This window comes from Oncorhynchus nerka, linkage group LG28 (assembly GCF_034236695.1).
Source record: "Oncorhynchus nerka isolate Pitt River linkage group LG28, Oner_Uvic_2.0, whole genome shotgun sequence".
NCBI classification, from domain to species: domain Eukaryota; kingdom Metazoa; phylum Chordata; class Actinopteri; order Salmoniformes; family Salmonidae; genus Oncorhynchus; species Oncorhynchus nerka.
Window position 1 is genome coordinate 15,533,350 of NC_088423.1, and position 130,039 is coordinate 15,663,388.

Consider the following 130,039-nt stretch of genomic DNA (forward strand, 5'->3'; position numbering starts at 1 on the left):
TTTATCTTGCTCCTTTGCACCCCAGTATCTCAATTTGCACATTCATCATCTGCACATCCTACCATTCCAGTGTTTAATTGCTATATTGTATTACTTTGCCACCATGGCCTATTTATTGCCTTACCTCTCTTATCCTACCTCATTTGCACATGCTGTATATAGATTTTCCTACTGTATTATGATTGTATGTTTGTTTATTCCATGTGTAACTCTGTGTTGTTGTATGTGTCGAACCGCTTTGCTTTATCTTGGCCAGGTCGCAGTTGCAAATGAGAACTTGTTCTCAACTAGCCTACCTGGTTAAATAAAGGTGAAATAAATTAAAATGTGAAAAAAAAAATAGGATTAAATGCCTTGCTCAAGGGCACAGACAAATGTATTCTAACCGGCGCCCTTTCAGTTACTGGCCCCCTTTCAGTTACTGGCCCAACACTCTAACCACTAGGTTACCTGCCGCCCTCATCCTGTTTCATACACACGTGAAGCGTCCTGGCAACCTGCCCTATCTCGGGCACATGCAAAACACTGATCACTTCAGTCAACCTCAGCCAGGTTATAGTAGTACTGTCCTATAACGATGGAAGACCTTGCAAGTTCATTCTTCTAGGCTGGGATCTGAGTCTGGATCAGAATCCTAGGATCATTGTGGATTCAGTAGATCAGGGTTTTTTTTGGTTTCAGCATGGAGACATTGCTCACCAGTAACTAGAATCTCAGAACTACTGGCAGCCTATTGAGTCCAATAAATGTCTCCGGTCCCTCTCAAACTTTGCGAGTATAGAAACAAATACAACAGATGACAGATTTCAGATAAACATTTATCAATAATCCATTCATACTTTCACTAAACTGAACATTTGGGGAGAATAATAAAAACAAAGTCACACCATCTCTCTAAAACACTCTGTTTATTGTTAAACACCTTCAAGAGATTTGGTCCATTTATCATCGTAATTTACTTCCAACCAGGGGAGAAAAAAAAAGAGAAAATAAAGACAAAACAGAGTTAACACAAATAGAGGCCTTGTTTTTCACTTAAAACTCTGGTTCCTATTCCAAATAGTTGAAAATAATCCAATAAATGCTCATGTAAATTAATATCAGCTCATTGTGGCTATGGGTGGGTGTGGCTGGGTGAGTATGGCTATGGGTGGGTGTGGCTGGGTGAGTGTCAATTCACATAAGTGTATCTCTTTTTTTAATACAGGGAATGCCTGTGTGGCGCAATAATGAACATGGAGTGAACCAAGGATTACAAGAGTGTCTTCAGCCTTCTACTTGGAAAGACAACAGGAGAAATTAACATCTGACTGTAAGCTTTTTGGGGTCAAAGCCTCTTCTTAAACCAAGACGAATCAGTCAGTCTCATGATCGAATGCAGTTCTCTCTGGTGGGTTTGGATATAGTCTGGTCTGACCACTTTTCGGTTCCTCCAGTCCCCTCTAAGCACAAGGCCTGAGATTATTATTGACCCTTCTGATATAACTGTTTGTTTACAACCATGAGTCTGTTAAAACAACAAAGGCTGTTGATTGAACACTTTTAAAATGCCATCCTGTCTCTGACCCCTTTGTTTGGTAACAGCACACTGTGGTGATGACAAAGGAGGCCCCTAAAACCTAGTAACAGAGCAGATACAATGACTTATGTAGTACGGTGTGCACATAACCAATGAAATCAGACTATGACCTTTTCAAACAACCAGAGAAAACCAGAACCGCTTATCTAAATTAATTATACAGGTGTCTAAGTATAATTATAGTTATATGTATCATAGAAAGTAGGATTATATGATAGGGGTATGTATACTTTTATATAGGTATATATTGAATAAGGTGCTATACTGATGTATACAGACGTCAATATATGCTTGGAGTTGTTCCAGCAGGGTTAATGACTAAATAAATGATACTAGAGTATTATTGATTATATAATCTCACTCGGTAGCAGTCAGGAAAACAATCATTAGCGATTTACATGGCTTTTGGAAATTCAAAGTGTCACTAGCACATTTCATTGGACTGACCAACCTTATCTTCCATACAATCTCAACTCCCCTATAATCCACTAACCTCAAGCAACCAAGACTATATCAAATCAGATCTTCAGCAACAACCTGGTCCAGTAACCTGTCTGCTGTTATCTAGGGTGCACTGTGAACACTGATGCTATGTTAGCTTGTGTTCCTGTTACGTAACCAATTTACGGGGAGTGAGGTCACAGTCAGCAAGTATGTTAAAACTGAACAGAGTTGTTCTTCGTACCAGTTTGAGCAAGGTAAACTATGAACTCTTCCCTGTCTGGCCTGCCTGCTGGACAGTCCTGTTTAACATACACATACGTCTGTTTACAGTAAAGTATTATATTCATACATGGATACATTTATAAAGAGAGTTATACATAGCAATTAACATATATACGTATATCAATAGCATATAGGAGAATAGAAATAGTCATAATGGCAATCATTATCGTCATCATAATTCATCATCATCATAATAGTAGTAGTAGTAATACGTTCCCTCAGTTAAGCAAATACCTGGGTCATTCCAGAAGAAGCCTCTCCCACCTCTTGTTACTCCTCTAAAACTGATTGGACAGTTTATTGACCTACTCTACTATCTAGGTGAATCTGTTAAATCACTGATGTTTATAGAAGGGAGTACCTTGGCATTCTATTGTTTATTGATCAACGGGAAAAACTGATTAGATCGAAAACTTTCCAATTGAGTAACACTTTACCTACCAGACCCATTACTTCCACATTGATCAAATCTCTCATCAGATGGCAAGTACACACCATACGTTGTCTGGGTTCTGAGATGATCATGTCCCTCATGTTGACATTTAACCCAACCAATCCCCTTTCTTTTGGCTTTGCTAAAAACCATTCAATTCATATCCTGTTATGAGAATCAGTCAACCTTGCTCCTACAGACATCTCTGGAATGACCCTCACAGAAGCAATAAAATCACTAGTCATCTAGTTCAGCGATACATGTCATATAGCATAGCTCAATAACAAGAGGTTCTATGTAATCAATACAAGTTTTAGGTTATATTTAATTAAGCTTAACTGCTAAGTTATCAATTATCTTTAGTAGTATACCAATATCTGTAAATATGTATATATAATGTATATGAATAGAGACATACCTCCATTACATAATGTCTGGTGCGGGTATAAGGGAACGAGATGCTGGCCATATGGGAAAAACCTGTCCTGCCTAGATATATTTTGTGAATTAATGTTAGTGTGTGTGCATATATATATATACATACACACACACACACACACACACACACAAAATCAGTCTCACTAGCCAACATTATGGGTAGTCAGCCTACATTATAGATAGTCAGTCTTCTTTAGCCTACATTATGGGTAGTCATTTTACTTTTAATTTACTTTTTATGTATTCATCATTGCTTCCATAATGCCCTCCCTCTCTCACAATACCCGAGCCTGTCAGCCACCAACCCACCCCAGGATCCAGATACCTGTCCAGTGCCCACCCACCCCAGAATCCAGCTACCTGTCCAGTGCCCATCCCCTAACCTGACCACCCATGTGACCAAGCCACCATACTCCAGGATCCATTCAAGATCCATCCTGCTGTACTACCCTACAATCCCCCCCTTTTCTTGTGGAATCCCTTATTGGAATCCCTAATGTTCTGTCATATGCATCTTAACCCCATGTATTGTCCCTGTACTCAGTCTTTGTGATTTGGAGCTTATCTTTTCTCCCTGGCTAAATCAGCATAGGTTTACATTGGAGGGCTAACAGGGCAAAGGTAACCTCACTTGATCCTAGTTAAACTGGTGGTAGACATGCCAGATGAAGTCACGTCACCTGACCCGGATAACATCTGGAGCCTTGTTATAGAGTGGCTATAACTAGGAGGACGCAGACTTGTTCATGTAGTCCGTGAAAACTCCAGGTTTTAAGCATACGGTACAGTATGTTGTTTGATTGGGTCTGAGTGAAGAGTCTGCAGTTACTCCCTATAGCCCTCCAATGCAATATTATGAAACTGCTCCATTCTGAACCTACTCAGTGTGTGTGTGAATGTGTATACGTGTCGTTGCTGGCCACAGGTAGGGCTGCCTAGCTTGCTTACAGTATTTAACCAAGACTACTGTGCCATTTCTATTAATAAAAGGGGGGATAGGGGGTCATTTTAAATGTTATATAAGATTTGTCTTGGGTATTCCGAATACATTCCACAACCATAATTATTATTATTTTTATGACTTCCTCATAACGACTGGCTTTACATTCATACTCTACCAATATGGCAGACGAATAGAGTGAAGCACCAACTCTCATGGACAAACAAAATGGCGTACAAACCATTTCTGTCCGATTTCTCTCTCCCTCTTTCTACATTCCCACAAGGGAAGGAGGGTAGGATTTGGTTGTAGACATTTGCCCCTAGCTACATAGATAAGGGGCTTATTTTTAAGGTTGATGCTGCACGACCGAATCCAACCACCCCATTCTGCCCATGTACTGCCCCCCTGGGCGCCTCATTCCCAGAGCTAAACAACCGAATCACATTCTGCGCACTTGCCTCATATTTCTGAACAGCTGAAATTTTTAAAAACTAGGGCGATTTGAACGAACTTCAAAAAACGTTTTTTTAAATATATTATGCAGGCTAATTTGTTCGGTTGTTTAGTCACCAGGAAGAAGTATCGGCCACACAGCCACTCCGTATTCGTTAGAAGGGGCGACTTTGGGGCCTTTTCTTTTTGCTGACAATTCGATATTTGCCTTCAATGGTAATATAATGGACACATATAAAGTACATTGACATCTGCAGTGTTAGAGATACACTGAGGTTCAGATTGAAGTTAACTGCCAAACCCTTCAGATTATGGGCGTGAATGTTCTTATACACAACTTTGTGTGTGTGTGTGTCACACGAGTTGGTGCCTGTTGCAACAGCAATTTGTTGTACTGTAAGGTGTGTATGTGTGTTTGCATTCAGACTGATGTCACAGGCGGTAGGTACTGTAGCTGGTCTCTGGTGTAGTGGGAGCGGGGTCTCCTATCCACGTCTCCAGGGCCAGCTCCTCCTCAGCACGACAACACTCACATATCTCCTCCTTCCGACAACCGCTGCCCAGACTGACACAGAGACAAATCAAATGGTCTTTCCATATCAAACACAAAAAGCCACTCGTCTTTAATGAAACTCATGACTTGAAAGCCCCTCACCAATGACTCGGTGTAGTCGGTTGTCATCGAAACCTGTTTCTCCTCCGGAGGCGGGGTCATGAGGCTTCTGTCAGTGCGTCTGTTCTGATTGGTCATCGTGAGCCACATGTCATACATCTGCTGCATGTCCCTCACTGTGGACAGGACGGGGGTTAGCATTTCCAACAGATACACTGTAAATACATTATTTGTTTGGCACACAAAAAGAGAGGAACATAATGAGAGGAAAAGCAACAGAAAATCTTACAGCTGTTGTCCTTCATGTACGTCCAGACGTCCCTCTCCTCCAGACTGTGGGCGAAGGAACAATTTCCGATGTAGTGGCACTTCTTCTGCTTCATGACATGGACACACATCTAGGGAGACACTGCTTTATTACTACCATACTACTGCCGCCGCACTACCGCTGCACTACCGCTGTTGCACTACCGCCGCACTACTGCCGCGTGAAATCAACAGTTTTTACATTTAGCTCATTAATTTACTCCACCAATTATCAAGCTGTTCTACCTGCGCTGTTTGATTGGTCAGATAAGTGCAGGCGCAAGATGCAACAAATTTCAGAGGCCGGGAAAGAACAAGAGGGCACTGAATATCCTGACGTGGATTTGAATGTGTTTAGGCTATTACTAGCATCATAACTAAATTACAGAATTACAGTGCATTCGGAAAGTATTCAGACCTAGACTTTTCCACATTTTATTTGAACCTATACACAATGCTTTACTACTACTGCAAATGTATTAAAAATAAAAAAACAGAAATAGCTTATTTACATAAGTATTCAGAAATTGAGTTCTGCTTCCATTGATCATCCTTGGAGATGTTTCTACAACTTGATTGGAGTCCACTGGTGGTAAATTCGATTGATTGGACGTGATTTGGAAAGGCGCACACCTGTCTATAGAAGGTCCCACAGTTGACAGTGCATGTCAAAGCAAAATCCAAGTCATGAGGTCGAACTAATTGTCCGTATAGCTCCGAGACAGGATTGTGTCGAGTCACAGATCTGGGGAAGGGTACCAAAACATTTCTGCAGCACTGAAGGTCCCCAAGAACACAGTGGCCTCCATCATTCTTAAATGGAAGAGGTTTGGAACCACCAAGACTCTTCCTAGAGCTGGCTGCCCGGCCAAACTGAGCAATCGGGGGAGATGGGCCTTGGTCAGGTAGAGTGCCCAGACGGAAGCCACTCCTCAGTAAAAGGCACATGAAAGCCCGCTTGGAATTTGCCAAAAGGCACCTAAAGACCATTAGATACATTATTGTCTAGTCTGATGAAACCAAGATTGAACTCTTTGGCCTGAATGCCAAGCGTCATGTCTAGAGGAAACCTGGCACCATCCCTACGGTGAAGCATGGTGGTGGCAGCATCATGCTGTGGGGATGTTTTACAGCAGCAGGGACTGGGAGACTAGTCAGGATCGAGTGAAAGATGAACAAAGCAAAGTACAGAGAGATCCTTGATGAAGTCCCGAGCGCTCTGGAGCAGGTTCCCAGACTGAGGTGAATGTTCACCTTCCAACAAGAGAACAACCTTAAGCACACAGACAAAACAACACAAGAGATACTTCGGGACAAGTCTCTCTCAATGTCCTTGAGTGTCCCAGCCAGAGCACGGACTTGAACCCGATTGAACATCTCGAGAGACCTGAAAAAAGCTGTGCAGTGACGCTCCCGATCCAACCTGACAGATCTTGAGCAGATCTGCAGAGAAGAATGGGAGAAACTCCCAAAATACAGGTGTGCCAAGCTTGTGGAGTCATACCCAAGAAGATTCAAGGCTGTAATCGCTGCCAAAGGTGCTTCAACAAAGTACTGAGTAAATGTGACTTTTTTTTTATACTAATAGATTTGAACAAATTTTGAAAAAACTGTTTTTGTTTTGTCATAGTGGGGTATTTTAGAATAAGGCTGTAACATAAAATGAGGAAAAGGGGTCTGAATACTTCCCGAATGCACTGTATATAGTAGAAATTTTTAGAACAAACAAAAAATAACATAAGTGGTATTCAAGATTAGAAAAATAACAGTTCTGTTCTGGAACACTACAAATCACTTTCATTCCCGGATCTGATTCTGTTCCTCAAAAAAAAAAAATGGTTTTCAGTTCTGTTCCCTGAACCAGTTCCAACCCCTGCTTTCCTGTGATTTTATTGTGTTTTTATTTGAAACCGAAACCCTTTTCCTTCACAAGTATTAGCAAGAAATAGCTAACCTATTGTGGAAAAAAGGTAAAAATGCTTATTAGGTAAACACTATATGCAGGCAATGTTATAGGGGATGAGAGGGTTGCTGAAACACTAGAGGTAAATGGGAGATTGGATAAGGTGGGCTGTAGACAGTCAGCTGTACTCAGCATGTGAGAGGTCTCCTGGATCTGACTGACTGGAGAGATTAAAAACAGACCCAGAGAGAAGGGTGGGATGGAGAAAAGGAGGGGTGACTCAGGTCATACTTATGTGGCTGTGTATGAGAGAGGGGGGAGAAAAGAGTGAAGGAGGGGGAGACACTTACGTCGTACTGCTGTGGGTATGTACGGGAGAAGGGAAGCGGCCGCACAACAACCCACTTCTTCTTCTCAAAGGATTTCACAAGCAATACCCGACGCTCCTTAGTCCAGCTGGAGAGAGGGGGAAAGAGGAAGAGAGGGAGGAGATATGGGCAAAAGAAAATTAGAGTTATTTTCCCCCCTATCAAATTAGTGAAATTGACCATTCAGAGAGAGGTATTTTGTATTTCTATAGAGTTAATCCTTTAATGGGCCTATTTCATTAACATTCCTTTGATCCAATAAATATCAGTTCAGGCCTGGTCATAAATCAGATGGTAGCCCCTGCAGCCTTATATTGACAAGAGAAGTGCAGATGTCAGTTTGATATGGCCCCAGGCCGCCCTAGTCTCTCACCTGTGCCTTGCTTTAGCAGTGCAGTACTTGAGGGCCTTGTCTGGTTCATTGACCTGTCCGTCCCTCCAACACTGGCCACAGACAAACTTCATCTTCAGGTTCAGCCCTCTGCCTCTCCCTCCTCCTCCACCTCCGGAGCCAACCCCTCCACCCCCGAGATTGTCTCCCCCTCCTATTCCCCCCACCCCACCACAGCTCTGGTGTGGGACATGCATAGGCTGAAAGAGAGAGGGACATTTTGTAAATCAGGCCCTTAAAATAACTAAAATTATGTATTGTATTAGGGCATGGTGCCCATCTCACGCTCACCTTCTGTCTCTGAGCATTTTGCTCTAGCCTGTACCAGTGCCTCTTGGACTCCTGTACCATCTCCTCGTGGGTGATACCTGAGAGACAAAGTAACAGATGATAGAATGAACTTTGGTTATTTTGCAGCAATCCTTTGTAGTGTGTGTGTATATATAAACATGTGTACTTCGTGTACCTGTGTCCTGCTGCAGTACCCAGCACTTGAGTTCTATGACGGAGTGGGCGAAGGAGCAGCTGTCCTCGCGCTGGCAGCCGTAACGCACCTCGTGGCGACACACGTCAAACTGGCAGAGGGGGTGCAGCGGGCGCACCTTACTGTAGCGCACGTTGGCCGAACGCACCACATGCACTAGGCACCTGAGGAGACGTGGAAGAGAGAAATGAGATGGAGAAAGAGAGGGCGAGAAGAACATAGAAGGGGCCAGGGTGGAAGTAGCTGACTAATATTGTCTGAGGGAAATTGGATTATGCTAAGGCAAACTGCTTGTCTGGATCTGATACACTCAAGGACAGAAAGTTCTAGAAGACACACTTGTTATCATCGAAGGGATGTCGGGCGGTGAGGTTTGAGCAGACAGCCAAGTTCTCCTTGCTGCGTTTGCTGATAATGCGAGGCTTACTGTCAAAACATTCCTGCAGAGGAGGAAAGAGTGTGTGAATGTTCTGTACATACTGAATTCTTCAAAGTTCTCCATGTGGAGGTCTGTGTGTATCACACCCTACCTCACAGAGGAACATGAACATGCCCATGTGTAGCTGCAGCAGGCGTGTGACGCTGAGTGCCCGTCTCTCGGTGCTTCCCAGTGGGTCAAACAGCAGCTCCCTGCTCAGAGCCCCCTTCCTCTCCTGGGTCCACACGTCTATTTCCTCCTGGCAGTATGCAAACGTGCAGTTCTCCCCATACTGGCACTCCTGACGCTCCTGGACCTCTTCAGGGAGACGGAGGAGGAAGGTAGAGAGTAGATGATCTTTACTATCACTGATGGGCAGCAGGCATTAAAAAAACTACTGCCAGAATTCTGCAGTGAGAGATGACGTTCAACCATCAGTGCTTATTTGAGTGAGTGAACACACGTACGTACACACACACACACACACGTACCTTTGCAGAGCACAAAGGCCCCGAGGAAGTTGTTTCTAGCGGGGCGAGGCCTGACTCTCTTCCATGTGGGGTCGTCTGTGTTTTTAAAGCGACACAGCAGCACGTCCCTCTTACAGCGGTGAGCCGCCTCTGGCTGGTACTGGTAGTCAATCACCCGTGGACCTGCAGAGAGAAGATTAGGGGGACATTCAACTGCAGCACTCAATTCAATATACTTGATTTATCCCACAGGGGTCAATTATGTAAGCATTGATGTAACAGACAATATTGACTTAATACTGCTCAGTATAAAAGAAATAAATTATTAACGTAACATATTCTGGAGTGGGAACAGAAAGGTGAAGGTATCAGTGTGTACCTATGCGGCTGTAACAGGCATGGCAGGCCTGTCTGAACTCGTGGGTGGCAGCCAGTGGGTTCCGGGAGAGCAGGGAGAGGTTAGTACCTGCTGGGACATTCTGAGGGGGGAAAACACGCCAATCCATCAACAGATTTAAGTGTCTTATCAAAAAACACAACTTACTCCTAGTTCCGATAACTTGCATGTATCTCAACATCGAGAAATAACGGAATAAATGTAATCTGGGGCCTGCAGAACACAAGCAGAGTAAGAAGAGAGAGACATCCATGTCATGATAAAAAAGGAGAAAGAAGTTGAGTATCCATCGTGGTGTTCAGGCATTGTGCTGCTGTCTTACCGTGTGAGTGGAGCTGTGGTTGCAGATCCCAGGGATGAAGCTGTGAGAGATTCTTCCCCCTGGAGAACAGCAACACAAGGACACAGATATCAGACACCATATGGCCTTACAGCAGTGCTGCTGACACGGACTAGCTTCAACAACAACTAACGCCCCGAGGACTGTTCGGGGTCGCTGGGCAGTCCCAGTGAAGGTTTAAGAAACAGCCAACGCACATTTAAACTGTATGGTTGTAAAAGACTGGATAATGGCCAAAAAGCCTGCTACAATGGCTTTACTGTTTTGATGGAATTGACATCCCCAAACACACACACACACACACACACACCCTGACCCATACACCTTGTTCATATGTCTCATCCACTCACCAGGCAAAGTGTACTCAGAGAGTGAGTCCAGGCCTCCAATTCCAACCCCTCCTTTACCCTCCATGTCCCCTGTCCCCGGGGAGAAGGCCCCCAGGGCGTCCAGCGCCTGTGTGGAGGTCTGGTCCCTCTGGCCCAGTGAGGGGTAAGGCTCCAAGGAGGGCATCTGGCTGACCGAGGAGCTGAAGAAGGCAGGGGGGAGCTGGGGCGAAGGGGCGGGGAGGCTGGAGGAGTATGGAGGGTGCAGACCCACAGCTGTGTTGGGGAGGTTGGTGGGGATAGCACCCTGGACTGGGCTTTGTGACTGAGGGAGAGAGACAGACACATGACATTATCCATCTTATTCTAAATCTCCTTCTAGACCAGAAATACATACAGTGGGGCAAAAAAGTATTTAGTCAGCCACCAATTGTGCAAGTTCTCCCACTTAAAAAGTTGAGAGAGGCCTATAATTTTCATCATAGGTACACTTCAACTATGACAGACAAAATGAGGAAAAAAAATCCAGAAAATCACATTGTAGGATTTTTTAATGAATTTATTTGCAAATTATGGTGGAAAATAAGTATTTGGTCACCTACAAACAAGCAAGATTTCTGGCTCTCACAGACCTGTAACTTCTTTAAGAGGCTCCTCTGTCCTCCACTCGTTACCTGTATTAATGGCACCTTTTTGAACTTGTTATCAGTATAAAAGACACCTGTCCACAACCTCAAACAGTCACACTCCAAACTCCACTATAGCCAAGACCAAAGAGCTGTCAAAAGGACACCAGAAACAAAATTGTAGACCTGCACCAGGCTGGGAAGACTGAATCTGCAATAGGTAAGCAGCTTGGTTTGAAGAAATCAACTGTGGGAGCAATTATTAGGAAATGGAAGACATACAAGACCACTGATAATCTCCCTCGATCTGGGGCTCCACGGAAGATCTCACCCCGTGGGGTCAAAATTATCACAAGAACGGTGAGCAAAAATCCCAGAACCACACGGGGGGACCTAGTGAATGACCTGCAGAGAGCTGGGACCAAAGTAACAAAGCCTACCATCAGTAACACACTACGCCGCCAGGGACTCAAATCCTGCAGTGCCAGACGTGTCCCCCTGCTTAAGCCAGTACACGTCCAGGCCCGTCTGAAGTTTGCTAGAGAGTATTTGGATGATCCAGAAGAAGATTGGGAGAATGTCATATGGTCAGATCAAACCAAAAGAGAACTTTATGGTAAAAACTCAACTCGTCTTGTTTGGAGGACAAAGAATGCTGAGTTGCATCCAAAGAACACCATACCTACTGTGAAGCATGGGGGTGGAAACATCATGCTTTGGGGCTGTTTTTCTGCAAAGGGACCAGGACGACTGATCCGTGTAAAGGAAAGAATGAATGGGGCCATGTATCATGAGATTTTGAGTGAAAACCTCCTTCCATCAGCAAGGGCATTGAAGATGAAACGTGGCTGGGTCTTTCAGCATGACAATGATCCCAAACACACCGCCCGGGCAACGAAGGAGTGGCTTCGTAAGAAGCATTTCGAGGTCCTGGAGTGGCCTAGCCAGTCTCCAGATCTCAACCCCATAGAAAATCTTTGGAGGGAGTTGAAAGTCCGTGTTGCCCAGCAACAGCCCCAAAACATCACTGCTCTAGAGGAGATCTGCATGGAGGAATGGGCCAAAATACCAACAACAGTGTGTGAAAACCTTGTGAAGACTTACAGAAAACGTTTGACCTCTGTCATTGCCAACAAAGGGTATATATCAAAGTATTGAGAAACTTTTGTTATTGACCAAATACTTATTTTCCACCATAATTTGCAAATAAATTCATTAAAAAAAAAAAAAAATCTAATTTTGTCTGTCATAGTTGAAGTGTACCTATGATGAAAATTACAGGCCTCTCATCTTTTTAAGTGGGAGAACTTGCACAAATGGTGGCTGACTAAATACTTTTTTGACACACTGTAACTCTGTGCTCCGTGTAATGTACTTGTGTACAGTGGTGGAAGTTAACGAAGAAGACTGCTTTTTTACAACCAAATCTATTTTGGTTGTAAATGGGATGTTATAGAATAGTGAAGACACTTTTTTTGCGATTTCACTTGTTTTTGAAAAACTTACCCCAAACCAGCGATTGACTTCCTCGTTCTCGGGGTGCAGTATGGGGGATCTGAAAAAACATGAACAAAAGCTCAAAAAACACCCAAATATGTTGTTTTAGAAACAGGAAAGCTCTCAGTATAGTGATGCAGGTCTTTAGATGTCGTACACATGAAATTGTATCATTCCGAACATTATATTACATTTTGTAGCAACTCCTCTCCAGCCACTCTAGCAGCAAGCTACACAGAGAATGGAACAGCTACATAGGAGAAACAGTTTGAGTCGCACAAAATTGAATATAACGTTGCGGATAACGTACAGAATGGCACAATTTCATGTGTACAACATCTAAAGACCTGCATCACTGTATGGAGAGCTTTCCTGTTTTACAAACCACATATTTGGGTGTTTTTAGAGCTTTTGTTCATGTTTTTTCAGAGCCCACATACTGCACAACGAGGAAGTGAATCTCTGGTTTGGGGTAAGTTTCTCAAAAAGTGAAAAACATTTTTTTTTAAAGATCTGGACCCTTCTATAACATGCCATTTACATCAAAACTAGAGATTAGGTTATAAAAAAGCAGACTTCTCCTTTAAACCACTAAAATGTGCACCCTTGGTCAGCCAAGTCACAGAGATACTTTCTTAAATATTCATATAGTGTTGTCTGTACATCCTCTCCCGTCAACAGAGGGAGGGCACAACCAGCATCCTGCCTTGGAGTGATCCTAGTAGCAACCCTCTCACCTCGCTGACTTTCTTGGAGATGCAGTCCCCCAGCAGGCTGTCCAGATCGTCAGCGATCACGCTGCACTCCTCCATGTGCTCCGACACGGGAACGGAGTAGGGCATGGGCGGTAGGACCGTACTGGGGCTCTCTGATAGGTCAGCACAGGGCATGGCCACTGGGCTCGAGGGCTCGTCGCTGACAGGGATGGGCGTGGCCAGAGGGGCAGGGATACACTGGGCACTGGACAGATCAGCTGGAACGGAGGAGGGACGAAGAAAAACTAGAAATTAAGAAATAGTACCATAGAGAAGGACATTTTAGAGAAGAACGATATTGACAATGACAAATAAATAATTCAAGTTAAACGTGATGTTACGTTTTCATGTTTAACTGCCATACCTGATGCAATGTCAGTCAAAGATTCTAGCCCGTTGGCGGACGTCTAAATAAAAAGAGACAAGACTTGGTAAACATTTTTTTACCTTTATTTAACTAGGCAAGTCAGTTAAGAACAAATTCTTATTTACAATGACGGCCTACCCCGGCCAAACCCTAATGACCCTGGGACAATTAAAACAACCATTCATCCCCCCCAAAAAATCCAAGACAACCAGACACTCACCTCTCCTGTGGGTGAAGAATTCTCTCTATTGCTCTCCCTCCCTGACGTTGAGGACTCCACCTGTGAAGACAACAGTAACATTTATATTGACCGTGGCAGATATCGTTTTGATCTTTGAGAGGCGCATTCCTACTATTGATAGTGTCACATGTGTCTGAACTCACCTGAGAGCTGATGTAGGCCTTACGAACCTTCAGGCCCAGTTTATTAGCCAGGTCCTGGGCCAGTTCACCCACCTGCCTGTCCTGTATGACACAGAAAGTACATTCCATAAACAATAAGACTAACTGACATGACACATTAAAGAAATGTGAGTAACTAAAATGATGTAGTGAAATAAATTGGTGATCCCATATGAATCCTACAAGGATTCATCATTTTAATTTAACTACAGTTCAAGTGCCCTTGGGTGCCATGTGGCCTTGACTTACATGTGGGGCAGTGAGCAGGCACCCGGTGCCACACTCATAGGCCTCCCTGAGTCGGCCCAGCTCTCTCAGACATAGAGCTTTCCTGTAGAGAGCCCTGCGACTGCCCTCACACACGCACAGCGCGCTATCACAGTCCTGTACGCCCCGCTCAAACTCCCCCTGGGGGAGAGAGACAGACAAAGAGAGACAAACAGAAAGAGGGGAGGTGGAAAGGGAGAGCGAAGATGGGGACTGGGTGTAAGAACTGACTTAAATGTGGGATCCATTATGTATAGACAAAGTGCTTGACCTGATATAATTAAGCAATAAGGCCAATATACCACGGCTAAGGGCTGTTCCTATCCGCGACGCAACGAGGGGGGCCTGGACACAGCCCTTAGTCGTGGTATATTGGCCATATACCACAACCCCCTGAGGTGCCTTATTGCTATTATAAACTGGCTACCAATGTAATTAGATAAGTAAAAATAAATGTTCTGTCATCAGCCAATCAGCATTCAGGGCTTGAACCACCCAGTTTATAATTACTGCTTTAACAACTTTTGAGAATATGTTAATCATTTCAATATTGTTAAGTGTGTGTATGTCTTACAAACTGAGAGTGTGCCGCTGCCCTGTTGACATAGAGGCTCTCCAGAAGCTCAGGAGGAATGACCAGTGCCTCTGCCTGAGCATAGCGGGCCACGTTGACTCCCTCACTGTAATGCTGCGCTGCCTGCCTCCATTCCCCATCCCGAAACACTGTGTTTCCCTCATCCAGCAAGTTACACACCAACTGGGTCAAAAAAGCCTGAAGAATAGGAGGCGGCAGGGGGTAGAGATCATGAGGATGATAAAAGATCATTCAGAACTGAGATAAAGAGCAGATTTGTGGAAGGATACAATTGATGACAGGCAGGTGGCTTGACCAATTTGGGTCAGGCAAGAGAATAAACATTGTAAGCAACACATAGGTACCGCATAATTCTCAGGCTCTGGGAAAGGCAAGGAGGACCTGTAGAGAAAATGTGAGATACATTAATCAGTACCACCTCACGTACGTTCTTCGTGTTTATGTGTACCGACTATATAGAAAAAGAAAAATATTAAGATGTCTTACTGAATAAAGCCCATAGCTTTCTGGATTTCCTCCCTTCGTTTCTGTCGTTCCATATCCATGGCTAAAGAATAGATCAAGTTTATTGTTATATTATTTTTGAATGAAATTACAATATGTTCATGATTGACAAAGTACGCTGTTGTCAGATCTAAAAAGCCACAGACAACAAGTACAGAGTACATCAGACATGACAAACCGCAACACTTTCTTCCATTTTGAGGCCTTCTAATAATAACCTGCATGTCTATCCTCGCGCTTGCCTAAAAATAACTCGGATGAGAGTAACGCGTTAGCTGAAAATACAGCAGAATAAACACGGTGCACCGAACCAAAATAACTAGTTAGCTAGCTGATGAACTACGTATAATGCATGTTTAGGAAATGCTCAATTGCAAGTCTTGGATAGCAAAAAACAATACAAACGATTTTTGGATGAAAGTTTCAGGATAACTTCAAGTGGCTAGCTATCGACTTAGGTTAGTTAACTAACTTTAGCTTGTAGCTAGCTAATCCACTGTCAACTCTTTGGTTCGTCTCAGGCTCCGACTTCAACCGGCAGTGACACTACATCAATATACCCATTAACTAACCAGTGAATATAGAACATGCATAACAGTAGCTAGCTATATCAGCTGGCAAATCAACTTATTACAGAACGTATTTTTTCTATTTATTATGGAGAGCAAACTTGCTGGTGGCAGGGACAGCATCTGAACACCAGGGCTAACTAGCCAGTTAGCTAGCTAGGTCAATTCAACATAAGTAGCAAATGACTGACATAGATATATATATATACACAGCTTCGTATTTTGTAAATTCGTCTTGTGGTAGTTGACAGTGTAATAGCATACTAGCAAACGTTAGCTACTCACCGAAAACAACACCTTGTTCTTCTCCAAAGACTGCTTTACCAGAATAAATAGGACTAAATTGTGAATATCTACTTATATAAGGACCTTCAAAATATTAATCATCCAGACACATATTTATTTGTTCACTTTCCCGGTAACGGGTTGCAGTATCTGGACAGAACATGTGAGAGTTTTCACCTAAAATTCTGCACAGTCAAAGCTAGCTAGCTACAGTACTTCTCCAAATTGCGCTCAAGATTATGAGACGCTTGGTCCTAAAGAGCTGTGGGTTGGTTGAGTGTGGTTATCTTCAATGTGACCGCTAGGAGGGGGCATTGACGAGTTGCATTGACGAGCACGCAGTCAGAGTTGACAGAGATTGAAAAGAAATGTTTATAATTTTCATAAAATCCATTTTGATCATTGAACAGATTTTGAAGTGATCTGTCAAAAAGTGTTGATATTGCTCAACACGTGGCAGACTATTGACCTGGTGATGCAGGCAGCACAGTAGCTACATCATTTTGGTACAGATAACCCCTTTGAATAGATTATAAAATATTATGTTTACATTTGAGTCATTTAGCAGACACTCTTACATCCAGAGCAATGTATTGTTTTTACCCCTTTTTCGTGGTATCCAATTGGTACAGACTCAGGAGAGGCGGTCGAGAGCCATGCGTCCTCCGAAACACAACCCAACCAAGCCACGGTTAACCCAGAAGCCAGCCACACCAATGTGTCGGAGGAAACACCGTACACCTGGCGACCATGTCAGCATACATGTGCCTGGCCCGCCACAGGAGTTGCTAGAGCGTGATGGGACAAGGACATCTCTGCCAGCCAAACCCTCCCCGAACCCAGACGATTGTGTGCTGCCCCGTGGTTCTCCCGGTCAGGGCCAGCTGCAATAGAGACTGGACTCAAATCAAATATATTTATATAGCCCTTCTTACATCAGCTGACATCTCAAAGTGCTGTACAGAAACCCAGACTAAAACTCCAAACAGCAAGCAATGCAGGTGTAGAAGCACGGTGGCTAGGAAAAACTCCCTAGAAAGGCAAAAACCTAGGAAGAAACCTAGAGAGGAACCAGGCTATGTGGGGTGGCCAGTCCTCTTCTGGCTGTGCCGGATGGAGATTATAACAGAACATGGCCAAGATGTTCAAATGTTCATAAATGACCAGCATGGTCAAATAATAATAATCACAGTAGTTGTCGAGGGTGCAGCAAGTCAGCACCTCAGGAGTAAATGTCAGTTGGCTTTTCATAGCCGATCATTGAGAGTATCTCTACCGCTTCTGCTGTCTCTAGAGAGTTGAAAACAGCAGGTCTGGGACAGTTAGCACGTCCATTGAACAGGTCAGTGTTCCATAGCCGCAGGCAGAACAGTTGAAACTGGAGCAGCAGCACAGCCAGGTGGACTGGGGACAGCAAGGAGTCATCATGCCGGGTAGTCCTGAGACATGGTCCTAGGGCTCAGGTCCTCCGAGAGAGAGAAAGAAAGAAAGAAAGAAAGAAAGAAAGAAAGAGAGAGAGAAAGAGAGAAAGAGAGAATTAGAGAGAGCATACTTAAATTCACACAGGACACCGGATAAGACAGGAGAAGTACTCCAGATATAACAGACTGACCTTAGCCCCCCAAGACATAAACTGCTGCAGCATAAATACTGGAGGCTGAGACAGGAGGAGTCAGGAGACACTGTGGCCCCATCCGATGATACCCCCGGACAGGGCCAAACAGGCAGGATATAACCCCACCCACTTTGCCAAAGCACAACCCTGTTAGGAAATTATGATTAATATGACTGAACAAATCATTTTAAATGGAACTGTAAGTAAACTTATACTCTGTTATATTATATCTGATTAACAATATGAGTTCATAAGAAGAAATTGTGTGACAGGACAAGGAGGAATAAAATGTTAATGAACACCATTTCTACTGGGCAGGAACAAATGGGTTGTGGACTGTGTAAACACATAAGGTCGTTAGCCTATGGTTGACCCAACTGAAACTTAGCTCTGGGGTTTTTAGATAAGGCAGTGAGTGCATTCCTAGGGTTTCTGTTAATTAAAACTGTCAGTTCAGTGGTGATCAAAAGTTATCTGGGAGTGTGTTAGTAAGTTAGAATGAATTTTTCACCTTACTTTGTTCCGGTCGAGAGGAGGGGGTTCGGTTATTATTATTATTAAAAAGACTGGTCTGCGTCTATTTTATGCAAACAAGAAATCTTACAAATTCTCATAAAATAGATGAAGGGCTTTCAATTGATGAAAGCACATCGGCATAATTAAATTATACTAACAAACCCCCACATCACTAGAGGGATATCTCCAACCACCAACCTACCACCCTGAGACAAGGCTGAGTATAGCCCACAAAGATCTCCGCCACGGCACAACCCAAGAGGGAGTGCCAACCCAGACAGGAAGATCACTTCAGTGACTCAACCCACTCAAGTGACGCACCCCTCCTAGGGACAGCATGGAAGAGCACCAGTAAGCCAGTGACTCAGCACCTGTAATAGGGTTAGAGGCAGAGAATCCCAGTGGAGAGAGGTGAACCGGCCAGGTAGAGACAGCAAGGGCGGTCCGTTGCTCCAGAGCCTTTCCGTTCACCTTCACACTCCTGGGCCCGACTACACTCAATCATATGACCTACTGAAGAGATGAGTCTTCAGTAAAGACTTAAAGGTTGAGACCGAGTCTGCGTCTCTCACATGGGTAGGCAGACCATTCCATAAAAATTTAGCTCTTTAAGAGAAAGCCCTGCCTCCAGCTGTTTGCTTAGAAATTCTAGGGACAATTAGGAGGCCTGCGTCTTGTGACCGGAGCGTACGTGTAGGTATGTACGGCAGGACCAAATCAGAGAGATAGGTAGGAGCAAGCCCATGTAATGCTTTGTAGGTTAGCAGTAAAACCTTGAAATCAGCCCTTGCCTTAACAGGAAGCCAGTGTAGGGAGGCTAGCACTGGAGTAATATGATCACATTTTTGGGTTCTAGTCAGGATTCTAGCAGCCGTATTTAGCACTAACTGAAGTTTATTTAGTGCTTTATCCAGGTAGCCAGAACGTAGAGCATTGCAGTAGTCTAACCTAGAAGTAACAAAAGCATGGATTCATTTTTCTGCATAATTTTTGGACAGAAAGTTTCTGATTTTTGCAATGTTACGTGGATGGAAAAAAGTTGTCCTTGAAACAGTCTTGATATGTTCGTCAAAAGAGAGATCAGGGTCCAGAGTAATGCCAAGGTTCTTCACAGTTATATTTGAGACGACTGTACAACCATCAAGATTAATTGTCAGATTCAACAGAAGATCTCTTTTTTTCTTGGGACCTAGAACAAGCATCTCTGTTTTGTCCGAGTTTAAAAGTAGAAAGTTTGCAGCCATCCACTTCCTTACGTCTGAAACACAGGCTACTAGCGAGGGCAATTTTGGGGCTTTACCATGTTTCATTGAAATGTACAGCTGTGTGTCATCCGCATAGCAGTGAAAGTTAACATTATGTTTTCGAATGACATCCCCAAGAGGTAAAATATATAGTGAAAACAATAATGGTCCTAAAACGGAACCTTGAGGAACACCGACATTTACAGTTGATTTGTCAGAGGACAGACCATTCACAGAGACGAACTGTTATCTTTCTGACAGATAAGATCTAAACCAAGCCAGAACTTGTCTGTGTAGACCAATTTGAGTTTCCAATCTCTCCAAAAGAATATGGTGGTCGATGGTATCAAAAGCAGCACTAAGGTCTAGGAGCACGAGGACAGGTGCAGAGCCTCGGTCTGATGCCATGAAAAGGTCATTTACCACCTTCACAAGTGCAGTCTCAGTGCTATGATGGGGTCTAAAACCAGACTGAAGCATTTCGTATACATTGTTTGTCTTCAGGAAGGCAGTGAGTTGCTGCGCAACAGCTTTTTCTAACATTTTTGAGAGGAATGGAAGATTCGATATAGGTCGATAGTTTTTTTATATTTTCTGGGTCAAGGTTTGGCTTTTTCAAGAGGGCTCTTCGATACTGCACGGTACTGTCTTTCCAAGCTAGTCGGAAGACTTCCAGTTTGGTGTGGCGCCATTTCAGTTCCAATTTTCTGGAAGAATTGCTTCAGAGCTCGGGTATTTTCTGTATACCAGGGAGCTAGTTTCTTATGACAAATGTTTTTAGTTTTTAGAGGTGCAACTACATCTAGAGTATTGCGCAAGGTTAAATTTAGTTTCTCAGTTAGGTGGTTAACTGATTTTTGTCCTCAGACGTCCTTGGGTAGGCAGAGGGAGTCTGAAAGGGCATCAAGGAATCTTTGGGTTGTCTGAGAATTTAATAGCACGACTTTTGATGGTTGGGGTCTGAGCAGATTATTTGTTGCGATTGCAAACGTAATAAAATGGTGGTCCAATAGTCCAGGATTATGAGGAAAAACATTAAGATCCACAACATTTATTCCATGGGACAAAACTAGGTCCAGAGTATGACTGCGACAGTGAGTAGGTCCAGAGACAAACCAGAATCTCTAGTGGCACAGCTGGCAACTGCGATGCAGTGCCTTAGACCACTGCGCCACTCGGGAGACCTTCCAGAGCAACTTACAGTTAGTGCGTTCATCTTAAGATACAGTACCAGTCAAACGTTTAAACACACCTACTCTTTCATTTACTCTTAGTAAATTTAGGTCTTAACTCTTATTTTTCTTAAAACTACATTGTTGGTTAAGGGCTTGTAACAGTAAGGTTTGCACCTGTTGTATTCGGCACATGTGACAAATAAAATGTGTTTTGATTTGATTTCAACCAATGTACAATAACATTAATTCATATTTCACTCACATTTCATCTTATTTGTTCTGGATCAAAACATAGAAGGCCAACAGTAGCCTCACCTCGCTCATCAACTCATCCCTGACCGCTGGCTACGTCCCTTCCGTCTTCAAGAGAGCGAGAGTTGCACCCCTTCTGAAAAAACCTACACTCGATCCCTCCGATGTCAACAACTACAGACCAGTATCCCTTCTTTCTTTTCTCTCCAAAACTCTTGAACGTGCCGTCCTTGGCCAGCTCTCCCGCTATCTCTCTCAGAATGACCTTCTTGATCCAAATCAGTCAGGTTTCAAGACTAGTCATTCAACTGAGACTGCTCTTCTCTGTATCACGGAGGCGCTCCGCACTGCTAAAGCTAACTCTCTCTCCTCTGCTCTCATCCTTCTAGACCTATCGGCTGCCTTCGATACTGTGAACCATCAGATCCTCCTCTCCACCCTCTCCGAGTTGGGCATCTCCGGCGCGGCCCACGCTTGGATTGCGTCCTACCTGACAGGTCGCTCCTACCAGGTGGCGTGGCGAGAATCCGTCTCCACACCACGTGCTCTCACCACTGGTGTCCCCCAGGGCTCTGTTCTAGGCCCTCTCCTATTCTCGCTATACACCAAGTCACTTGGCTCTGTCATAACCTCACATGGTCTCTCCTATCATTGCTATGCAGACGACACACAATTAATCTTCTCCTTTCCCCCTTCTGATGACCAGGTGGCGAATCGCATCTCTGCATGTCTGGCAGACATATCCGTGTGGATGACGGATCACCACCTCAAGCTGAACCTCGGCAAGACGGAGCTGCTCTTCCTCCCGGGGAAGGACTGCCCGTTCCATGATCTCGCCATCACGGTTGACAACTCCATTGTGTCCTCCTCCCAGAGCGCTAAGAACCTTGGCGTGATCCTGGACAACACCCTGTCGTTCTCAACTAACATCAAGGCGGTGGCCCGTTCCTGTAGGTTCATGCTCTACAACATCCGCAGAGTACGACCCTGCCTCACACAGGAAGCGGCGCAGGTCCTAATCCAGGCACTTGTCATCTCCCGTCTGGATTACTGCAACTCGCTGTTGGCTGGGCTCCCTGCCTGTGCCATTAAACCCCTACAACTCATCCAGAACGCCGCAGCCCGTCTGGTGTTCAACCTTCCCAAGTTCTCTCACGTCACCCCGCTCCTCCGCTCCCTCCACTGGCTTCCAGTTGAAGCTCGCATCCGCTACAAGACCATGGTGCTTGCCTACGGAGCTGTGAGGGGAACGGCACCTCAGTACCTCCAGGCTCTGATCAGGCCCTACACCCAAACAAGGGCACTGCGTTCATCCACCTCTGGCCTGCTCGCCTCCCTACCACTGAGGAAGTACAGTTCCCGCTCAGCCCAGTCAAAACTGTTCGCTGCTCTGGCCCCCCAATGGTGGAACAAACTCCCTCACGACGCCAGGACAGCGGAGTCAATCACCACCTTCCGGAGACACCTGAAACCCCACCTCTTTAAGGAATACCTAGGATAGGATAAAGTAATCCCTCTCACCCCCCCTCCCCCTGAAAAGATTTAGATGCACTACTGTTCCACTGGAGGTCATAAGGTGAATGCACCAATTTGTAAGTCGCTCTGGATAAGAGCGTCTGCTAAATGACTTAAATGTAAATGTAAAGTAGCCTTCATTCACTTGATCCACCACTAAACTGTGCAGCAATTGCTAATGTAAATACTATGGTCATAGGTACTGTACCAGTCAAAAGTTTGGACAGCTACTCATTCAAGGGTTTTTCTTGATTTTGACTATTTTCTACATTGTAGAATAATAGTGAAGACATCAAAACTATGAAATAACACATATGGAATCATGTAGTGACCAAAACAGTGTTAAACAAATCAAAATATATTTGAGATTTGAGATTCTTCAAAGTAGCCATCCTTTTCCTTGATGACAGCTTTGCACATTATTGACATTCTCTCAACCAGCTTCACCTGGAATTCTTTTCTAACAGTCTTGGAGTTCCCGCATATGCTGAGCACTTGTTGGCTGCTTTTCCTTCACTCTGCGGTCCAACTCATCTCAAATCATCTCAATTGGGTTGAGGTCAGGTGATTGGAGGCCAGGTCATCTAATGCAGCACTCCATCACTCTCCTTGGTCAAATAGCCCTTACACAGCCTGGAGGTGTGTTGGGTCATTGTCCTGTTGAAAAACAAATGACAGTCCCACGAAGCGCAAACCAGATGGGATGGCGTATTGCTGCAGAATGCTGTAGTAGGCATGCTGGTTAAGTATCCCTTGAATTCTAAATAAATCACAGACAGTGCCACCAGCAAAGCACCCCACACATTACACCTCCTCTTCCATGCTTCACGGTGGGAACCACACATGCAGAGATCTTCCGTTCACCTACTCTGTGTCTCACAAAGACACATCGGTTGGAACCAAAAATCTCAAATTTGGACTCACCAGACCAAAGGACAGATTTCCAATGGTCTTATGTCCATTGCTTGTGTTTCTTGGCCCAAGCAAAATGAATTACTTAAAAATCATACAATGTGATTTTCTGGATTTTTCACAGTTGAAGTGTACCTATGATAAAAATTACAGACCTCTACATGCTTTGTAAGTAGGAAAACCTGCAAAATCGGCAGTGTATCAAATACTTGTTCTCCCCACTGTAGGTAAATGCCCAAATAAAGGAAACACCAACATTGAGTCTTAAAAGGGTGTTTGGGCACCACGAGCTGCCAGAACAGCTTCAATGTGTCTTGGAAGGAAAATGCACCCCACAACACAACATATCATTTGTATCTCTCATTTACTCATGTCTTTCCTTTATTTTGTAAGTTAGCGGTTGCCTACAGTCGGGAAGGCCTGTGATTTCTTAATCTGGCCCTGGACATTTCCTGTTTTCATCAGGCTGGTCATGACTTTTTTCATGTGTCAGGTAATTCATCCCTTGAAATGGTTGGATGGAAACGTGGTTAGCAAGCCCCTGGCTGTCCGCAAATAAATAAATAAAAACTAGACAATGTGGCCATCTGCTTTGCTTAATATAAGGAATTTGAAATTATTTATACTTGTACTTATACTTTTAATACATAAGTAAATGTAATTCATAAAAAAGTTATTTCGATACTTAAGTATGTTTTAAACTAAATACTTTTAGACTTACTCAAGTAGTATTTTACTAGGTGACTTTCACTTTTACTTGAGTAATTTTCTTTTGATGTATCTTTACTTTTACTCAATTATGACAATTTTCAACTTTTTTCCACCACTGCTGATTTGTACCGTGAGTATACTTGATCCTCCACCTGGCCATGCTGCTGCTCCAGTTTCAACTTCCACCTGACTGTGCTGCTGCTCCAGTTTTAACTGTTCTGCCTTATTATTATTCGACCATGCTGGTCATTTATGAACATTTGAACATCTTGGCTATGTTCTGTTATAATCTCCACCCGGCACAGCCAGAAGAGGACTGGCCACCCCACATAGCCTGGTTCCTCTCTAGGTTTCTTCCTAGGTTTTGGCCTTTCTAGGGAGTTTTTCCTAGCCACCGTGCTTCTACACCTGCATTGCTTGCTGTTTGGGGTTTTAGGCTGGGTTTCTGTACAGCACTTTGAGATATCAGCTGATGTACGAAGGGCTATATAAATAAATTTGATTTGATTTGATTTGATTCTTCTTCTCGAAAGGTTGTTTTCAGGCGCTCTTTTGCCCTCCAATCTTGTATTGCAAACAGGTTGCAACTCCACTCCACAAAGTGGCGGAAAAGAGCAATCTAGTTAGTGGGCCTGTGTACAAAAAACTGAAAGAAGAAAAAACATTGACGTTGTAATCATTGGAGCAACAAGCGCGCTGTTGGAGGCAACGCGACGATCATAATATATCATCCGTTACGGTACTGTAACATGTTTGTCAACAATTAAATATGTTGTGTTTGTGTATATTTGCTGTCGTAAGAGCTGAAAAACTGAACCTTATTTTGGCTAACTCGTCTAAAGGAACGAGTACTTATATTTTGGATAACGACGGTGTGCTAGCAGCCGGCTAGCTTACTATAGTTTAACGTTAGTAGCTTGTCACACTAACAAACAGAATGCTACGTTACTGCGTTCTCTTTTCCCGTCATGTTTGTTATCTAGCTAAGCAACTCAAACCTCATGTTACCTGGCTGAGTAGTTGATTCATATGAGCACAATAATAATAGTCATTGGTAATGCCTGGTACTCATTGTCAGTAAATTGTTAATCATCAGTACTTTGCGAGCCAATTCATCTCACTGTTCTTGCTTTCATACAACACGACAGACCACCATGGCTTCCGATGACATTGCCCTGCTGGCCGAGGCGCTGTCCAAGACTCATGTAGGATATGGAGAGTTGAGCTACAAGGGCCAGGGACTGAAGCTGGACAACACAGAGTCTGGTGAGTGCACTGATTGCAAACTGGTCAACAACAGGAGACTTAAATATGGCATTGTTCTCTAACAATGCCAACACGGTTAACAGCTTTGATAATAGTCTTCTGTCATCTGTTGGTGAATCTGGTTGTCTCTGCAGCGAAGGAGTTGGTGCGGGAAATAGAGGAGTACCAGGGACTCCGGGCCCTGCGGTTGGAGGGAAACACCGTGGGAGTGGAGGCAGCGCAGGCTATAGCCAAAGCCTTGGAGTGCAAAGACCAACTTCAGGTACTGGGTGGAGAGAGGCTTGAGATCAATTGTCTGTCTCCCAGGATGAGCAAAGTAAACTGACTTGGGCCTACTGCTGAAAATAGTGAAGTCACCCATTCACCCCATGATCCTTAGGAGGGTGTCAGCATTTTACGGTTGAGTGTATTTCTTTACATCCTGCTTTAACTGTTTATTTTTTTAGAGTTGCCACTGGAGTGATATGTTCACGGGTCGCTTGCGCTCAGAAATCCCAACTGCCCTGGTGAGTCAACACTAACAACCTTCCCCTTGTGCTTCATCTAATTTTATACATATACTGATATACAGTGACAAGAAAAAGTATGTGAACCCTTTGGAATTATCTGGACTTTGCATAAATTGGTCATAAATTTGATCTGATCTTCATCTAAGTCAGAACAATAAACAAACAGTCTGCTTAAACTAAAACACAAACAATTTTACGTTTTCATGTCTTTATTGAACACAGTGTAAACATTCACAGTGCAATGTCTTACCGTGGACTAATGAACATCAAGGCTTTAAGAGATAATTTTGTGACCCTTTCCAGCTTTATGCAAGTTAACAATTATTAATCTTGGGTTTTCTGAGATCTCTTTTGTTCGAGGCATGGTTCACAGCAGGCAAGGCTTCTTGTGAATAACAAACTCAAATTTTATGACATTTATGCAGAAATCCAGATCATTCCAAAGGCTTCACATACTTTTTCTTGCCACTGTATGTTCCACAAGTCTGTAGCTCTTCATGTCTCTCTTCATCCTCAGAAGTCCCTGGGCAGTGCGTTGATGACAGCAGGGGCCAGACTTCGAGAGCTTGACCTGAGTGATAACGCCTTTGGGCCAGATGGGGTAAAGGGCATTGAGACTCTACTGAAGAGCTCTGCGTGTCACTCTCTACAGGAGCTGAGACTCAACAACTGTGGCATGGGCATCGGAGGGGGCAAGGTGAGAGTTTGGAAACACCAATTGTGTGACTGCTAGTACTTACTGACTTAGGAGCATAGGCCATCAATTACTTTTCTCCATCATTCATTTTTCTGGTCTACTGTTAGGATGTGCCACAAAGTAACCAGTGTTTTGTCTGTTAGATCCTGGCGGCAGCGTTGACTGAGTGTCATGAACAGTCCAGTGCTCTCGGTGCCCCACTGAAACTGAAAGTGTTCCAAGCAGGCAGAAACCGCTTGGAGAACGAAGGAGCCACAGCCCTTGCCCTGGCATTTCAGGTACAGACAAACGGACACAAACTGCAACTTTATGATGAGGATCTATCCCCATATCATTATTCTCTGTAATAAAGACATGTCATGTTCACACACTGAGCTTGTTAGATGCAGCTTGGCCTAATATCTTGCTTTTTTTTCTCCCCTGTCTTTTGTGCACTCTCCCTCCCCCTAATTTCTCTCGCACTCCGATTCTCCATCTCCCTCCTCCTCTCTCTTATCAGCTGATGGGAAGCCTAGAGGAGGTGCACATGCCTCAGAATGGGATCAACCATGCTGGGGTGACTGCTCTGGCCACCGCCATGCAGCACAACCCCCACCTGCGCATCCTCAACCTCAACGACAACACCTTCACCAAGAGAGGGGCGCTGGCTATGGCTCAGGTATTACTGCCAAATTGTCTGCCTAGTGCTCTGCTGTAGTCAAACATCTTGGTGCTGGACAAAATTGTTATTTAGCTGATTGGGGCCATCATATACATTTTAGTGTATTAACAAGGTTTTATTTTACGAGTTCTCTTCATTTATAATGATCTTTTCCCCTCTCTGTCCCCAGGCTCTGAGGCACCTGAGGACTGTGCAGGTGATCAACTTTGGGGACTGCCTGGTGCGTTCTGAAGGGGCCATTGCTCTCTCTGCTGTCCTGAGAGAGGGACTGCCCACTCTTAAGGTCAGTAGAGGTGTGTGTGTGTGTGGGTGGATTACCCATTCTTGTCTGATTGTTCATTCCTGTGTTCAGGAGCTAAATCTGTCCTTTGGGGAGATCACGGAAGCTGCAGCACTGGTGTTGGCTCAGGCCGTACAAGACAAACCCCATATGGAAAAACTGGATCTCAATGGTATTATTCACCACGCACTACTTTAATCAGTCTGAATGGCCATGAAATATAGATCCAAGTGTTAATGACAAATCCATTTTGTGTTTTTTGTTTATAATATATGATCTGTTTTTGTCCAGGTAACTGTTTGGGGGAGGAGGGGTGTGAGGCTCTGAAGGAGACCATGGACAACATGGACAGGGCTGACATACTGGCATCTCTCAGGTAGGTGTGTGTGGATGTCATCACAGGTGTAATTATACAACATTTAGCTATCGTCCTAGATGCTGTATTGGCCTTGTTCTACGCTCTATAGTGATGATGAGGGAGAGCCTGATGAAGATGAGGAGGAGGAGGTTGAAGATGAGGAGAATGGCAAAGAGATGAAGGAGAATGGAGTGAAGGATGAAAGAGAGAGCCCAGTGAAGCTTGAGCCAAATTGTCATCCAGAGATCCTCTCTTTCCTCAGCTCCCCCACCGCTGAGACACTGCTCAAACTGGGGGACAACAGGACTGGACTCCTCCAGCAACACGTAAATTATTACTGTGGTCATGGGCCATTCACACTTTAACTGTTGAAGTGTATCTGAAGAGGGCCTTGTTGTGTAAGGTTAGAAGGCAATAACAGTTGTCATTGGGTTTTAACATCTATTGTGGAAACTTCTCTGGTCAGGTGGATGTCTCTGACCCTGATAAGGTTGCCGATGCCTTCCTGAGAATCTCCTCTCTGTACAGTGATGACCATGAGGTCAAGAAGGCTGTCCTGGAGACTATTGGTGAGCCTAAACAGTCAAACACCCTCTTCTCTAAGTCCTGTCTGGCATCCTGCCTTGTCTCTGTGTTGGAGTGGGACTCTTAATGTGACTAAGTTGCGCTGCTTGTCCTACAGACATCCTGTTGAAGAAGGCATTCTCTGGTTCCTCCCTGCAGACCTACAGCTTCCTGTCCACTCTACTGGTGATGCTGGGGCTCCTCAAGGTAGCAACACTATGTACAACATGCTTATACCGTTCACTGAGTCTCAGCCATGTCAGTTACCATGTTGGGGTCAATCCATTCAAATCCATTACTTGCAGGAAATTAACAAAAAATGTCCTGTTTTCAATGAGATTTATTTAACTTGACAGGCTACAAAAATGTAGCCCAACTCTGATTAGCAGTAATGCCAGCCCTAATGTATATGGCTCCCATGTTAATCTGTGCTGTCCAGGGTGAGGGCAAGGTGAAGAAGGTGCAGGTGTTACCTGGTCACTTGTTGGTTTTGGAGCACGCTGTCCAACAGGACTACTTCCCCCAGGACCACGCCACCCTGCTGGACACATTTGTCGCCAGGTAAGGCTGTGTGTGTGTGTACCCGTTAGTCTGTCTGGGTAGGTTGTGGACATTGAATAGTAGGCAGCTCCATGATCCTTGGGGTCTCAAGGGTGTCCCTCCATGAAGAAAAATAACAAATCTAATCTTCTAATACATCACAATGGAATAAATTACATTTCAATACTGTCACTATAACATCAGAATGGCGTCTAGACGCACAGAATTTGAATTGTATTTATATGGTGGTGGAACTGGAGAATTATGACATCACAATGGCTTCTAGACACAGAATTAGAATTCATATTTCTATGATGGAGGAACACGGTATAATTCTAGTTCGATCCGTCTAGACGGCATTTTAAGAAAAACACGTCTAAATATAACTTTTCAACATTGCCTGCTCCAGAGTGTTTTCACTACTTATAAAAACGGAATATTGTAGGGCTTCCCTCATGCCCCTTCCCATCACTGTGCTAGCAGCCATGTGAGTGCAAGCTAGCTACCAACCAGAACATTAAGCTAGCCAAGACTAGCTACACAAACAGACTATAAAGCTACAAGTAGTGAGTGGAGTTACAAATGGACTGTACTAAAGAAGTTAAATGTCTTACCTGTAATGAAATGTTTTACACACACATAGCTTACTTGAACACCAGGTCCCCACATTTCCCACTCGCCCACACTGACTAGTCTGAAGCCACAGGGCTCTTCTCGCAGGCTCTATTCCCCTACATGGGAGCATTGCGATCCATAGGTCGGGATTTTTGACCTGGTTACATGTACATTGAACAACAGCAGCTTTTCGGCATGTTTTGTTATTTCTCTATAACAAAAAATCTACGACGAAGTTGTCTCTTTTACGTTGGAGGTCAATAGGAAGGAATTGAGGTTTTCTTCAATTTGTGTGTGGTCAAGGGGAATTCCTTATTACATAAATATAGACTGGGACTATTGGAAAGTCATTTATTGCACTGTGATGTAATTAGACCTGGGTTCAAATACAGTACATTTGTATTTTAAATACTTTTTCTGTGTATTTGGCTTAATCAACTACTTCTATATGAAAATAATTTCCTATAAATACTATTTGAAACTATTTTCAAATACATTTATTTTCTTGTTTTAATTTTATCTTGTGATGAGCTTAGATTTTCCCACTGTCGTGGAGGTAAAAGTTCTTATGCGTCTGTGTATGCAACCTACAGGCACGGTAAAGCCCTGAAGTCCTGCAGCCATGCCCGAGATAGTCTCAAGTCCACACTGGAGAGAAGGCTCTCCCCGGAATGCTGAGCCCTCCTGCAGCCCAAATGAACCAGTCAAAGCCACACAACCTACGCACACACTCCCACTCAGGACACACACTGCACTGATAAAGGGACATTCCTTGCATGAGGACCTCACATAGATACTTTACACTGGACAGAAGAATGGGATGTAAACCAATCTACCTACACTCAATACATACCTGTGCGTTTTAGATTCATGAAGCTCCTCCAATGAAGACGTATTGAAGACTAGTTATTCAGACAGGGTTTCCTCAATTTTATTTTTCTATTTGATCTTGTTACTATTTTTTTTACAAAAAAGGGACATTTTCGCTAAGCCTTTAAACTAAAGACATCGTGGGGTGAAAGTGATTTGAAAAACCGAATAAATATTGAAGTTGATGGGCACACAAACAAGAATGGTGGTCAGATTCAGTAAGAGCATGGTATTACGTTCTAGATGAACCTAGCTGGCCACGTCTGTACTGCTCAGCCTTATTATCCCACCATATTATTCCCGAGTTCAACCAGGTCAGATTCATTACTGTGCATCAGACGGTGAGGAGTGAACTACAGTATGCCTGTGCATCGCACCGTATGGACAGGAATAGACATCTATGTATGTATTGCTCTTGTACTGTATGCTGTTATAACAATGTGGAGCTCAGGAGACTAACTTGTTGAAAGGGAACTTATGGGGGAAATAGAATTTACCTTTGATTCTCATGTGTCTTACAACTTTAATGTAATGAACATTGATCTGTATAACATTGGAATAGATGTACAGTATCATCAGGACTATATTGATGTTTTTCATGTTAATCTGATTGTATTGAGGTGATGTGATAAAATATTACTTTTCCAAAAGTCCTCAGTGTGTTTATTCATTTTAATCAAACTTAAACGGTAATCCTCAAACCAGAGGCAATTCCTCTTGTTTATTTTCACTGCCAGGGATTTACCTCAACATCTATGTTAAACACATGTATGCCTACATTAGACCCATTAAGAGGTGTAAATATTTGATATGAACACCAGTCACTGACATTTAGTTGTTGGAGAGGCTGGTTAGTTGGCCTCAAGCCTCCCTATAGAAGCCGTACAGTAGCTAGGCGAAATGCATACTGTTTAAACATCCCCTGAGGCGCAGCTCTACTGCGCACTTTGAAACCCACGAGAAATGAATCGAAAGACGGGGTCAGAGTGAATGGAGGGATAATGAAGTTTATTTTGGATGGGGTACAGCCAGGGGAAGAGCATGGGAGAGAGACCAGGGACCGTGAGAGAATAAACGGCAGTACAAAGAACGGGAGCTGAATAACGGACACGAATACGGAGCGAGAGTGAGTGAGTAAACGGTAAATGGTGGAGAGATGCTGCCTAGGTTGCGTTAGAATGAAGAGTCGACTTTGTGTTGAGACCTTCAGATATTGATAATATATTAATAATGGGGAAAAACTGCCGGACTTTAATAACTTCTAGAGATTGGACAGAATGGGTCAAATACACTGTCATGATTTTCTGTCAGCCTACACCTTATTTAAAAAAGACAGAGACGTGGGAAAGTTGTCGTGGAATAGCCAGGTAACGGTAGAAAACCAATAGAGGGAAATGTATTCCCCCATTCCCCTTGGTTTATTTACAGGAGACACTCCGCAGCGGTGAGTCCTGTGCCTAGCCGTGAATACACTGCGCGTCTTTGTGCGCAGCCGGCGTGCCAGCTCAACTGCGGTCTAAACTGCTTATCCCCGGGGGGACACTGACACACAGGCTTTGCCCTAGGAAATTCCACCGTCTCTTATTTCTCCCCCTCTCTCACAACTCTCTCTTTCACTCAAAATTCACAACGGTCTGTGATCATTGTAGGTGGAGACATCTTTGAAAAATGTGTTAAAACAGTTTTTCAATTGCTAAGTAGTAACAAGTAGGCTAGTGGTCAACAAGGATTACATCGTTTTAGTTGGATTTATCTGGAAACTTTCCTCGTTTCAGGTAGGGACAATCTCCCAAATCCATATTTCCATACTTAGTGAATTGTTTTGGTTCAGGTAGACTGCGACATCAGACTACAAGGTGATAACGGGTTCATTGTGATGAAATAGCTAAAACGTGTGTATGTAGGCTATCATTGAAATACTGTCTTTAGATGTGGAAAAACACTTTAAATTAGTGAATTTCCATTATGAAACTAGGAGAAACATTGGGATTCATGCCATTCTTGCTATTATTGGCTATTAGGCCTACCCTCTAAATTGGAAAGGGCAGGTTTGACAACACGACAAGAGACACCACAACACTACATAAAGAGACACAACATCACGACAAGAGACACCACAACACGGCAAGAGACACCACAACACGGCAAGAGACACCACAACACGACAAGAGACACCACAACACTACATAAAGAGACACCACAACATGACATAAAGAGACACCACAACACGACAAGAGACACCACAACACGACAAGAGACACCACAACACTACATAAAGAGACACCACAACACTACATACAGAGACACCACAACACTACATAAAGAGACACCACAACACTACATAAAGAGACACAACATCACGACAAGAGACAACACAACACTACATAAAGAGACACAACATCACGACAAGAGACACCACAACACGGCAAGAGACACCACAACACGGCAAGAGACACCACAACACGACAAGAGACACCACAACACGACAAGAGACACCACAACACGACAAGAGACACCACAACACTACATAAAGAGACACCACAACATGACATAAAGAGACACCACAACACGACAAGAGACACCACAACACTACATAAAGAGACACCACAATACTACATAAAGAGACACCACAACACTACATAAAGAGACACCACAACACTACATAAAGAGACACCACAACACTACATAAAGAGACACCACAACAACACTACATACAGAGACACCACAACTCGACAAGAGGCACCACAACACTACATAAAGAGACACCACAACACTACATAAAGAGACACCACAACACGACAAGTGACACCACAACACTACATAAAGAGACAACATCACGACAAGAGACACCACAACACGACAAGAGACACCACAACACTACATAAAGAGACACCACAACACTACATAAAGAGACAACATGACATAAAGAGACACCACAACACGACAAGACACCACAACAACACTACATACAGACACCACAACTCGACAAGAGACACCACAACACTACATAAAGAGACACCACAACACTACATAAAGAGACACCACAACACTACATAAAGAGACACCACAACAACACTACATACAGAGACACCACAACTCGACAAGAGGCACCACAACACTACATAAAGAGACACCACAACACTACATAAAGAGACACCACAACACGACAAGTGACACCACAACACTACATAAAGAGACAACATCACGACAAGAGACACCACAACACGACAAGAGACACCACAACACTACATAAAGAGACAACATGACATAAAGAGACACCACAACACGACAAGACACCACAACAACACTACATACAGAGACACCACAACTCGACAAGAGACACCACAACAACACTACATACAGAGACACCACAACTCGACAAGAGGCACCACAACACTACATAAAGAGACACCACAACACTACATAAAGAGACACCACAACACGACAAGTGACACCACAACACTACATAAAGAGACAACATCACGACAAGAGACACCACAACACGACAAGAGACACCACAACACTACATAAAGAGACACCACAACACTACATAAAGAGACAACATGACATAAAGAGACACCACAACACGACAAGACACCACAACAACACTACATACAGACACCACAACTCGACAAGAGACACCACAACACTACATAAAGAGACACCACAACACTACATAAAGAGACACCACAACACTACATAAAGAGACACCACAACAACACTACATACAGAGACACCACAACTCGACAAGAGGCACCACAACACTACATAAAGAGACACCACAACACTACATAAAGAGACACCACAACACGACAAGTGACACCACAACACTACATAAAGAGACAACATCACGACAAGAGACACCACAACACGACAAGAGACACCACAACACTACATAAAGAGACAACATGACATAAAGAGACACCACAACACGACAAGACACCACAACAACACTACATACAGAGACACCACAACTCGACAAGAGACACCACAACAACACTACATACAGAGACACCACAACTCGACAAGAGGCACCACAACACTACATAAAGAGACACCACAACACTACATAAAGAGACACCACAACACGACAAGTGACACCACAACACTACATAAAGAGACAACATCACGACAAGAGACACCACAACACGACAAGAGACACCACAACACTACATAAAGAGACACCACAACACTACATAAAGAGACAACATGACATAAAGAGACACCACAACACGACAAGACACCACAACAACACTACATACAGAGACACCACAACTCGACAAGAGACACCACAACACTACATAAAGAGACACCACAACACTACATAAAGAGACACCACAACACGACAAGAGACACCACAACACTACATAAAGAGACACAACATCACGACAAGAGACAACACAACACTACATAAAGAGACACAACATCACGACAAGAGACACCACAACACGGCAAGCGACACCACAACACGGCAAGAGACACCACAACACGACAAGAGACACCACAACACGACAAGAGACACCACAACACTACATAAAGAGACACAACATCACGGCAAGAGACACCACAACACGACAAGAGACACCACAACACGACAAGAGACACCACAACACTACATAAAGAAACACAACATCACGACAAGAGACACCACAACACGGCAAGAGACACCACAACACGACAAGAGACACCACAACACGACAAGAGACACCACAACACGACAAGAGACACCACATCACGACAAGAGACACCACAACACGGCAAGAGACACCACAACACGACAAGAGACACAACATCACGACAAGAGACACCACAACACTACATAAAGAGACACCACAACACTACATAAAGAGACACCACAACACTACATACAGAGACACCACAACACGACAAGAGACACCACATCACGACAAGAGACACCACAACACGACAAGAGACACCACAACACTACATAAAGAGAGACCTAAAGCAACAGAACATGGCAGCAGCACAAAACACGGTACAAACCTTATTGGGCACAGACAACAGCACAAAGGGCAAGAAGGCAGAGGCAGCAATAAATCACACGAAGCAGTCACAACTGTCAGTAAGAGTGTCTGTGATTGAGACTTTGAATGAAGAGATGACGATAAAACGGTCCAGTTGTAAGACAATGACCAAAGCTGCATGGTCTCGTGGAGTTTTAGCCTACAATCAGTTAGGGAACTTTAGCATAAAGATACATTATAACTATTATCTTATGTAGGATATTGAATAAATACGGATTTATATCGTTTTACGAATGGATTAACCGTATGCGTAATTGGAGTTGTTGGGACCACATTTAAATACATGGATATAGATAGTTTTAACGCGGCGAGGTGTGAAACGGCTTTTCAAGTCGAGATGCGTCTCACTGAGTTGATAATTAAGCCGTGGAATGTAGACCGGCGGAAACCGACGCATACTTGCAAAGACTTGAGAAAGCAAATAGCCCAAATTACTCTAATCCGAAAAATAGACGGGTGATAAAGGGATACGACTGAGACTCTCTAAAACATATAGGTCTACATGGGATATGGAATGGCTGTCAACTTTGTTTATCTTGTAGTAGAATAATATTTGCGCAGCCAGTTGAATCTCCTTTGATTTTCCAGATGTATTCGATGGACTGCCCCGTAGCCTTGAGGTCTCTGCTGGTACTGTTCTTGGCCATCCCGGGGCGCACCTTGGCAAGTGCCCAAAGGAGTGCATATGTGACCAAATCTCACTCACTGTTACCTGTGTCAACAAAAACCTGACAGAGGTGCCTTCCACAATCGACGAGGTAAGCCTAAACCCCATGTGACTGACTCGTTGAAATTTTGGATTTTATGAAGTAAGCCTAATGATTACAATTCAAGGGGTAACCTGTTTGAATACAGCAGGGTTTCCCAGACCATGTCCCGGGGCCCCCTGGGTGGACGTTTTGGTTTTTGCCCTAGCACTACACAGTTCATTCAAATAATGCTTGGTGATGGGTTGATTATTTTAATCAGCTGTGTAGTGCTAGGGCAAACACCAAAACGTGCAGCCGGGGACACTACAGGTTGAATAACAAAATCATATTAAACAAATCTCAATCATTATCAATCCCTTCCCCCCATCAGATCACAGTGAAACTGGATCTGAGAAGCAACTACATCCAGGAGCTGCCATCAGGTGCGTTCAAACACACGCCGTACCTGACACACCTGTCCATGCAGCGCTGCAATCTCCGCACCGTGAAGGAGGGGGCGTTCCGTGCTCTGGGCCGTCTCGTCTTCCTCAACCTGGCCAACAACAACATGGAGATCCTCTATCAGGTGAGAGAGATTTGCACAGTGTTATATGTGACTGTTTCTGTGGTTTGACTATGTTTCTGGGGGAACTTGGTATTGAAAAAGAAAAGCTCCACACTCTCTTTCTTCATCTCATTTCCCTTTATATCTCTCTGTCTCTCTCTCTCTCTCTGTCTTACCGCCACTCTCTCCCCTCCCTCTCATTCCCCCTTCCTCCCACTCTCCCCTCCCTCTCATTCCCCCATCTCCAGGAGTCATTTGACGGTCTCTCCTCACTGAAGCAGCTGCTGATTGACCGTAACCGAGTGGAGGAGATCCAGCCAGGGGCCTTCTCTCAGCTGGGGTTCCTCAACCTGCTCTCCCTCACCCACAACCAGCTCACCTATATCCCCAACATGGCTTTCCAGGGCCTGCAGAACATAAAGTGGTTGCGCCTTAGCCACAACTCTGTTAACTACATGGCCACTGAGGCCTTCGCAGGCCTGTTCACCCTCACGCGCCTCAGCCTCGACCACAACGAGCTGCAGTTCTTTCCTACTGAGACCATGACCAGGTATGATGGTTGTGTTATCTCTTCCCTCACATACACCACAACACCCTTTTTCCAGGCACTATAAAGGCCTATTCTACCAACCATCCATTCCTCATTCCCCTCTCTCTCTCTCTCTCTCTCAATTTTTAAAATTCAATTCAATTCGCTTTATTGGCATGACGCAACAATGTACATATTGCCAAAGCTTATTTTGGATATTTACAATATAAAAATAAATAAAAATGAGAATCAAAATTGTCAACGGGACAACAGTACTAACAATAATCAAGGGTCAAAATAACCATACATTGAACAGTAACAATAAGCATACAGTAGAGTACATGTGCAGGTTGATTGGTCTGTCAGAGACTGTCCCTCAACTCATGGCAGGCAGAAATGTAGTGTGCTGCCAACCCACAGCTCTATGCGTCCTCCCCCAACAGGACGGGTAGCCTATCCTCATCAGAGAGGTCTTTGAAACCTTGAATAAGGGTTTCAAATTTGGGAAAATGACACTCTCTAATTGTTTTACATTTTTTACATTTTGTCAGGAAATGCAGCTCCATCTCAGGTTCTCTCTCTCTCTCTCTCTTTCTCTCTCTCTCATTCCCTCTATCTGTTCCCTCTCTCCAGACTCCCAGAGGTGACCCGTCTGGACCTCAGCTTCAACCCCATGACGTTCCTGGGTGAGGAGACTGTCTCCATGAACAAACTCACCCACCTCTTCATGGACCACATGTCCCTGCAGGACCTGTCCCACACGGCCGTGTCCCTGTCCCCCTCTCTCACCCACCTGGACCTCAGCCACAACCAGCTCCGTGTCCTCCAGCCCTTCGCTCCAGCCTCCCCCAAGCTGGCCCGCCTTAACCTGGCTGGAAACCCCATCTACTGCAACTGCTACCTGCTGCCGCTGAGGGAGTGGGGCATCCGGAAGAAGGTGAAGCTGATGGGGGCTTGCGGGGGACCGGCTCACTTCTCTGGGGAGAACCTGGAGGCCATCCACCCCCGGGACCTGCGCTGCCAGAGCCAGGAGGCCATGCTGAAGGCTGAGTTTGAGGAGCAGACTAGGGTGATGTCGCCCCCCACCCCCGAGCCCATCAACAAGGTCAAGTGTCCTGCCAACTGTGCCTGTGAGGTGAGAGAGGGGGATGCTGAGATTTTGATATGGGTTATGATCTTGCCATCCTAAAATGTATTTACCTCACCAAACCTTCTCTCTCCTATCTTATTCCTCTTGTCTTCCCTTATCCATCCCTCCTGTCCTCCCTTATCCATCCCGCCTGTCCTCCCTTATCCATCCCGCCTGTACTCCCTTATCCACCCCTCCTGTCATCCCTTATCCATCCCGCCTGTCCTCCCTTATCCATCCCTCCTGTCCTCCCTTATCCATCCCGCCTGTCCTCCCTTATCCATCCCACCTTTCCTCCCTTATCCATCCCGCCTGTCCTCCCTTATCCATCCCACCTTTCCTCCCTTATCCACCCCTCCTGTCCTCCCTTATCCACCCCTCCCGTCCTCCCTTATCCATCCCTCCATTGTTCCCCTCAGGGTGAGACACACCACTCCTCCTGTGAGAACCGCGGCCACAACAAAGTCCCCCTCGGCTTCTCCCCCGACACGCGCCTCCTCGACCTGCGGGGCAACCACTTCCACTACATCCCTGCCAACAGTTTTCCTGGCGTTGCCAAGGTAGTTTCCCTCCATCTACAGCGCTGTAAGATTGTGGAGGTGGAGCCTGGTGCGTTCCATGGCTTGAAAGGGCTGGTCTACCTTTACCTCTCAGAGAATGAGCTTGACTCCCTCAGCCCCGACGCCTTCAAGGGCATGCCTCAGCTCACCTACCTCCACTTGGAGAAGAACAAATTCACAGTCTTCCCCAAGGGGGCCTTCAAGCTGCTGCCTGGTCTGCTGGCCCTTCACATGGAGAACAACTCCATCGCCAAGCTGGAGCCAGGGATCCTGAATGGGGCTGAGAAGCTGAGGGGGCTCTATCTGACCTCCAACTTCATCAATGGTGTGGCCCCCAGGGCACTTGACCCATCCCCCGACCTCGACACTCTTCACTTGGGAGGGAACAAGCTCAAGGAGGTTCCCAGTGATGCGCTAGCGAAGACAGGCAACCTGGGAGAGTTACGGTTGTCTGGGAATCCCATTCGCTGGATTGGGCCGCATGCTTTTCAGCCATTAGCTAGGGCACTGAAGGATCTGTATCTGGACGGCATGGGTTTGGAGAAGGTGAGGCGATATATTTACATGCCAGTACATCTGTGGTTTTCCTGTCACTCCTCTACTTTCTCCTTGTTTTCGTATATCTCCCTTCATTCCCTTGCAATCTCGTATGCTCCAGTTTCCTCTTCTCTCCTATTCCCTCCCCATGACACGCCTGTGTTTTGTGGTTCTCCTGCAGATGTCTAAGGACTCTCTGGCAGGGCTGGGTGCTGGTCTGAGGAGTCTATACCTAGAGGGGAACCAGCTAGAGGAGGTGCCTGACTTCAACCCTCTGACCGGCCTGGAGGTTATCAACCTGGCAGAGAACCCTCTGCTATGTGACTGCCCCCTGCTGCCACTACGCATGTACCACATCCGCACATTACGCTCTCTCTATCACATACACACACTGATACATGCTTGCAAACTCCCCCTCTTTCTTCCTCGCTCATGTACACACGTGCTGTAACCCACTCATGTTCACCCTCTCATACAATCTGTAAACACACAATCATGTCTTAATGGCCACTCAGAAATATGCTGTACTCAACATACATGACAATGCCTTTGTTAAAGCCTGACTCGCTTTCCCTCAGGTGGATTGAGAAGGTGAACCTGAAGGTCCGGGCCACCTGTGTCCACCCACCTGAGCTGCGAGGCCGGAGGGTCAAGGACGTCCACGTCTTCAAGGCCTGCCCTGGAGGGGAAGGCCTGCCCTCTGCCCCCCTCCCGAAGGTTTCCAAACCCCCCAAGTCCACCAAACCCAAACCTGCCCACCTCAATGCCCCCAGACAGGTCAAGGTGGTCAAAACCAAAGCTCGCAAGATTCAGACCCGAAAGCCCACCATCTCCAAGAAAACCACCAAGAGAAGCATGGTGGTTTGATTGCACATAGCTGTCACTATTACACGTAACTACAGGTGAGGAGATGTAACTGTCGGAGCTATAATGATGTGCCTCACTTGTCTCCCTCAAGGCTTTGACCTCTGTAGATATGCACAACTCAACACAGAACAGACCAACACATACTAAGACAGACACAGTGGTCTTCATAGACAGATGCTATTCTGAAGAGGGTAGAAAAAGATGTAGAATTTCAATAATGTTGAAACTATTCTTTAACACCAGGATTATACTGTATGTTATTTCTATAATCGAGTGGCTTCCTGTTGAAAATGTTCTGAATTCATACTAACATTTTCAAATGTTACATTATGAAGTTTAGTCCGCTATGCTGACGCTTACTAGTGAAAACCAAACTGTAGGGAGCTCCAACATTTACTTCCCAATCTCCACATTCCACTGTACTAACACTCACTCTAATGGCCATTAGAGGGCAGTTTGACATACAGTACGTTGTAATTGCACTTTCTGTTTCCCACTTTGAAAACATTTTTGAATGTTACAGAGATCGAAATAAAGAATGAACAATTCTGTCAAGTGAGATGCTTGTTCAGTGTGGAAAAAGTTTGGCATTATAAAGAGCTCAAAGCTAGGTTCCTACCAGTACATAGCACTACCCTACTGTCTCGGTGTGTAGTAATGCATGTGTTTCATAGCAGATCCTAGTTTAGTCAGTAAAATGTCAAACGTGAAGGAAGATCATAAATCCCACAGACACTCAGAGCAACCAGTTCACTGAAGTACTTTAATCCAGGATTGTATATACAACAACGAAAAGGAATCTGGATATAAAACAAATAAACATTATACAACAACATCGACTGGGTGTTTGTTATTCAATGTATGAAAGAATGTCCTTAACGGGTGTCACAGTATTGGCCTTTCTGTTCAACTGGAACAGTTTTATTCAGCTCCAGAGCTGAGAATGTTCAGAAGTGGGGCTCAACAGACTCATCTGATCTTCAGGTGATCCAAGGCTGTGATGGTGTAGAATGAAGTTAACCACAGACATTCATCTACGGTCAGTTTGGATAATTGTATTCAGGGTATATCAATTTCAGTGAGTCTCAACGTTCCACCTCTGTCTGTTGCTTTCTGCTGGTCCTCTCCCTGTGGCTCCTGCTTGACCACCCCCAGGGAGGGTGGAGGGACCTGGGCCTCTGGCAGGGTCGGTGCGATGGGGGTCTCCACCTCCTCCACCTTCACTGCTATGACTAGAGAGAGAGAGAGAGAGGAAAAGAGGACAAACACAATGAGCAATTAAGAAAAGTGAAAGGCATTCAATAATCATCTGCATGTTCTCTTTCTTCCAAGTTATCAACTACTAGTATGGCTGGACTGGAAGTCATTACAGGATGCGTTTCTACTCACTCTCCTGTTCCTTAGTTTCAGCCTTAATCTGCTGTGTGAGGGATGTGTGTCTACTCACTCTCCTGCACCTCAGGTTCAGTCAATCTGCTGTGTGACGGATGTGTGTCTACTCACTCTCCTGCACCTCAGGTTCAGTCTTAATCTGCTGTGTGACGGATGTGTGTCTACTCACTCTCCTGCTCCTCAGGTTCAGTCTTAATCTGCTGTGTGAGGGATGTGTGTCTACTCACTCTCCTGCACCTCAGGTTCAGCCTTAATCTGCTGTGTGAGGGATGTGTCTACTCACTCTCCTGCACCTCAGGTTCAGCCTTAATCTGCTGTGTGAGGGATGTGTGTCTACTCACTCTCCTGCTCCTCAGGTTCAGCCTTAATCTGCTGTGTGAGGGATGTGTGTCTACTCACTCTCCTGCTCCTCAGGTTCAGCCTTAATCTGCTGTGTGAGGGATGTGTGTCTACTCACTCTCCTGCTCCTTAGTTTCAGCCTTAATCTGCTGTGTGAGGGATGTGTGTCTACTCACTCTCCTGCTCCTCAGGTTCAGTCTTAATCTGCTGTGTGAGGGATGTGTGTCTACTCACTCTCCTGCACCTCAGGTTCAGCCTTAATCTGCTGTGTGAGGGATGTGTGTCTACTCACTCTCCTGCACCTCAGGTTCAGCCTTAATCTGCTGTGTGAGGGATGTGTGTCTACTCACTCTCCTGCTCCTCAGGTTCAGCCTTAATCTGCTGTGTGAGGGATGTGTGTCTACTCACTCTCCTGCTCCTCAGGTTCAGTCTTAATCTGCTGTGTGACGGATGTGTGGTCTGACTGTTCTGGGGTTCCGGCCTCAGGTTCAGACTGTTGGCTCGGACGTCTTGGGGGGCGGTTCTTGGAGATGAGGTTCGCCAGTTTCTTCTTCACCATTCTTTTCTCTGGAACGTGCAAAGAGAGAGGGTTACAACAGAGGAAAACATTGAGTTGCATGGTTGAATCTACAAGTAGGCTATCTGGTTTAGTTAGTATCTGTGGTGTGGGATGGTTTTGGGAGGACGTACTCTTTTTCCCCATAGGCTTGTGTTTCTTGCGACTTGCAACAGGATCTACGAAAAGGAGAGAACACAAACATTCCAAACAAACGGCACTCAAAGCATCAACACCAAACAGTGGGGTATGTGTGTTAGTGCAGTCCATCCCTCGGTCCAACCTGGACCCAGGAGTAGACATAAAAAGTGAAGTAGTTGCAACGTTGCTAAAGTTGTCCGTGAAGTGATTTGAACAGGCAACCTTTGGATTGCTATACGTTTGCCTTATATGCCCACCCATCCACCCTGACCAAACACATTTCGATTTGCCTTCAGTAACCTGTCTTATGGACCATACCAAACGTAACATATCATACTCATTTGAGCGTCTTAGATTTTAATTTACTATGTTACGTCTAGTCTATGAGACCAGGCTGCTGAGTCCTCAGTTCTTACCTGGTCCAATGGGTGGCTGGAGCTGGTATCCTGTGACTTCGCACCAGCCCACTGGGTAGATGTCTGGTGACTGAACGTCCACCCACTGGTCAAAGTCCGGCTCCCAGCCATCAAAGTGCAGCAGTAGCAGCCGGCCCACACAGCGCCTCACGGTGGCGACGCACACCAGCCACGGCTCCATCAGGTCCACAGCTTCCAACTTCATTTTCTGAGTGAAGCCGTGACCTGAGCCGTCCTGTAGGACACACACGCAGTCACGCCCGCCCACACGCCATAGAACCAGAAACAGAACAGTGTTTCTAAACCTCTCTCAGTACCAATAGCTTCTCACAAGTCCATATACTGGAGACTGGGTATGACACTGGGTATATAAACAGCTTTGAGTTACCGTGTTGAAGAGCTGTGCTGGCGCTGTTCTGGCTCCCTTCTCCTCAAGGTATTTTGCCCAGGAGAAGGTTTTCCAGTCATAGCCTGGTAGAGAAGATGAATATGCCACCGGTATAAGGGATATGACATTGCATGTGGAACCACTCACTTAATTCTTATTATAGATTCACCATGCAGGTGGTGTTTGCCCAAAACATTAAACCAGAGCAACAAGAAAAAGGAAAAGAAAGAGAGCAGGGGAGAGAGTAGAAGAGAGAGTAAAAAATATATTAGAGGAGAGAAGGTAGTGGAGAGAGTATGGGAGAAAGTAGGAGAGTAGGGGGAGAGAGAGCAGTGGAGAGAGAGAGAGAGTGTAGGGGGGAGAGAGAGAGACACTTTCTCCTTTACTGTGATAAATATTCCTCACAAAGAGATTCATTATTCACAGAAATGACTACATATATTCCAAATTTTTACAAATTGAACCCAGAGGAAAAACTAAGAATACTCATGGGCGAAGGAGCAATGGCCCCTCTTGCAGCCAAATATGTATTTTCCTGCCATAGCCTGAGGGACACTGAATAATAACATCTGCATAGTAAACAGTAACTTACTTATTATTACTATTATTGTTATTACTATAATTATTAATGTTTATCATTCCAAATATGGGTGGTAATGGTAGTGATAACAGTTTAGTGATGGTAGTAGTAGTCATGATGATTGTAGTTGTAGTACTGATAAAGAAGATGACCGTTATTTAGTTATAAGTTAGTTATAGTTTCATTTTCCATAATTTGATTTTAAATTTATTACATAAATTCTACATACATTCTACTATTGACTGTTACCATTTTATTGTTATTATTTTTGTATTTAATTTTGTATTATTATTTACTACCATTTAATATTATTATTTGCTATCACTTATATTTTTGTTACAATGTATATTGTATACATTGTTGCTTTGGCAATATTGACACGATGTTTTTCATGCCAATAAAGCAGCTTGAATTTGAATATTTGAGAGAGAGAAGGGGAGAGAGAGAGAGTAGGGGGAGAGAGAGAGAGAGTAGGAGGGAGAGAGAGAGAGAGAGAGTAGGGGGAGAGAGAGAGAGAGAGTAGGGGGAGAGAGAGAGAGAGAGTAGGGAGAGAGAGAGAGAGAGAGGGAGAGAGAGAGAGAGAGAGAGAGTAGGGGGGAGAGAGAGAGAGAGAGAGTAGGGGGAGAGAGAGAGAGAGAGTAGGGGGAGAGAGAGAGAGAGAGAGTAGGGGGAGAGAGAGAGAGAGAGTAGGGGGAGAGAGAGAGAGAGTAGGGGAGAGAGAGAGAGAGTAGGGGGAGAGAGAGTGAGAGAGGGGGAGAGAGAGAGAGAGAGAGAGAGAAGGGGGAGAGAGAGAGAGAGAGAGAGAAGGGGGAGAGAGAGAGAGAGAGAAGGGGGAGAGAGAGAGAGAGAGAGAAGGGGGAGAGAGAGAGAGAGAGAAGGGGGAGAGAGAAGGGGAGAGAGAGAGAGAAGGGGGTAGAGAGAGAGAGAGAAGGGGGTAGAGAGAGAGAGAGAGAGAGAGAGAGAAGGGGGTAGAGAGAGAGAGAGAGAGAAGGGGGGAGAGAGAGAGAGAGAGAAGGGGGAGAGAGAGAGAAGGGGGGAGAGAGAGAGAAGGGGGAGAGAGAGAGAGAGAGAGAGGGGGGAGAGAGAGAGAGAGAGAAGGGGGAGAGAGAGAGAGAGAGAAGGGGGAGAGAGAGAGAGAAGGGGGTAGAGAGAGAGAGAGAGAGAGAGAGAGAAGGGGGTAGAGAGAGAGAGAGAGGAAGGGGGAGAGAGAGAGAGAGAGAAGGGGGAGAGAGAGAGAGAAGGGGGGAGAGAGAGAGAGAAGGGGGAGAGAGAGAGAGAGAGAAGGGGGAGAGAGAGAGAGAGAGGGGGGGAGAGAGAGAGAGAGAAGGGGGAGAGAGAGAGAGAGAGAGAAGGGGGAGAGAGAGTAGGGGAGAGAGAGAGAGAGAAGGGGGAGAGAGAGTAGGGGAGAGAGAGAGAGAGAGAGAGGGGAGAGAGAGAGGGAGAGAGAGAGAGAGAGAGTTGGGAGAGAGAGAGAGAGAGTAGGGAGAGAGAGAGAGAGAGGGGAGAGAGAGAGAGAGAGAGAGAGAGAGAGAGAGAGAGAGAGAGAGAGAGAGAGAGAGAGAGTAGGAGAGAGAGAGAGAGTAGGGAGAGAGAGAGAGAGAGAGTAGGGGGAGAGAGAGAGAGAGAGTAGGGGGGAGAGAGAGAGAGAGAGAGGGGGGAGAGAGAGAGAGAGAGAGAGAGAGAGTGAGAGAGTAGGGGGGGAGAGAGAGAGAGAGAGTGAGAGAGTAGGGGGGAGAGACATTTCATTACATTTCATTATACATTATACATTTCATTATAGTACAACGGTTTGATTTGTCTAATCTTAGCAATTTCTTCTTAGCTAGCTACATAGCCGTCTTTCTATCATAGATAATTGCGTAATTATCGTATTTCGTCGTCCTAACGCAGTCTACACTGCCCTGCAGCTAGCCAGCTAGCTAACGTCCACCGTTAGCTAGTCCACCGTCTACCGATTAGCAGCACAACTATTACACTCAACTGAACGACTTGATTAGTGTAGTGTTAGCTAGCTACATAGTTGTCTTTGCTGTCTTCGTATCCAAGATAATTGTGTAGTTAGAGTGTGTAGTTTTAGAGTGATTATCTTAATTTACCGAGGTTAGCTAGCCAGCTATTTGTCGTCCTTAACGTAGGAGACACTCCTAGCTAGCCAACAGCTAGCCAACGTCTACCGAACAGAACTTCCGCACTCAACAATCCGGTCGCATTTCGCTTCGCTCCACAGGTAGTATCACATTTTTCATTTCATTTCATTACAGTACAACGGCTTGATTTGTTTGATCGTAGCTAGCTACATAGCCGTCTGTGTATCAAAGATAATTGTGTAGTCTTGAGCGATTTCCTAGGTTAGCTAGCCAGCTATTGTCGTTCTTTTAACGCAACGTAACGTAATCAACACTGCTAGCTAGCCAGCTAGCCCCGAATAGCAGCACAGTAGCACAGTAGGAACTATTACACTCAACGGAACGACTTGATTAGTGTAGTGTCAACAACGCAGACACTGCCAGCTAGCCTACATAGTCAACAACGCAGCCTCTGCCAGCTAGCCTACTTCAGCAGTACTGTATCATTTTAATCATTTTAGTCAATAAGATTCTTGCTACGTAAGCTTAACTTTCTGAACACTCGAGACGTGTAGTCCACTTGTCATTCCAATCCCCTTTGCATTAGCGTAGCCTCTTGTGTAGCCTGTCAACTATGTGTCTGTCTATCCCTGTTCTCTCCTCTCTGCACAGACCATACAAACGCTCCCACACCGCGTGGCCGCGGCCACCCTAATCTGGTGGTCCCAGCGCACGACCCACGTGGAGTTCCAGGTCTCCGGTAGCCTCTGGAACTGCCGATCTGCGGCCAACAAGGCAGAGTTCATCTCAGCCTATGCCTCCCTCCAGTCCCTCGACTTCTTGGCACTGACGGAAACATGGATCACCACAGACAACACTGCTACTCCTACTGCTCTCTCTTCGTCTGCCCACGTGTTCTCGCACACCCCGAGAGCTTCTGGTCAGCGGGGTGGTGGCACCGGGATCCTCATCTCTCCCAAGTGGTCATTCTCTCTTTCTCCCCTTACCCATCTGTCTATCGCATCCTTTGAATTCCATGCTGTCACAGTTACCAGCCCTTTCAAGCTTAACATCCTTATCATTTATCGCCCTCCAGGTTCCCTCGGAGAGTTCATCAATGAGCTTGATAAGCTCCTTTCCTGAGGACGGCTCATCTCTCACAGTTCTGGGCGACTTTAACCTCCCCACGTCTACCTTTGACTCATTCCTCTCTGCCTCCTTCTTTCCACTCCTCTCCTCTTTTGACCTCACCCTCTCACCTTCCCCCCCTACTCACAAGGCAGGAAATACGCTCAACCTCATCTTTACTAGATGCTGTTCTTCCACTAACCTCATTGCAACTCCCCTCCAAGTCTCCGACCGCTACCTTGTATCCTTTTCCCTCTCGCTCTCATCCAACACCTCCCACACTGCCCCTACTCGGATGGTATCGCGCCGTCCCAACCTTCGCTCTCTCTCCCCCGCTACTCTCTCCTCTTCCATCCTATCATCTCTTCCCTCTGCTCAAACCTTCTCCAACCTATCTCCTGATTCTGCCTCCTCAACCCTCCTCTCCTCCCTTTCTGCATCCTTTGACTCTCTATGTCCCCTATCCTCCAGGCCGGCTCGGTCCTCCCCTCCCGCTCCGTGGCTCGACGACTCATTGCGAGCTCACAGAACAGGGCTCCGGGCAGCCGAGCGGAAATGGAGGAAAACTCCGCCTCCCTGCGGACCTGACATCCTTTCACTCCCTCCTCTCTACATTTTCCTCTTCTCTCTCTGCTGCTAAAGCCACTTTCTACCACTCTAAATTCCAAGCATCTGCCTCTAACCCTAGGAAGCTCTTTGCAACCTTCTCCTCCCTCCTGAATCCTCCCCCCTCCTCCCTCTCTGCAGATGACTTCGTCAACCATTTTGAAAAGAAGGTCGACGACATCTGATCCTCGTTTGCTAAGTCAAACGACACCGCTGGTTCTGCTCACACTGCCCTACCCTGTGCTCTGACCTCTTTCTCCCCTCTCTCTCCAGATGACATCTCGCGTCTTGTGACGGCCGGCCGCCCAACAACCTGCCCGCTTGACCCTATCCCCTCCTCTCTTCTCCAGACCATTTCCGGTGACCTTCTCCCTTACCTCACCTCGCTCATCAACGCATCCCTGACCGCTGGCTACGTCCCTCCCGTCTTCAAGAGAGCGAGAGTTGCACCCCTTCTGAAAAAACCTACACTCGATCCCTCCGATGTCAACAACTACAGACCAGTATCCCTTCTTTCTTTTCTCTCCAAAACTCTTGAACGTGCCGTCCTTGGCCAGCTCTCCCGCTATCTCTCTCAGAATGACCTTCTTGATCCAAATCAGTCAGGTTTCAAGACTAGTCATTCAACTGAGACTGCTCTTCTCTGTATCACGGAGGCACTCCGCACTGCTAAAGCTAACTCTCTCTCCTCTGCTCTCATCCTTCTAGACCTATCGGCTGCCTTCGATACTGTGAACCATCAGATCCTCTTCTCCACCCTCTCCGAGTTGGGCATCTCCGGCGCGGCCCATGCTTGGATTGCGTCCTACCTGACAGGTCGCTCCTACCAGGTGGCGTGGCGAGAATCTGTCTCCTCACCACGCGCTCTCACCACTGGTGTCCCCCAGGGCTCTGTTCTAGGCCCTCTCCTATTCTCGCTATACACCAAGTCACTTGGCTCTGTCATAACCTCACATGGTCTCTCCTATCATTGCTATGCAGACGACACACAATTAATCTTCTCCTTTCCCCCCTCTGATGACCAGGTGGCGAATCGCATCTCTGCATGTCTGGCAGACATATCAGTGTGGATGACGGACCACCACCTCAAGCTGAACCTCGGCAAGACGGAGCTGCTCTTCCTCCCGGGAAGGACTGCCCGTTCCATGATCTCGCCATCACGGTTGACAACTCCATCGTGTCCTCCTCCCAGAGCGCTAAGAACCTTGGCGTGATCCTGGACAACACCCTGTCGTTCTCAACTAACATCAAGGCGGTGGCCCGTTCCTGTAGGTTCATGCTCTACAACATCCGCAGAGTACGACCCTGCCTCACACAGGAAGCGGCGCAGGTCCTAATCCAGGCACTTGTCATCTCCCGTCTGGATTACTGCAACTCGCTGTTGGCTGGGCTCCCTGCCTGTGCCATTAAACCCCTACAACTCATCCAGAACGCCGCAGCCCGTCTGGTGTTCAACCTTCCCAAGTTCTCTCACGTCACCCCGCTCCTCCGCTCTCTCCACTGGCTTCCAGTTGAAGCTCGCATCCGCTACAAGACCATGGTGCTTGCCTACGGAGCTGTGAGGGGAACGGCACCTCAGTACCTCCAGGCTCTGATCAGGCCCTACACCCAAACAAGGGCACTGCGTTCATCCACCTCTGGCCTGCTCGCCTCCCTACCACTGAGGAAGTACAGTTCCCGCTCAGCCCAGTCAAAACTGTTCGCTGCTCTGGCCCCCCAATGGTGGAACAAACTCCCTCACGACGCCAGGACAGCGGAGTCAATCACCACCTTCCGGAGACACCTGAAACCCCACCTCTTTAAGGAATAACTAGGATAGGATAAAGTAATCCCTCTCACCCCCCTTAAAAGATTTAGATGCACTACTGTTCCACTGGATGTCATAAGGTGAATGCACCAATTTGTAAGTCGCTCTGGATAAGAGCGTCTGCTAAATGACTTAAATGTAAATGTAATGTGTGACAAACAGCTGACTTTTCACCCTACACTCAAACTGTGTGGTTTCTCATTTTTTCCCCATAAGGTGAAAGCACCAATTTGTAAGTCGCTCTGGATAAGAGCGTCTGCTAAATGACTTAAATGTAATGTAAATGTAAAGAGAGAGAGAGTAGGGGGGAGAGAGAGAGAGAGTAGGGGGAGAGAGAGAGAGAGAGAGAGAGAGAGTAGGGGGAGAGAGAGAGAGAGTAGGGGGAGAGAGAGTAGGGGGAAAGAGAGAGAGAGTAGGGGGAGAGAGAGAGTGTAGGGTATTACCAGGGGGTGGTGTGAGCTGGATGTTGTGCTTCTGGCAATATCCCTTGGGTAGGATGGCATGGGAGGAAGCATGGTAGCAGAACCAGTCAGACCCATCACCCGGCCCATCTGTGCCATCAATGCCCACCATCAGGTAGCCATCCAACAGCACCTGGGAGAAAGAGAGAGTAACAACAGTTACCTTGCTACTAGACTCCATTTCCAGGTAATCCAAGATGGTGTAGCAGTCGGCGTGTGTTTTGTCATATCCTGTGTAAATAATAGTTTTCCTCGTTTTTCCCCCCATATTTTTTCGTATATATTTTAATCTCAATTTTCATTTACGGACTGAATATACTCTCCTGCAACCCGCCTCACCCAATGTGGTACGGATCTGCTATTTTTATACTTTAGAACCGGAACCCCCATCAGAAGCTAGCCAGCTAACTAGCTAGTAGTCAGTTAGCCACTGCAAGGGGTCTTCACCGTTGACTCGGACACCAGCCAGCCTCAGCTCGGTCAATACCTGCCAGACTGCACAGCGTGATATCAACCCAGAGCATATCGGACTGTTTTTACTCAACCACATCTCCGGATTCCTACAGCAAGCTCTGGACCTTTACACCGGATCATCGCACCTAGCTAGCTGAAATCCAAGTGGCTACTCCTGGCAAACGTCTTTGTCCCGAAGCAAGCAGCAGTTAGACTTGAGCTAGCCTCGAGCTAGGCCCATCTCCTGGCTAGCCGAAGAGGTCCATCAGCTAATTCTTGGGCTACAATACCTCTTCTGCCAATTGGCCTGGACCCTTTATTGCCAACACGGAGCCCCGCCGATCCATCACGACTGGTCTGCCGACGTAATCGTCCGAGGTGGTTTCAACAGGCTTTTCCGTTGCGACGTCGTCGAAAATCCATCTGCTGGCCACGGCCCACTATTTTTCTGAATTACCGTGTCTCCAGCTCGCCAAGCGTAGTAGCGACTACCGAATGGCTCCCTGACTCACCTATTGCTGCTCATTGGACCCTATGATCACTCGGCTACTCATGCCTCTCCCTAATGTCAATATGCCTGTCAACTGCTGTTTAGGTTAGTTATTATTGTTTTATTTCACTAAAAAGCCCCCAGCCCCGTCCTAAATGCCTCTTTTGTCGCACCCTCCACACATGCGGAGACCTCACCTGGCTTAACTGGTGCCTCCAGAGACGCAACCGCTCTCATCGTCACTCTGCCTCGGTTTACCTCCACTGTACTCACATCCTACCACACCCTTGTCTGTACATTATGCCCTGAATCTGTTCTACCACGCCCAGAAATCTGCTCCTTTTATTCTCTGTCCCCAACGCAATAGACGACCAGTTCTTACAGCCTTTAGCCGTACCCTTATCCTACTCCTCCTCTGGTGATGTAGTGTTTAACCCAGGCCCTGTAGCCTCCAGCATCACACCAAGGTGCTCTCATTGGTTGACTTCTGTAACCGTAAAAGCCTTGGTTTCATGCATGTTAACATCAGAAGCCTCCTCCATAAATTTGCTTTATTCACTGCTTTAGCACGCTCCTCCAACCCAGACGTCCTAGCCATGTCTGTATCCTGGCTTAGGAAGGCAACCAACATTTTTGACATTTTCCGTCAAGACAGAACTGCTAAAGGGGACGGAATTGCAATCTACTGTAGAGATAGCCTGCAGAGTTCTGTCATACTATCCAGGTCTATGCCCAAACAGTTCGAGCTTCTACTTTTAAAGATCCATCTCTCCAGAAATAAGTCCCTCACTGTTGCCGCTTGTTATAAGTCCCTCACTCCAGACCTGACTGCCCTTGACCAGCACAAAAACACCCTGGCGTACTGCACTAGCTTCGAATAGTCCCCAGAATATGCAACTTTTCAGGGAAGTCAGGAACCAATACATGCAGTCAGTTGGGACAGAAATTTCAAACAGAAATTTGCATTCTGCAGCACTAATTCCACAAAGTTTGGGGACACTGTAAAGTCCATGGAGAATAAGAGTACCTCCTCTCAGCTGCCCAATGCACTGAGACTAGGAAATACTGTCACCACTGATAAATCCACGATAATCGAGAATTTCAATATTGCACCTGGCAATCCCAAACCCGGCCAACAGCTCCGCACCCCCCGCGCTTCTCCTTCACCCAAATCCAGACAGCTGATGTTCTGAAAGAGCTGCAAAATCTGGATCCCTACAAATCAGCTTGGCTAGACAATCTGGACCCTCTCTTCCTAAAATGATCTGCTGCCATTGTTGAATTCCCTATTACTAGTCTATTCAACCTCTCTTCGTATCGTCTGAGATTCCTAAAGATTGGAAAGTGGCCGCGGTCATCTCCCTCTTCAAAGGGGGAGACACTCTATAGCCAAACTGTTACAGACCTATATCCATCCTGCCCTGCCTTTCTTAAGTCTTCGAAAGCCAAGTGAACAAACAGTTCCCTGACCATTTTGAATCCCACCATACCTTCTCCGCTATGCAATCTGGTTTCCGAGCTGGTCACGGATGTACCTCAGCCACGCTCAAGGTCGTAAATGACATAACTGCCATCGATAAAAGACAGTACTGTACAGCCGTCTTCATCAACCTGGCCAAGGCTTTCGACTCTGTCAATCACTGTATTCTTATAGGCAGACTCAACAGCCTTGGTATCTCGATTGACTGCCTCGCCTGGTTCACTAACTACTTCTCAGATAGAGTTCAGTGTGTCAAATTGGAGGGCCTGTTGTCCGGACCTCTGGCAGTCTAAGGGGTGCCACAGGGTTCAACTCTCGGGCCGACCTTTTTCTCTGTATATATCAAAAATGTTGCTCTTGCTGCGGGTGATTCTACGCAGACGACACCATTCTGTATACATCTGGCCCTTCTTTGGACACTGTTAACAACCCTCCAGACGAGCTTCAACGCCATACAACACTCCTCCCATGGCCTCCAGCTGCTCTTAAATACTTGTAAAACTAAATGAAGAGCATGCAACTGATCGCTGCCAGCCCCCGCCTGCCCGACTAGCATCACTACTCTGGACGATTCTGACTTAGAATATGTGGACAACTACAAATACCTAGGTGTCTGGCTAGACTGTAAACTCTCCTTCCAGACTCACAATAAGCATCTCCAATCCAAAGTTAAATCTAGAATCGGCTTGCTATTTCGCAACAAAGCCTCCTTCACTCATGCTGCCAAACATACCCTTGTAAAACTGACTACCCTACCGATCCTTGACTTTGCGATGTCATTTACAAAATAGCCTCCAACACTCGACTCAACAAATTGGATGTAGTCTATCACAGTGCCATCTGTTTTGTCACCAAAGCCCCATATACTACCCACCACTGCGACCTGTATGCTCTCGTTGGCTGGCCCTCACTACATATCCGTAGCCAAACTCACTGGCTCCAGGTCATCTGTAAGTCTTTGCGAGGTAAAGCTCTGCCTTATCTATGCTCACTGGTCACCATAGCAACACCCACCCGTAGCATGTGCTCCAGCAGGTATATTTCACTGGTCATCCCCAAAGCGAACACCTCCTTTGGCCGCCTTTCCTTCCAGTTCTCTGCTACCAATGACTGGAACAAATTGCAAAAAAAAAAATCACTGAAGTTGGAGACATATCTCCCTCACTAACTTTAAGCACCAGCTGTCAGAGCAGCTTTCGATCGCTGCAGCTGTACACAGCCCATCTGTAAATAGCCCATCCAATCAACTACCTTCCTCATCCCCATATTTGTTTTTGTTTTTCTGCTCTTTTGCACACCATTATTTCTACTTGCACATCATCCTCACATATATCACTCCAGTGTAAATTGCTAAATTGTAATTACTTCGCCACTGTTGGCCTATTTATTGTCTTGCATTCTTACTTCATTTGCACACACTGTATACAGATTTTTCTATTGTGTTATTGATTGTACATTTGTTTATTCCATGTATAACTCTGTGTTGTTGTTTTTGTCGCACTGCTTTGCTTTATCTTGGCCAGGTCGCAGTTGTAAATGAGAACTTGTTCTCAACTGGCCTACCTGGTTAAATAAATGTGAATTTTTAAAATATTTTTAACAGGTTGAATCACAAGTTTGCTGGACAGAAGAAGCCATTAAAGCACTAAACCACTGATTTAAATAATCAAAGCTTGATGAGGAGTTCATTTCAATCAGATGTGTAGTGCTAGGGCAAAAACTAAAACATGAACCCCTTGGGGTCCCTAGGGCCGAGATAGGGAAACCCTGCTTTTAAACAGTTACAGTTTAATGGCTGCGATAGGAGGACATTGAAGATGGATCAACAACATTTGAGTTACTCCACAATACTAACCTAAATGACAGAGTGAAAAGGAAAGCCTGTACAGAATAAACATATTCCAAAACATGCAACCTGTCTGCAATAAGGCACTGAAGTAATAATGCAAAAACTGTGGAAAATAAATTATGTCTTGAAAAGAAAGTGTTATATTTGGGAGTAACACTCTTTATATTTTCAAGCATGGTGGTGGCTGCTTCATGTTATGGGTTTTGCTTGTCATCGGCAAGGACTAGGGAGTTTAAGATACAAATAAATGGAATAGCGCTAAGCACAGGCAAAATCCTTGGGGAAAACCTGGTTCAGTCTGCTTTCCAACGGACACTGGGAGACAAATTCACATTTCATCAGGACAATAACCTAAAACTCAAGGCCAAATCTACAGTGGAGTTGTTTACCAAGACATCATTGAATGTTCCTGAGTGGCTGAGTTACAGTTTTGACTTAAAATCAGCTTTAAAATATATGACAAGACATGAAAATGACTGTCTAGCAAAGATCAATAACCAACTTGTTTTTTAAAGAATGTGCAAATATTGTACTATCCAGGTGTGCAAATCAAATCAAATTTATTTATATAGCCCTTCGTACATCAGCTGATATCTCAAAGTGCTGTACAGAAACCCAGCCTAAAACCCCAAACAGCAAGCAATGCAGGTGTAGAAGCACGGTGGCTAGGAAAAACTCCCTAGAAAGGCCAAAACCTAGGAAGAAACCTAGAGAGGAACCAGGCTATGTGGGGTGGCCAGTCCTCTTCTGGCTGTGCCGGGTGGAGATTATAACAGAACATGGCCAAGATGTTAAAATGTTCATAAATGACCAGCATGGTCGAATAATAATAAGGTAGAACAGTTGAAACTGGAGCAGCAGCACGGCCAGGTGGACTGGGGACAGCAAGGAGTCATCATGTCAGGTAGTCCTGGGGCATGGTCCTAGGGCTCAGGTCCTCCGAGAAAAAGCTCTTAGAGACTTACCCAGAAAGACTCACAGCTGTAATCACTGCCAAAGGGGATTCTAACATGCATTGAATAATTATCTAAAATCAAGATAGAACACCAATTTATTTTTCATCTTCCTTTGAAATTAGAGTATTTTGTGTAGATCGTTGACAAAAAATTACAATTAAATCCATTTTAATCCCTAATTTAATACACTATAAGTACATTTGTGCAAATACTTATGACACCCTCAAATGGAGGGACTAGATACATAGTGCTTTAATTTCTAAACCGAAAAACATATGAAAATACCCTCAAATAAAAGGTGACATTCTGTTCTGTCACCTCATATAAAACATTTAATATCAAGTCCAAAATGTTGGAGTATAGAGCCAAATTAAGTGTACATAGACAATATTAGTTAAAAGATTACAGCATTGCAGCCAAGAATGAGAATCCTCTCAATCATTACCTTGTGTATAGTGGCCACACAGATGTTGCCCAGGTTTACAGGATTGATGGCCTCCAGCTTCATTCCCACCTCAAAGAAGCCTCCTTCCATGTACACAGTCCTGGGCTGTGGAGGCATAACAGTGTTATAAAAGTCCAGTCATGAAACAAGCCGTTGTGGCATTCAGAAACACAGCACTATTTGTGCATCTTTTGCAGACTCCTCTGGTGTTAGTCAAATGAGCTATAGATAGACATTGATTAATGTGATCAGTCTGTATACTGACCTTCTTAAACAGCATGGGGACGCTATCACAGTACACCTTACGGAATGTTGGGTGGTCAACGTCTGGGGAAGAACGTTTCATATTATCAACCTTCAACTTGATCAACATAGAAAACAACCCCCCCCGTGCACAAGTTGGTTTAATCCCGTACCAGCCAGTTTAATGACATGACCCACTTTGCTGGACCAGCCCACTGGGTGCAGAAGGGGGCTCCACATATGGCACCAGACATCAGAGAGGGGCTCCCCTTTGGCCTCCTGCTCCCCATCCTCATAGACCAGTCTTAGGCGGCCTCCGGTCACAGTGTCCACCACTGCCAGCCGTGTCCGGCTCACCAGAGTGCGGTCCACCACCTCCACACGCATGCCAGTACGGAACGGACACTTCATACTCTCGGCCAGCTGAGTGAGTGAGTGAGTGAGTGAGTGAGTGAGTGAGAGAGAGAGAGAGAGACATGCAGAGAGAGACATGCAGAGAGAGAAGGGAAGGCCATTACAGAGACAAGGGGCAGTGGTGGAGAGATGTGGTAATTTGGTTGGTTCTACCACAAAGAAAAAGTATGTCTGACACACGTTACCTTCATATAGAAGTCCACAGGCAAAGTTCTGGCTCCAACCAGCCGGTTCATCAGATACTCCTTCCAGTCAGAGATGTTCTGGTGCACAGCTAGAAAAGGGACACACAACCAATAGTGTGCATTCGGAAACTATTCAGACCCCTGCAATTTTTCCACATTTTGTTACGTTACAGCCTTATTCTAAAATTGATTAAATTGTTAGTTTTTCTCATCAATCTACACATAATACCCCATAATGACAAAGCAAAAACAGATTTTTAGAAATGTTTGCAAATGTATAAAATATAAAACACTGAAATATTACATAAGTATTCAGACCCTTTACTCAGTACTTTGTTGAAGCACCTTTGGCAGTAACTACAGCCTTGAGTCTCCTTAGGTATGACGCTACAAGCTTCGCACACCTGTATTTGGAGAGTTTCTACCATTCTTCCCTGTAGATTTGCTCAAGCTCTGTCAGACTGGATGGGGAGTGTCGCTGCACAGCTATTTTATGATCAGTCGCCCCAGCCCGAGGTCCTGAGCATTCTGGAGCAGGTTTTCATCAAGAATCTCTGTACTTTGCTTCGTTAATCTTTCCCTCGATCCTGACTAGTCTCCCAGTCCCTGCCACTGAAAAACATCCCCACAGCATGATGCTGCCACCACCATGCATCACCGTAGGGATGTTGCCAGTTTTCCTCCAGACATGACGCTTGGCATTCAGGACAAAGAGTTAAACCTTGGTTTCATCAGACCAGAGAATCTTGTTTTCTCAGCTCTAGGAAGAGTCTTGGTGGGTCCAAATGTCTTCCATGTACGAATGATGGTGGCCACTGTGTTCTTGGGGACCTTCAATGCTGCATGTTTTGGAACACTTCCCCAGATCTGTGCCTGGACACAATCCTGTCTCTGAGATCTATGGACAATTCCTTCGACCTCATGGCTTGTTTTTTTCAACTGTGGGACCTTATATAGACAGGTATGCTTTTCCAAATCATGTCAAATCAAAATCAAACTTTATTTGTCATGTGCCGAACACAACAGACCTTACCGTGAAATGCTTACTTATACAAGCCCTTAACCAACAATGCAGTTCAAGAAAGAGTTCAGTTTATTTGGTAAATATTTTCTTAAGTAAAAAAAAATAATAAAAAAACTATAAAATAACAATAACGAGGCTATATACAGGGGGTACCTGTACAGAGTCAATGTGCTGGGGGTACAGGTTAGTTATTGTACACATAGGTACTGGTAAAAATGACTATGCTTAGATATGTAAATAGTCCGGGTAGCCATTTGATTAATTGTTCAGCAGTCTCATGGCTTGGGGGTAGAAGCTGTTACGGAGCCCTTTGGTCCTAGACTTGGTAATCCGGTACTGCTTGCCGTGTGGTAGCAGAGAGAACATTCTATGACTTGGGTGACTGGAGTCTTTGACAATTTTTTGGACACCGACTAGTATATAGGTACTGGGTGGCAGGAACTCGGCCCCAGTGATGTACTGGGCTGTACGCACTACCCTCTTTAGCGCCTTCAAGGTCAGATAACGAGCGGTTGCCATACCAGCCCGTGATGCAACCGGTCAGGATGCTCCTGATGGTGGAGCTGTAGAACTTTGAGGATCTGGGGACCCATGACAAATCTTTTCAGTCTCCTGAGGTGGGAAAAGGTGTTGTCATGCCTTCTTCACAACTGTCTAGGTGTGTTTGGACCATGATAGTTTGTTGGTGATGTGGACACCAAGGAACTTGAAAACTCTCGACCAGCTCCACTACAGCCCCGTCAATGTTAATGAGGGCCTGTTTGGCCCGCCTTTTCCTGTAGACCACGATCAGCTCCTTTGTCTTGCTCACATTGAGGGAGAGGTTATTGTCCTGGCAGTCTCTGACCTCCCTATAGGCTGTCTCATCATGGTCGGTAATCAGGCCTACCACTGTTGTCATCAGCAAACTTAATGATGGTGTTGGAGTCGTGTTTGGTCACACAGTCGTGGATGAACAGGGAGCACAGGAGGGGACTAAGCACGCACCCTTGAGGGGCTCCAGTGTTGAGAATCAGCATGGCAGACGTGTTGTTGCCTACCTGTACCACTTGGGGGCAGCCCATCAGGAAGTCCAGGATCCAGTTGCAGAGGGAGGTGTTTAGTCCAAGGGTCCTTTGCCCAGTGATGATCTCTGTGGGCACTATGGTGTTGAACGCAATCAATTGAATTAACCACAGGTGGACTCCAAGTTTGAGAAACATCTAAATGGAAACAGGATGCACCTGAGCTCAATTTCAAGTCTCATTGCTTTTCGTTTCAAGTGCATTACTTTTAATTTAAAAAAAATAAAAAATGTATACATATTTTTATTGGCAATTTTATTTATTTCAACTTTATATAACCAGGTAGGCTAGTTGAGAACAAGTTCTCATTCGCAACTGCGACCTGGCCAAGATAAAGCAAAGCAATTCGACACATACAACAACAAAGAGTTACACGTGGAATAAACAAAACAGTCAATAATACAGCAGAAAACAAAAAGTCTGTATACAGTGAGTCTAAATGAGATAAGATAAGGGAGTTAAGGAAATAAATAGGCCATGGTGGCGAAGTAATTACAATATAGCAATTAAAACACTGGAATTGTAGATATGCAGAAGATGAATGTGCAAGTAGAGATACTGGGGTGCAAAGGAGCAAGATAAATAAATAAATACAGTATGGGGATGAGGTAGATAGATGGGCTGTTTACAGATGGGCTATGTACAGGTGCAGTGATCTGTGAGCTGCTCTGACAGCTGGTGCTTAAAGCTAGTGAGGGAAGAAAGAGTCTCCAGCTTCAGAGATTTTTGCAGTTCGTTCCAGTCATTGGCAGCAGAGAACTGGAAGGAAAGGCAACCAAAGGAGAAATTAGCTTTGGAGGTGACCAGTGAGATATACCTGCTGGAGCGCGTGCTACGAGTGGGTGCTGCTATGGTGGCCAGTGAGCTGAGATAAGGCGGGGCTTTACCTAGCAGAGACTTGTAGATGACCTGGAGCCAGTGGGTTTGGCGACGAGTATGAAGCGAGGGCCAAACAACGAGAGCGTACAGGTCGCAGTGGTGGGTAATATATGGGGCTTTGGTGACAAAACAGATGGCACTGTGATAGGCTGCATCCAATTAGTTGAGTAGAGTGTTGGAGGCTATTTTATAGATGACATCGCCAAAGTCGAGGATCAGTAGGATGGTCAGTTTTACAAGGGTGTGTTTGGCAGCATGAGTGAAGGATGCTTTGTTGCGATATAGGAAGCCGATTCTAGATTTAATTTTGGATTGGAAATGCTTAATGTGAGTCTGGAAGGAGAGTTTACAGTCTAACCAGACACCTAGGTATTTGTAGTTGTCTACGTATTCTAGGTCAGAGCCGTCCAGAGTAGTGATGCTAGTCGGACGGGCGGGCAGGTGCGGGCAGTGATCGATTGAATAGCATGCATTTAGTTTTACTTGCATTTAAGAGCAGTTGGAGGCCACGGAAGGAGAGTTGTATGGCATTGAAGCTCATCTGGAGGTTAGTTAACAGTGTCCAAAGAGGGGCCAGAAGTACACAGAATGGTGTCGTCTGCGTAGAGGTGGATCAGAGAATCACCAGCAGCAAAAGCGACATCATTGATGTATACAGAGAAGAGAGTCGGCCCCAGAATTGAACCCTCTGGCACCCCCATAGAGACTGCCAGAGGTCCGGACAACAGGCCCTCCGTTTTGACACACTGAACTCTATCTGAGAAGTAGTTGGTGAACCAGGCGAGGCAGCCATTTGAGAAACAAAGGCTGTTGAGTCTGCCAATAAGAATGTGGTGATTGACAGAGTCGAAAGCCTTGACCAGGTCGATGAAGATGGCTGCACAGTAATGTCTCGTATCGATGGCGGTTATGATATCGTTTAGGACCTTGAGCGTGGCTGAGGTGCACCCATGACCAGCTCTGAATCCAGATTGCATAGTGGAGAAGGTACAGTGGGATTCTAAATGGTCGGTAATCGGTTTGTTAACTTGGCTTTCGAAGACATTAGAAAGACAGGGTAGGATAGATTTGTAGGGGTCCAGATTTTGCAGCTCTTTCAGAACATCAGCTATCTAGATTTGGGTGAATATAAAGAAACACAAATTACAACTTGAACAGGTACATCCTTTTATCTCCTTATACTTATTGAAACACCTCCCTCCCCTTAACAAAAGCTGCACACATAAAAATGTAAAACATACAATTGGAAATAATAAATATACGCACATATGCACACATACAGTACCAGTCAAAAGTTGACACCTACTCATTCAAGGGTTTTTATTTATTTGTACTATTGTCTACATTATAGAATAATAGAAGACATCGACACTATGAAAAAACATATGGAATCATGTAGTGATTCCAAAAAAAACAAAAAAAGTGTTCAACAAATCAAAATATATTTTAGATTCTTCAAAGTAGCCATCCTTTGCTTTGATGACAGCTTTGCACACTCTTGGCATTCTCTCAACCAGACTCATGAGGTGGTCACCTTGAATTCATTTAAACTAACACCTGTTGAAAGTTAATGCGTTTGAGACAATTTTGTTGTGACAAGGTAGGGGCGGTATACAGACCAAGTCTTTTTACCAAAATTTAAAGAACTTCTTCAAGTGCAGTCGCAAAAACCATCAAGCGCTATGATGAAACTGATTCTCATGAGAACCACCACAGGAAACCCTAACCCAGAGTTCATTAGAGTTACCAGCCTCAGAAGTTGCAGCCCAAATAAAGTTGAAGTCTGACATTTACACCTTAGCCAAATACATTTTTTTAAAAACGCAGTTTTTCACAATTCCTGACATTTAATCCTAGTAAAAATGTCCTGTCTTAGGCTAATTAGAATCACCACTTTATTTTAAGAATGTGAAATGTCAGAATAATAGTAGAGTGATTTTACTTCAGCTTTTATTTCTTTCATCACATTCCCAGTGGGTCAGAAGTTTACAAACACTCAATTAGTATTTGGTAGCATTGCCTTTAAAATTGTTTAACTTGGGTCAAACGTTTCAAGTAGCCTTCCACAAGCTTCCCACAATAAGTTTGGTGATTTTGGCCCATTCCTCGTGACACGGCTGGTGTAACGGAGTCAGGTTTGTAGGCCTCCTTGCACGCACACACCTTTTTTCAGTTCTGCCCACATATTTTCTATAGGATTGAGGTCAGGGCTTTGTGATGGCCACTCCAATATCTTGACTGTTGTCCTTAAGCCATTTTGCCACAACTTTGGAAGTATGCTTGGGGTCATTGTCCATTTGGAAGACCCATTTGCGACCAAGCTTTAACCTCTTAGTCCGCCCCATCCCGCATGCGGTATCGTTACTACAGCCTCAAGCTCATTAGCATAACGCAACATTAGCGATTTTTAAAAATCGCAAATGAAACGAAATAAATATGCCTGTTCTCAAGCTTATCCTTTTCTTAACAATCCTGTCGTCTCAGATTTTCAAAATATGCTTTAGAACCAGAGAAAATCACTAATTTGTGTAAGAGTGGTGATAGCTAGCTTAGCGTTAGCATTTAGCACGCAACATATTCACAAAAACCAGCCAAGGAATCAAATAAAATAATTTACCTTTGAAGAACTTCAGATGTTTCAATGAGGAGACTCTCAGTTACATAGCAGATGTCCAGTTTTTCCTGAAAGATTCTTGTGTAGGACACATCGTTCCCTTTGTTACTATGCATATGGCTACCGAAACTAACCGAAAATTCAGTCACCTACATGTCGAACTTTTTTCCGAATTAACTCCATAATATTGACTGAAACATGGAAAACGTTGTTTGAATCAATCCTGAAGGTGGTTTGTCATATTTCTCTCCGTTGAAAGCACCGGCCTTGTAGCCTGGTTTGTTCTGAGATTTGAATGGAAAAATACCGGGACCTGACTTTTGCGCACCAATTGCCACGCAGCCACCTAGCGGGACACCTGGTAAATGTAGTCTCTTATGGTCAATCTTCCAATGATATGCCTATAAATACGTCACAATGCTGCAGAGACCTTGGGGAAACAAGAGAAAGAGTCCGTTGATTCCTGTCGCATTCACAGCCATATAAGGCGATCATGGAAAACGTAGCCTCAGAAATCCTGTGCATTTCCTGGTCGGTCATACATCTTGGTTTTGCCCGAAACATTTGTTCTAAGGGACTCACAGTGAAAATCTTTGCATTTCTGGAAACGTAAGACTGTCTTCTTTCCAAAGCTATCAATTCCAAGCATATTCGAGCATCTTTTCGTGACAAAATATTGCGCTTAAAACGGGCACGTCTTTTTATCCAAAAATGAAATACTGCCCCTATAGGACTAACAGGTTAACTTCCTGACTGTTGTCTTGAGATAATTTCCATGCCTCATGATGCCATTTATTTTGTGAAGTGCACCAGTCCTTCCTGCAGCAAAGCACCCCCACAACATGATGCTGCCACCCCCGTGCTTCACGGTTGGGATGATGTTCTTCGGCTTGCAAGCCTCCCCCTTTTTCCTCCAAACATAACGATGGTCATTATGGCCAAACAGTTCTATTTTTGTTTCATCAGACCAGAGGACATTTCTCCAAAAAGTACAGTCTTTGTCCCCATGTGCAGTTGTAAACTGTAGTCTGGATTTTTTTATGGGGGTTTAGGAGCAATGGCTTCTTCCTTGCTGAGCTGCCTTTCAGGTTATGTCGATATAGGACTCGTTTTGCTGTGGATATAGATACATTTGTACCCGTTTCCTCCAGCATCTTCACAAGGTCCTTTGCTGTTGTTCTGGGATTGATTTGCACTTTTCTCACCAAAGTACATTCATCTCTAGGAGACAGAACGTGTCTCCTACCTGAGCAGTATGATGGCTGCGTGGTCCCATGGTGTTTATACTTGCGCACTATTGTTTGTACAGATGAACATGGTACCTTCAGGCATTTGGAAATGTCTCCCAATGATGAACCAGACTTGTGGAGGTCTATAATTGTTTTTCTGAGGTCTTGGCTGATTTCTTTTAATTGTCCTATGATGTCAAGCAAAGAGGCACTGAGTTTGAAGGTATGCCTTGAAATAAATCCACAGGTACACCTCCAATTGACTCAAATTATGTAAATTTGCCTATCAGAAGCTTCTAAAGCCATGACATCATTTTCTGGAATTTTCCAAGCTGTTTAAAGGCACAGTCAACTTAGTGTATGTAAACTTTCTGACCCACTGGAATTGTGATAGTAAATGATAAGAGAAATAATGTCTGTAAACAATTGTTGGAAAAACAAAGTAGATGTCCTAACAGACTTGCCAAAACTATAGTTTGTTAACAAGAAATTTGTGTTTAAATGACTGTAAGTCATTTAAGTGCATGTAAACTTCCGACTTCAACTGTAAATGCTTCAGAGTTCAAGTAGCAGACACAGCTCAACATCAACTGTTCAGCGGAGACTGCGTGAATCAGGCCTTCATGATCGAATTGCTGCAAAGAAACCACTACTAAAGAACACCAATAATAACAAAAGACTTGCTTGAGCCAAGAAACACGAGCAATGGACATTAGACCGGTGGAAATCTGTCTGATGAGTCCAAATGAGAGATTTTTGGTTCCAACCACCGTGACTTTGTGAGATAGATGGTGGACAGATGATCTCTGCATGTGTGGTTCCCACCGTGAAGCATGGAGGAGGAGGTGTGATGGTGCTTTGCTGGTGACAACCTTTGTGATTCATTTAGAATTCAAGGCACACTTAACCAGCATGGCTACCACAGCATTCTGCAGTGATACGCCATCCCATCTAGTTTGCGCTTAGCAGGACTATAATTTGTTTATCAACAGGACAATTATCCAACACAATTCCAGGCTGTGTGAGGGCTATGTATGTCTAAGAGTGTGTAAATCTGTCATCAAGGCAAAGGGTGGCTACTTTGAAGAATCTCAAATATATTTTGATTCGTTTAACACTTTTTTGGTTACTACATGATTCCATGTGTTATTTCATCATTTTGATGTCTTCACTATTATTGTACAATGTCAAAAAAAGAAAGAAAGAAAAACCCTTGAATGAGTACATGTGTCCAAACTTTTGACTGGTAATGTACATACACAAAAATAAATCTAAAATATCAAAACATGCTATCCCTTCCCTCCCACACCCTCTCATATCCCCTGTTGGCCAACATTCATACTCCTGATAAATGGAAGGCTACTGTTCAAAAAAGGAAATTAAAAGGCTGCCATCTCAAGAAAACATTATCAGTACAACCTCTCAAAGTGTTTTTTCTAAGTGTAGGATTTCCAATTAAGCAAGATCTGCCAGCATGCTATGAGGGAAGCAAACTTTACAACATCTGCTTTACTTTTAGTAAAGAGAGAGACTAGGCAACAAAGATGGAACTCCAAATATAGCAATCAAAGGACAAGCCTGCAGGTCAATATCTAGAATTTTAGAGAGAGTATTAAAAAAGAATGACCAACAATCAGACATCTTAGAACATGAATAAAACATATGGGTGTGGTCTGCCGAAGTGATTGAACATCTATCACGTCATTTGTGTCTGGGAGGAATTTTCTTTGGTGTAGTGAATTCTGTGCAAGACCTTGAACTGAATGATACTTAACCGAGCATATGGAGTTAAGCCTAAGGGCCTCCTTGTTGATTGGAGAGGGTTCAGAGGAAAGCATAATATCATATAATCTAGAAATCAGAAACCTAGGTCAAATGTTCATTTTAACAGATTGGATTCTGCCAGCTAAGAAGAGGCAGACTATCCAAGCGTTGTAAGTCTGCTTTAACTCATGTGACTAGACTTGCTAAGTGTATTTTATGGAGGGTAGCCAGAGAATGTGTTATATTCACACCTCAATAGGAAAAACCAGAGGGCGACAGACGTAAAGGCGGTGGGGTTGATGGGAAAGCATTCATTTTTCTGAATGTTCAATTTGTAACCTGAGAATGATCCAAATGTGTTTAAAAAATGCATCGTTATCGACACAGGGTTAGTGATATATAATAGTAGATAATCTGCGTACAGTGACACTGTGTTCTTCACCAGCTCGGTGGATTCCAGTGAAAGATGATGATCATCATTTTAAGGCCAAGGAAAGCAATTCTATTGCAAGTGCAAAAAGGAGTGGGGACATAAGGCACCCTTGACGGGTCCCTCTGGATAGGTGTAAGTATTTGAATGTTGAGAGTTGGTGTGTGCGCGAGCCGTAGGAGCAGAATAGAGCATACGTATCCGTAAGATGAAATTGGACCCAAAACCAAATCTTATCAAAACTGAAATAAATAATCCCACTCCACCAGGTCGAAAGCCTTCTCTGCATCAAGAGAAGCAACCATTTTAGGGTCTGGAGAGAGGAGAGAGTATAAATGTTCAAAAGACGACGTACATTGGAAAACAGTTGTCACACTTTGATGAAACCTATTTGATCATCAGATATGACATCCTGGAGCCAGGGTTCCAACCGGCATGCTAGAACCTTAGCTAATAGTTTAACATCAGAGCTCAAAAGTGAAATGACCTTTATCTTTGAGTATAAGTAATATGGAGGCTTGAGTTAGCGTCGTGGGGAGAGAGCCCTGTGATAACGAGCCGGTGAACATACCTAATAATAATGGGGCGAGTTGATCTGGGAATTTTTTTGAATAATCGATTGGGAAGCCATCAGGGCCTGGGGCCTTGCCACTTTGCATTAACTTTAGACCCTTTGTTATCTCATCTAGATGTTGAGGGTTGTCCAGAACTTCACTGATGTCCATACTAAATGGATGGAATATCCAAGTTATCTAAAAAGTTGTCCATAACCGTAATATCTGATGGGGGTTTGGATTTGTAGAGGTTAGAATAAAATGGACACAAAACTTGACTAAATATTAGAGGGATCACTTGTAAGATTACAGGAAGAGTTATATAACTGAGATGCTGACTGGCGTTTAAGTTGGTGTGCCAAAAAGCGGCTGGCCTTATCACCATATTCGTAGTACGTCACTTTAATTTGTTGCAACAGAAACTCTGCTTTATCAGTGGAAAGTAGATTAAATTGAGTTTGAAGTTTCAACCTCTATGCGTATATTCAGGGGATGGTGAAGTTTGGTGAAGCGGTCTATTGCCAGGATTGAGTCCAGCAGTTCTTGAAATTATCTTTCCCCGTAATACAGATTTGAAAGTCTCCCAAAGAAGAGAGGGGGAGGTGTTGTTATTTTTATTCCTTTGAATGAATACATTTATGTTAGTTGAAATAAAAAGTTGAACAATTCTTTGTTAGACAATAGGGCATGTTAAATCTCCAAGTCAAATGTTTATTTTTTGTGTTCGGAGTGAGAGCCAGAATGTCCAGAATGTAGGGGAATGGTCCGAAATTACTATAGCAGAATATTCTGTAGTTTTAACTGAGGGGAGAAGGGCTCTAAAAAATGTAGTCTATGAGTGAGTAGGCTTGATTAACATGAGAAAAGTAGAAGTATTTTGTGACAGGGTGGAGGAAGTGCCATGGATAAACACAACCCATTTGGGTCGTGAATGTAGAAAGAGCTTTTGCCATCCCGGAAGGAGTAAGTGTTCTGGGATTAGACCGGTCGAGTCATGGTTCAATAACACAGTTAAAGTCCCCACCAAAGATGAGGCGGTGGGTGTCAAGATTAGGGAGAGGCGAAAAGAGATGTCTTAAATCTAGTGTCATCCCAGTTAGGGGCGTAAACATTTGCAAGTACTTCAGGGGTCTGGAAGTGTGTCCACTAACTATTGTATAACGTCCTCCAGGATCTGAAATGATCTGAGAGGGTGAAAACTGTGCTTGTTTGTGAATCACTATTGCGATTTCCCGTTAAAATTAGAATGAAAAACCAGTCCAACCCAGGCTTTACGCAATCTAGTATGGTCGTTAACACATATTTCATTTCTTCAAGAAAAGCACCTATAAGTATTCAGCCTGTTCAGATGTGAAAATACTCTGGAGCTCTTAATTAGCCCTCCACAACATGCAAATGTTCCATGTCACCAGTCTGACTGGAAGCCCCAAAATATCATGCTGACTTGTTGTTGAACTAGACATGAATCCTTATAAGAGGACAGGTCAAATGAAGAAAAATGAGGAAGAGAGATTGAGAGAGAAGCTACATGAAAAGAAAACATTTAATTAAACAAAAACTTAAGAGAAACAGAGCACAAGAATCTTTGGATAATGCCAACATAACCCACCTCCTCACCCACTCTCAACATACACTAAAATATAATTGATTGTACAACACCATTCAAAGAAAAAAATATATATACTAATTTTAAACTTAGCAGCAGAAATTCTCTCTTACTCATCCGTTGATTACCCTAAACATGTACAGTGAGGTCAAACCGACCTAGGAAAGAAGTTACATACACCCTTGAAATTAAAAAATAAAATATGTCAGTAGGTAAGTGTACAATTTGGGTTTTGGCCACACTTTAAATAAAAGAGTATAACCTTCAGATATTGAAAAATGTTAACTGTAATCGGTGGCATTTCAATGGCCATAATATGAATGTAGTCCACTAGGTGTCGCCACATGACTGAGTAATGAGAAACATTCTAAAGTAGGCTATGAAAATTGTTACAAATGTCCTTAGGGGGAAACAATGAAATAACAGTATACAAATGGACAACTAGCATTTTGGATATGTACAATTAAGCAAACGAACCAGGGGTCTAAACTCCTCAGCTAGTGCAACAACTAAACAAGAGTAAAATTGGAAGAGTGATAGTTTTAGATTCCAATGTCGTTGTGGAATCCAAGATAAAGTGAATGTGACTGAGGACCATCAGTGACCAGGGCCTGAATACATATCTAAATAAGGTATTTCAGTTTTACTTTTTGTTAGAAATGAGCAAGAATGTCTAAAAACCTGTCATTATGGGGTATTGTGTGTAGATTGATTAAATAAAAATGTGTCTTCATCAATTTTAGAATAAGGCTGTAACATAACAAAATGCGGAAGAAGTCAAGGGGTCTGAATGCAATGTATTGATCCACTAGCAAAACATTTAATGAACCCACTCTTTTTTTTTTTTTAAAGTGTAATCAAATTGTTGCACTTCTTCAGATACTGCTTAATAAAAAGGATTTCTCATTACCCACATTTTTTTTTTTTTACAGAAATGTTAACTGAAACTTTTAGACCTATAGTACTCTATACCTGTGGAGGTCACTCACCCTGTGGTGGCACCAGCAGCTTGCCGGTCATGGCACACCATCCGATGGGGTACATGTCTCCAGAACCCAGGCTGCACCAGAAGTCCTGGCTGCTGTCCTCCTCAAAGCCCTCGTACCTCAACCGAGCTTTATAGCCTGGAAAACAGAGAGGAAGAGGTCAATTAACATTCAGCCCATGACAAAAAAAATAATAATAATCATGTTTGATGTCTCAGGATGCCTCCTAAATGGAACCTTGTTCCCTGTGTAGTGCACTATATAGGGAATAGGGTGCCATTTTTACATGTCTCATCAATCAGTTTCAGAGTATTTGGCTGACCTGCAAGTTGGATGATGCTGGCGATCCAATACACTTTACTGGGTAGGATGGCACTAGTGTTCAGGACCTCTACCTTTAACCTCACTGTGATGTCATCCCACTGGGCACAGAGTGGCGCCTGCGGGGGAACAGCAGCAACGTTAGTTCACCAGTAGAATAAAGAAAGCAATTTATTGCTACGCAACTTTAAAATAGAATAGTATTGTAATAAGTGCAAAGTAAGACTTGCATGTCTGAAGCAGGCCACTGAAGCAGCAAGAGAGCCTGCCTTCTCCAGGTAAGCACCCCAGTCAAAGTTTCCTGTTGCTGCAACTATATGACAAGGGGAATAGGGAGAACCAACAGGTCTGTCTCAGAAAGGAACTAAATGTTTCCCCTCTTCTAACTTACATATAATGATTGAGAGGATTTTTCTTCCTGGCTGCAATGGTGTGATGTTTTAACAAATATTTTCAATGTACACTTAATTCTGGTAGCTTCATAAAATAGTACCCACAAAACACTAGTCTCAACGTCAACAGTGAAGAGGTGACTCCGGGATGCTGGCCTTCTAGGCAGAGTTCCTCTGTCCAGTGTCTGTGTTCTTTTGCCCATCTAAATCTTTTTTCTTTTTAATTGGCGAGTCTGAGATATGGCTTTTTCTTTGCAACTCTGCCTAGAAGGCCAGCATCCTGGAGTCGCCTCTTCACTGTTGACGTTGAGACTAGTGTTTTGCGGGTACTATTTAATGAAGCTGCCAGTTGAGGACTTGTGAGGCGTCAGTTTCTCAAACTAGACACTAATGTACTTGTCCTCTTGCTCAGTTGTGGACAGGGGCCTCCCACTCCTCTTTCTATTCTGGTTAGAGACAGTTTGCGCTGTTCTGTGAAGGGAGTAGTACACAGCATTGTACGAGATCTTCAGGTTCTTGGCAATTTCTCGCATGGAATAGCCTTAATTTCTCAGCACAAGAATAGACTGATGTGTTTCAGAAGAAAGTTATTTGTTTCTGGCCATTTTGAGTCTAATGGAATTCACAAATTCTGATTTTCCAGATACTTAACTAGTATCAAGAAGGCCAGTTTTATTGCTTCTTTAAATCAGAACAACAGTTTTCAGCTGTGCTAACATAATTGTAAAGGGGTTTTCTAATGATCAATTAGCCTTTTTAAAATTATAAACTTTGATTAGCTAACACAACGTGCCATTGGAACACAGGAGTGATGGTTGCTGATAATGGGCCTCTGTACGCCTATGTAGATATTCCATTTAAAAAAATCAGGCGTTTCCAGCTACAATAGTCATTTACAACATGAACAATGTCTACACTGTATTTCCGATCAAGTGTATGTTTTTTAATGGACAAAACAATTAGTTTTTCTTTGAAAAACAAGGACATTTCCAAGTGACCCCAAACTTTTGAATGGTAGTGTGATTTATTTATATATAAATAAAAAACACCTTGAGGAATAACGTGCGCACACACACACACACACACACACACACACACACACATTATTCTCAGTATTATTTATTTGTATTTATTTTCTCCTTCTTTAAAAAACAGTCATATTGTTCTTTAGTCATAGTGTTCTTAGTTTAAATGCGTGTTGCTGTTCCTGTCCATTAGTGTTGTGTATTTTGTCATGTTCTATGTTTTGTGGACCCCAAGAAGAATAGCTGCTGCTTTTTCAACAGCTAATGGGGACCTTCTCACTCATTATTTTTCACGATTCAGTCATGATTATCCGTAATTATACATTATTTACCATTAATTTCAATTGGGCACTACAGACCCTGGTTCGATTCCAGGCTGTATCACAACTGGCCGTGATTGGGAATCCCATAGGGCAGCATTCAATTGATCCAGCGTCGCACGGGTTAGGCAGTCATTGTAAATAAGAATTTGTTCTTAACTGACTTGCCAGGTTAAATAAAGGTTAAACAATCCAACAAGTTTGTAGAGTCACAAGCTTGGAGTCATTGTGTGCTAGGAATATGGAACCAAATCTTAAACTTTTCACTACTTTATTACACTACAAGTGAAATTGTCAAAATACTTATGACACCTTCAAATGGGGAGACTAGATACAAAGTGCTTTCATTTCTAAACCGCAAAACAGATATGACAATGTCGCCTCATGTGAAACATTTTCTCTCAAATCCAAAACGCTGAAGTATAGAGCCAAATTAAAAGTTAGGCTTTTCCACTACCCCAGCAATGTAAAAGCCCTCCAAGTGGTCTCACCATCCTGTCCAGTAGAGCTGGAGCTGTTGTCCTGACTGCTTCCCAGAGAAGCAATCATGTTTCCCATCTGGGTGGACCAGGCAGTCTTAATCAGCACCTTGGCCTTCTTGGTGGGAGGCTTTCCCTGGAGAAAATAAAACATTGAGTGAAGCCAAGGGTGATGCTATATAAAAGGCTTTATAAAAGGCTATACAGTATAAAGTCTATAAACATCTAGCCTCACCACCTGTAACACACAGAAAGATATTCTCTCTCACCTGAAGTCGTGCCAGGATAGAGGACTTCTTGCAGTTGGAGGAGTAGGCTCTGGAGCAGGAGACGCTGCAGAAACGCTTGGTCTTGGAATAGAAGGTGTCTCTGGTCCCGCTGAAGCCACACATCTCACACACCACTGTGTAGGGAAGAGGATGAGAATATGTTACAGAACAGATCGGTGGTTTTGGTGATCCATGATGAGTATCCTTGCCTGGAATTTTATATCAGCAGGCTAACTAATTAACTTTATATCAACAGGCTAACTAATTAACTTTATATCAACAGGCTAACTAATTAACTTTATATCAACAGGCTAACGCAGTCTTCCCTCACCCGGTCCGTCATCTATAGTGAGAGCAGAGTAGTAATCTCCAAAAGAATCATCCATCTCATCTTCATCATCTTCATCTTCGTCTTCTTCGTCATCTTCATCGTCATCCTCTGCATCAGTGTCATCCGACTGCAGAGGTCCCCCCTCAACATCCTCCTTTCAGAGAGAGGAACAAGGTTGGGTAAGAGAGAGGGTCATGTATGATTTGAACTATTCTGAAACATGGAACTGTGCTTCAGCTATTAAATAAACTCTTCTTTAACATCAGATTACCAACCTTATGTTATAAATCTAGCAAGCTACCGCTTGTTTACAAAAGTATAGTATTGCGCTGTTTTTTCTCAATGTCAGATGGACACTGACACACAACACTAACGGTCACAGACTCACCGTGTCATATTCCTGTGGTTCTACAGGGACGCCACGTCTCTGGGCTTTGGGGGTGCACACGTTGCAGCCGAAGCCCTCACAGGAGGTGCAGGGGGGCCGTATGAACACTGTGGGGACAGCCCCATCCTTCAGCTTCAGCTGTCCTTTGGCAGCGAGAGCCTTGAGGACGGGGTAGGGCTTGTTTTCAAAACACTCCTTACCAAAGTGTTCACAGCAAAGCTGGGAGTTCGGCGAGGCGGTCCAGTTGCTCCGAGTCCGCTGGACCTGCTTCTCCCATTTGTGAAACTCCTCTGTGTCATTGTTAGGGAAATTATACAGAGTAACACCATCTTCCCACGACTTGCCACACCCATACGCCACACAGCGTTCGGGCATCGTCTTCTGGCACGTGATTGGACTGTTTTGAGAATGAGGTCTGGCAGTCAAAGTCTAGAGTCAGGGCTTTCTTCTTGTTGTCTCGTGTGATGTCATACCACTGCTCCTGGGGCTGCACTCTGTAACCAAAGGGGCAAGATTGAATTTGACATCACATTATTGGTTAAAATGGGACCTGTGCTCCTTGCATCAGAAGTGTATTCTATACTTTAAACAAAATCTTAATTTCTTCATGTGTTCTCTAATATCGAACATAACAGTGCTGATTGCACATCCAGTGGCATTCAACAATTAACACATTAGTTTGCTACCTTGCTAGCTAGCAAGCTAACAGAGTATTAGTGCAGTAACCTCGCTATGCGTTTCTCCGAATCTATTCTACCACTCACCAACACTGTAAAAGCAATCTTAACTTTCGTTTATTAGTATTCTAGCAATGTACACTTGAATCCCTTCGCTTTAAAACAACTTTGCAAAATCAGCCTCAGTAACACATGTTAGTCACCTACCGCTTCTTCGTGTTTATTCCTGTGAAAGGTATTCTGGGAGTTGTAGTTTTCAGCTGCTTCAGGCATGCCACTGTTATCTGGATTGGTGGTATTGTATAATCAGAAATATTTTGGCATGATCAACCAATCAATCAATTAACCAATGTAATCGATCAACTTATATATCAATCAACAATTTATTGCTCACATATACCCTCTAATCATATATCATTGGAATGCTTAGATTCACAGTTATCCATCTGACACATTTTCAGAATGCTCAGGTCAACATAACTTTGACCTTTGACCTCTAGGGTACATATAAGAATAACATGTATTAGTTTCTTTAAAAATTAACCCCTGATACATTTGAAACTTTGTTTGACAAGTGGTTCTGAAAGGTCATGAAATTACCTTACAAATTATATATAATATAACCCACTTTGAAAGCACTACCTTCAATTATTGGCCCATATTGTGCCATAAATGTTATAATGTTGGAAGCTGAGCCATACAATTCCATGTAGTGAGGCAGCTATGTTTTTGGATTGTAACTTTGGTGATAGAGGCACCAAATTGCACACACACAGCTAAAACAGGGTTCTAAAAAGATTTGTAGATACAGGGCCATCACAGTATTCACACATTAACCCCACAGAAGTCAATAATCCAAGGTAGGCAACAACACATCGCCACGCTGACCATCAGGGGGCCCCACGGGGGTGTCTGCTTAGCCCCCTCTGTTAGCAATTTATGTTATTCTTCAATAACACAAACTCCTAAGCAAATCAGGGGGAGGAAAATAGGTTTATTCAAAGAGGACAAATCATATGGGGAGGTAGATTGTCATTCTCCCGTGTCCTCAGTGATGCTCTCTCAGTGATTCTCTCCACAGAACAAAGGGACAGCATGTAGTTTTATAACCCAGCCCTAGCCTGTCGTTGACCAATTAGAATTCCTTGCAATAAAACTAGCCAATGGCCAAATAACAAGTATCCTATTTCAGAAGACATATTCCTCCCATGTCTCTGAACCAGTGATCAATAATTCCCTATTACAGAAAAAAACACAATTTCCCTTAATCGTTATTACTCTATTGACTTCTCGTCCTTTTGACCTCTCGTCCTCTGTCTCTGCGTTATGTATTTATCTTCGACATATTCTTACACCCCCTGTACGCCCTGTTCACCCACGGCTGCTTGGCTGCACACGACACCAACACCATCATCAAGTTCTCTGACAACACGACAGATCACCGGCGACAATGAGGCAGCCTATAGGGAGGAGGTCAAAGACCTGGCAGTGTGGTGCTACGACAATGACCTCTACCTCAAGAGATGAGGAGATGATCATGGTCTACAGGAAATGGAGGGGCGAACACACCCCCATCCACATCGATGCGGCTGTAGTGGTGCAGGTCCTAAGCTCCACTACAATGTCCAATTCATAAAGGAATGAACATGTCCACATCACTAATGAATTAACATGTTCCACAGATACCCACACAGTTGTGAAGAAGGCATAACAGCCTCTTACCCCTCAGGAGGCTGAAAAGATTTGGCATGGGCCCTCAGATCCTCAAAAAGTTATACAGCTGCATTATTGAGAGCATTCTGACTGGCTGCATCACTGCTTGGTTCGGCAACTGCAAGGTACCTGACTGCAAGGCACTACAGAGGTGATGAGTACAGCCCAGTACATCACTGGTGCCGAGCTCCCTGCCATCCAGGACCTCTATACCAGGCGGTGTTAGAGGAAGAACAAAATAATTGTCAAACACTCCTGCCACCCTAGCCATTGGCGGCAGGTAGCCTAGTGGTTAGAGCGTTGGACTAGTAGCCGAAAGGTTGCAAGATCGAATCCCTGAGCTGACAAGGTAAAAATATGTTATTCTGCCCCTGAACAAGGCAGTTAACCCACTGTTCCTAGGCCATCGTTGAAAATAAGAATTTGTTCTTAACTAACTTGCCTAGTTAAATAAATGTAAAATAAAAAATTGACTATTTTCTCTGCTATCGCATGGCAAGCGGTACCAATGCACCTAGTCTGGAACTAAAAGGACCCTGAACAGCTTCTACCCCCAAGCCACAACACTGCTAAATAGCTAATCAAATGGCGACCTGGAAGACCTGCACTGGACGCTACACTGAAACTGGACCCTAAACACTCACTGGACTCTACACATGCACTGGACTCTACACACAAACTGGAATCTACACACACACACACACACACACACACACTGGACTCTACACACACATACACTGGACTCCATACACACACACACTGGACTCTACACACACTGGACTCCACACACACACTGGACTCCACACACACACAAACACACACACTGGACTCTACACACACACACACACACACACACTCTACACATGCACTGGAATCTAAACACACACACACACACACACTGGACGCTACACTGAAACTGGACCCTAAACACTCACTGGACTCTACACATGCACTGGACTCTACACACAAACTGGACTCTACACACAAACTGGAATCTACACACACACACACACACACACACACTGGACTCTACACACACATACACTGGACTCCATACACACACACACTGGACTCTACACACACTGGACTCCACACACACACTGGACTCCACACACACACAAACTGGACTCTACACACACACACACACACACTCTACACATGCACTGGAATCTAAACACACACACACACACTGGACTCTACACACACTGGACTCCACACACAAACTGGACTCCACACACACACTGGACTATACTCACACACTGGAATCTACTCACACACTGAATTTCACACACACACACACACACACACACGGACTGGACTCTACACACACTGGACTCTACACACACTGGAGTCCACACACACACACACACTGGACTCTACACACGCACTGGACTCTACATACGCACTGGAATCTACTCACACACTGAATTTCACACACACACACACACACACACACACACACACACACACACACACACACACACACACACACACACACACACACACACACACACACACACACGGACTGGACTCTACACACACTGGACTCCACACACACTGGAGTCCACACACACACACACACTGGACTCTACACACGCACTGGACTCTACATACGCACTGGACTCTACACACCCACACACTGGACTCCACACACACACACTGGACTCCACACACAAACTGGATTCCACACACACACATACACTGGACTAAAACACACACACACTGGACTCCACACACACGCACTGGACTCTACACACGCACTGGACTCTACACACACACAGGACTTTACTCACACACTAGACTCTACTCACACACTGGACACTACTCATACACTGGACACTACTCACACACTGGACTCTACACACGCACTGGACTTTACTCACACACTGGACTCCACACACACACACTGGAATCCACACACAAACTGGACTCCCCACACACTGGACTCCACACACACACAGGACTCTACTCACACACTGGACTCTACTCACACACTGGACTCTACTCACACACTGGACTCTACTCACACACTGGACTCCACACACACACACTGGACTATACTCACGCACTGGAATCTACTCACACACTGAATTTCACACACACACACACACACACACACACACACACACACACACACACACACACACACACACACACACACACTGGACTCCACTCACAATGGACTCCACTCAAACTGGACTCTACTCACACACTGGACTCTACTCACACACTGGACTCTACACACACACTGGACTCTACACACGCACTGGACTCTACACACGCACTGGACTCTACACACGCACTGGACTCTACACATGCACTGGACTCTACTCACAGACACACACACAGGACTCTACACACACACACACACACACACACACGCACTGGACTCTACACACACTGGACTGTACTCACACACTGCACTCTACTCACACACTGCACTCTACTCACACACTGGACTCTACACACACACAGGACTCTACACACACAGGACTCTACACACACACACACACACACACACACTGGACTCTAAACACGCACTGGACTTTACTCAAACACTAGACTCTACTCATACACTGGACACTACTCACACACAGGACTCTACACACACACACACACACACACACACACTGGACTCCACACACAAACTGGACTCCACACACACACACACACACTGGACTCTACACACAGACACACACACACAGGACTCTACACACGCACTGGACTTTACTCAAACACTAGACTCTACTCATACAATGGACACTACTCACACACAGGACTCTACACACACACACACACACACACACACACACACACACACACTGGACTCCACACACAAACTGGACTCCACACACACACACACACACTGGACTCTACACACAGACACACACACACAGGACTCTACACACACTGGACTCTACTCACACACTGGACTCTACTCACACACTGGACACTACTCACACACTGGACTCTACACACGCACTGGACTTTACTCACACACTGGACTCCACACACACACACTGGAATCCACACACAAACTGGACTCCCCACACACTGGACTCCACACACACACAGGACTCTACTCACACACTGGACTCTACTCACACACTGGACTCTACTCACACACTGGACTCTACTCACACACTGGACTCCACACACACACACTGGAATCTACTCACACACTGAATTTCACACACACACACACACACACACACACACACACACACACACTGGACTCCACTCACACTGGACTCCACTCAAACTGGACTCTACTCACACACTGGACTCTACTCACACACTGGACTCTACACACACACTGGACTCTACACACGCACTGGACTCTACACACGCACTGGACTCTACACACGTACTGGACTCTACACATGCACTGGACTCTACTCACAGACACACACACAGGACTCTACACACACACACACACACACACACACACGCACTGGACTCTACACACACTGGACTGTACTCACACACTGCACTCTACTCACACACTGCACTCTACTCACACACTGGACTCTACTCACACACTGGACTCTACTCACACACTGGACTCTACACACACACAGGACTCTACACACACAGGACTCTACTCACACACTGGACTCCACACACACACACTGGACTATACTCACGCACTGGAATCTACTCACACACTGAATTTCACACACACACACACACACACACACACACACACACACACACACACACACACACACACACACACACACACACACTGGACTCCACTCACACTGGACTCCACTCACACTGGACTCTACACACACACTGTACTCTACACACGCACTGGACTCTACACACGCACTGGACTCTACACACGCACTGGACTCTACACACGCACTGGACTCTACTCACACACTGGACTCTACACACACTGGACTGTACTCACACACTGCACTCTACTCACACACTGCACTCTACTCACACACTGGACTCTACTCACACACTGGACTCTACTCACACACTGGACTCCACTCACACACTGGACTCTACACACACACAGGACTCTACACACACAGGACTCTACTCACACACTGGACTCCACACACACACTGGACTCTACTCACACACACACACACTGGACTCTACTCACACACTAGACTCTACTCACAAACTGGACACTACTCAGACACTGGACACTACTCACACACTGGACTCTACACACACACTGGACTCTACACACACACACACACACACACACACACACACACACACACACACACACACACACACACACACACACACACACACACACACACTCTACACATGCACTGGACTCTACACACACACACACACACACTGGACTCACACACACACACACTGGACTCACACACACACACACTGGACACTACACACACACACACTGGACTGTACTCACACACTGCACTCTACTCACACACTGCACTCTACTCACACACTGGACTCTACTCACACACTGGACTCTACTCACACACTGGACTACACACACACAGGACTCTACACACACAGGACTCTACTCACACACTGGACTCCACACACACACACTGGACTATACTCACGCACTGGAATCTACTCACACACTGAATTTCACACACACACACACACACACACACACACACACACACACACACACACACACACACACACACACACACACACACTGGACTCCACTCACACTGGACTCCACTCACACTGGACTCTACACACACACTGTACTCTACACACGCACTGGACTCTACACACGCACTGGACTCTACACACGCACTGGACTCTACACACGCACTGGACTCTACTCACACACTGGACTCTACACACACTGGACTGTACTCACACACTGCACTCTACTCACACACTGCACTCTACTCACACACTGGACTCTACTCACACACTGGACTCTACTCACACACTGGACTCCACTCACACACTGGACTCTACACACACACAGGACTCTACACACACAGGACTCTACTCACACACTGGACTCCACACACACACACTGGACTCTACTCACACACACACACACACTGGACTCTACTCACACACTAGACTCTACTCACAAACTGGACACTACTCAGACACTGGACACTACTCACACACTGGACTCTACACACACACTGGACTCTACACACACACACACACACACACACACACACACACACACACACACACACACACACACACACACACACACACACACACACACACACACACACACACACACACACACACTCTACACATGCACTGGACTCTACACACACACACACACACACACTGGACTCCACACACACACACACTGGACTCCACACACACACACACTGGACACTGGACACTACACACAGACACACACTGGATTCTACACACGCACTGGACTCTACACACAGACACACACACACAGGACTCTACATACGCACTGGACTCTACATACGCACTGGACTCTACATACGCACTGGACTCTACACACGCACTGGACTCTACACACGCACTGGACTCCACACACACACACACACACACACACACACACTGGACACTACACACAGACACACACTGGACTCTACACACGCACTGGACTCTACACACAGACACACACACACAGGACTCTACACACACAGGACTCTACTCACACACTGGACTCCACACACACACACTGGACTATACTCACGCACTGGAATCTACTCACACACTGAATTTCACACACACACACACACACACACACACACACACACACACACACACACACACACACACACACACACACACACACACACACACACACTGGACTCCACTCACACTGGACTCCACTCACACTGGACTCTACACACACACTGTACTCTACACACGCACTGGACTCTACACACGCACTGGACTCTACACACGCACTGGACTCTACACACGCACTGGACTCTACTCACACACTGGACTCTACACACACTGGACTGTACTCACACACTGCACTCTACTCACACACTGCACTCTACTCACACACTGGACTCTACTCACACACTGGACTCTACTCACACACTGGACTCCACTCACACACTGGACTCTACACACACACAGGACTCTACACACACAGGACTCTACTCACACACTGGACTCACACACACACACTGGACTCTACTCACACACACACACACACTGGACTCTACTCACACACTAGACTCTACTCACAAACTGGACACTACTCAGACACTGGACACTACTCACACACTGGACTCTACACACACACTGGACTCTACACACACACACACACACACACACACACACACACACACACACACACACACACACACACACACACACACACACACACACACACACACACACACACACACACACTCTACACATGCACTGGACTCTACACACACACACACACACACACTGGACTCCACACACACACACACTGGACTCCACACACACACACACTGGACACTACACACAGACACACACTGGACTCTACACACGCACTGGACTCTACACACAGACACACACACACAGGACTCTACATACGCACTGGACTCTACATACGCACTGGACTCTACATACGCACTGGACTCTACACACGCACTGGACTCTACACACGCACTGGACTCCACACACACACACACACACACACACACGGGATTCCACACACAAACTGGACTCCACACACACACACACTGAACTCCATAAGTTTGTTTTACTCACTGCTTTAGCACACTCTGCTAACCCTGATATCCTTGCTGTGTCTGAATCCTGGCTCAGGAAGGCCACCAAAAATTCAGAGATTTCCATACCCAACTATAACATCTTCCGTCAAGATAGAACTGCCAAAGGGGGAGGAGTTGCAGTCTTCTGCAGAGATAGCCTGCAAAGTAATGTCATACTTTCCAGGTCCATACCCAAACAGTTCGAACTACTAATTTTGAAAATTACTCTCTCCAGAAATAAGTCTCTCACTGTTGCCGCCTGCTACCGACCCCCCTCAGCTCCCAACTGTGCCCTGGACACCATTTGTGAATTGATCGCCCCCCATCTAGCTTCAGAGTTTGTTCTGTTAGGTGACCTAAACTGGGATATGCTTAACACCCCCGGCAGTCCTACAATCTAAGCTAGATGCCCTCAATCTCACACAAATCATCAAGGAACCCACCAGGTACAACCCTAACTCTGTAAACAAGGGCACCCTCATAGACGTCATCCTGACCAACTGGCCCTCCAAATACACCTCCGCTGTCTTCAACCAGGATCTCAGCGATCACTGCCTCATTGCCTGTATCCGCTACAGAGCCGCAGTCAAACGACCACCCCTCATCACTGTCAAACGCTCCCTAAAACACTTCTGTGAGCAGGCCTTCCTAATCGACCTGGCCCGGGTATCCTGGAAGGACATTGACCTCATCCCCGTCAGTTGAGGATGCCTGGTCATTCTTTAAAAGTAACTTCCTCTCCATTTTAGATAAGCATGCTCCGTTCAAAAAGTGCAGAACCAAGAACAGATACAGCCCTTGGTTCACTCCAGACCTGACTGCCCTCGACCAGCACAAAAACATCCTGTGGCGGACTGCAATAGCATCGAATAGTCCCCGTGATATGCAACTGTTCAGGGAAGTCAGGAACCAATACACGCAGTCAGTCAGGAAAGCTAAGGCCAGCTTCTTCAGGCAGAAGTTTGCATCCTGTAGCTCCAACTCCAAAATGTTCTGGGACACTGTGAAGTCCATGGAGAACAAGAGCACCTCCTCCCAGCTGCCCACTGCACTGAGGCTAGGTAACACGGTCACCACCGATAAATCCAGGATTATCGAAAACTTCAATAAGCATTTCTCAACGGCTGGCCATGCCTTCCGCCTGGCTACTCCAACCTCGGCCAACAGCTCCGCCCCCCCCGCAGCTCCTCGCTCAAGCCTCTCCAGGTTCTCCTTTACCCAAATCCAGATAGCAGATGTTCTGAAAGAGCTCCAAAACCTGGACCCGTACAAATCAGCTGGGCTTGACAATCTGGACCCTCTATTTCTGAAACTATCCGCCTCCATTGTCGCAACCCCTATTACCAGCCTGTTCAACCTCTCTTTCATATCGTCCGAGATCCCCAAGGATTGGAAAGCTGCCGCAGTCATCCCCCTCTTCAAAGGGGGAGACACCCTGGACCCAAACTGTTACAGACCTATATCCATCCTGCCCTGCCTATCTAAGGTCTTCGAAAGCCAAGTCAACAAACAGGTCACTGACCATCTCGAATCCCACCGTACCTTCTCCGCTGTGCAATCTGGTTTCCGAGCCGGTCACGGGTGCACCTCAGCCACACTCAAGGTACTAAACGATATCATAACCGCCATCGATAAAAGACAGTACTGTGCAGCCGTCTTCATCTACCTTGCCAAGGCCTTCGACTCTGTCAATCACCATATTCTTATCGGCAGACTCAGTAGCCTCGGTTTTTCGGATGACTGCCTTGCCTGGTTCACCAATTACTTTGCAGACAGAGTTCAGTGTGTCAAATCGGAGGGCATGCTGTCTGGTCCTCTGGCAGTCTCTATGGGGGTGCCACAGGGTTCAATTCTCGGGCCGACTCTTTTCTCTGTATATATCAATGATGTTGCTCTTGCACACTGGCGATTCCCTGATCCACCTCTACGAGACGACACCATTCTATATACTTTCGGCCCGTCATTGGACACTGTGCTATCTAACCTCCAAACGAGCTTCAATGCCATACAACACTCCTTCCGTGGCCTCCAACTGCTCTTAAACGCTAGTAAAACCAAATGCATGCTTTTCAACCGATCGCTGCCTGCACCCGCATGCCCGACTAGCATCACCACCCTGGATGGTTCCGACCTTGAATATGTGGACATCTATAAGTACCTAGGTGTCTGGCTAGACTGCAAACTCTCCTTCCAGACTCATATCAAACATCTCCAATCGAAAATCAAATCAAGAGTCGGCTTTCTATTCCGCAACAAAGCCTCCTTCACTCACGCCGCCAAGCTTACCCTAGTAAAACTGACTATCCTACCGATCCTCGACTTCGGCGATGTCATCTACAAAATGGCTTGCAACACTCTACTCAGCAAACTGGATGCAGTCTATCACAGTGCCATCCGTTTTGTCACTAAAGCACCTTATACCACCCACCACTGCGACTTGTATGCTCTAGTCGGCTGGCCCTCGCTACATATTCGTCGCCAGACCCACTGGCTCCAGGTCATCTACAAGTCCATGCTAGGTAAAGCTCCGCCTTATCTCAGTTCACTGGTCACGATGGCAACACCCATCCGTAGCACGCGCTCCAGCAGATGTATCTCACTGATCATCCCTAAAGCCAACACCTCATTCGGCCGCCTTTCGTTCCAGTACTCTGCTGCCTGTGACTGGAACGAATTGCAAAAATCGCTGAAGTTTGAGACTTTTATCTCCCTCACCAACTTCAAACATCAGCTATCTGAGCAGCTAACCGATCGCTGCAGCTGTACATAGTCTATTGGTAAATAGCCCACCCATTTTCACCTACCTCATCCCCATACTGTTTTTATTTATTTACTCTTCTGCTCTTTTGCACACCAATATCTCTACCTGTACATGACCATCTGATAATTTATCACTCCAGTGTTAATCTGCAAAATTGTAATTATTCGCCTACCTCATGCCTTTTGCACACATTGTATATAGACTCCTCCCCCCTTTTTTTTCTCTACTGTGTTATTGACTTGTTAATTGTTTACTCCATGTGTAACTCTGTGTTGTCTGTTCACACTGCTATGCTTTATCTTGGCCAGGTCGCAGTTGCAAATGAGAACTTGTTCTCAACTAGCCTACCTGGTTAAATAAAGGTGAAATAAATCAAATTAAAAATTTAAAAAATACACACACACACACACACACACACTGGACTCTGCACACACTGGACTCCATACACACACACGCACTGGAATCCACACACAAACACACTGGATTCCACACACACGCACTGTACTCTACACACGCACTGGACTCTACACACGCACTGGACTCTACACACGCACTGGACTCTACTCACACACTGGACTCTACACACACACACTGGACTCTACACACACACACACTGGACTCTACTCACACACTGGACTCTACACACACACTGGACTCTACACACACACTGGACTCTACACACACACACTGGACTCTACTCATACACTGGACTATACTCACACACTGGACACTACTCACACACTGGACTCTACACACACTGGACTCTACACAAACAGGACTCTACACACACACTGGACTCTATCCACACACTGGACTCTACCCACACACTGGAGTCTATCCACACACTGGACTCTACTCACACACTGAATTTCACACACACAAACACACACACACACACACACACGCACACTGGACTCCACTCACACTGGACTCCACTCACACTGGACTCCACTCACACTGGACTCCACTCACACTGGACTCTACACGCACTGGACTCTACACACGCACTGGACTCTACACATGCACTGGACTCTACTCACACACTGGACTCTACACACACTGGACTGTACTCACACACTGCACTCTACTCGCACACTGGACTCCACACACACACACTGGACTCCACACACACACACACACTGGACTCTACACACAGACACACACACACACAGGACTCCACAAACACACACTGGACACTACTCACACACAGGACTCTACACACACACAGGACTCTACACACACACGCACACACACACACACTGGACTCCACTCACACTGGACTCCACTCACACTGGACTCTACACACACTGGACTCTACACACACACTGGACTCCACACACACACTGGACTCCACACACACGCACTGGACTCCACACACACGCACTGGACTCCACACACACGCACTGGACTCTACACACACACTGGACTCCACACACACACATACACGCACTGGACTCCACACACACACTGGACTCCACACACAAACTGGACTCCCCACACACTGGACTCCACACACACACAGGACTCTACTCACACACTAGACTCTACTCACACACTGGACTCTACTCACACACTGGACTCTACTCACACACTGGACTCTACTCACACACTGGACTCCACACACACACACTGGACTATACTCACGCACTGGAATCTACTCACACACTGAATTTCACACACACACACACACACACACACACACACACACACACACACACACACACACACACACACACACACACACACACTGGACTCCACTCACACTGGACTCCACTCACACTGGACTCCACTCACACTGGACTCTACACACACACTGGACTCTACACACACACTGGACTCTACACACGCACTGGACTCTACACATGCACTGGACTCTACTCACACACTGGACTCTACACACACTAGACTGTACTCACACACTGGACTGTACTCACACACTGCACTCTACTCACACACTGGACTCTACTCACACACTGGACTCTACTCACACACTGGACTCTACTCACACACTGGACTCTACTCACACACTGGACTCCACTCACACACTGGACTCCAGACACACACACTGGACACTACTCACACACTGTACTCTACACACACACAGGACTCTACACACACACAGGACTCTACACACACACACACACACACACACACACACACACACACACACACACACACACACACACACTGGACTCTACACATTCAATGGACTTTACTCACACACTAGACTCTACTCACAAACTGGACACTACTCAGACACTGGACACTACTCACACACTGGACTCTACACACACACACAAACACATACACACACACACACACACTCTCTACACATGCACTGGACTCTACACACACACACACACTGGACTCCACATACAAACTGGACTCCACACACACACACTGGACTCCACACACACACACACACACTGGACTCTACACACAGACACACACAAACTGGACTCCACACACACACACTGGACTCCACACACACACACACACAGGACTCTACACACACACACACACACACACACACACACACACACACACACTGGACTCCACTCACACTGGACTCTACACACACTGGACTCTACACACACACTGGACTCCACACACACACTGGACTCCACACACACGCACTGGACTCCACACACACGCACTGGACTCTACACACACACTGGACTCCACACACACACATACACGCACTGGACTCCACACACACACTGGACTCCACACACAAACTGGACTCCCCACACACTGGACTCCACACACACACTAGACTCTAGTCACACAATGGACTCTACTCACACACTGGACTCTACTCACACACTGGACTCTACTCACACACTGGACTCTACTCACACACTGGACTCCACACACAAACTGGACTCCCCACACACTGGACTCCACACACACACTAGACTCTACTCACACACTGGACTCTACTCACACACTGGACTCCACTCACACTGGACTCCACTCACACTGGACTCCACTCACACTGGACTCTACACACGCACTGGACTCTACACACGCACTGGACTCTACACACGCACTGGACTCTACACATGCACTGGACTCTAAACATGCACTGGACTCTACTCACACACTGGACTCTACACACACTGGACTGTACTCACACACTGCACTCTACTCACACACTGCACTCTACTCACACACTGGACTCTACTCACACACTGGACTCTACTCACACACTGGACTCTACACACACACAGGACTCTACACACACAGGACTCTACTCACACACTGGACTCCACACACACACACTGGACTATACTCACGCACTGGAATCTACTCACACACTGAATTTCACACACACACACACACACACACACACACACACACACACACACACACTGGACTCCACTCACACTGGACTCCACTCACACTGGACTCTACACACACACTGTACTCTACACACGCACTGGACTCTACACACGCACTGGACTCTACACACGCACTGGACTCTACACACGCACTGGACTCTACTCACACACTGGACTCTACACACACTGGACTGTACTCACACACTGCACTCTACTCACACACTGCACTCTACTCACACACTGGACTCTACTCACACACTGGACTCTACTCACACACTGGACTCCACTCACACACTGGACTCTACACACACACAGGACTCTACACACACAGGACTCTACTCACACACTGGACTCCACACACACACACTGGACTCTACTCACACACACACACACACTGGACTCTACTCACACACTAGACTCTACTCACAAACTGGACACTACTCAGACACTGGACACTACTCACACACTGGACTCTACACACGCACTGGACTTTACTCACACACTGGACTCCACACACACACTGGAATCCACACACAAACTGGATTCCACACACACACATACACTGGACTAAAACACACACACACTGAACTCCACACACACGCACTGTACTCTACACACGCACTGGACTCTACACACGCACTGGACACTACACACGCACTGGACTCTACACATGCACTGGACTCTACTCACACACTGGACTCTACACACACTGGACTGTACTCACACACTGCACTCTACTCACACACTGCACTCTACTCACACACTGGACTCTACTCACACACTGGACTCTACACACACAGGACTCTACACACACACTGGACTCCACACACACACACTGGACTCTACTCACACACTGGACTCTACTCACACACTGGACTCCACTCACACACTGGACTCTACACACACACAGGACTCTACACACACAGGACTCTACTCACACACTGGACTCCACTCACACTGGACTCTACACACGCACTGGACTCTACACACGCACTGGACTCTACACACGCACTGGACTCTACACATGCACTGGACTCTAAACATGCACTGGACTCTACTCACACACTGGACTCTACACACACTGGACTGTACTCACACACTGCACTCTACTCACACACTGCACTCTACTCACACACTGGACTCCACACACAAACTGGACTCCCCACACACTGGACTCCACACACACACTAGACTCTACTCACACAATGGACTCTACTCACACACTGGACTCTACTCACACACTGGACTCTACTCACACACTGGACTCCCCACACACTGGACTCCACACACACACTAGACTCTACTCACACACTGGACTCTACTCACACACTGGACTCCACTCACACTGGACTCCACTCACACTGGACTCCACTCACACTGGACTCTACACACGCACTGGACTCTACACACGCACTGGACTCTACACACGCACTGGACTCTACACATGCACTGGACTCTACACATGCACTGGACTCTAAACATGCACTGGACTCTACTCACACACTGGACTCTACACACACTGGACTGTACTCACACACTGCACTCTACTCACACACTGCACTCTACTCACACACTGGACTCTACTCACACACTGGACTCTACTCACACACTGGACTCTACACACACACAGGACTCTACACACACAGGACTCTACTCACACACTGGACTCCACACACACACACTGGACTATACTCACGCACTGGAATCTACTCACACACTGAATTTCACACACACACACACACACACACACACACACACACACACACACACACACACACACACACACACACACACACACACACTGGACTCCACTCACACTGGACTCCACTCACACTGGACTCTACACACACACTGTACTCTACACACGCACTGGACTCTACACACGCACTGGACTCTACACACGCACTGGACTCTACACACGCACTGGACTCTACTCACACACTGGACTGTACTCACACACTGGACTGTACTCACACACTGCACTCTACTCACACACTGCACTCTACTCACACACTGGACTCTACTCACACACTGGACTCTACTCACACACTGGACTCCACTCACACACTGGACTCTACACACACACAGGACTCTACACACACAGGACTCTACTCACACACTGGACTCCACACACACACACTGGACTCTACTCACACACACACACACACTGGACTCTACTCACACACTAGACTCTACTCACAAACTGGACACTACTCAGACACTGGACACTACTCACACACTGGACTCTACACACGCACTGGACTCTACTCACACACTGGACTCTACACACACTGGACTGTACTCACACACTGCACTCTACTCACACACTGCACTCTACTCACACACTGGACTCTACTCACACACTGGACTCTACTCACACACTGGACTCCACTCACACACTGGACTCTACACACACACAGGACTCTACACACACAGGACTCTACTCACACACTGGACTCCACACACACACACTGGACTCTACTCACACACACACACACACTGGACTCTACTCACACACTAGACTCTACTCACAAACTGGACACTACTCAGACACTGGACACTACTCACACACTGGACTCTACACACGCACTGGACTTTACTCACACACTGGACTCCACACACACACTGGAATCCACACACAAACTGGATTCCACACACACACATACACTGGACTAAAACACACACACACTGAACTCCACACACACGCACTGTACTCTACACACGCACTGGACTCTACACACGCACTGGACACTACACACGCACTGGACTCTACACATGCACTGGACTCTACTCACACACTGGACTCTACACACACTGGGCTGTACTCACACACTGCACTCTACTCACACACTGCACTCTACTCACACACTGCACTCTACTCACACACTGCACTCTACTCACACACTGGACTCTACTCACACACTGCACTCTACTCACACACTGCACTCTACTCACACACTGGACTCTACTCACACACTGGACTCTACTCACACACTGGACTCCACTCACACACTGGACTCTACACACACACAGGACTCTACACACACAGGACTCTACACACACACTGGACTCCACACACACACACTGGACTCTACTCACACACTGGACTCTACTCACACACTGGACTCTACACACACAGGACTCTACACACACACTGGACTCCACACACACACACTGGACTCTACTCACACACTGGACTCTACTCACACACTGGACTCCACTCACACACTGGACTCTACACACACACAGGACTCTACACACACAGGACTCTACTCACACACTGGACTCCACTCACACTGGACTCTACACACGCACTGGACTCTACACACGCACTGGACTCTACACACGCACTGGACTCTACACATGCACTGGACTCTAAACATGCACTGGACTCTACTCACACACTGGACTCTACACACACTGGACTGTACTCACACACTGCACTCTACTCACACACTGCACTCTACTCACACACTGGACTCCACACACAAACTGGACTCCCCACACACTGGACTCCACACACACACTAGACTCTACTCACACAATGGACTCTACTCACACACTGGACTCTACTCACACACTGGACTCTACTCACACACTGGACTCCACACACAAACTGGACTCCCCACACACTGGACTCCACACACACACTAGACTCTACTCACACACTGGACTCTACTCACACACTGGACTCCACTCACACTGGACTCCACTCACACTGGACTCCACTCACACTGGACTCTACACACGCACTGGACTCTACACACGCACTGGACTCTACACATGCACTGGACTCTACACATGCACTGGACTCTAAACATGCACTGGACTCTACTCACACACTGGACTCTACACACACTGGACTGTACTCACACACTGCACTCTACTCACACACTGCACTCTACTCACACACTGGACTCTACTCACACACTGGACTCTACTCACACACTGGACTCTACACACACACAGGACTCTACACACACAGGACTCTACTCACACACTGGACTCCACACACACACACTGGACTATACTCACGCACTGGAATCTACTCACACACTGAATTTCACACACACACACACACACACACACACACACACACACACACACACACACACACACTGGACTCCACTCACACTGGACTCCACTCACACTGGACTCTACACACACACTGTACTCTACACACGCACTGGACTCTACACACGCACTGGACTCTACACACGCACTGGACTCTACACACGCACTGGACTCTACTCACACACTGGACTCTACACACACTGGACTGTACTCACACACTGCACTCTACTCACACACTGCACTCTACTCACACACTGGACTCTACTCACACACTGGACTCTACTCACACACTGGACTCCACTCACACACTGGACTCTACACACACACAGGACTCTACACACACAGGACTCTACTCACACACTGGACTCCACACACACACACTGGACTCTACTCACACACACACACACACACTGGACTCTACTCACACACTAGACTCTACTCACAAACTGGACACTACTCAGACACTGGACACTACTCACACACTGGACTCTACACACGCACTGGACTCTACTCACACACTGGACTCTACACACACTGGACTGTACTCACACACTGCACTCTACTCACACACTGCACTCTACTCACACACTGGACTCTACTCACACACTGGACTCTACTCACACACTGGACTCCACACACACACAGGACTCTACACACACACAGGACTCTACACACACAGGACTCTACTCACACACTGGACTCCACACACACACACTGGACTCTACTCACACACACACACACTGGACTCTACTCACACACTAGACTCTACTCACAAACTGGACACTACTCAGACACTGGACACTACTCACACACTGGACTCTACACACGCACTGGACTTTACTCACACACTGGACTCCACACACACACTGGAATCCACACACAAACTGGATTCCACACACACACATACACTGGACTAAAACACACACACACTGAACTCCACACACACGCACTGTACTCTACACACGCACTGGACTCTACACACGCACTGGACACTACACACGCACTGGACTCTACACATGCACTGGACTCTACTCACACACTGGACTCTACACACACTGGACTGTACTCACACACTGCACTCTACTCACACACTGCACTCTACTCACACACTGCACTCTACTCACACACTGCACTCTACTCACACACTGGACTCTACTCACACACTGGACTCTACTCACACACTGGACTCCACTCACACACTGGACTCTACACACACACAGGACTCTACACACACAGGACTCTACACACACACTGGACTCCACACACACACACTGGACTCTACTCACACACTGCACTCTACTCACACACTGGACTCTACTCACACACTGGACTCTACTCACACACTGGACTCTACACACACACAGGACTCTACACACACAGGACTCTACTCACACACTGCACTCTACTCACACACTGCACTCTACTCACACACTGGACTCTACTCACACACTGGACTCTACTCACACACTGGACTCTACTCACACACTGGACTCCACTCACACACTGGACTCTACACACACACAGGACTCTACTCACACACTGGACTCTACACACACAGGACTCTACACACACACTGGACTCCACACACACACACTGGACTCTACTCACACACTGGACTCTACTCACACACTGGACTCTACACACACAGGACTCTACACACACACTGGACTCCACACACACACACTGGACTCTACTCACACACTGGACTCTACTCACACACTGGACTCCACTCACACACTGGACTCTACACACACACAGGACTCTACACACACAGGACTCTACTCACACACAGGACTCTACTCACACACTGAATTTCACACACACACACACACACACACACACACACACACACACACACACACACACACACACACACACACTGGACTCCACTCACACTGGACTCTACACACACAGGACTCTACTCACACACTGGACTCCACACACACACACTGGATTATACTCACACACTGGACTCTACTCACACACTGGACTCTACTCACAAACTGGACTCCCCACACACTGGACTCCACACACACACAGGACTCTACTCACACACTGGACTCTACTCACACACTGGACTATACTCACACACTGGACTCTACTCACACACTGGACTCCACACACACACACTGGACTATACTCACGCACTGGAATCTACTCACACACTGAATTTCACACACACACACACACACACACACACACACACACACACACACACACACACACACACACACACACACACACACACACACACACACTGGACTCCACTCACACTGGACTCCACTCACACTGGACTCCACTCACACTGGACTCTACACACGCACTGTACTCTACACACGCACTGGACTCTACACACGCACTGGACTCTACACACGCACTGGACTCTACACACGCACTGGACTCTACTCACACACTGGACTCTACACACACTGGACTGTACTCACACACTGCACTCTACTCACACACTGGACTCTACTCACACACTGGACTCTACTCACACACGGGACTCCACTCACACACTGGACTCCACTCACACACTGGACTCTACACACACACAGGACTCTACACACACAGGACTCTACTCACACACACTGGACTCTACTCACACACACACACACACTGGACTCTACTCACACACTAGACTCTACTCACAAACTGGACACTACTCAGACACTGGACACTACTCACACACTGGACTCTACACACGCACTGGACTTTACTCACACACTGGACTCCACACACACACTGGAATCCACACACAAACTGGATTCCACACACACACATACACTGGACTAAAACACACACACACTGAACTCCACACACACACACTGGACTCCACACACACGCACTGGACTCTACACACGCACTGGACTCTACACACACACACAGGACTTTACTCACACACTAGACTCTACTCACACACTGGACACTACTCATACACTGGACACTACTCACACACTGGACTCTACACACGCACTGGACTTTACTCACACACTGGACTCCACACACACACTGGAATCCACACACAAACTGGACTCCCCACACACTGGACTCTACACACGCACTGGACTCTACACACACACACAGGACTTTACTCACACACTAGACTCTACTCACACACTGGACACTACTCACACACTGGACTCTACTCACACACTGGACTCCACTCACACACTGGACTCCACTCACACACTGGACTCTACTCACACACTGGACTCCACACACACACACTGGACTATACTCACGCACTGGAATCTACTCACACACTGAATTTCACACACACACACACACACACACACACACACACACACACACACACACACACACACACACACACACACACACACACACACACACACACACTCACACTGGACTCCACACACACTCACACTGGACTCTACACACGCACTGGACTCTACACACGCACTGGACTCTACACACGCACTGGACTCTACACACGCACTGGACTCTACACACGCACTGGACTCTACACATGCACTGGACTCTACTCACGCACTGGACTCTACTCACGCACTGGACTCTACACACGCACTGGACTCTACACACACTGGACTCTACTCACACACTGCACTCTACTCACACACTGGACTCTACTCACACACTGGACTCTACTCACACACTGGACTCCACTCACACACTGGACTCTACACACACACAGGACTCTACACACACACAGGACTCTACTCACACACACACACACACTGGACTCTACTCACACACTAGACTCTACTCACAAACTGGACACTACTCAGACACTGGACACTACTCACACACTGGACTCTACACACGCACTGGACTTTACTCACACACTGGACTCCACACACACACTGGAATCCACACACAAACTGGATTCCACACACACACATACACTGGACTAAAACACACACACACTGAACTCCACACACACGCACTGTACTCTACACACGCACTGGACTCTACACACGCACTGGACACTACACACGCACTGGACTCTACACATGCACTGGACTCCACTCACACACTGGACTCTACACACACTGGACTGTACTCACACACTGCACTCTACTCACACACTGCACTCTACTCACACACTGCACTCTACTCACACACTGCACTCTACTCACACACTGGACTCTACTCACACACTGGACTCTACTCACACACTGGACTCTACTCACACACTGGACTCCACTCACACACTGGACTCTACACACACACAGGACTCTACTCACACACTGGACTCTACACACACAGGACTCTACACACACACTGGACTCCACACACACACACTGGACTCTACTCACACACTGGACTCTACTCACACACTGGACTCTACACACACAGGACTCTACACACACACTGGACTCCACACACACACACTGGACTCTACTCACACACTGGACTCTACTCACACACTGGACTCCACTCACACACTGGACTCTACACACACACAGGACTCTACACACACAGGACTCTACTCACACACAGGACTCTACTCACACACTGAATTTCACACACACACACACACACACACACACACACACACACACACACACACACACACACACTGGACTCCACTCACACTGGACTCTACACACACAGGACTCTACTCACACACTGGACTCCACACACACACACTGGATTATACTCACACACTGGACTCTACTCACACACTGGACTCTACTCACAAACTGGACTCCCCACACACTGGACTCCACACACACACAGGACTCTACTCACACACTGGACTCTACTCACACACTGGACTATACTCACACACTGGACTCTACTCACACACTGGACTCCACACACACACACTGGACTATACTCACGCACTGGAATCTACTCACACACTGGACTCCACTCACACACTGGACTCTACACACACACAGGACTCTACTCACACACTGGACTCTACACACACAGGACTCTACACACACACTGGACTCCACACACACACACTGGACTCTACTCACACACTGGACTCTACTCACACACTGGACTCTACACACACAGGACTCTACACACACACTGGACTCCACACACACACACTGGACTCTACTCACACACTGGACTCTACTCACACACTGGACTCCACTCACACACTGGACTCTACACACACACAGGACTCTACACACACAGGACTCTACTCACACACAGGACTCTACTCACACACTGAATTTCACACACACACACACACACACACACACACACTGGACTCCACTCACACTGGACTCTACACACACAGGACTCTACTCACACACTGGACTCACACACACACACTGGATTATACTCACACACTGGACTCTACTCACACACTGGACTCTACTCACAAACTGGACTCCCACACACTGGACTCACACACACACAGGACTCTACTCACACACTGGACTCTACTCACACACTGGACTATACTCACACACTGGACTCTACTCACACACTGGACTCCACACACACACTGGACTATACTCACGCACTGGAATCTACTCACACACTGAATTTCACACACACACACACACACACACACACACACACACACACACACACACACACACACACACACACACACACACACACACACACACACACTCTACACACTGGACTACACACACACACACACACACACTGGACACACACACACACACTGGACTCCACACACACACACACTGGACACTACACACAGACACACACTGGACTCTACACACGCACTGGACTCTACACACAGACACACACACACAGGACTCTACATACGCACTGGACTCTACATACGCACTGGACTCTACATACGCACTGGACTCTACACACGCACTGGACTCTACACACGCACTGGACTCCACACACACACACACACACACACACACACACACACACACACACACACGGGATTCCACACACAAACTGGACTCCACACACACACACACTGAACTCCATAAGTTTGTTTTACTCACTGCTTTAGCACACTCTGCTAACCCTGATATCCTTGCTGTGTCTGAATCCTGGCTCAGGAAGGCCACCAAAAATTCAGAGATTTCCATACCCAACTATAACATCTTCCGTCAAGATAGAACTGCCAAAGGGGGAGGAGTTGCAGTCTTCTGCAGAGATAGCCTGCAAAGTAATGTCATACTTTCCAGGTCCATACCCAAACAGTTCGAACTACTAATTTTGAAAATTACTCTCTCCAGAAATAAGTCTCTCACTGTTGCCGCCTGCTACCGACCCCCTCAGCTCCCAACTGTGCCCTGGACACCATTTGTGAATTGATCGCCCCCATCTAGCTTCAGAGTTTGTTCTGTTAGGTGACCTAAACTGGGATATGCTTAACACCGGCAGTCCTACATCTAAGCTAGATGCCCTCAATCTCACACAAATCATCAAGGAACCCACCAGGTACAACCCTAACTCTGTAAACAAGGGCACCTCATAGACGTCATCCTGACCAACTGGCCCTCCAAATACACCTCCGCTGTCTTCAACCAGGATCTCAGCGATCACTGCCTCATTGCCTGTATCCGCTACAGAGCCGCAGTCAAACGACCACCCTCATCACTGTCAAACGCTCCCTAAAACACTTCTGTGAGCAGGCCTTCCTAATCGACCTGGCCCGGGTATCCTGGAAGGACATTGACCTCATCCCGTCAGTTGAGGATGCCTGGTCATTCTTTAAAAGTAACTTCCTCTCCATTTTAGATAAGCATGCTCCGTTCAAAAAGTGCAGAACCAAGAACAGATACAGCCCTTGGTTCACTCCAGACCTGACTGCCTCGACCAGCACAAAAACATCCTGTGGCGGACTGCAATAGCATCGAATAGTCCCGTGATATGCAACTGTTCAGGGAAGTCAGGAACCAATACACGCAGTCAGTCAGGAAAGCTAAGGCCAGCTTCTTCAGGCAGAAGTTTGCATCCTGTAGCTCCAACTCCAAAATGTTCTGGGACACTGTGAAGTCCATGGAGAACAAGAGCACCTCCTCCCAGCTGCCCACTGCACTGAGGCTAGGTAACACGGTCACCACCGATAAATCCAGGATTATCGAAAACTTCAATAAGCATTTCTCAACACACTGGCCATGCCTTCCGCCTGGCTACTCCAACCTCGGCCAACAGCTCCCGCCCCGCAGCTCTCTCACAAGCCTCTCCAGGTTCTCCTTTACCCAAATCCAGATAGCAGATGTTCTGAAAGAGCTCCAAAACCTGGACCCACAAATCAGCTGGGCTTGACAACTGGACCCTCTATTTCTGAAACTATCCGCCTCCATTGTCGCAACCCCTATTACCAGCCTGTTCAACCTCTCTTTCATATCGTCCGAGATCCCCAAGGATTGGAAAGCTGCCGCAGTCATCCCCTCTTCAAAGGGGGAGACACACTGGACCCAAACTGTTACAGACCTATATCCATCCTGCCCTGCCTATCTAAGGTCTGAAAGCCAAGTCAACAAACAGGTCACTGACCATCTGAATCCCCACCTGGACCTTCTCCGCTGGCAATCTCCACGGTCACTGGTGCACCTCAGCCACACTCAAGGTACTAAACGATATCATAACCGCCATCGATAAAAGACAGTACTGTGCAGCCGTCTTCATCGACCTTGCCAAGGCCTTCGACTCTGTCAATCACCATATTCTTATCGGCAGACTCAGTAGCCTCGCACTGGATGACTGCCTTGCCTGGTTCACCAATTACTTTGCAGACAGAGTTCAGTGTGTCAAATCGAGGGCATGCTGTCTGGTCCTCTGGCAGTCTCTATGGGGGTGCCACAGGGTTCACTCGGGCCGACTCTTTCTCTGTATATATCAATGATGTTGCTCTTGCACTGGGCGATTCCCTGATCCACTCACGCAGACGACACCATTCTATATACTTTCGGCCCGTCATTGGACACTGTGCTATCTAACTCCAAACAAGCTTCAATGCCATACAACACTCCTTCCGTGGCCTCCAACTGCTCTTAAACGCTAGTAAAACCAAATGCATGCTTTTCAACCGATCGCTGCCTGCACCCGCATGCCCGACTAGCATCACCACCCTGGATGGTTCCGACCTTGAATATGTGGACATCTATAAGTACCTAGGTGTCTGGCTAGACTGCAAACTCTCCTTCCAGACTCATATCAAACATCTCCAATCGAAAATCAAATCAAGACTGGCTTATTCCGCAACAAAGCCTTCACTCACGCCCGCCAAGCTTACCTAGTAAAACTGACTATCTACGATCACTCGATGCGATGTCATCTACAAAATGGCTTGCAACACTCTACTCAGCAAACTGGATGCAGTCTATCACAGTGCCATCCGTTTTGTCACTAAAGCACCTTATACCACCCACCACTGCGACTTGTATGCTCTAGTCGGCTGGCCCTCACACATATTCGTTCACCAGACCCACTGGCTCCAGGTCATCTACAAGTCCATGCTAGGTAAAGCTCCGCCTTATCTCAGTTCACTGGTCACGATGGCAACACCCATCCGTAGCACGCGCTCCAGCAGATGTATCTCACTGATCATCCCTAAAGCCAACACCTCATTCGGCCGCCTTCTCCAGTACTCTGCTGCCTGTGACTGGAACACTGCAAAAAATCGCTGAAGTTTGAGACTTTTATCTCCCTCACCAACTTCAAACATCAGCTATCTGAGCAGCTAACCGATCGCTGCAGCTGTACATAGTCTATTGGTAAATAGCCCACCCATTTTCACCTACCTCATCCCCATACTGTTTTTATTTATTTACTCTTCTGCACACCAATATCTCTACCTGTACATGACCATCTGATAATTTATCACTCCAGTGTTAATCTGCAAAATTGTAATTATTCGCCTACCTCATGCCTTTTGCACACATTGTATATAGACTCCTCCCCCCTTTTTTTTCTCTACTGTGTTATTGACTTGTTAATTGTTTACTCCATGTGTAACTCTGTGTTGTCTGTTCACACTGCTATGCTTTATCTTGGCCAGGTCGCAGTTGCAAATGAGAACTTGTTCTCAACTAGCCTACCTGGTTAAATAAAGGTGAAATAAATCAAATTAAAAATTAAAAAAATACACACACACACACACACACACTGGACTCTGCACACACTGGACTCCATACACACACACGCACTGGAATCCACACACAAACACACTGGATTCCACACACACGCACTGTACTCTACACACGCACTGGACTCTACACACGCACTGGACTCTACACACGCACTGGACTCTACTCACACACTGGACTCTACACACACACACTGGACTCTACACACACACACTGGACTCTACACACACACACTGGACTCTACTCATACACTGGACTATACTCACACACTAGACACTACTCACACACTGGACTCTACACACACTGGACTCTACACAAACAGGACTCTACACACACACTGGACTCTATCCACACACTGGACTCTACCCACACACTGGAGTCTATCCACACACTGGACTCTACTCACACACTGAATTTCACACACACAAACACACACACACACACACACACACACGCACACTGGACTCCACTCACACTGGACTCCACTCACACTGGACTCCACTCACACTGGACTCCACTCACACTGGACTCTACACGCACTGGACTCTACACACGCACTGGACTCTACACATGCACTGGACTCTACTCACACACTGGACTCTACACACACTGGACTGTACTCACACACTGCACTCTACTCGCACACTGGACTCCACACACACACACTGGACTCCACACACACACACACACACACTGGACTCTACACACAGACACACACACACACAGGACTCCACAAACACACACTGGACACTACTCACACACAGGACTCACACACACACAGGACTCTACACACACACACACACACACACACACACTGGACTCCACACACACTGGACTCCACTCACACTGGACTCTACACACACTGGACTCTACACACACACTGGACTCCACACACACACTGGACTCCACACACACGCACTGGACTCCACACACACGCACTGGACTCCACACACACGCACTGGACTCTACACACACACTGGACTCCACACACACACTGGACTCCACACACACACTGGACTCCACACACAAACTGGACTCCCCACACACTGGACTCCACACACACACAGGACTCTACTCACACACTAGACTCTACTCACACACTGGACTCTACTCACACACTGGACTCTACTCACACACTGGACTCTACTCACACACTGGACTCCACACACACACACTGGACTATACTCACGCACTGGAATCTACTCACACACTGAATTCACACACACACACACACACACACACACACACACACACACACACACACACACACACACACACACACACACACACTGGACTCCACTCACACTGGACTCACTCACACTGGACTCCACTCACACTGGACTCTACACACACACTGGACTCTACACACACACTGGACTCTACACACGCACTGGACTCTACACATGCACTGGACTCTACTCACACACTGGACTCTACACACACTAGACTGTACTCACACACTGGACTGTACTCACACACTGCACTCTACTCACACACTGGACTCTACTCACACACTGGACTCTACTCACACACTGGACTCTACTCACACACTGGACTCTACTCACACACTGGACTCCACTCACACACTGGACTCCACACACACACACTGGACACTACTCACACACTGTACTCTACACACACACAGGACTCTACACACACACAGGACTCTACACACACACACACACACACACACACACACACACACACACACTGGACTCTACACATTCAATGGACTTTACTCACACACTAGACTCTACTCACAAACTGGACACTACTCAGACACTGGACACTACTCACACACTGGACTACACACACACACAAACACATACACACACACACACACTCTCTACACATGCACTGGACTCTACACACACACACACACTGGACTCCACATACAAACTGGACTCACACACACACACTGGACTCCACACACACACACACACACTGGACTCTACACACAGACACACACAAACTGGACTCACACACACACTGGACCACACACACACACACACAGGACTCTACTCACACACACACACACACACACACACACACACACACACACACTGGACTCCACTCACACTGGACTCTACACACACTGGACTCTACACACACACTGGACTCCACACACACACTGGACTCCACACACACGCACTGGACTCCACACACACGCACTGGACTCTACACACACACTGGACTCCACACACACACATACACGCACTGGACTCCACACACACACTGGACTCCACACACAAACTGGACTCCCCACACACTGGACTCCACACACACACTAGACTCTAGTCACACAATGGACTCTACTCACACACTGGACTCTACTCACACACTGGACTCTACTCACACACTGGACTCCACACACAAACTGGACTCCCCACACACTGGACTCCACACACACACTAGACTCTACTCACACACTGGACTCTACTCACACACTGGACTCCACTCACACTGGACTCCACTCACACTGGACTCCACTCACACTGGACTCTACACACGCACTGGACTCTACACACGCACTGGACTCTACACACGCACTGGACTCTACACATGCACTGGACTCTAAACATGCACTGGACTCTACTCACACACTGGACTCTACACACACTGGACTGTACTCACACACTGCACTCTACTCACACACTGCACTCTACTCACACACTGGACTCTACTCACACACTGGACTCTACTCACACACTGGACTCTACACACACACAGGACTCTACACACACAGGACTCTACTCACACACTGGACTCCACACACACACACTGGACTATACTCACGCACTGGAATCTACTCACACACTGAATTTCACACACACACACACACACACACACACACACACACACACTGGACTCCACTCACACTGGACTCCACTCACACTGGACTCTACACACACACTGTACTCTACACACGCACTGGACTCTACACACGCACTGGACTCTACACACGCACTGGACTCTACACACGCACTGGACTCTACTCACACACTGGACTCTACACACACTGGACTGTACTCACACACTGCACTCTACTCACACACTGCACTCTACTCACACACTGGACTCTACTCACACACTGGACTCTACTCACACACTGGACTCCACTCACACACTGGACTCTACACACACACAGGACTCTACACACACAGGACTCTACTCACACACTGGACTCCACACACACACACTGGACTCTACTCACACACACACACACACTGGACTCTACTCACACACTAGACTCTACTCACAAACTGGACACTACTCAGACACTGGACACTACTCACACACTGGACTCTACACACGCACTGGACTTTACTCACACACTGGACTCACACACACACTGGAATCCACACACAAACTGGACTCACACACACACACACTGGACTAAAACACACACACACTGAACTCCACACACACGCACTGTACTCTACACACGCACTGGACTCTACACACGCACTGGACACTACACACGCACTGGACTCTACACATGCACTGGACTCCACTCACACACTGGACTCTACAAACACTGGACTGTACTCACACACTGCACTCTACACACACACTGGACTCCACACACACACATACACGCACTGGACTCCACACACACACTGGACTCCACACACAAACTGGACTCCCCACACACTGGACTCCACACACACACTAGACTCTAGTCACACAATGGACTCTACTCACACACTGGACTCTACTCACACACTGGACTCTACTCACACACTGGACTCTACACACACAAACTGGACTCCCACACACTGACTCCACACACACACTAGACTCTACTCACACACTGGACTCTACTCACACACTGGACTCCACTCACACTGGACTCCACTCACACTGGACTCCACTCACACTGGACTCTACACACGCACTGGACTCTACACACGCACTGGACTCTACACACGCACTGGACTCTACACATGCACTGGACTCTAAACATGCACTGGACTCTACTCACACACTGGACTCTACACACACTGGACTGTACTCACACACTGCACTCTACTCACACACTGCACTCTACTCACACACTGGACTCTACTCACACACTGGACTCTACTCACACACTGGACTCTACACACACACAGGACTCTACACACACAGGACTCTACTCACACACTGGACTCCACACACACACACTGGACTATACTCACGCACTGGAATCTACTCACACACTGAATTTCACACACACACACACACACACACACACACACACACACACACACACACACTGGACTCCACTCACACTGGACTCCACTCACACTGGACTCTACACACACACTGTACTCTACACACGCACTGGACTCTACACACGCACTGGACTCTACACACGCACTGGACTCTACTCACACACTGGACTCTACACACACTGGACTGTACTCACACACTGCACTCTACTCACACACTGCACTCTACTCACACACTGGACTCTACTCACACACTGGACTCTACTCACACACTGGACTCCACTCACACACTGGACTCTACACACACACAGGACTCTACACACACAGGACTCTACTCACACACTGGACTCCACACACACACACTGGACTCTACTCACACACACACACACACTGGACTCTACTCACACACTAGACTCTACTCACAAACTGGACACTACTCAGACACTGGACACTACTCACACACTGGACTCTACACACGCACTGGACTTTACTCACACACTGGACTCCACACACACACTGGAATCCACACACAAACTGGATTCCACACACACACATACACTGGACTAAAACACACACACACTGAACTCCACACACACGCACTGTACTCTACACACGCACTGGACTCTACACACGCACTGGACACTACACACGCACTGGACTCTACACATGCACTGGACTCTACTCACACACTGGACTCTACACACACTGGACTGTACTCACACACTGCACTCTACTCACACACTGCACTCTACTCACACACTGCACTCTACTCACACACTGGACTCTACTCACACACTGGACTCTACTCACACACTGGACTCCACTCACACACTGGACTCACTCACACACTGGACTCTACACACAGGACTCTACACACACAGGACTCTACACACACACTGGACTCCACACACACACACTGGACTCTACTCACACACTGGACTCTACTCACACACTGGACTCTACACACACAGGACTCTACACACACACTGGACTCCACACACACACACTGGACTCTACTCACACACTGGACTCTACTCACACACTGGACTCTACTCACACACTGGACTCCACTCACACACTGGACTCTACACACACACAGGACTCTACACACACAGGACTCTACTCACACACAGGACTCTACTCACACACTGAATTTCACACACAAACACACACACACACACACACACACACACACACACACACACACACACTGGACTCCTACACACACACTGGACTCTACACACACAGGACTCTACTCACACACTGGACTCCACACACACACACTGGATTATACTCACACACTGGACTCTACTCACACACTGGACTCACACACAAATTGGACTCCCACACACTGGACTCACACACACACACTGGACTCTACTCACACACTGGACTCTACTCACACACTGGACTCTACTCACACACTGGACTCTACTCACACACTGGACTCCACACACAAACTGGACTCCCACACACTGGACTCACACACACACTGGACCCTACTCACACACTGGACTCTACTCACACACTGGACTCCACTCACACACTGACTCCACTCACACACTGGACTCCACCACACTGGACTCTACACACGCACTGGACTCTACACACGCACTGGACTCTACACACGCACTGGACTCTACACATGCACTGGACTCTACACATGCACTGGACTCTAAACATGCACTGGACTCTACTCACACACTGGACTCTACACACACTGGACTGTACTCACACACTGCACTCTACTCACACACTGCACTCTACTCACACACTGGACTCCACACACAAACTGGACTCCCACACACTGGACTCTACACACACACACAGACTCTACTCACACAATGGACTCTACTCACACACTGGACTCTACTCACACACTGGACTCTACTCACACACTGGACTCACACACACACTGGACTCCCCACACACTGGACTCACACACACACAGACTCTACTCACACACTGGACTCTACTCACACACTGGACTCCACTCACACTGGACTCCACTCACACTGGACTCCACTCACACTGGACTCTACACACGCACTGGACTCTACACACGCACTGGACTCTACACACGCACTGGACTCTACACATGCACTGGACTCTAAACATGCACTGGACTCTACTCACACACTGGACTCTACACACACTGGACTGTACTCACACACTGCACTCTACTCACACACTGCACTCTACTCACACACTGCACTCTACTCACACACACACACTCACACACTGGACTCTACTCACACACTGGACTCTACACACACACTGGACTCTACACACACAGGACTCTACTCACACACTGGACTCCACACACACACACTGGACTCTACACACGCACTGGAATCTACTCACACACTGACTTTCACACACACACACACACACACACACTGGACACACACACACACACACACACACACACACACACACACACACTGGACACACACACACACACTGGACTCCACTCACACTGGACTCCACTCACACTGGACTACACACACACTGACTCTACACACGCACTGGACTCTACACACGCACTGGACTCACACACACTGGACTGGACTCTACACACACTGGACTCTACTCACACACTGGACTCTACTCACACACTGGACTGTACTCACACACTGGACTACTCACACACTGCACTCTACTCACACACTGGACTCTACTCACACACTGGACTCTACTCACACACTGGACCCACTCACACACTGGACTCTACACACACACTGGACTCTACACACACAGGACTCTACTCACACACTGGACTCCACACACACACACTGGACTCTACACACACACACACACACACTGGACTCTACTCACACACTAGACTCTACTCACAAACTGGACACTACTCAGACACTGGACACTACTCACACACTGGACTCTACACACGCACTGGACTCTACTCACACACTGGACTCTACACACACTGGACTGTACTCACACACTGCACTCTACTCACACACTGCACTCTACTCACACACTGGACTCTACTCACACACTGGACTCTACTCACACACTGGACTCCACTCACACACTGGACTCTACTCACACACTGCACTCTACTCACACACAGGACTCTACACACACAGGACTCTACTCACACACTGGACTCCACACACACACACTGGACTCTACTCACACACACACACACACTGGACTCTACTCACACACTAGACTCTACTCACAAACTGGACACTACTCAGACACTGGACACTACTCACACACTGGACTCTACACACGCACTGGACTTTACTCACACACTGGACTCCACACACACACTGGAATCACACACAAACTGGATTCCACACACACACATACACTGGACTAAAACACACACACACTGAACTCCACACACACGCACTGTACTCTACACACGCACTGGACTCTACACACGCACTGGACACTACACACGCACTGGACTCTACACATGCACTGGACTCTACTCACACACTGGACTCTACACACACTGGACTGTACTCACACACTGCACTCTACTCACACACTGCACTCTACTCACACACTGCACTCTACTCACACACTGCACTCTACTCACACACTGGACTCTACTCACACACTGCACTCTACTCACACACTGACTCTACTCACACACTGGACTCTACTCACACACTGGACTCTACTCACACACTGGACTCCACACACACACTGGACTCTACACACACACAGGACTCTACACACACAGGACTCTACACACACACTGGACTCCACACACACACACTGGACTCTACTCACACACTGGACTCTACTCACACACTGGACTCTACACACACAGGACTCTACACACACACTGGACTCCACACACACACACTGGACTCTACTCACACACTGGACTCTACTCACACACTGGACTCCACTCACACACTGGACTCTACACACACACACAGGACTCTACACACACAGGACTCTACTCACACACTGGACTCCACACACACTGGACTCACACACGCACTGGACTCTACACACGCACTGGACTCACACACGCACTGGACTCACACACATGCACTGACTCTAAACATGCACTGGACTCTACTCACACACTGGACTCTACACACACTGGACTGTACTCACACACTGCACTCTACTCACACACTGCACTCTACTCACACACTGGACTCCACACACAAACTGGACTCCCCACACACTGGACTCCACACACACACTAGACTCTACTCACACAATGGACTCTACTCACACACTGGACTCTACTCACACACTGGACTCTACTCACACACTGGACTCCACACACAAACTGGACTCCCCACACACTGGACTCCACACACACACTAGACTCTACTCACACACTGGACTCTACTCACACACTGGACTCCACTCACACACACTCCACACACACACTGGACTCCACACACTGGACTCTACACACGCACTGGACTCTACACACGCACTGGACTCTACACATGCACTGGACTCTACACATGCACTGGACTCTAAACATGCACTGGACTCTACTCACACACTGGACTCTACACACACTGGACTGTACTCACACACTGCACTCTACTCACACACTGCACTCTACTCACACACTGGACTCTACTCACACACTGGACTCTACTCACACACTGGACTCTACACACACACAGGACTCTACACACACAGGACTCTACTCACACTGGACTCACACACACACACTGGACTATACTCACGCACTGGAATCTACTCACACACTGAACTCACACACACACACACACACACACACACACACACACACACACACACACACACTGGACTCACTCACACACTGGACTCCACTCACACTGGACTCTACACACACACTGACTCACACACGCACTGGACTCTACACACGCACTGGACTCACACACGCACTGGACTCTACACACGCACTGGACTCTACTCACACACTGGACTCTACACACACTGGACTGTACTCACACACTGCACTCTACTCACACACTGCACTCTACTCACACACTGGACTCTACTCACACACTGGACTCTACTCACACACTGGACTCCACTCACACACTGGACACACACACACACTGGACTACACACACACAGGACTCTACTCACACACTGGACTCTACACACACACACTGGACTCACACACACACACACACACACACTGGACTCTACTCACACACTAGACTCTACTCACAAACTGGACACACCAGACACTGGACACTACTCACACACTGGACTCTACACACGCACTGGACTCTACTCACACACTGGACTCTACAACACTGGACTGTACTCACACACTGCACTCTACTCACACACTGCACTCTACACACACTGGACTCTACTCACACACTGGACTCCACTCACACACTGGACTCTACACACACACAGGACTCTACACACACAGGACTCTACACACACACTGGACTCCACACACACACACTGGACTCTACTCACACACTGCACTCTACTCACACACTGGACTCTACTCACACACTGGACTCTACTCACACACTGGACTCTACACACACACAGGACTCTACACACACAGGACTCTACTCACACACTGACTCACACACACACTGGACTATACTCACGCACTGGAATCTACTCACACACTGAATTTCACACACACACACACACACACACACACACACACACACACACACACACACACACACACACACACACACACACACACACACACACACACACTGGACTCCACTCACACTGGACTCCACTCACACTGGACTCTACACACGCACTGGACTCTACACACGCACTGGACTCTACACACGCACTGGACTCTACTCACACACTGGACTCTACACACACTGGACTGTACTCACACACTGCACTCTACTCACACACTGCACTCTACTCACACACTGGACTCTACTCACACACTGGACTCTACTCACACACTGGACTCCACTCACACACTGGACTCTACACACACACAGGACTCTACACACACAGGACTCTACTCACACACTGGACTCCACACACACACACTGGACTCTACTCACACACACACACACACTGGACTCTACTCACACACTAGACTCTACTCACAAACTGGACACTACTCAGACACTGGACACTACTCACACACTGGACTCTACACACGCACTGGACTTTACTCACACACTGGACTCCACACACACACTGGAATCCACACACAAACTGGATTCACACACACACATACACTGGACCAAAAACACACACACACTGAACTCACACACACGCACTGTACTCTACACACGCACTGGACTCTACACACGCACTGGACACTACACACGCACTGGACTCTACACATGCACTGGACTCCACACACACTGGACTACTACACACACTGGACTGTACTCACACACTGCACTCTACTCACACACTGCACTCTACTCACACACTGCACTCTACTCACACACTGCACTCTACTCACACACTGGACTCTACTCACACACTGGACTCTACTCACACACTGACTCCACTCACACACTGGACTACACACACACACAGGACTCTACTCACACACTGGACTCTACACACACAGGACTCTACACACACACTGGACTCCACACACACACACTGGACTCTACTCACACACTGGACTCTACTCACACACTGGACTCTACACACACACTGGACACACACACACTGGACTCCACACACACACACTGGACTCTACTCACACACTGGACTCTACTCACACACTGGACTCCACTCACACACTGGACTCTACACACACACAGGACTCTACACACACAGGACTCTACTCACACACAGGACTCTACTCACACACTGAATTTCACACACACACACACACACACACACACACACACACACACACACACTGGACTCCACTCACACTGGACTCTACACACACAGGACTCTACTCACACACTGGACTCCACACACACACACTGGATTATACTCACACACTGGACTCTACTCACACACTGGACTCCACTCACACACTGGACTCTACTCACACACTGGACTCTACTCACACACTGGACTCCACTCACACACTGGACTCTACACACACACAGGACTCTACACACACAGGACTCTACTCACACACTGGACTCCACACACACACACTGGACTCTACTCACACACACACACACACTGGACTCTACTCACACACTAGACTCTACTCACAAACTGGACACTACTCAGACACTGGACACTACTCACACACTGGACTCTACACACGCACTGGACTCTACTCACACACTGGACTCTACACACACTGGACTGTACTCACACACTGCACTCTACTCACACACTGCACTCTACTCACACACTGGACTCTACTCACACACTGGACTCTACTCACACACTGGACTCCACACACACACAGGACTCTACACACACACAGGACTCTACACACACAGGACTCTACTCACACACTGGACTCTACACACACACACTGGACTCTACTCACACACACACACACACACTGGACTCTACTCACACACTAGACTCTACTCACAAACTGGACACTACTCAGACACTGGACACTACTCACACACTGGACTCTACACACGCACTGGACTTACTCACACACTGGACTCACACACACACTGGAATCCACACACAAACTGGATTCCACACACACACACACTGGACTAAAAACACACACACTGAACTCCACACACACGCACTGTACTCTACACACGCACTGGACTCTACACACGCACTGGACACTACACACGCACTGGACTCTACACATGCACTGGACTCTACACACACACTGGACTCTACACACACTGGACTGTCACACACTGCACTCTACTCACACACTGCACTCTACTCACACACTGCACTCTACTCACACACTGCACTCTACTCACACACTGGACTCTACTCACACACTGGACTCTACTCACACACTGGACTCCACTCACACACTGGACTCTACACACACACTGGACTCTACACACACAGGACTCTACACACACACTGGACTCACACACACACACTGGACTCTACTCACACACTGCACTCTACTCACACACTGGACTCTACTCACACACTGGACTCTACTCACACACTGGACTCTACACACACACTGGACTACACACACACAGGACTCTACCACACACTGGACTCCACACACACACACTGGACTATACTCACACACTGGAATCTACTCACACACTGAATTTCACACACACACACACACACACACACACACACACACACACACACACACACACACACACACACACACACACACACACACACACACACTGGACACACTCACACTGGACTCTACACACACACTGGACTCTACACACGCACTGGACTCTACACACGCACTGGACTCTACACACGCACTGGACTCTACTCACACACTGGACTACACACACTGGACTGTACTCACACACTGCACTCTACTCACACACTGCACTCTACTCACACACTGGACTCTACTCACACACTGGACTCTACTCACACACTGGACTCCACTCACACACTGGACTCTACACACACACAGGACTCTACACACACAGGACTCTACTCACACACTGGACTCCACACACACACACTGGACTCTACTCACACACACACACACACTGGACTCTACTCACACACTAGACTCTACTCACAAACTGGACACTACTCAGACACTGGACACTACTCACACACTGGACTCTACACACGCACTGGACTTTACTCACACACTGGACTCCACACACACACTGGAATCCACACACAAACTGGATTCCACACACACACATACACTGGACTAAAACACACACACACTGAACTCCACACACACGCACTGTACTCTACACACGCACTGGACTCTACACACGCACTGGACACTACACACGCACTGGACTCTACACATGCACTGGACTCCACTCACACACTGGACTCTACACACACTGGACTGTACTCACACACTGCACTCTACTCACACACTGCACTCTACTCACACACTGCACTCTACTCACACACTGCACTCTACTCACACACTGGACTCTACTCACACACTGGACTCCACTCACACACTGGACTCTACACACACACAGGACTCTACTCACACACTGGACTCTACACACACAGGACTCTACACACACACTGGACTCCACACACACACACTGGACTCTACTCACACACTGGACTCTACTCACACACTGGACTCTACACACACAGGACTCTACACACACACTGGACTCCACACACACACACTGGACTCTACTCACACACTGGACTCTACTCACACACTGGACTCCACTCACACACTGGACTCTACACACACACAGGACTACACACACAGGACTCTACTCACACACAGGACTCTACTCACACACTGAATTTCACACACACACACACTCACACACACACACACACACACACACACACACACACACACTGGACTCCACTCACACTGGACTCTACACACACAGGACTCTACTCACACACTGGACTCACACACACACACTGGATTATACTCACACACTGGACTCTACTCACACACTGGACTCTACTCACAAACTGGACTCCCACACACTGGACTCCACACACACACAGGACTCTACTCACACACTGGACTCTACTCACACACTGGACTCACACTCACACACTGGACTCTACTCACACACTGGACTCCACACACACACACTGGACTATACTCACGCACTGGAATCTACTCACACACTGAATTCACACACACACACACACACACACACACACACACACACACACACACACACACACACACACACACACACACACACACACACACACACACACTGGACACACACACTGGACTCCACTCACACTGGACTCCACTCACACTGGACTCTACACACGCACTGGACTCTACACACGCACTGGACTCTACACACGCACTGGACTCTACACACGCACTGGACTCTACACACGCACTGGACTCTACTCACACACTGGACTCTACACACACTGGACTGTACTCACACACTGCACTCTACTCACACACTGGACTCTACTCACACACTGGACTCTACACACACGGGACTCCACACACACACTGGACTCCACTCACACACTGGACTCTACACACACACAGGACTCTACACACACAGGACTCTACACACACACTGGACTCTACTCACACACTGGACACACACACTGGACTCTACTCACACACTAGACTCTACTCACAAACTGGACACTACTCACACTGGACACTACTCACACACTGGACTCTACACACACACTGGACTTTACTCACACACTGGACTCCACACACACACTGGAATCCACACACAAACTGGACTCCCACACACTGGACTCCACACACACACAGGACTCCACTCACACACTGGACTCACACACTGGACTCACTCACACACTGGACTCCACTCACACACTGGACTCCACACACACACTGGACTCTACTCACACACTGGACTCCACACACACACACTGGACTATACTCACACACTGGACTCTACTCACACACTGGAATTCACACACACACACACACACACACACACACACACACACACACACACACACACACACACACACACACACACACACACACACACTGGACACACACACACACTGGACTCTACACACACACACTGGACTCTACACACGCACTGGACTCTACACACGCACTGGACTCTACACACACACAGGACTCTACTCACACACTGGACTCTACACACACAGGACTCTACACACACACTGGACTCCACACACACACACTGGACTCTACTCACACACTGGACTCTACTCACACACTGGACTCTACACACACAGGACTCTACACACACACTGGACTCCACACACACACACTGGACTCTACTCACACACTGGACTCTACTCACACACTGGACTCCACTCACACACTGGACTCTACACACACACAGGACTCTACACACACAGGACTCTACACACACACAGGACTCTACTCACACACTGACACAGGACACACACACACACACAGACACACACACACACACACACACACACACACACACTGGACTCCACACACACTGGACTCTACACACACAGGACTCTACTCACACACTGGACTCCACACACACACACTGGATTATACTCACACACTGGACTCTACTCACACACTGGACTCTACTCACAAACTGGACTCCACACACTGGACTCCACACACACACAGGACTCTACACACACACTGGACTCTACTCACACACTGGACTATACTCACACACTGGACTCTACTCACACACTGGACTCCACACACACACACTGGACTATACTCACGCACTGGAATCTACTCACACACTGAATTTCACACACACACACACACACACACACACACACACACACACACACACACACACACACACACACACACACACACACACTGGACTCCACTCACACTGGACTCTACACACACACTGGACTCTACACACACACTGACTCTACACACGCACTGGACTCTACACACGCACTGGACTCTACACACACTGGACTCCACACACGCACTGGACTCTACACACGCACTGGACTCTACTCACACACTGGACTCTACACACACTGGACTGTACTCACACACTGCACTCTACTCACACACTGGACTCTACTCACACACTGGACTCTACTCACACACTGGACTCCACTCACACACTGGACTCCACTCACACACTGGACTCTACACACACACAGGACTCTACACACACAGGACTCTACACACACACACTGGACTCTACCACACACACACACACTGGACTCTACTCACACACTAGACTCTACTCACAAACTGGACACTACTCAGACACTGGACACTACTCACACTGGACTCTACACACGCACTGGACTTTACTCACACACTGGACTCCACACACACACTGGAATCCACACACAAACTGGATTCCACACACACACACACTGGACTAAAACACACACACACTGGACTCACACACACACACTGGACTCCACACACACGCACTGGACTCTACACACGCACTGGACTCTACACACACACAGGACTTTACTCACACACTAGACTCTACTCACACACTGGACACTACTCATACACTGGACACTACTCACACACTGGACTCTACACACGCACTGGACTTTACTCACACACTGGACTCCACACACACACTGGAATCCACACACAAACTGGACTCCCCACACACTGGACTCCACACACACACAGGACTCCACTCACACACTGGACTCTACTCACACACTGGACTCTACTCACACACTGGACTCCACTCACACACTGGACTCCACTCACACACTGGACTCTACTCACACACTGGACTCCACACACACACACTGGACTATACTCACGCACTGGAATCTACTCACACACTGAATTTCACACACACACACACACACACACACACACACACACACACACACACACACACACACACACTCACACTGGACTCCACACACACTCACACTGGACTCTACACACGCACTGGACTCTACACACGCACTGGACTCTACACACGCACTGGACTCTACACACGCACTGGACTCTACACACGCACTGGACTCTACACATGCACTGGACTCTACTCACGCACTGGACTCTACTCACGCACTGGACTCTACACACGCACTGGACTCTACACACACTGGACTCTACTCACACACTGCACTCTACTCACACACTGGACTCTACTCACACACTGGACTCTACTCACACACTGGACTCCACTCACACACTGGACTCTACACACACACAGGACTCTACACACACACAGGACTCACACTCACACACACACTCACACTGGACTCTACACACGCACTGGACTCTACTCACAAACTGGACACTACTCAGACACTGGACACTACTCACACACTGGACTCTACACACGCACTGGACTTTACTCACACACTGGACTCCACACACACACTGGAATCCACACACAAACTGGACACACACACACACACTGGACTAAAACACACACACACTGAACTCACACACACGCACTGTACTCTACACACGCACTGGACTCTACACACGCACTGGACACTACACACACTGGACTCTACACATGCACTGACTCACACTCACACACTGGACTCTACACACACTGGACTGTACTCACACACTGGACTCTACTCACACACTGCACTCTACTCACACACTGCACTCTACTCACACACTGCACTCTACTCACACACTGGACTCTACTCACACACTGGACTCACTCACACACTGGACTACTCACACACTGGACTCCACACACACTGGACTCTACACACACACAGGACTCTACTCACACACTGGACTCACACACACAGGACTCTACACACACACTGGACTCACACACACACACTGGACTCTACACACACACTGGACTCTACACACACACTGGACTCTACACACACAGGACTCCACACACACACACTGGACTCACACACACACACTGGACTCTACTCACACACTGGACTCTACTCACACACTGGACTCCACACACACTGGACTCTACACACACACTGGACTCTACACACACAGGACTCCTACTCACACACAGGACTCTACTCACACACTGAATTTCACACACACACACACACACACACACACACACACACACACACACACACACACACACACACACTGGACTCCACTCACACTGGACTCTACACACACAGGACTCTACTCACACACTGGACTCCACACACACACACTGGATTATACTCACACACTGGACTCTACTCACACACTGGACTCTACTCACAAACTGGACTCCCACACACTGGACTCCACACACACACAGGACTCTACTCACACACTGGACTCTACTCACACACTGGACTATACTCACACACTGGACTCTACTCACACACTGGACTCCACACACACACACTGGACTATACTCACGCACTGGAATCTACTCACACACTGAACTCACACACACACACACACACACACACACACACACACACACACACACACACACACACACACACACACACACACACACACACACACACACACACACTGGACACACACACACTGGACACACACACACACACTGGACTCCACTCACACTCCACACACACTGGACTCACACACGCACTCTACTCTACACACGCACTGGACTCTACACACACTGGACTCTACACACGCACTGGACTCTACACACGCACTGGACTCTACTCACACACTGGACTCTACACACACTGACTGTACTCACACACTGCACTCTACTCACACACTGGACTCTACTCACACACTGGACTCTACTCACACACTGGACTCACTCACACACTGGACTCCACTCACACACTGGACTCTACACACACACAGGACTCTACACACACTGGACTCACACACACACTGGACTCTACACACACACACACACACTGGACTCTACTCACACACTAGACTCTACACAAACTGGACACTACTCAGACACTGGACACTACTCACACACTGGACTCTACACACGCACTGGACTTTACTCACACACTGGACTCCACACACACACTGGAATTACACACACACTGGATTCCACACACACACACACTGGACTAAAACACACACACACTGAACTCCACACACACACACTGGACTCCACACACACGCACTGGACTCTACACACGCACTGGACTCTACACACACACACAGGACTTTACTCACACACTAGACTCTACTCACACACTGGACACTACTCATACACTGGACACTACTCACACACTGGACTCTACACACGCACTGGACTTTACTCACACACTGGACTCCACACACACACTGGAATCCACACACAAACTGGACTCCCCACACACTGGACTCCACACACACACAGGACTCCACTCACACACTGGACTCTACTCACACACTGGACTCCACTCACACACTGGACTCCACTCACACACTGGACTCTACTCACACACTGGACTCCACACACACACACTGGACTATACTCACGCACTGGAATCTACTCACACACTGAATTCACACACACACACACACACACACACACACACACACACACACACACACACACACACACACACACACACACACACACACACACACACACTCACACTGGACTCCACACACACTCACACTGGACTCTACACACGCACTGGACTCTACACACGCACTGGACTCTACACACACACAGGACTCTACTCACACACTGGACTCTACACACACAGGACTCTACACACACACTGGACTCCACACACACACACTGGACTCTACTCACACACTGGACTCTACTCACACACTGGACTCTACTCACACACTGGACTCTACACACACACTGGACTCCACACACACTGGACTCTACTCACACACTGGACTCTACTCACACACTGGACTCCACTCACACACTGACTCTACACACACACAGGACTCTACACACACAGGACTCTACTCACACACTGGACTCTACTCACACACTGACTTACACACACACACACACACACACACACACACACACACACACACACACACACACACACACACACACTGGACTCCACTCACACTGGACTCTACACACACAGGACTCTACACACACACTGGACTCCACACACACACACTGGATTATACTCACACACTGGACTCTACTCACACACTGGACTCTACTCACAAACTGGACTCTCACACACTGGACTCCACACACACACAGGACTCTACTCACACACTGGACTCTACCACACACTGGACTATACTCACACACTGGACTCTACTCACACACTGGACTCCACACACACACACTGGACTCTACTCACACACTGGACTCTACTCACACACTGAACTCACACACACACACACACACACACACACACACACTGGACACACACACACACACACACACACACACACACACACACACACTGGACTCCACTCACACTGGACTCCACACACACTGGACTCACACACACTGGACTCACACACACACACACACACACACTGGACTCTACACACACACTGGACTCTACACACACACTGGACTCTACACACACACTGGACTCTACTCACAAACTGGACACTCCACTCACACACTGGACACTACTCACACACTGGACTCTACACACGCACTGGACTCTACTCACACACTGGACACACACACACTGGACTCCACACACAAACTGGATTCCACACACACACATACACTGGACTAAAACACACACACACTGACTCCACACACACACACTGGACTCACACACACGCACTGGACTCTACACACACTGGACTCTACACACACACACAGGACTTACTCACACACTAGACTCTACTCACACACTGGACACTACTCTCATACACTGGACACTACTCACACACTGGACTCTACACACACACTGGACTCTACTCACACACTGGACTCCACACACACACTGGAATCCACACACAAACTGGACTCCCACACACTGGACTCTACACACACACTGGACTCCACTCACACACTGGACTCTACTCACACACTGGACTCTACTCACACACTGGACTCTACACACACTGGACTCCACTCACACACTGGACTCTACTCACACACTGGACTCCACACACACACACTGGACTATACTCACGCACTGGAATCTACTCACACACTGAATTTCACACACACACACACACACACACACACACACACACTGGACACACACACACACACACACACACACACACACACACACACACTCACACACACACACACACACACACTGGACTCACACACACTGGACTCTACACACACACTGGACTCTACACACGCACTGGACTCTACACACACACTGGACTCTACTCACACACTGGACTCTACACACACAGGACTCTACACACACACTGGACTCACACACACACACTGGACTCACTCACACACTGGACTCACACACTGGACTCTACTCACACACTGGACCACACACACAGGACTCTACACACACACTGGACTCCACACACACACACTGGACTCTACTCACACACTGGACTCACTCACACACTGGACTCCACTCACACACTGGACTCTACACACACACAGGACTCTACACACACAGGACTCTACTCACACACAGGACTCTACTCACACACTGAATTTCACACACACAACACACACACACACACACTGGACACACACACACACACTGGACTCCACTCACACTGGACTCTACACACACAGGACTCTACTCACACACTGGACTCACACACACACACTGGATTATACTCACACACTGGACTCTACTCACACACTGGACTCTACTCACAAACTGGACACCCACACACTGGACTCCACACACACACTGGACTCTACTCACACACTGGACTCTACTCACACACTGGACTCCACTCACACACTGGACTCTACTCACACACTGGACTCCACACACACACACTGGACTATACACACACTGGACTCTACTCACACACTGGAATTTCACACACACACACACACACACACACACACACACACACACACACACACACACACACACACACACACACACACACTGGACTCCACTCACACTGGACTCCACTCACACTGGACTCCACACACACTGGACTCTACACACGCACTGGACTCTACACACGCACTGGACTCTACACACGCACTGGACTCTACACACGCACTGGACTCTACACACGCACTGGACTCTACACACACTGGACTCTCACACACTGGACTCTACTCACACACTGGACTCTACTCACACACTGCACTCTACTCACACTGGACTCACACACTGGACTGTACTCACACACTGCACTCCACTCACACACTGCACTCTACTCACACACTGGACTCCACACACACACTGGACTCTACACACACAGGACTCTACTCACACACACTGGACTCTACTCACACACACACACACACTGGACTCTACTCACACACTGGACTCTACTCACAAACTGGACACTACTCAGACACTGGACACTACTCACACACTGGACTCTACACACGCACTGGACTTTACTCACACACTGGACTCCACACACACACTGGAATCCACACACAAACTGGATTCCACACACACACATACACTGGACTAAACACACACACACTGAACTCCACACACACACACTGGACTCCACACACACGCACTGGACTCTACACACGCACTGGACTCTACACACACACACAGGACTTTACTCACACACTAGACTCTACTCACACACTGGACACTACTCATACACTGGACACTACTCACACACTGGACTCTACACACGCACTGGACTTTACTCACACACTGGACTCCACACACACACTGGAATCCACACACAAACTGGACTCCCCACACACTGGACTCCACACACACAGGACTCCACTCACACACTGGACTCTACTCACACACTGGACTCCACTCACACACTGGACTCCACTCACACACTGGACTCTACTCACACACTGGACTCCACACACACACACTGGACTATACTCACGCACTGGAATCTACTCACACACTGAATTTCACACACACACACACACACACACACACACACACACACACACACACACACACACACACACACACACACTCACACTGGACTCCACACACACTCACACTGGACTCTACACACGCACTGGACTCTACACACGCACTGGACTCTACACACGCACTGGACTCTACACACGCACTGGACTCTACACACGCACTGGACTCTACACACGCACTGGACTCTACTCACGCACTGGACTCTACTCACGCACTGGACTACACACACACTGGACTCACACACACACTGGACTCTACACACACACACACTCACACTGGACTCACACACACACTGGACTCACACACACACTGGACACACACACTGGACACACCACACACACACTGGACTCCACACACACACACTGGACTCTACACACACACTGGACTCTACTCACACACTGGACTCACTCAGACACTGGACTCTACACACACTGGACTCTACACACACTGGACTCTACTCACACACTGGACTCCACACACACACTGGAATCCACACACTGGACTCCACACACACACTGGACTAAACACACACACTGGACTCACACACACACACTCTACACACACTGGACTCTCACACACACTGGACTCTACACACACTGGACTCTACACATGCACTGGACACACTCACACACTGGACTCTACACACACTGGACTGACTCACACACTGCACTCTACTCACACACTGGACTCTACACACACACTGGACTCTACTCACACACTGGACTCTACTCACACACTGGACTCTACTCACACACTGGACTCCACTCACACACTGGACTCTACACACACACAGGACTCTACTCACACACTGGACTCTACACACACAGGACACACTGGACTCCACACACACACTGGACTCTACCACACACTGGACTACACACACAGGACTACACACACACTGGACTCACACACACACACTGGACTCTACTCACACACTGGACTCTACTCACACACTGGACTCCACTCACACACTGGACTCTACACACACACAGGACTCACACACACTGGACTCTACTCACACACAGGACTCTACTCACACACTGAATTTCACACACACACACACACACACACACACACACACACACACACACACACACACACACACTGGACTCCACACACACTGGACTCTACACACACTGGACTCTACTCACACACTGGACTCTACACACACACTGGACTACACACACACACTGGACTCTACACACACTGGACTCCACACACACTGGACTCTACACACACACTGGACTCTACTCACACACTGGACTCTACTCACACACTGGACTCTACACACACACTGGACTCTACACACACTGGACTCTACTCACACACTGGACTCACACACACACACTGGACACACACTGGACTACACACACACTGGACTCTACTCACACACTGGACTCTCACACACTGGACACACACACACACTGGACTCACACACACACTGGACTCTACTCACACACTGGACTCTACTCACACACTGGACTCTCACACACTGGACTCTACTCACACACTGGACTCTACTCACACACACTCACTCACACACTGGACTCTACTCACACACACTCACACACTGGACTCACACACACACAGGACTACACACACACTGGACTCTACACACACAGGACTCTACTCACACACTGGACTCACACACACACACTGGACACCACTCACACACACACACTGGACTCTACTCACACACTGGACTCTACTCACAAACTGGACACTACTCAGACACTGGACACTACTCACACACTGGACTCTACACACACACTGGACTTTACTCACACACTGGACTCACACACACACTGGAATCCACACACAAACTGGATTCCACACACACACACACTGGACTAAAACACACACACACTGGACTCCACACACACGCACTGACACACACGCACTGGACTCTACACACGCACTGGACACACACACACGCACTGGACTCTACACATGCACTGGACTACCACACACTGGACACACACACTGGACTGTACTCACACACTGCACTCTACTCACACACTGCACTCTACTCACACACTGCACTCTACTCACACACTGCACTCTACTCACACACTGGACTCTACTCACACACTGGACTCACACACTGGACTCCACTCACACACTGGACTCTACACACACAGGACTCTACACACACAGGACTCTACACACACACTGGACTCCACACACACACACTGGACTCTACTCACACACTGACTCTACTCACACACTGGACTCTACTCACACACTGGACTCTACTCACACACTGGACTCCACACACACACTGGACTACACACACAGGACTCTACTCACACACTGGACTCACACACACACACACACACACACTGGACTATACTCACGCACTGGAATCTACACACACTGAATTTCACACACACACACACACACACACACACACACACACACACACACACACACACACACACACACACACACACACACACACTGGACTCCACACACACTGGACACACACACACACTGGACACACACACGCACTGGACTCACACACGCACTGGACTCTACTCACACACTGGACTCTACACACACTGGACTCTACTCACACACTGACTCTACTCACACACTGGCACTCTACTCACACACTGGACTCTACACACACACTGGACTCTACTCACACACTGGACTCTACTCACACACTGGACTCCACTCACACACTGGACTCTACACACACACTGGACTCTACACACACAGGACTCTACTCACACACTGGACTCTACACACACACACTGGACTCTACTCACACACTGGACACACACACTGGACTCTACTCACACACTAGACTCTACTCACAAACTGGACACTACTCAGACACTGGACACTACTCACACACTGGACTCTACACACACACTGGACTCTACTCACACACTGGACTCCACACACACACTGGAATCCACACACAAACTGGACTCACACACACACACACTGGACTAAAACACACACACACTGAACTCCACACACACGCACTGGACTCTACACACGCACTGGACTCTACACACGCACTGGACACTACACACACTGGACTCTACACACACACTGACTCCACACACACACTGGACTCACACACACACTGGACTGTACTCACACACTGACTCTACTCACACACTGCACTCTACTCACACACTGCACTCTACTCACACACTGCACTCTACTCACACACTGGACTCTACACACACTGGACTCACTCACACACTGGACTCCACTCACACACTGGACTCCACACACACACAGGACTCTACACACACTGGACTCTACACACACAGGACTCACACACACACTGGACTCCACACACACACACTGGACTCTACTCACACACTGGACTCTACTCACACACTGGACTCTACACACACAGGACTCACACACACACTGGACTCCACACACACACTGGACTCTACTCACACACTGGACTCACTCACACACTGACTCCACTCACACACTGGACTCTACACACACACAGGACTCTACACACACAGGACTCTACTCACACACAGGACTCTACACACACACTGAATTTCACACACACACACACACACACACACACACACACACACACACACACACACACTGGACTCCACACACTGGACTCTACACACACAGGACTCTACTCACACACTGGACTCACACACACACACTGGATTATACTACTCACACACTGGACTCTACTCACACACTGGACTCTACTCACAAACTGGACACACTGGACTCACACACACACTGGACTCTACTCACACACTGGACTCTACTCACACACTGGACTATACTCACACACTGGACTCTACTCACACACTGGACTCACACACACACACACTGGACTATACTCACGCACTGGAATCTACTCACACACTGAATTTCACACACACACACACACACACACACACACACACACACACACACACACACACACACACACACACTGGACTCACACACACTCACACTGGACTCACTCACACTGGACTCTACACACACACTGGACTCTACACACGCACTGGACTCTACACACGCACTGGACTCTACACACGCACTGGACTCTACACACGCACTGGACTCTACACACACACTGGACTCTACTCACACACTGGACTCTACACACACTGGACTGTACTCACACACTGCACTCTACTCACACACTGCACTCTACTCACACACTGGACTCTACTCACACACTGGACTCTACTCACACACTGGACTCCACTCACACACTGGACTCTACACACACACTGGACTCTACACACACACTGGACTCTACACACACTGGACTCACACACACACACTGGACTCTACACACACACTGGACTCTACTCACACACTGGACTCTACTCACACACTGGACACTACTCACACACTGGACTCTACACACACTGGACTCTACACACACACTGGACTACTCACACACTACTCACACACACTGGACTCTACTCACACACACACTGGACTCTACACACACACTGGACTCTACACACACACACACACACACACTGGACTCTACACACACACTGGACTCCACACACACACTGGACTCACACACACACTGGACTACACACACACACACACACTGGACTTACTCACACACTGGACTCCACACACACACACTGGACTCTACACACACACACACACACTGGACTCTACACACACACTAGACATTACTCACACACTGGACACTACTCACACACTGGACACTACTCACACACTGGACTCTACACACGCACTGGACTTTACTCACACACTGGACTCTACACACACACTGGACTCCACACACACTGGACTCTACACACACACTGGACTACACACACACACTGGACTCACACACACACTGGACTCTACACACACACTGGACTCTACACACACTGGACACTACACACACTGGACTCTACTCACACACTGGACTCACTCACACACTGGACACACACACTGGACTGTACACACACACTCACACACACACTGGACTCTACTCACACACTGACTCTACTCACACACTGCACACTACACACACACAGGACTCACTCACACACTGACTCACACACACACACTGGACTCTACTCACACACTGGACACACACACACTGACTCTACACACACACTGGACTCTACTCACACACTGGACTCTACACACACACTGGACTCTCACACACTGGACTCTACACACACACTGGACTCCACACACACACTGGACTCTACACACACACTGGACTCACACACACACTGGACTCTACACACACAGGACTCTACACACACACTGGACTCACACACACACACTGGACTCTACTCACACACTGGACTCTACTCACACACTGGACTCCACTCACACACTGGACTCTACACACACACTGGACTCTACACACACACTGGACTCTACACACACACTGGACTCTACACACACTGGACTCTACACACACTGGACTCTACACACACACTGGACACACACACTGGACTCTACACACACTGGACTCTACACACACACTGGACTCTACACACACACTGGACTCACACACACACACTGGACTCACACACACACACACACTGGACTCTACTCACACACTGGACTCTACTCACACACTGGACACTTCAGACACTGGACACACTCACACACTGGACTCTACACACACACTGGACTCTACTCACACACTGGACTCCACACACACACTGGACTCCACACACAAACTGGACACACACACATACACTGGACTAAAAAACACACACACACTGGACTCTACACACACACTGGACTCTACACACGCACTGGACTCTACACACGCACTGGACACTACACTGCACTGGACTCTACACATGCACTGGACTCTACACACACACTGGACTCTACACACACTGGACTGTACTCACACACTGCACTCTACTCACACACTGCACTCTACTCACACACTGCACTCTACTCACACACACTCTACTCACACACTGGACTCCACTCACACACTGGACTCTACACACACACACTGGACTCACACACTGGACTCTACACACACTGGACTCTACACACACACTGGACTCCACACACACACACTGGACTCACACACACACTGGACTCTACTCACACACTGGACTCTACACACACAGGACTCTACACACACACTGGACTCCACACACACACACTGGACTCTACTCACACACTGGACTCTACTCACACACTGGACTCCACTCACACACTGGACTCACACACACACTGGACTCTACACACACAGGACTCTACTCACACACAGGACTCTACTCACACACTGACTCTCACACACACACACACACTGGACACACACACACACTGACACACACACACACACTGGACACACACACACTGGACTCCACACACACTGGACTCTACACACACTGGACTCTACACACACACTGGACT

The 130,039-nt window shown here is 46.9% G+C and overlaps 4 protein-coding genes across 7 annotated transcripts; 2 read left to right on the forward strand and 2 right to left on the reverse strand.

Moving 5' to 3' along the window:
* Positions 1–891: 891 nt before the first annotated feature.
* Positions 892–16,697, reverse strand: zc3h7bb (zinc finger CCCH-type containing 7Bb). Its single transcript, XM_029639983.2, has 22 exons — positions 16,456–16,697; positions 15,584–15,644; positions 15,442–15,478; positions 15,077–15,274; positions 14,485–14,643; positions 14,218–14,298; positions 14,054–14,113; positions 13,831–13,873; positions 13,449–13,684; positions 10,613–10,913; positions 10,245–10,303; positions 9,905–10,004; positions 9,547–9,708; positions 9,168–9,373; positions 8,977–9,077; positions 8,620–8,801; positions 8,445–8,521; positions 8,136–8,353; positions 7,745–7,850; positions 5,475–5,583; positions 5,228–5,361; positions 892–5,137 (listed from the first exon to the last, which is right to left on the reverse strand). Exons 2-22 carry the CDS (start codon positions 15,640–15,642, stop codon positions 5,102–5,104), a joined length of 2,664 nt encoding a protein of 887 aa, XP_029495843.1. The 5' UTR covers positions 15,643–15,644; positions 16,456–16,697; the 3' UTR covers positions 892–5,101.
* An 8,334-nt stretch (positions 16,698–25,031) lies between these two features.
* On the forward strand, positions 25,032–31,403 carry LOC115112922 (ran GTPase-activating protein 1-like). The gene is made up of 15 exons (XM_029639984.2): positions 25,032–25,134; positions 25,544–25,661; positions 25,796–25,923; positions 26,108–26,167; positions 26,688–26,867; positions 27,011–27,145; positions 27,367–27,525; positions 27,698–27,811; positions 27,881–27,980; positions 28,100–28,184; positions 28,276–28,492; positions 28,633–28,735; positions 28,849–28,937; positions 29,170–29,291; positions 30,479–31,403. Exons 2-15 carry the CDS (start codon positions 25,550–25,552, stop codon positions 30,561–30,563), a joined length of 1,689 nt encoding a protein of 562 aa, XP_029495844.1. The 5' UTR covers positions 25,032–25,134; positions 25,544–25,549; the 3' UTR covers positions 30,564–31,403.
* Positions 31,404–36,388: 4,985 nt separating this feature from the next.
* On the forward strand, positions 36,389–41,426 carry LOC115112924 (chondroadherin-like protein). The gene is given in 8 exon segments (XM_029639990.2): positions 36,389–36,443; positions 36,446–36,558; positions 36,881–37,075; positions 37,303–37,604; positions 38,217–38,718; positions 39,132–39,818; positions 39,991–40,157; positions 40,388–41,426. Coding segments are annotated over 8 exon segments (2,310 nt in total). The 3' UTR covers positions 40,677–41,426.
* On the reverse strand, positions 41,420–73,720 carry l3mbtl2 (L3MBTL histone methyl-lysine binding protein 2). Of its 4 annotated transcripts, XM_065012656.1 has the most exons (20): positions 73,631–73,720; positions 72,747–73,240; positions 72,359–72,512; positions 72,028–72,161; positions 71,771–71,894; positions 69,773–69,855; positions 69,544–69,661; positions 69,225–69,359; positions 57,072–57,160; positions 56,646–56,895; positions 56,495–56,556; positions 56,230–56,334; positions 53,994–54,089; positions 50,539–50,689; positions 43,909–43,991; positions 43,521–43,755; positions 43,098–43,142; positions 42,816–42,974; positions 41,774–41,908; positions 41,420–41,671 (listed from the first exon to the last, which is right to left on the reverse strand). In XM_065012656.1, the coding sequence occupies exons 2-20, from the start codon at positions 73,119–73,121 to the stop codon at positions 41,646–41,648; spliced, it is 2,559 nt and encodes an 852-aa protein (XP_064868728.1). In that variant the 5' UTR covers positions 73,122–73,240; positions 73,631–73,720; the 3' UTR covers positions 41,420–41,645. The 4 variants fall into 4 exon arrangements, with proteins under 4 accessions (XP_064868728.1, XP_064868726.1, XP_064868727.1 ...); XM_065012654.1 differs by having other exon boundaries at positions 41,420–41,908; XM_065012655.1 differs by lacking the exon at positions 73,631–73,720 and adding an exon at positions 73,511–73,604 and having other exon boundaries at positions 41,420–41,908.
* Between the last annotated feature and the right edge of the window lie 56,319 nt (positions 73,721–130,039).

What these genes read in the sequence shown, in the direction of transcription:
- zc3h7bb (XM_029639983.2), bottom strand. Translation starts at nt 15,642, where the DNA reads ATGGATATGGAACGACAGAAACGAAGGGAGGAAATCCAGAAAGCTATG. An exon ending in TTTGACTGACATTGCATCAG is followed by an intron (nt 13,685 to 13,830) that starts GTATGGCAGTTA and finishes CCTCCGTTCCAG; the next exon opens with CTGATCTGTCCAGTGCCCAG. An exon ending in ACTGCTAAAGCAAGGCACAG is followed by an intron (nt 7,851 to 8,135) that starts GTGAGAGACTAG and finishes CCCTCTCTCCAG; the next exon opens with CTGGACTAAGGAGCGTCGGG.
- LOC115112922 (XM_029639984.2), top strand. Translation starts at nt 25,550, where the DNA reads ATGGCTTCCGATGACATTGCCCTGCTGGCCGAGGCGCTGTCCAAGACT. An exon ending in TGGGCATCGGAGGGGGCAAG is followed by an intron (nt 26,868 to 27,010) that starts GTGAGAGTTTGG and finishes TTTGTCTGTTAG; the next exon opens with ATCCTGGCGGCAGCGTTGAC. An exon ending in GGCTGTCCTGGAGACTATTG is followed by an intron (nt 28,736 to 28,848) that starts GTGAGCCTAAAC and finishes CTTGTCCTACAG; the next exon opens with ACATCCTGTTGAAGAAGGCA.
- l3mbtl2 (XM_065012654.1), bottom strand. Translation starts at nt 73,121, where the DNA reads ATGCCCGAACGCTGTGTGGCGTATGGGTGTGGCAAGTCGTGGGAAGAT. An exon ending in TCATGTCATTAAACTGGCTG is followed by an intron (nt 56,557 to 56,645) that starts GTACGGGATTAA and finishes GTTCTTCCCCAG; the next exon opens with ACGTTGACCACCCAACATTC. An exon ending in TCCCCATGCTGTTTAAGAAG is followed by an intron (nt 56,335 to 56,494) that starts GTCAGTATACAG and finishes ATGCCTCCACAG; the next exon opens with CCCAGGACTGTGTACATGGA.